This window comes from Sminthopsis crassicaudata, chromosome 2 (assembly GCF_048593235.1).
Source record: "Sminthopsis crassicaudata isolate SCR6 chromosome 2, ASM4859323v1, whole genome shotgun sequence".
NCBI lineage: Eukaryota > Metazoa > Chordata > Mammalia > Dasyuromorphia > Dasyuridae > Sminthopsis > Sminthopsis crassicaudata.
The window spans coordinates 305,253,799-305,397,977 of record NC_133618.1 but is presented as its reverse complement, the minus strand read 5'-3'; positions in this window follow the sequence as shown (position 1 = coordinate 305,397,977).

The window sequence follows — 144,179 nt, the reverse complement described above, 5'->3', positions numbered from 1 at the left end:
TCAAAATTACTTTAGATGATAACTTCACATTAAGCTTCTGTATGTGGAATAATATAGAAGATAATATGACAAGTTATCTGAGGAACTCTTGCTATTTATAGAATGAGCTATGGCATATTACCTTAAGTACCCTCGGCTAAGGTGCTATTGAAACTGGTATTTCTTAGAAGAGAGAATTTTTGTCATTGTGGTTTAGTTACTTCCATCATGTCCAATTCTTTTTCTGACCTCCTTTTTTGGGAAGGGTTCTTGGCAGACATGCTGAAGTTGCTTGACATTTTCTTTTCTGGATCATTTTACAGATGAGGAAACTGAGACAAACAGGGTCAAGTGACTTGCATAGGGTCTCACAGCTAGTAAGTGTATGAGGCTGTATTTGAACTCATGATGAGTCTTTTTGATTCCAAAACCACTGCTCTATCCATTGTGCCACCTAGCTGCCTCTACCTTTCCTCTCTGGTTCTACAGTATGTTCTTGTTAGCTGGTGAAATTTCCACAATGATAATGATAGTATTCAAAGCAGCAATTTCTTCCAATCATCTTTTGGTTTCTAGGGTAAAATTATTTTGATCCCATTTTTTCTCTTTTATCCATTGTCTGAATTTTGGCCATTTCATGTTAGTGTATGCCTCCAATTGGTCTTATTGCCACAAGTTTCTCTCTGTTCCAATCTACCCTACCTGTCAGTACTTCAGTACTTTTTTCCTAATGGAACAGTCTCATCATATTACTCCTTTACTAACAATGAACTTTAATGTTCTTTATTACCTCTAAGTTTAAATATGAATTCCTCTTCTGGGATATAAAGCCCTTCACAACTTGACCCCAACCTGCCTTTCTTGTCTTGCTATAAACTAACACTTTTGCCACATTATACAATCTTACCAAAGAGTTCTTCTTACTATTTTTACTATTCCTTGTACATGTCACCCCATTCCCTGTTCGGACGCCAAATTGTGAAGGTCCGGGCTAGCTCTCTGAAGGGCTAAGAATAAGTCCTTGCCTCATGTTGGGCACCAAATGTAAAGTTCTGTCGTCTCTAAGTTATAATCCTTCTCTTGGAGGTTTCTTTTCTGTATAATCTTTTCCTCTATGAGCAGGTTTCTTGGGAGGCTTCTGGAGCTTTCCCCTCCAAAAGTGTGGGATTGCTGGACTTGTGAATCAATGGGACTTCTTCTCTTTGACTCAATCCAGACTCTCCTTCCAGACTGCCATCCAAACTCAATCTCCCATTCTAGACTGTTTTTCAGACTCAATGTTGCCTCTTTTTATCCTCCCAGAGAATGGGCTTGTGGGTACTGCAGGGGCTTGTAGGAACTCCTTCAACCAATGAACTTGCTTCTTTAAAGTATTCCTTCATGGTGAAAACTCCCTTAAAGGTGTTAGGATTACTAAGTGAGAACTGAGGTTGTCTGGATAGTGACAAGGTGAGAATTCAGGTTGGACAATTACAAGGTGAGAACTCAGGTTGACTTGATGGAAGGAGCAGGGTCATTGGCTGAGGTGGTTCTTCCCAGAAGCCCTTGCATTATCCCACGCCCATTCTCTGGGAGAATAAAAGAGAGGACTCCCAGAGATAGAAAAAGACTCTGCATTGCATCAGGCTTGACGGGGCTCTCTGCAGGAAAGGAAGTCACTTCTAAGGACAAGAGTTAACAGCAACTGCCTGGAGACAACGGTTCACTACAGGAAGAAGAATCTGTCTGAAAGATTTGAGTAGACACAGCAGATCTCTTCCCAGAGAGCGATCCGGCAGCTTCTAGAGACGACAGCTCTCTACAATTGGTGCCCAACGTGGGGCAAGGACTTTTGCTTATCCTGACAAGAGGAGCTAGACAAGACCTTCACAATTTGGCGCCCGAACAGGGACAGACACAGTCCTGATTCCAGTGGAAAAGCCTCCCATCCAGATCTCAGTCTCTCTGACACAGAACCGTGAGTAACGAGGAAACTTTGTTAAAGATTAAGTGAGCGTGCTAATAGATAAATAAGGAACTTGTTAAGGGCTAAACCAGCAATCTCTTATAGTGAAATGGGGCAAACACCTTCTGTTCAAGGAAAATGTTTAGAGAGCATCATCAAGGTTATGAAAAGCCAAGGCTTGATTATAATTTTAGAGGAGATTACTGAACTTTTAAGAACTGTGAAGGTCATATGTCCTTCTTTTTCTCTGGAAGAAGAATTGGATCCAGATGAGTGGAAATTAGTAGGAGAGCAATTAGGTGAACAGTACAATTACCTTTGTGACATTTTACCCTTTGGTTCCAGACCAAACTCAGTTTCCAAAGATACAATTCATACCTACAATTTAATCCAAATGGCTTTAAAAAATGTTATTCTAAAGGAAGAGATGAAGGAGCAAAATGGGGAAGTGTCAACTAAACTAGGTGAAAAGGATGAATCAGATAACAATGAAGTTAAGTACAATTCTGAGCAACAGCAACAGGAGCACCTCCCATCTCCTCCCTCAATTAACCCTTCATGGGTGGAGCAAGAAGGAGGAGAGGAAGAGGCAGAAACACAAACAGAATTGCCTGTGAAGCAGCCTAAGACTATGACAAGATTAGAAAAAGCATTGGTTAAAGCTAAGAGAGAAGGACAGGATATAAGTGATTTTATACATGCATATCCTGTGATTGAAAATATTGACTCTGTAGGTAAAAATAGGAGAAGATATGCACCTTTAGATTTGAATAAAATTAAGGATTTGAAAAAAGGTTGTACCCTTTATGGGGCTACATCAGCTTATGTCAAAATGTTACTAGATGGTTTGTCTTATGAAGTCCTAACCCCAAATGATTGGAAATCCATAGCAAGGATATGCCTGGAACCTGGAGAAAATTTATTATGGCTTTTGGAATTTCATGAATTATGTAAAATTCAAGTCAGATGCAATTTGGAAATAGGAGTTAACACACAATTCACTTTTGAGCACTTAGCTGGTGAAGGTCAGTATGGAGAGAATTCGGAACAGATTAATTATACCATGACAATATATGAACAAATTGCTAAGGCTGCAATAAAAGCTTGGGGTGTCCTTCCTGGACAGAAAGATCGTGGAGAGGCTTTCACTAAAATACAGCAAGGTCCCAATGAACCTTTTGCAGATTTTGTGGGACGTTTGCAAACTGCTGTCAAAAGAACTATTGGAGAAAATGCAGCTACAGAAATAATGACCAGACATCTGGCTAAGGAAAATGCCAATGAGATTTGCAAAAGAATTATATGGGGATTAGACAAAGATGCTCCTTTAGAGGAGATCATAAGACGCTGTGCTACAGTAGGAACAAATGCTTTTTACACCCGGACAATGATGAATGTGGAAAGACAGGGTCCCTCCTGGCAAGGGACTTCTAGAGAAACTCGGCGATGTTTTCAATGTGGAAAAATTGGGCATCTAAGAGCTCAGTGTAGATATGGAGATACAGTGAGAAGACAGGGTGAAAGAAGACCTAAAACTCCATGTCCAAAATGCAACAGAGGACTCCATTGGGCATCAGAGTGTAGAATAATTCAGGGAAATGGGATGAGGGGCCCAGGTCCAGGGCCCCAGGCAAAAAAGACTTGGGGCATGATGGCAGCTGATGTTACACCCAAAGAACCTTTAGAAGGCCAGGACTCTGATTTAATCAATCAGCAGAGAAGCAATCACATGGCAGAAAGGGATTACCTGATAAGTCAGTCAAAAGGCAATCAGATTGCAAAAATGGATTACACTTGGGGAGAATACAGGCCTTTTAAACCAACAGGGCTGTGCCCAGTGCAAACAACTCCAATGTAATTGTCAGATGATGAGAAGAGATTTAGAAAGTGGTAAATAGAAGGAAATTAGATAGGTTAACTGCCTGGGAGAGAGGGTTTGCTTGTATTTCTTCAGCAGGAGAAGGAATCAGATGGGTGCCAACGAGTCATATTTGCCTTGTCCATCAGAGAGAGACAGAAAAAGAGAAAGACCTCAAAATAAAGGAGAAGATCTAAGAAACATCTGACACTGAAAGAGCATGGATAATAAGAAGACTGTTAAAGAACTTTAAAAACCAGCAGGAATCATTGGACTTCCTCACACAAGATGAGACTAATGGACAATGGACTTATGGACATTTATAAATTTTCAATTTATGATTATTTGATTATGATTATGTTATATACTTCTAGCATGTGTTACATTACTATGTTACTATGTGCTTATGTAATTTATGTAATTATCTGTAATACTTCCCATATTGATGGATTTATGTTTCAAGGTCATTTATGTAATTATCTGTAATACTTCCCATATTGATGGATTTATGTTTCAAGGTCATGACTGTCCTATGTTCTAAATCAAAAGAAAGGGGGAGATGTTAGGATTACTAAGTGAGAACTGAGGTTGTCTGGATAGTGACAAGGTGAGAATTCAGGTTGGACAATTACAAGGTGAGAACTCAGGTTGACTTGATGGAAGGAGCAGGGTCATTGGCTGAGGTGGTTCTTCCCAGAAGCCCTTGCATTATCCCACGCCCATTCTCTGGGAGAATAAAAGAGAGGACTCCCAGAGATAGAAAAAGACTCTGCATTGCATCAGGCTTGACGGGGCTCTCTGCAGGAAAGGAAGTCACTTCTAAGGACAAGAGTTAACAGCAACTGCCTGGAGACAACGATTCACTACAGGAAGAAGAATCTGTCTGAAAGATTTGAGTAGACACAGCAGATCTCTTCCCAGAGAGCGATCCGGCAGCTTCTGGAGACAACAGCATGCTACATAAAGGTTTGAACTAAAGGTGTGAATTCTGACCTAGAGAATTGTTAAGTACCAACTTAGCACTTAGTAAGAACTTAACACATTCCCATTTCCATGCTTTGGCAGTAGCTATCTCCTTTGCTTGCAACATATTCTCATCTTGGGATGTGTGGGTTATTCAGGAGGTCTGGTATCTCTGGTATGAGAGTTTGCCCAAACCCTTTTCAGGGCTGTTCATCTACTTTTGGGGTCTACGTGTTATGCAAGAAATGGGTGGCTCCAAGAAACTGTAGCTTGTGAAGTGGTCACACTCCAGCCTCTGCAAATGGGCCAAATCAGGTTAAGTGTAATCAAAATGTTTAAAACTTAATTGATTTAGGAAAATGTCTATTCTAAGCATAGGTTTTTTTTGTCTTGTCATTAAACCTTGATGACTCTGGAAGAGTGAGGGGGACAACTTTATACAACTCTGCCTCATTGAAATATAATTCACATTCAAGTCAAGATGTTGCTTCATGATGTTACTATCTTTGAAACAAAGGAAAAACAATTCTCTTCTTACCTCTACTCAGAATTTCCCACCCAATTTCTTCCCCTGGCCGCAATACTTGCTTAACTCAAGCCTCCACCTTATACATTAGAAATTCTAAACTTTTCTTGAATCATGGACTACTTTGGCAGTCTAGTGAAGCCCATGTATATTTTATCAGAGTAATACTTTAAACATATAAAATATATAGAATCACAAAGGAAAATAATAATATTGAAATACATTTATCAAAGTATATTAAAAAACAAGCTCACAGTCCTCAAGTTTAAGAGCATTTGATCTATGTGAAACTTATATGGTTTTTCTCAAAATAAATTTGTGTTAATTTTGTATATATTTCTTAATATACATGTTGACTACCCTTGAATATAAGGTCCTCGAGGGTAGTTTCATCTCTGTTTTTGAACTCTGAGAATTTAGCACAGTGAAAATATGGACAGCTCTTCATTCCTAAATGATACTAGATGATTGAAAAGTTACCTTGTGTAGAGTACTTCTCATTTTTGTGAAAATTTTGATTTTTAAAAGCATATGCTTGATATACATACATAACAAATGTAGAATTTTCTACAATGAAATTCAAAAGTCACTGAAATGGATAAAAGACTGGCTCCCTCATCCCTGGGTCAAAGGACCTCAGGCTTATAGAAAAATGTTGCTTAAGCTAAATTAAGGGAAGTGTTGTTTTTTTGTTGTTGTTGAGACAGAATGCTTGCCTAACAATGTCAGACATCCTGTAAGCTCCCCAGCATCCCCCTTCTCAAGCGAGAAGTCAAGTCACTATTGTAACCCCAAGGCAGAACAAGAATTGCTTATAAGCCTGTCTCTACTTGGGTTTGGGATGGAACTCGATCCAGAGATCCGTTCTGGCCGGTGAATAAACTGCTCTCTAAATTGCAACCACCTTGGTGGCTGTCCTGAATTTTATTGCCTGGGCTATTTCAGTCACAATGAAAATCTGAGCAGCAGCTAATATCTAACTATTAGAAAGCAGATAAATTTTGCGTGAGTTGATATTTCTAAATTCTATGGTCTATTTTCCCTCCAACTACAGATATTGTACCCTGCATGAGTTATAGTAAGAAAGCATTGTTTCTTCTCATTCCCCCTCCAAAATAGCTTGGAAACAAATGAGTAAACATTAGTCCAATGTAAGAATTAATCAAACTCAATAAGCACTGTCTTACTATGTAAAAAGGATGTCTCACTATGTAAAAAAGATGACAGCAAGAGATAATTAAATAAACTATTAGAATTACAGAATGAGAACAAGCCTATCTTATGATTTGGCTATTGCTATTATTAGGTAATTTCTAATCTCTGCCCACTAACATGGTGTCTTTCTCTCTCCCAAAATAGAGATTAGACAGTGCCAATCAAGAGCTGAGCCCCAAGTCATGTCCAAAAGCAGAGTCAAAACCAATTCTAGAGAGGACCATTAAGTTTTATTTTCTATCTGACTCAGGGAACTCTCTGCCTTTTATCACTTAGATTCACCCCTTTGTATGTAGTGATATAGTTCATTCCTCAGACATTAGAGTATTTGTGAGTTGTCACTACCCACATTATCTCCCCTCAAATATCTACCTCATTTAGGATGAGTTTCTCCTCTAATTCCATATCTCTACTCTCTTCACCTTTATGTTTTCCTTAAAGTTCTCATTTAAACATACTTGTATAATGTCTATATTCTGACCCTCTATCCCAGAGCCTAGTTGTTATATCTCCCCTGAGGTGTTGGGGTAATACAACCTCCTAGTAGCTGTTAAGGACCTGTTACTAGCAACCCTGTTCCATTTAACCATTTAACACTGATTAGCTTTTACAAAGGGATGTTTTACTTTAAAGAAGTTTTATAGAAAGAACAGCACTTTTCCCCATACACTTTCTCAGCTTCTGATGGAGTAGGCTTAAAATTTAGCTGTTCCTACAGAGCATCATTATTTCCAAAGGCCTAATGGATTTTTGCCTCATCTACCCTTGGGGCATTGATACTGAGCTTGCTGTAAAACTTGGCTTGGATGCATAGCTCCTATATTCTGGTAGCTCAGTCTAACCTTTTGAAATTCCCAGGATAGAAGTCTCTACTCCCTTTACTTAAAACAGAAAAGTAAAAATAAAAGGCCAAGGGCTGAGGCCTGTTTTTCAGGGCTACATGGCCTCAAAGGGAAAAAAGCCCCATTTTTCCTCAAGAGAAAGAGCCTCCTCTTCACTATGTAGTTAGCTGACTAAAACCCAATATAAAATGTCTATGTACAATCCTAAAATGTCTCCAAGGTACATGCCTTCCCCATTATCATGATTCCCAGCCTTTTCTACTTGAAGAGGCTACATTAACCAGTCAAGCTAATGGTATTTGCAGATGTACCAGACCCTGGTTATATTTTGTATATAGTTTTTAAGTTAGACTATTAGAAATATATAAAAGCAAATAAAAATGCCTCCAAAAACATATTCTTCATTTTGTGTGATATTCCTAAATTCTTCCACTAACCCCCTAGTTTCTCTGTCAATTTTCTAAGCAACAGACAGGCCCCAAACTTGCAAGCTGAGTCTCTCTTTTCCCATCAGGTATTCTCAGCAAGGAGCTGGCAAGGTAATTTGTGTAATGATTTTAATTCATGGCAAAATTTTCCTAATAGAGTAGTAGCCATTCTATTGATGTAATTATGAGCTTGAAACTTTCTATTAGTTTCTTCTAAGGACTATCAAGGGGCAAGTAGAACAAGCCAAGAATGCCCATTGTTGGTTTTGCTCCTTGACCTTTGCAGGCTTACTCCCCTTTTTCAGGTCATTCAGGTGAATGTTTAATTTGCATGTTTGTCCCTTTAGTAAAGGGTAATGTCACGGGGAGCTAACTGGCAACCTCAGAGACATCAATTCAGCCAGTCAAGGGGAGAAACATTATCTCCAACAAAAGGATTGCTATTTCCTCTCTTCTGTTTCTCATAGACAAAATTAGACCTTTTAAAAATCTCTTGCATTTGTGTCTTTTATCACTGAATAACTTGGCACTCTATGGACTCATACTATGTAGGTACTATATGTATGTATATATGTGAACCCATATCTGTGAACACACAAATTTATGCATATATATATCTATGTATATGTATATATATGCATAGACATATAAATATATTTATGTTTGCAATATATACATGCAGACTTATGTATATGCACAATATGCTTATATACATATTTTTGCATATACAACTTTCCCTAACAGAATGTAAACCTCCTTAGACCATGGGGCATTTAATTTTTGTATTCTTAGAGCTTAGCCCAGTGAATATATAACACAAAAAGAGCCTTTTAAAATTTGGAATAATGTAGATCACTAATTCAGATATTTAACATTCCTGGGCCTCTTTGCCTTAATAATTGTTGTTTTTGATGTTTACATTATTGAGGTTATATGGCTAATTTAGACAAGGTGGCACAGTGAATAGATTACTGGGTCTGAAGCCAAGAAGAATTTTTTGTGAATTCGCATCTGGCCTCAGATCCTTACTAGCTGAATCTTTTCAAATTGTTCCAAAATCTTTGTTAAGAAAACTCCCAAATAAAGTCATGAAAAGTTGGACAAAGTTGGAAAAACAATTAGTCATACTCTTATTTCCACTCCTAACCTGTCTGATCTTTTATTTTTGTGAATTATTTTCATAGTTTTCTAGGGCCTTACATCATAGTTGAAATAACATTTTGTTGTCTTATGAGGTCATTGTATCAGTCAAAAGACATGAAGAAGTCAAATTAGTGATGCTGAGTTGTCAATGACAGGCATGCTTTTATTATCACTTTATCACCAAGTTACCATTCAATGACATCCAGCATTTACTAAGCACTTCATTTTCCTTCAGCTGCTCTTTTTGGTTTGACTCTTTGAACATCACACCTCCATCAACATAAGTTGATCACTTGGAATCTCATCATCATGGAGATTGACTTAGATTTTGATACTTGAAGGCTCCCTCAGTGACTTTTTCTTTCTGATGTGAAGGCTAGAGGGTGAAACTATAAATTCCTCCTGAAGTCATCCTTTATAGGAAATTCAGAACTTTCAAGGTAACTTCATTTTTCATCAATGGATCTCCTTGATTAGAACTTGGTACTTTTTGCCTCTCCATTTTCCTGTTGTTGCTTTTCTTCTCTCATAAATGATAAGCCTTGAGAACAGGGACTATCTTTCATTTTTTCTTAATTGTGTTCCCAGTGTGGGGCAAGTATGTAGCATTCTGGATAGAAAACTAGGCCTGGCATCAGGAAGACTCATTCTCCTGAATTCCAGTTTGGCCCCCAAATCCATTAGCTGTGTGACTCTGGGCAAGTCACCATGAGCAGACATAACTGAACAACAACAAAATATCCAGTGTGCTAAGCATGGTGCCTGGAATATAGTAGATGCATAATAAATGTTTATTATGTTATATTGTATTGCTTTCTCATGTAAGGTGCTGCAATGGTGATTAGGAATTTAAAGGCAAAAACAAAATGCTCCCTGCCCTCCAGGAGATTACATTTTGCTGGAGGAAATGACAGTGAGAGATGAAAAATATTAAATTGTCTTGAAATCAAACCATAATCTTTAAAAACACACAGAAAGCATTTGCCTCTTTTTTCTTTCCCGAGTAAGGCAAACCAATATACACAAATGCCGGAGGGTCTAGGGACACAGGGATGTTTTGTATATGGCTTTAATAAAAACATGTTTGTCTTGTAAAACCTTGCATGAGCCAAATGGGACTTAGGGAGTTGAGGAAGAGCAGAGGATGGTGACTCTGGGGAATAGAGGGAAGTACAGAGAGAGTGAGAAGAGCAGACAAGACAAAAATCCATTTAGTCTGTCTATCAGATGTCAGGAGGCACTGGCTGTTCGTGAAGGGCTGTGTTTATTTTGTATTTCTTGAAAGTAAGCTCACAGTGCAATACCGTGTCCTTTTGCAAAAACAATTAGATACAGTCATCTGGCCATATAGCCCCAACTTCTTTCAGTTGCAGTTATGACTACTTGCATACACCTTTCTGGGGAAAAAAAAGGGAGATCTCGTCTACTAGAATTTATCAAAATTATTATTAATATTCTTATTGTATTGCATCACTCCCTGCTGACATCCTTTCTTAGTTTTTTTTCTTTATTCCCAATTTTTTTTCTGAAGATGGTTAAAGATCTCTGCTTTGTAGATGTAGTAACCCTCACCAATGAGATTGAAAATCAATTCCTACATTTTCTCCCTACCACCATACTTATATCTAAGAAACTATTTTATTTCCTTTTCCCCCCTGTAACAATCACTGTCATTTCAAGAATTTATTTATCTCTTCTTATCCTTTCCAAAACCTTAGCCTCAATACTTGATAAGCATTTCATGGAGATGAGGAAGGAGAAGAACATGATTTAGAGTGAGAGACTTCTTTGTATTGATCACATTATAAGTAGCCTGAAATTTATTTCTGATTAAAATGTTCAAATGTAATACCAGTGTATCCTCTGTCCTATTGTGAGACTACTCAGGTTGCCATAACCTTATTTGAAATGGTTTTGTCTGAGCTGATGTAAACATGTTAGTCCCATTCTGATACTATAATTGGTTTTTGTTTTTATTTTTGGACCAGGGATAAATAGTTAAGTAGCTCAAAACACTGGTGTAATTTGGAAAAATAAGATCTCTTCAACATTTTAACTGGAAACTAGATTTTTAGATAATTATTAATGAATCTTTAAGGCTTTTTTTTTCTCTTCATATTAGCCCCAAGACAATGTTTAGTTTTTGCATATTTATTGATTTATTAATGCAGTGACACATCAAAGCCCACCTCCTTTTCCACCTCCTCTTCCTAAGTATGTGTACTCAAGAGAAAATGATAAGAGAACAAGCTAGGAAGCATTTTGGATAGAATCCTATTCCTGGAGTCAGGAAGACCTGAGTGCAAATCCAGCCTCAGACAGTTAGCAGTTGTGTGATCCTGGGCAAGTTATTTAATATCATTTTCTTCAAATGTCAATGGGGACATTAATAACATCAAATAGATGCTATTGGGAAATACCTATTTCCCAAGGTTGTTGTGAGGGTCTGTCTGATATATGGTAGATGCTTAATAAAAGTCTTCCTTCCTCCCTTTCTCCCTCCCTTCTTCCTTTCCTTCTTTCTTTCCTCCCTTGCTCCCTGCCTTCCTTCCTTCCTCCCGTCTTCCCTTCCCTTCCTTCCCTTCTTCTCTCCCCTCCTCTCTCTCCCTCCCTCCTTCCCTTCTTCCCTCCTTCCCTCTCTCCCTTCCTTTCTCCTTCACTCCCTCCTTCCCTCCTTCCTTCCCTCCTTCCTTTCCTTTCCTTTCCTTTTCCTTCCATTTCCTTCTCAGCTAGACTTTTGTTTGGAGATGTGGTTAGATGACAGTTTAGCTCTTCATTCCTTGATATTAAAATCTCAACCCAGAAGGACTGCTAAAACCAATAAGAAAAAAGTGATTACTAATGTCTGGACCAGGAGTGCTGTGCTGATTTAACAACCAAGTTGGGGATGGGAAATGGGATGGCTGGGGGGAGGAGGGGAAATATATGCAGACATACCTTTAAGCTTACTCCACATTGTTAGCACTTTCTTAAATCTAGACAATCAACAAAACATAAATCAAGTCCCAATTTGTAATGATTGTTGATTTTTGAGGTGTAAATGTTCACAATGAAAATTTAATAATCTGGCCCAAACACACTCCTGCCTGAACTTTAATGGATTTGTGTTGGAGGCTACTAGGTGCCTACTGAAGGATTTCTAGCTCGTTTTTTTCCTGCTGCCTTTTCTACATTCTTTCCACTTCTCTCCTCAGCTAAACCAGGCAAAGAAAAATATGATTAAGTCTCAGAAGAGGAAGAGTGAGTAAAAATTGCCTGAAGCTAAGGAAGGACAAGTTTAGGATGGACATTAGGAAAGATGAACAGTAATAGAGATTAGGCAGTGGAACAGAAGTCACCATTACTGCAAAGACATCGGAAAAGGTTAGATAAGATATTAACATTAATGAGGTAGAGAGAAGCCCTGCAAAACAGAAGAGGCTTGTTTGAAAGAAGTGAGGGCATGGGGAGAAAGAGAGAGAGAGAAACAATCAGAATGGATATCTAGGAATAAAATGTTCTTTTCTTGAACATATATTAATGTAGATTCCCCATCCCAATGATTTAGATTCAGACTCCTACTTCCTCAATTTCTGTTGTTTCATTTTTGGTTTTGGTGGGACTTAATCTCTTGAATAATTATCTCAGATCTCTGACCCATTTGAAGCCAACTCTAATTACAATTAACACTCCTCCCCCAATTTGGATGCTCAGAATAATGTTATAAAAGGAAGAAAATTAGCTAGAGAGGCAACAGTGGTATATATATGATGTGGTATATATATGTGGTGTATTTATATATGTGGTGTATTTATATATGTGGTGTATTTATATATGTGGTGTATTTATATATGTGGTGTATTTATATATGTGGTGTATTTATATATATATATATATATATATATATATATATATGGTATATATTCAGTCAGAAGAAATATGCATTCAAATCCTTCTACTTAAACCTAATAGCTATCTGATTGTGATGAAGTTTCTGAAGTTCAATTTTCTAGTCTATAAAATGGGATTATTAGCTTCTTCATAGGGTTATTGGGGAATTCATCTAAAAAAGGTATGTAAAATGAGAAGCAGTTAGGAAAAGTGAATAGAGAACTCCCCTGAAGCCAGGAAGAACTGGATTAAAATGCTATCTCTGACATACTGGCTATGTGAATGTATATAAGTCACAACTTTCTCAGTGAGTGGATTAGGCAACTGTGTTGTTTCTCTACAAATAAATTCATAGGTTTAGTCCCTAGCCTTTTCTAAGTAGCTGTTACTATAGAAGGAGTAAGAAGTCTGAATAGTAGACCCTATTTACTCTTGAAAATGAACATGGTGTTCTGTACCCATCATCACAGGGCATAAACTTCACTTTGTTGTTGTTGTTTTGCAATGATCCTTTCTCTTTCTCTCTCTCTCTCTCTCTCTCTCTCTCTCTCTCTCTCTCTCTCTCTCTCTCTCTCTCTCTCTCTCTCTCTCTCTCTCTCTCTCTCTCTCTCTCTCTCTGTCTGTCTCTGTCTCTGTCTCTCTCTCTCTCTCTCTGTCTCTGTCTCTGTCTCTCTCTGTCTGTCTGTCTCTGTCTCTGTCTCTGTCTCTGTCTCTCTCTCTCTTTCTCTTTCTCTCTCTCTGTATGCTAAATAGCATGATATAGTAAAAATAACACCAATTTGGGCATCAGGAAAAGAAGGCTATAGTCCTGACTTTGCTGCTATCTATACAGCCAAATAGCTTAATGAATAGATTCCTTGGCTTATAGTTAGGAGGGACAGATCATGCTCTGATGTTTACTAGTTGTGTGACCCTGAATTTGTGTCAGCTTCTGTTTCCTCATCCTTAAAATAAACAAATTGAATTAGATACTCCCTAAGATTTCTTCTGGCTCTTCCTTTCTTTGATATTCTTTCCATCAGAAGTCAGGAAAGCTTTGGGCTTGTGAGAGTAAAGGAGCAACATTGTGTCCCATAGAAGTAGATTCCTACCCATCTTGCGAATGCTGTTGATATAAGTGTTGTCTTGCTTTGAGAACATAGTTATAACAATAATAGCAAGTAGATGACATTAAGATTTACAATGTATTTTATAAATGTTTTATTTGATCCTCACAATGATCCTAGGAGGTTGGTGCTATTATCACCCCAATTTTAAAGATGAGGAAATCGTGACAGATAGAGGTTAATTGCCTTGTCTAGAGTCACACAATTAGAAAGTGTCTGAAGCTGGGGCAAACTACCAATTTATTATTCCATCTATTGCTCTTAAATACTTGAGCAATATTCCTTTTAGGAACATCAGGAAATAACCTCAGAGTTGAAGTGTGTCCATTAGGACACTTTAGGAGAGTGTCCTAAAAACTGTGAGACAGGGTAGCCTAGAAAATAAGAATTAAAAGAATAAGAAGCCATAATAATAATAATAGTAAGAAGGATCATCAGTGACACAGAGCATGAGTATTCAGCTTGTACATTTTTAGGAGATGAGTAGAATCAGAGAGATATTTGAAGTCTGAATATTTGTAGCAGCTTTACTTATTTGCCTATCGAGAGGGCAGTCAGAGAAAGTCTGAGCAGGTGAATGTTGTGGTGAGGATTTAAGGATGAAGGTTGGAGTAGTTCTCCTTTTAACATCACAGTATGGATTTAGGGGTAGGGTTTGTAGCTTGGTTTACCAGTCTCCTCTTTCCCTATGCCCATTCCTATATATATAAATATATATATATATATGTATGTATAAAGAGTACTTATATCTATATCTGTATCTACATATATACATATATATCTCATACATGACCTTCTGGGAAGGTACAAGGACTTGGGTGACAGTTAAACCAGCAACAACCTTCCCTTCCTCTTTTTATATCATCTTGTATAACAACAACAGTATTCACTAATAGTTATCATTTAAATAATATTTAATTCAATTTAAATTAATATTTAAATAATAATTACCAATCATTAACACTTAAATAATGCTTTATGGTTGCAAAGCACTTTACAAATATTAACTCATTTGATCCTCACAATAACACTGGGAGATAGCTACTATTATTAGGCTCCTTTTACAAATTAGTAAACTAAGGTTGAGAGAGGTTAAATAACCTAATCTAGGGATCATACTACTAGTAAGTGTTTGAAGCTCGATTTGAATTCAGGTCTCATTATTCCAGGTTCAGTACTCTATCCATCCAAATCTTTTGTAGAAGATACAAACATGGTTATTAAACTATAAGCAACTATATTTCAAGAAAACTCTTAACATGGAAGCAATAAGATTTACAATAAGGCAGAATTCAACCAAACATTTCTTCTTGCTTAGTAAATGTCTCTCAAGGTGGGAGTTCCATTGGCATTTTAAGAATAAGAAATAAGAAAAACAATAACAATACATGTTTTACCCATTACTTAGCCCAAGTCAAAGTGAGAACAGATGAAAGATGGATAGGTGTTAGGACTATGTGGGTTTGGAATGGGGATGCTTTTTCCTTTGCTTAGCTGTTATAGTGTGGACCTAGATTGTGATCTGGCTGCCAGTGGCCTCTATGCAATGTACACTAACTGGAAGCAAACAATGATAATGATTTTACAACTGAGATTCTATTTATTATACAGCAAGGGTTTTTAATCTGCCCATGAATTTACTCTTTTGTAATTCTATATATTTTATTTTATGCATCTAAAAATGGTATTCTGAGAAGGCATTTATGGACTTCATTGGATTATCAAAGAGGTCCATAATACACATAAGTATAAGAACCCCTAGAATAGTATGATGCTATCTAGTAGGCAGAAACTGGTTATACTGTCTTTTATTGTTATGTACTTTCTTCTATACAGTGAAACTAAAACATGAATTTGTGAGGTTTCTTCTGTATTCTGTTTTGGATAGACATTACATGTGGGGTAGATGGAGGGAGGTAGAGCATTGTGGATTGGAACCTTTTCTCCCAGGTTTATTGTGCTACCCAGATCTGCAGAATGGATCTCCTCATGTGAGAGGATGATACAAAGAGACTGAGAAGCAGTTGCATTGTCTGACCTCTCTCCTCTTCCCTGTGCCTCCACTTTATCTCATTCCCAATCTGCAACACCTGTGTCAGCAAAGGCTGCCCTGTAACTCCTTCAGATGTTATGATTCACAGTTATGGAGGGTCTTGGAGAATTGACCTGTCCCTTAACAGAGGTTTGCAAAAGGTATTTGGGAATACAAGCTCTTAATAATATATGAAGTTTTTTGAATTCTTATTTGAATTAATATGACAATTATTTTGCTAATTAGAAATTAGTCATCATTAACATTTAAAAAAGGCATAGATTTGATAATTCATAAAATTTCAGAGAGTAAGAAGTTCGTCACCACAGGCTTTTGGAGCATAGTTTGTTCACCTAGAAAAGATAAAAATTTTAGAACTACTTGATCAATTCATTTAAACATATATAGCTTATTTTTGTCTTTAAATATGGGTATTGTTCTTGCTTATTGTTTCCCATAGAGATGGGATTCTAAGGGAGAATGTGTATATGAAAAAGGTTTGTTAATTTAGTAACATGTAAATATAAGCCATTATAATCTAATTCTTAGGCACCATGGTTTTGATACAAGTTTTATTTGGCAGAATGAGGGCTCATCAGTCCTTTCACTATTTCCCAGAGTGTTTGCTTTCTGAAGTTTGAGGAAAGGTTTTCATTTTAAATTCATAAAAGTTATCAGCCAACTTCCAACAATTATTTAATAAAAAGTAATTAGCCAGCCAAAATTATAATGGCTTTTATGTCAAAATATGCTGGAGACATCTGCTAAGCGGGCCAGTGGCAGCCCTTGGGCCATATGCTGAGAGTCCTAGGCATATGTGCAGCTAGGCACAACAGCACTGAGCATATTGGGAGTAATAAACTAATCCCCCATGTCTTCTATTCTCTCTACAACCTTCCATTCCTTCCAATTCCAGAGAAACTGACAATGAGAACTTCTCTTGTGTCAGTTGCCATGGTCAACATTTTAAAAATGTAATTTATTATAGAAGGAGTCAATCTGGCAATGGGTACTTGAAAGTCCTAGATCCCTTTCCTCTTTTGAATAAAATCTATGTAAATCCTACTTGCATACTAAAATATAGAAGCAAGATTCCTACACATACCTCCACAAAGCATCTCCTCTCTTCTCCAAATGGTGCTAAGATTAGAAGCTTTTCTACAAATCTGCAGTAATTAACATGACTATTGATAATAGCTAATATTTATATGGTGTTTTGAAATTCACAAAGCATTTTTATATATTATTTCACTTGAGCAACAATCCCCTTATTTTATAGATGACAGAACGGACTTTGGGAGAGGTTAAAAAGCTTGGTTATATTCATACACTTACCAGGTATCAGAAGCAGAATTAAAACTTTTCTCTAATTTATCTATTATATGATATATCTGTTACTGGGTGGGGCAGAGTGATATAATGGATAGATTTCTACATCTGAAACTTGGTTCAGATATGAACCCTAATTATTGCTAACTTTGTATCCTTATGCAAATCACTTAAATTCTCAACCTCAGTTTCCTAAAATGATGATAATTCAAATAGGATCTATCCTTGAAGGGTCTGTGTGAGGATCAAACAACATGAGGTTTGCTAAGTGCTTGTCAAAAGTGAATCTTCCCTATGCCGCATAGATTCTCTGAGTGGTGTTAGAGTTTCTTCAACTCACTCAAATTCAAAGGATTGAAACAAAAGTGAGAAAGGTGTCTAGGTTATCTTCCTCTTTAAGAAGACATTTCTATTCCTCACAAATTTCCTTGACTGAATAGTATTTGCTGTCCGAAGTGTCTGCTTCCCAGGAGATAGTAAGGTGATTGAGATGTTTGTGATGGGATTGTAGCTCCTTGAGAGATTAAAGTTATCTTTAGCAATACAGAATCCCAGTTATAGGCTTATTTTTGATGAAGGGAAAGGAGAAAAGGAAAATGTCCCTAAAAATCCTTGTAAAAGAGCCATACACAATTCCCAAAAGATTGTTTGAATATTTATTGTGTATACCTTAAGGAAATCATCCTGCATTTATGTAATAAATGGTTTCTCCTCCCAAAGGACACCATGCTACAGAAATTCTCCATAGTGTCTATTATAGGAATCACATTGGCTTAGCTCCTCTAGGAAAGGCAGCTGCTTTATAGGGACACTATAAAAATAGTGAAAACTTGTCCTTTAAGTTAGAGTTACTTAATTTGTGACCTGCGAATATCTTAAAAAAACTCATAACAATTTAATAACTACAATATTTCAATATAATTGGATTTTTTGTATTCCTCTATATTTTATTTTAGGTAGTTTAAAAACATTATTTTGAGAATGGAACTTAAAACAAGGTGCTAAGTCAGTGGAATTGATAGAGACAATAGTTATCTAATTTAGAATGGTGCTTAACAGTTCTCTAGTATGTGTTGGGAAAACTGGAAATTAGTATGGCAGAAATTAGCTATGGATCCACACTTAACACAATATACCAAAATAAGATCAAAATGGGTCCATGATTTAGGCATAAAGAATGAGATCATAAATAGATTAGAGAAACAGAAAATAGTCTACCTCTCAGACCTGTGGAGGAGGAAGGAATTTATGACCAGAGGAGAACTAGAGATCATTATTGATCACAAAATAGAAGATTTTGATTACATCAAACTAAAAAGTTTCTGTACAAACAATACTAATGCAAACAAGATTAGAAGGGAAGTAACAAATTGGGAAAATATTTTTAAAAGTAAAGGTTCTGACAAAGGTCTCATTTCCAAAATATATAGAGAACTGACCCTGATTTATAGGAAACCAAACCATTCTCCAATTGATAAATGGTCAAGGGATATGAACAGACAATTCTCAGATAATGAAATTGAAACTATTTCCACTCATATGAAAGAGTGTTCCAAATCACTACTGATCAGAGAAATGCAAATTAAGACAACTCTGAGATACCACTACACACCTGTCAGATTGGCTAATATGACAGGAACAAATAATGATGAATGTTGGAGGGGATGTGGGAAAACTGGGACACTGATACATTGTTGGTGGAGTTGTGAAAGAATCCAGCCATTCTGGAGAGCAATTTGGAACTATGCCCAAAAAGTTATCAAACTGTGCATACCCTTTGACCCAGCATTGCTGTTATTGGGATTATATCCCAAAGAAATACTAAAGAGCGGAAAGGGACCTGTATGTGCCAAAATGTTTGTGGCAGCTCTTTTTGTTGTAGCTGGAAACTGGAAGTTGAATGGATGTCCATCAATTGGAGAATGGTTGGGTAAATTGTGGTATATGAAGGTTATGGGATATTATTGCTCTGTAAGAAATGACCAGCAGGAGGAATACAGAGAGGCTTGGAGAGACTTAAATCAACTGTTGCTGAGTGAAATGAGCAGAACCAGAAGATCACTATACACTTCAACAACAATACTGTATGAGGATGTATTCTGATGGAAGCGGAAATCTTCAACATAAAGAAGATCCAACTCACTTCCAGTTGATCAATGATGGACAGAAATAATTACACCCAGAGAAGGAACACTGGGAAGTGAATGTAAATTGTTAGCACTACTGCCTATCTACCCCGGTTACTTATACCTTCAGAAGCTAATAATTAATGTGCAACAAGAAAATAGTATTTACACACATATATTATATCTAGGTTATATTGTAACACATGTAAAATGTATGGGATTACCTGTCATCGGGGGGAGGGAGTGGAGGGAGGGAGGGGATAATTTGGAAAAATGAATTAAAAAACACACACACACAAAAAAACAACAACCCAGTTCTCTAGTATGGTACATGTACTTAGTACTTACTATAGTTCTACAAGATACACCTTTGATAAGGGACCATATAAGTTGGGACAAGCTCAGCCAGAAGAAGAATGAGAGAAGACCAGAGAAATGGTGGCAGACTGTCCTCCTTCACTTCTCCACTGAAACCAAGATCCGGAAGGCCTCCAGAAAAACTAGCGTGAAGGAGTGAAGGAGACAAGACTTTGAAGGAGACAATAAAGGATTTGGACTTTAACACCTGGCTGCATTTGGGGTGATTACTGAACTGAAATGAAGGCTGTCTCCAGAGACCCCAAGAAAACCTCAACAGAAAATATTACATTTTAGAGAGAACATTACAGGGATCCATCAGTTTCAACAGATTGCCAACAAAAATAGTTAAGAATTTCTGATCAAAATGGATATATAACATTTGGTGAAAAACAAGAGATTTGAGGTGAGCCACAAAGTTTAAAACAAATGAATCAATGAGAAATTGGATTTGATTTTCACTTAATTGATCTTTATAGTAGTTCATTTATCTGTTTCTCTTGTACAACATTCCTAAATAGCAGAGCAACCAGATTAATTGGGAAATAATTAATAAAATAATAGATATCGTTACACTTTAAGACTAAGTTTATATGTGGCCCACATGGGTCCTTGTTATGGATTAATTGTTCTGGTTCTATTTGAACTTCACACCACTGGACTAGTGGAGAGAGTGGTAAAAAAACTTGGAGTCTTTGGACTTTGGAATTGAATTATGCTTTTAGCTATGTGATCCTGGGAAAATCATTTAATCTCTTTCAGTCTCAGTTTTCTCATCTGTAAAACAGTGATAAAAATTGTTATACTTATTTCATAGGGTTTTTGTGAGGACTGAATGAGGTATTCTAAGTGAAAAAGTACTTTCAAGTACTAAAGCACTATAGATATCAGTTATTGTCATTGTTACTATAAAAAGAATAAAGATCTATTTGATAACAAAACTGATGATATAAAGTTTTGATTTCTGATTGGTGAGCAGTCACCATATGTAGTTTGTATTTTAACTTACCATGTTACTCTCCTCTCATCTTTGTTTCATTATGATCAAGTAAGTACTATTCTCCTTCCACTTTTCCTACTCCAGCTCTGAGGAGAGTAATCATATTAACATTTCTCTGTATCATTCCCCTCTCTGTCAACTTCCCCTAGTAGAATGTAAACTCCAGGCCAGAACATGTTTTCCTTGTTTGTATTTCCATCACAAGTCCTTAGCAAGGTATTCTGTACTTCATAAGTGCTTAATAAATACTTTCAGTTCCATTTCTTTAGCTTTCCTTCATAGAATTTTTTCCTTTATCATAAACTATTTGTATTTTCATAAAATTCATTATGTAATTCTTGTTATCTTTTATCAGTCATATGCACTATATGACATATGACTAGGATCTCTTTGGGTATCCAGCATTTTGTCATCATGCAAGAAAATTCTACACAATTCTTCCCATTCACAATGGTGAAATAGTAAAGAGTAGTAGAAATTTGTTTAGCAAGTAACTACTGTAAAAGAACAAGAAGCAGCATTTCTTAAGTTCCTACTATGAATTGGGCAGGTGCTTTTTTAGCTGCTAAGTTCACAAACACAAAAATGAAATTGTCTTTGTCTTCAGAGAATTCACATTCTATTGGGGGGAAATAATAGAGGTACATACTAGTAAAAAAATCTTTTTATCTTCTTCCTTTTTCTTCCTCTCTTCCTTACTCCCTCTCTTCCCTCCTGGAATTTAAATCTTATTTCTGTTGCTGTATAATAGGCCATTTAAACACAATGAATCTTTTTTCTTATCTGAAAAATGGAGATGAAAAAAATCTGTATTGCCTATATCATGGGATTGTTATAAAGAGAGCAATTTGTAAGCCATAATATGCTGTTGTAAGATCACAGTTTTAAGAGTTTAAAGATACATTAAAGGCTATCTGGTCCAGTATCTTCAAATTAATTTCTGCTTCAGGAAACTGAGACAGTGATATTAAGTGACTAGTGAAAAGTCATACACCTAGTAAGTATCTTTGGAAGATTTTGAACTTAATTCCTTATAATTCTATATCAGAGGTATCTGGTAGATATGAAATTATAAATCCTCCCAACCAAGTCTCAATATTTATTCCCCCAAAGTCATGATTGGTTACTGTAAATTAATCAATCAATGAACATTTTTTTCAGCATTTGGGTTTTTTACATTTTTATTTACTTTTTAAATTTTTGGAATAAAACAAGCATTTTCGTCAATAATATAATAAAAAATGACTGCACAATCTATTATGCATAATTTGCTATTTCTTTTGAACATACCATAATTATGTAATTTCCTTTCCCCCCTCTTACCATGCCACTCTAGATATGGCTACTATTTTTAAAAAATATTTTAATAGTTTTTATTTACCAGATATATCCATGGGTAATTTTACAACATTGATAACCGCCAAACCTTTTGTTCTAATTTTTCCCCTCCTCCCCTTCCCCCCATGGCAGGTTGACCAATACATGTTCAATATGTTAAAGTATAAATTAAATACAATATATGTATACATGTCCAAACAGTTGTTTTGCTGTACCAAAAGAATTGGACTTTGAAATAGTGTACAATTAGCCTGTGAAGGAAATCCAAAATGCAGGTGGACAAAAATAGAGGGATTGGGAATTCTATGTAGTCATAGTCATCTCCCTGAGTTCTTTCACTGGGTGTAGCTGGTTCAGTTCATTACTGCTCTATTGGAACTGATTTGGTTCATCTCATTGTTGAAAATGGCCACGTCCATCAGAATTTATCATCATATAGTATTGTTGTTGAATAGATATGGCTACTATTAGACACAATTATGTATAGAAATGTAAAATAACTACATATTTCTGTTTATCCATTGTTTGTTATTGTGCTAAGCACCATAGGGTTATACAAAGTGAGGATGATCCTTAATTCTAAAGGGATTTATATTCTAGTTCATGTAACAAGAGTTACTCACCTGAAATAATCAAGAAAAAAACACAACTAGGTAAATAATAAGGATTAAATTGTGTTGTACAGGTGCTCAGAGAAGTGAGAGATCAATGTGAACTGGATTATTCATGAAGGCTTTGGGGAGGTAGAAATAGATGTGAGGCATTGTAAAATGTAATAAGCAGGGAAATGGCCCAAAGATAGTTTGAAGGAGGCAGGGAAGGATGGTTGGAAGGGCAGAAGAGAGTGTTAATAGCTTACATTTTATAGTGCTTTTAACTTTTTAAAGCACTTTTGCATCTTTCACAAAATGGTCAATTGAAAATTGGATGAAGTTGGTAAAAAATTATGGCTTTTGCCGGTTTAAAGATAGAGTGAGATCCTCTAAGGTGTGTAAATGACTAAAGGAATAAGAAAAAATATGAAGATTTCCAGGCAAGATGCCTTTTGTTCTAGTCATGAGGATTCAGACCTCTAGTAGTGTTCAACAGAAGTACTGAGTGTGTTCCAGTGAATAGAGCCACAGGCTATTTAATAGCTGAATGTTAGAACTGGAAGGAGTTACAGTGGAAATCAATTATTTTTTAGAATAATAGATCAAAAGTGAAAGAGTCTTCAGAGTAGTCATCTAGTTTAAACCTTTCATTTTATAGAATAGAAAACTGAGGCCCAGGCATATTAAATAAACGACTTTGTACAAGTAGTTATACAAATAATAGTAGAATTAAGATTTGAACCTAGATCTCTGAGTCTAGAACTAGTACACTTTCTATTGTACCTAGTCATTTTACATCTGAAGAAATACCTAGAGAATGGTGAAGCAAATGATCTGATGTCAAAGATGTAGTAAGTGGTATAAGATTCTTGATTCATTATGTGCTTTTCCCCCTCTTACATTTTTTTGTCCTAATGTTTAATGGCAAATTTCAAATTTTATGAATAAGTAGTGTATCTGATGAATTATCTTTCATTTTTGCTTTATTAAAAATACTTTTAAAATCTCTTGGAGGATTGGGAAAATTACCAGAGGTATGGATTTCCAAATTCAAAAATTTCCAAATTTTGTAGGAACACATATAGGTTTGCTAGGTGGTAGAGTAGATAGAATGCCAGGCCTGAAGTCAGAATGACTCATCTTCTTGAGTTCAAATCTGGCATCAGACTCTTACTTGTTGTGTGACTTTGGGCAAGTCACTCAACCCAGTTTGCTTCAGTTTCCTTATCTGTAAAATGAGCTGGAGAAAGAAATGACAAACCATTCCAGTTTTTTTGCCAAGAAAATCACAAATAAGGTCACAGAATTGGACGTGACTGAAACAAATGAAGAACAACAAAAGTGATACCCATAAAGTTAAAGTCACATAAAATACTTAGAAGACTCTGTGTGTGTGTGTGTGTGTGTGTGTGTGTGTGTGTGTGTGTGTGTGTGTGTGTGTGCTCGTGTAGAGGAAGGTTCTGAGATAATATGGTCTACAAAGGTTGGTTTATAATATAATAAGCCCTGAAAAATGACTTTTTGAGAGATACTGTCAAAATTCGGCTTTATTTTTATGTGGTATTACTACTATCTACCCAAGAGGCAATATATTACAATGGAAGAGAAACTAGCCTTGGAACCATAGATGGACATACAGACTCAGATCCTTACTTTGTGTCACTGGGCAAATCACTCAGTTTTCTCATCTGTAAAATAAAAATATTGGACTTGATGATTTTTAAGATTCCTTCTATGCCCTTTCTATCTTGTAGTATTGTAAAGAAAGCTCTCTATAAATATTAAAATCTTTTAGAAATACCAGCTATTTTTATATAAAGGTAGGGTTTTATCTCTCCCCAATCAATTTGCAATCAAATTAGCACATTTATGTTTCAGTCATGTCCAACTATTTGTGATCCCATTAGGGTTTTCTTGGCAAAGATATTGGAGTGCTTTGCCATTTCATTCTCCAGCTCAGTTTACAGATGAGGAAACAGGCAAATAGACTTAAGTGACTTGTTCAGGGTTAAACCACTAGTAAGTGAGACTAGATTTGAATTTATAAAGAGAATCTTCCTGATTCCAAGTCTAGTTTTGTAAGCACTACATCATCTCTTTTGTATTCAATCTCTTCATGTTCAGATAGTAATTGACATTTTTATTGTATTTTAAGGCTTATATATGTATGTATATACATGTGTGTATAATCTTCATGTACAACAACATTCTGAAGTTAGTGCTATTATTATACCCATTTTAAAGATGAGGAAACAGACTCAGAGAGTTGATTTGTTCAGTCACAGGTTAATAACAGATAAGAAAAATGATCATATTTCTCTTATATTAATATCCAATTAATATCAAGGGATCCAGGAGTTTTTCTCCTATTTCCTCATTTAAAGTCTAGTCATTTTGGAAAACAATGCTGATAGTTAAGATTGAGTTAATAATATTCCCTTTCTTTTAGGTGAAACCCCAGCCAACTGGGTCATAAGTGGCTTGGGCTGAAATAGATCCCTTTGTCTAGATCCCAGATTCTTCATTTGTGTATCACAACTTCCATAATTAATTAAATGTGGGAGTTGAAAAACTATGTTTTATTACCAGTCAATGCTTATCTATTTTATATACTTATATACCCGAGGTCACATAAAAGTTTCTCAGGCAAAAAGGGTTCCCTGTAAGTGGAAAAAGCTTAAGAAGCCCTGGTTTAGATTGTCCCAGATGATGGTGCTTTGGGTAGAGTTGAGAGGCAATTTGAATCTAAGGCTCCCTGGTTCTGAGTCCAGTGTTTTATCCATTGAGTAAGCCAGGCTACCTTCCTGAGGTTCAGAGTGTGAGCCACTTGTCTGAAGTTTCACAAGTGGAAAAAGGAAGAGAAGATTTAAACTTAGGTTCTCTGACTTCAGATTGAATGCTTTTTCTTATAATAGCTCATTTAGTTGAATAAAGGGATAAAAGAAAATAATTGAGCCAAAGTGTTAGAAAGCAACTGATTTGACTGATCTCTCAAGACACAGCATGCAATCTCCCTGCTTAACATTCTGTGCTGGCTGGAATTAGTCATCTTTATATTTTCTATCTTGAGAACTCACTATCCAATTAAAATAATATCTATTCTGTGGGGCAGAGCCTGGCAGTCATCCTGAGCATACTTGGCACTAAGGTTTATTTATTTCAGTCTGGATTCGTTTTAAGGAATCATGAAAGGAGCAGCTCCCTCCCCATCGAAGGATAATACAGCCATGATTTTCTTGAAGGAAAATAGTTTGTCACTCTGTAGGTCTCTTATTTGAAAAGCCTCCCTTTTCCCTATCCTTACCCCTCCTCTCAGTTACATACAGTTCTTTAAACAGTCATAAAATAAAATAAAGAGATCTAGCTAGTTCTGGTAGGGGAAAAAAAAGTCCTTGTACATGACAGATTTTTCAAGTGGGGTGTGTAAAAACAGAATCCTGAAGACAGCTAGAGATAAAAAGGCTGGAGTTTTCTTCCTTCTTACCACCTCCTAGCAAATGCCTCTTTCAAACAGAAGAAAGGGCTGCAAACTGGATTCCTGGTAGGGAGATAAATGAGTGGGCTTCTCCCTCCTAATGAGAAAATGTGAGACGCTTTGAGCAGGATCTGTCAGCCTTGACAAGCAGTGCACAAGTCTTGCAGGGAAGACTGTAGGCAGAGGTGGTGGTGGCAGCAGTGGCAACAGCCGGGGCCCTAGAGTGGGGCTTGAAATATGATCCCTGCTGGCTTCTCTGTTTAGAGGGAAAACAAATTTCTCTCTGGCGCCTCAAAATTTCCTCCATGGCTTACCAGCAGGAGTTCTTTGACAACTTGGTTCTCTCGGGTTATTGAGATTTCAAAGAAAAACAAAATAGCATTATGTTTTGAAACTGCTGGAAAATGTCCCAATCCTACCCATTGGTCTAGGGAAAGCATTGGACCTTTCAGAGCAGGTGTCTTGGGGACACATGTGGTTTGTGTCAAGGCCCACTGTACAAAGATATTTGGCTTATTTGATGAGAATTTCTGGGATTTTAACACCATAGATTTAGAGCTAGAAGGGACCCCATTTAATTCTTTTTTGTGGATGAGGAGTAGAGATCCAGGTTAAGTAACTTGTCCACAGTATATTCCAGCAGTGTCAGGGATTTGAATTTGGGCTCTTGATTACTGTCAAGCAGTCATGTGGTCATTCTATTGTACCACTTTATCTCGCCATTAGGGAAGACCTTCTTTGTTTTCAATCTCTACCTCTCTGACATTACTCTTCCCCAAAATGCAAAAAATATTTCTTCCATCTATTCTCCCAAAACTTAAAATTTATTGAACAGGGAACAGAGTCTTTAGAAATTATGCAAATCCTTCTGAAAGAGGGAACTAAGGTATTTAAATTCAAACCAAAGTATAAATGATTCAAATCAGATTTTTTTCTGAGAATAGGTTTTGGTAAGAGGGGAGAAGAAAGCATATATCCTGAACTTAGGAGAAAGAACACATAGGCAGAGGTAGAGGGAAAAAAACAAAACTGAGGTGTAAAGACCACTTTTGACTACTTCGTAATTCTGTTTTCAAATTATTTGTAGTTACTGTTTCTGTAATTTTACATCATGCTCAGACCATGTATATCCCTCTATTTAGAAACTGACACTCTGCTCAAATACAACCTCAAATTCAGCAATTATTAAGTTTGTACTGTATGTACTTTATAGTAGGGCATATTTAAAATTTAGTTAAAGCATTGTCCATTACCATATGAAGCTTACAGTTTAGCAAAAGGAGGGGATGACACCCACATAGATAACTTTAATACAAAATATATACAAGGACTAGGGAGGTGAAAGGTATATCAAGATAACATCTATAGTATTTCAGTTCTGGGTATCACATTTTAAGGTGCATATTGAGAAACCAGAGAATATTTAGAGAAGGTCAACCAAGAAGAAGGTCTTCCAAATCATGCTGTTTGATGACTAGTCAAAGGAACTGGAGGTATGAAGCTTAGACAGGAGTTGACTTGGTGGTGGTGAATGTCAGAGGGGGAAGACAGCTTTCTTGAAGTATTTGAATTGTTATGTGGAAGAAAGTTTAGATTTCTTCTGTCTAGCTGCCAAACTAGGGGTAATGGATAGAACTTGAGACTTTTAGATTCTAAATGAGGAAAAATTCCTTAATAATAGAAATACCCTTAAGTAAAATGGGCTGCCATGAAAGGCTATAGACTTTTTCATTGGATCTCATTAGAAATCTAGTAAAAGTTGAAGAAACATTTGTCATATAAATAAATACTCTTGAATCTATGGGATAATTCACAGAATCCTATGTACTTTTGAGAAGTACAAAATAAAATACTATGTAAGTTCTAAGGAGATCAATTTGCATCTGACTAGGGATTTCAAGGAAAGCTTCCTCAAGAATTGAAGTGAGATTTAAAGGCTAGATAGGAATTTAACAGGTAAAGAATATCTGAGACATAGGGGATAACCTAAACCAATGTACAGATGTTAGATTTCAGTTGGGGTGGAGAATAGCATGTAATCTAATTTAGCTAGAATATAGAGAACCTGAAGAGTAGTAGCATGAGATAAGGTCAGAAAGACATGGTCATTAGACATGATAGTCAGATTATTGAAGGCACTGAAAGGTAGGCAAATGAATTTGAACTTTACTTAATAGAGAACCATTTAAATTTTTAAGCACATTTTTGACTAGATTTATGCAGGAAGAAAATTAGTTCGACAATAATGTAAAGGACAGTTTGGAAGGAGAGAGTTAAGATGAAAAAAATCTGTAATGAAGCCATTGCAATGGTTTAAGTATATGATAATGAAAAGCTGTGTTAGACTGATGGGAAAAGAGAGGAAGGGATGGATGTGAGAAGTAGAATGGATGTCCTAAAATTGATTGACTATGAGAGACAGAGAAGAGGGAAGAATCAGAGATTACATCAACCTTTTTGTGCATAGGAGAGTAGGCAAATGTTAGGGCTCCTAATATAAATATTAGAATCAGAAGGAAAAATGGGCTTGGAAGATAGACGAAAAATTTAGACATTTTGAATTAGTGTCACTGGTGATATATCGAGAAGGAGAAGTACCTTGGTAGATAGTTGAAGAGATAGGTCAGGCCTGGAGTTTATAGATTTGGAAGTTCTTTGTATTGAACTGGATTAATAATTTTCATAATAGCAAATCAGATTGCTAAGAGCAGGACAATGATATGGTAAAACCTGTGCCATTGAAAAAACATCTTGGCAACTGTTCAGAAAATAAATTAGACTGGAGAGAGACAGGAAGCAATGAGACCAATTAGATCATAATAATCATAATAATAATACAGCTAGAGATAATGAGGGCTTAATCTATGGTGCTTCTGTGTGAGGAGAGAACACATGCAATACATGTGAGAGATGTCATTGAAGTAGACAACAAAACATAGTGACTAAATAGATTTAAGGAATGAGGGAAAGGAAGGAGTTAAAGATGAATCTGTCATCCTGGAGAGGAAGGTGAAGAGCTAAATAGCAATAGGGGTATTTGAAGAATGGTTGGACTGAGGGTAAAAGTTACTTAGTTCTGTTCTGAACATGTAGAGTTTGAGATGTTGATGAGACAAAGAAGAGGAAATAGAAGGGATTGTAGAGCTCATTCCATTCAACTTCCTCATTTTATACTGGAGGAAGCTGAGATTGAGAGATATCAAATTACTTTCTTAGGGTCACACAGGTAATTAATGGCAGTGGATTCTCCAACTCAGAAGTTCTAAGTTCAATTTGAGTAGTTTTTCAGCACTACTAAACTGCTAACATGCAGGTGGTGATATTGAATTAGAGTTCAAGAGAGAAAAGATGGATGGAAATATTGACTTAATAGCCTTCTATACTGGGATGATAAATGAATCCATGAGAACTCATGAGATCATCAAGAAAGAAGTTATATAAGGCAAAAAGAAGAGAGTAAAGGCAAGGGATAGGGATACATAATTTCTCAGAAATGAAACTGAGAAGGATTCAGGAAAATAGAAGGAGAAATGAAAAAAATATTATAAGATATAACTAGGTGGCCCAATGTCCATTGTGTTGAACTTAGAGTCAAGAAAACAAGTTTGAATACAGCCTCAGACACTTAGTAACTGTGTGATCCAGCTCAAGTTATTTCATCTCTTTAAGTTTCCTCTATGGCAAAATGGGGATAATAATGGCTCATACCTCATAGGGTTGTTGTGAGGAACAAATGTGCCTGATACATAGTCACTAGTTAATAAATATTTGTTTCATTGTATTCCTTCTTTCCTATTAAGACAGAAAAGAATTATCAAAGATGAAGGAGTTATAAACAATGTTAAAAATTGTTAAAAAATTGGAGAGAACAAGAGAGATAAATCCACTATAGTTTAATCAGAAGGAAACTTGTAGTGAAGAGATCAAAAAGAGAAAAGGACCCAAATGTGCAAGAAAGTTTTTAGCAGCTTTTTGTGTTGTCAAAGAATTGAAAATTGAGTGGATGCCCATTAGTTGGGGATTGGCTGAATAAGTTATGGTATATAGATGTAATAGAATATTATTGTTCTATAAGAATGAAAAGCAGGCTGATTTCAGGAAAGCCTTGAAAGACTTACATGAACTGATGCTGGGTGAAGGAGACTATTGTACATAGTAACAGCAAAATTATGTAATGATCACCCATGATAGATTTAACTTTTTTCAACAGTGTTGTGATCCAAGACAATTCCAATAGACCTGACAGGGAAAATGCCACTTGCATCTAGAGGAAGAACTATAGAAACGGAATGTGGATTGAAACATAATTTTCATTTTTTTCTTTTTTCTTTCTCTTGTTTTTTTCCCCATTTGTTCTGATTTTTCTTCTAAAATATGACAAATATGGAAATATGTTTCTTCTAAAACATGACAAATAGGCTAGATGTATAACCTATATCAGATTGTTTGCAGTCTTGAGGAGGGGAGAGGTGGGAAATGGAGGGAAAAAATTTGGAACTCAAAAAATCTCACAAAAATGAATGTTGAAAACTATCTTTTACAAGTAATTGGAAAAATACAATACCACTGAGGAAAAGAAAACTTGTGATGGTATAGAGAAGGAGTTTATTGAATACATGGCTTATCTATCTAAATTAATCAATTTTAAGGAATTATTACTAATCTTCCACTAATCTTCCATAGCCATAAGGCTATATAGATTTGCTATTTTTGAATAAGAATATTGATTTTCAAAAGGTAAGTCATAACCTCCATCCAGTTGCTGAAGGAATATAGAGTGCTGGAACTCTGAAAAGGTATACTTAAGTTACTAACAGCAGGGTGCTTATAGTTAAGCACCTACTCAATGTGATTGATGAACTAATGATTCTCTAGTTAAGCACATACTTAGTGTGATTGTAATGGTGCTGCTAAAAGTTGGCACATGCTCAGTGTGTTGTGATGTAATTGTACTGAGGTATTTAAGGGCTGAGAGAACTGGGAGTCTCAGACACAGAAGAGTTAAGAGAAATCTCTCTCAGCCACAGACACAGACACAAAGAAGACTCTGGACTCCATCTTTGACCAGCCTAGTAGTGCCTGTACTGTTTTCATTACTCTTCACCTAAAGACCAAGATCTGTCCAGAGATCCTCCAGAAAGCTAGCCTGGACATTACAAAGGATAGCTTATGAAGAGAAAGGACAAATGACACATAGAAATATAAAATGTAAATGAAGGTTTACAAATGCTTTATTACACATAATACTTGAGACTCACAACCCTTGATATAGGTGAAGATTAATTATTCACTGCTCCATGCTTTTTTTGTGAGGGACAGAGTTGGTGAGAGAGGTTCTATTCTTTTCTGGTGTTCTGTCTTCCAGTTTTGAGAGGAAAGGATGTACCATTATGGATTCTTCTTAGGTCCCTGAAGAGGGAAAGACTTTAGGAAGAAGTCAATATGCAGAGGAGATAGCATTTTGATCATATCACTATTCCCAGCTTACTACACTAGAAACTTTATGGAATTTTCCCTTGGGTGAGATCTGAAATTCCATTGGTTGAGTTCAGTTATCTTGCTACCAGTGGAGCACTCATTTACTCAGTATTTTCTGATCTATATATACTTTCTGATTTCTATTTGCTATCTGTTTAGATAAATGAGTTTATTTGCCATTTGCTGTGTGTATTCATTGTGGAATTGGCATTTGGTGGAAAGGATGTCAAGCTTTGAATATGTAGTTTGGATACATAGTTTGTAGAATCAGACCTTTTGGACATATATTTCACAAATTGTCTCCTTTCTTCTCTTTGGCTGCAAGTGTTGCAGCTTGAAACTGGAAGGTTCTGACTGGTGCCACTGCACTCCCCCCCCCCCCCTTAATAGTAATGCTCCTGTAAGATAGCGATGAACATTCCAACACATAAATATCCCTGTTAAAGGATAGCAATCAGAACCACAATTTGAATCTAAAAATTACTTCTCCTAGCCGTTAACAATATTTTGAGGAGCAAATAGATACCATTCTTGCTTTGGTGCCGACCTCCTTTTGAGAGAGAGTGGGAGGGATCAGCCAACACACGTACTACACCTATACATATACATATACATATACATATACATATACATATACATATACATATACATATACATATACATATACATATACATATACATATACATATACATATACATACATATACTTCATATCCCATGACTTCTTTTCTCTGTCATTTTCAATCTCTCCTAATTTACTGGTTCTTCTTCTGTTGCTAAGAATCTTTGTCTTTACTTTCCATCCCCTCTAGCTACTATCTTATATCTTTTCCCTGTCAAAGACATTCTCCAAAATAATCTGAATTTATCACATTCCTTTCCTCACAACTCATTTATTCCTTGTAACAACACCTGTAATAGGGTTTCTCCTCCATATATAAACATAATGTATATACAATTAATGTAATAGATTTTAAATTTATATTTAAATTTAAAAATTCACTTTTTACAGGGACAGATATTGGGGCAAAACTATCTGACTTGAAATTACACATTTTTAAAAATAATTTTTGCTCAATTATGCCAAAGAAGCTGCCAAATTTTGTGGGTCTGAGTCCACTTGCTTTTTTTGATTTGTTCTATAACAATTCTGTGAAGCAGTTACTACCTCCTGTAATTGTCAATTAAAATACTTAAGTTTTACAGGTGATGAAATTGAAGTTCAGAGAGCTCAAGTGATTTGCCTCTGATTACATATCTAGTAAGTATTGAGCAAAAACAAGTTAAGATCTCTTGACTCCAAGTCTATAATTCTTTCTACTTCACATAGTCTTCACATAGCCTTGACCCCATGGCCAAGTCATTTTGGAAAATTAGGTATCAGAGAAATTAAATGACCAGGTTACACAGCTACTTTGTATATGAGGGTAGGCCTGAAACTCAAGTTTACTCAGTTTGGAGTACTAGTACTAAGCTCTTTCCACTAAATCATTTTCCTTCCTTATATAACACTGCCTCTCCATTTTTAGTACAAAAATAGAGTATTACAATTACTAACAATATTCATAATCATGAATGAATTAAGAAAAACTAAGTTTGAGGCTAGAAGAAGAAAGCTATGCATTGATATGTTCCAGAATTCACTTATTTAGTATATTGATGACATCAGACCTTCATTTCCCAGGAATTGTTAATAAGTAAGCACTGCTGAAAAGCACAAAAATTTTTAAAATAAAATACTAAAACATACCAAAGCCAAATATACAAAAAAAACCCAAACTATATTTAGGTCCCTTTCCTATAGCTTGTAAACTGGTATCCCAAATCTCTGAAACTCTCAAGTGGTCCAAAAGTTATTAGAATGAAGTTGTTCATTGTATATTAGGAAGTGATCTGAACTATCATAGCATATTTAAGCAGAAAGGTGCAAAATTAACAGTTGAAGAAAATTGGTTTAAATTGTGAAAGGAGAGAATATGAGAACTATTCTGTTGAAAAGCAGTGTTTGACCAAATTGCCCTACCAGGACATGAGAGATGGTCATTTTAACCTGTAAGAAAAAAAGTTGTGAATTTTTAATTAATTTCATGCTGGGGGAAAAAAGCCAGTTTTGACTATCTTGGAAATTTCAGTTTTTTAGATGTGGAGAAATAAGACATTTGCTACTAGAATGGCATGAATTTACTTTTCCCTTTTCCATCACTCTCTCACCTCTAACACTCCATTCTTACTGACAGTAAAAGGAAAGGCCTTCAGAAACTAAAAGATATCATTAAATGGAAGACTGAAACTTCTCATGGCCTCAGTAATGTCAGTTCCTTTATTCATTAGTGGACGCACAAATGCTTCACCTGACCTTTGTTGGGTCTTGGCTCCAGTGAAAACAAGGATTCATCCATAATTATATCTCTTGCCTAATTCTATTTTCTTCATGAAAGTACATATTCTCTCTTGAGTGATTTTCTATCCTTATCCTCTTAGCAATAGTTCCAAATATTGTTCCTTTTTCTCTAAGTCACCTATGCCACTCCTGTTCCACAATCTTTCAGTTGATAATCTTTTCTTCTTTTTTAAAGAGGTTATCTTTCTTAATTCCTGTATTCTAAACCTCATCTCCTCTACATCTTCATTTATCTTCTCTTTTCACCGAGTCCCTTTTCTAGAAGCTACTCATATCCATGACTTCTTTTCTCTGTCATTTTCAATCTCTCCTCATTTACTGGTTCTTCTTCTGTTGCTAAGAATCTTTGTCTTTACTTTCCATCCCCTCTAGCTACTATCTTATATCTTTTCCCTGTCAAAGACATTCTCCAAAATAATCTGAATTTATCACATTCCTTTCCTCACAACTCATTTATTCCTTGTAACAACACCTGTAATAGGGTTTCTCCTCCATTGGTTTACTGAAATTATTCTTTAAAGTTACCAATGATTCTTAACTGATAAATTCAATCCTTTCTCTGTACTAATTGTCCTTTGTTGCTTTAGGCCACATTTTCTTGTGAAATGGAGTGAAGGAGGAGATATTGGGGTTTGTAATATAATTAATGTGAGATTAATAGGATGGGAGAAAAAAGCTCTTGAGGATGGCCTAATTTTTTTTCCCCACTACATATGAAGCAGGGCCCTTACATGACAGGGTTGGAGTAGTTTGAGGATGAATGGAAAGGGATGAATTGGATAGTAAATTGATTAAGGATGTATAAAAAATTGTCTTGCTGCAGTAAGGACCTAGTTGAGTTTATGTCACATGAACTTATAGTGAATCCCATGAGGAAAAAAAAAAAAGTTTATTTTTTTCTCTCCAGTTTTGTTCAATAGCGTATGAATAGAAGCAAAGACAAAAGATGATAGGAAATTGGTGTTTAGCAAGACATGATTGGTGTTAGGATAAGGAAACATAGGATTCTAGTGTAGTATACAGTGCTGAATTGAATTATTTCATTAAGGAGTTCAAGCTAGGGAAGGTATCAGAAATGTAGCTAGAGCAGGTAGAATGACCAGAAAAGAAACAATCACTGGAAGGATTAGAGATCATGGTGAAAAAAAAGACCAGGACTCAAGGTTATAGGCAGAAGATGATATGACAAAAGATTATGCTCAGATAAAGAAATTTTAGACTTTATGAAAATGGAAGAAAAATGGTATGTGGTAGCATAGGATCACAGACATAGTTGGAAGGGATTTTAGAGGTCATCTATTGTGACCCCTTTATTTTACAGTTGAGGAAACTATGTCCTATTAAGGTGATGTGATTTGCCTGAGGTTATAGAGGTAAGAATGGCCAAGCCAAGATTCAAAGTGACTCAAAAGTCAATAACTTTTCCATTATATCACTTTTCCTTTTCTAATGCTTGATCCCAGCTCTTTCCTTCTTTAAGACTACATATTGCCTCTCAACTTTGGGAGACAGGAGTGGCAGATATTATTATTCTCATTTTACGGATGATAAAACTGAAGTACCAAGTTCATTTACTTATTCAAGGACACATTACACAGCTATTCTAGCCAGAGTTCAAATTCAGATTTTTTTTTTAAACTTTAGCTCTCTCCTAAACAAGATCTTTATTATGAGTCAAAGTATGTCTTCAGTTAGTTGTAACATATCTGTTACTTACATATTCCTCACGTTTATTTTGTGGGTAGAAATATCAAGTCATAGATTAGAATTCTTGCCAAATGTCATCCACAAAAAATCATCACATTCAATTTGTCTTAATTTCTCCTATTGTTTTTCTTAGAATGGTTATCATCGCTTCTTTTCCTAGACTATCAAATAAATAGACATCCTTCTAGAGATGAATATCTGAAGTCAGTGAACAGGCTCTGTGGGTGTTTGCATATTGCCTTTCATCCTACCAAAGGGCTATTCAATGATTCTGTATTAGCAGATGCTTACTGAGAGCTTTGTGCTTGACCAAAAAAAAAAAAAAAAAAAAAAAAAAAACCCCAACAACAACAACAACAAAAAAAACAGTGATGGATAGTGAGATTCTCTGTGGTGTCTTTAGTATCTTCTGGGACTAAAAATATCAAGTATTTTTAGAGCTATATTTATAATGAGTAGGTTGATAAGGATTTTCCAGTTGCTTTTCACATTGCCTCCTCCCTCCGCCCCTGCCTCTGTTTGGTATGCTAATGGAACAGCTCTTGTCTCTCATGTAAACCTTTATTTTGAACAAAACAAAACAACAAATTGGAATTCCCCTCAAATAACCTCTTTAGTAAGACTGAAGTAATGTAGACTTCTTTATCAGACCAGTGTTTCAAGACTAGACAAGAAAGATTAGTTAAGTTGCCAAGAAAAAATGATGATTCTGAATTCATCTATTGTCCTATTTTCTGATTATAGTTTATGTGTCTTTGATCTCACTCTTGGGCAAGTATTCAATCTCTAGTTGTCATGTGGAGTGAGTTGAATATAATGGCATCAAGAGTGGATCTGGACCTTGATCTACCACTAATTCTAGAAATGAAGCTATCTTCTAGATCTTGGTTTAGCCTGGAGAGTGGCATTTATGTCCAAGTTTTTAATCTGTCCTTAAAGAAGCAATCACATTATTTTTCTTGTTTCAGTGTTGTCTCCCAAAAACAATTAATCAAATTAGTTTCAAGGAGGGGAAAAAAAAATCAAAACATCTTTGGTTTTAATTTCTAGCTCTCAAACCTCTCAAAGGGCAAGATGAAGATGACATCTGCATGTGCAGCCCAGTGCATTGCATAAAAAGGGGCTTAATAAGTTTGTTGAATTAATGAAATATTCACTACATATTTGTTAAGGGGTGAAATTCTGATTTGATGCACTGAGGTCGAACAACGGAGCACTTAAGGCTAATTACTGATGGGAAAGTATTCTATTAGCATATTCTTGGAAAATGGCCCTTCCCACTATTCTGTTCTGGTTTGATCTTTTGGTGTATATAGAGAATTGTGGGAAAGATTAGAGGATGAAGTAAGACAAGAGAGAGTCACCTTTGGCGATAGAGAAGGAGAGTGAGTGCAGATCCTGCATCCATCCAATTCACTTCTACCCCAAAGAACAAGAATAAAGACCAAGGATTCTAAGGTATCCCGGGTGCTAACTCGGTCTTCACACATATTCCTATCTTTTAAGAGGATTTTAAAAGCAGGTAAATGTGATCAAAAACTGTCCCACTGTGAAGACTTGGATAAAGTATATTATTCAGCAAAATAAAGCAATCTAAGCTTTTTAGTCTTTTTGTGTCCAGTCTTGAATGATGCTTCTGAAGAGACCTGAAGAGACATTTTTGCTAGCTCCACCTCTAGTTTCTAAGAAGGATGATAATGACTTTAGACTATTCAAAGCTTTTTATCCTAGAGTTTATTTGTCATTTTGACTTATCTATGTTAAATGTCTCTGTGGATAGCCCTTGCTTTTCTTGATTTCAATCCTGGACTGCCTTTTTAATGGGTTCAGGAAACCAAGGCTCTTGATGATGATATATATTTTTCTTGATATTTCTGTCTCTATCCCCATCTCTATCTCTGTGTCTATATGTCCTTTGATATCTATGTTATCCATATCATTTATGTCTACCTATACCTTTGTTATTGTTCACCTGTGTCTAAGTTTTCATGTCTCCATTTGGGTTTTTCTTGGCAGATGTAGGAGTAGTTTGTCATTTTCTCTGGCAATTCTTTTTGCAGATGGGGAAACTGAGGCAAATAGGATTAAGTGATTTGCCCAGGGTCACATAGCTAGTAAAGGTCAGATTTGAACTCTTCCTAACAGCACACATGTCACTCAATTCACTACTCCACTGCTCTACTTATTCCTTTACTTAATCTAATTTTATCTATTTATTTCTCTCTATATTCTCCATTGATAGTGCTAAACTCAAATCAAAATGAAGACTATATATTGACTTAGAAAACCACAAATTAACATTATCTATATTATATTATATTATATTTTTATTTATTTTATTAAACATTTCCCAAATCTATTTTATTCCAGTACAGGCCACAGTCCAGAATTTTGTGAGGGTGAGTTTGACAACTCTGATCTATATCATCATATGTCCATGTCCATGGGGTAGCAAGTTGGTTCAGTAGCTAGAATGCTAGTTTTGGGAGTCAATAAGACCTGAGTTCAAATCTGGTTTCAGATACTTCCAAATGATATGATCCTGGACTAGATACCTAACCTTTCTCAGCCTCAGTTTTTTCATTAATGAAATGAAGATAAAAGTAGCACCTATTCACCTATTTCCCTCCCTTCCCCCCCCACTTTATTTCAAGGATAAAATCTGTAAAGCACTTTGTGAACCTTAATGTACAATATAAATGCAAGCTATTTTTTCTCTATATAATCTATATTAGATTTAGATGTAATCTATATCTCTATATAAATTATATAGTCTATAATATTTATATAATATATAGATATATCTACATTTAAAAGATAGATATATCTATATCTAATATATATATAATTTATATGTAGGTATTATGTAGATTATATTAGCATAATATGTCTAATATGGATTAGCATAATAAAATATATAATATATTAAGTATAATAATATTTATTATATCATAGCACTATGAATATCTTTAATTAACCATAAGAAATTTAATATTTTTTACTATTAAATATAATAGATTAAATATATATATGAATATATAATTTAATCTATAGTTTATAACTGTATCAGTTTTCTCTATAAATATTATAGATATATTTTTCTTTAGCTAATATTGATTAGCTATAATTAATATATAGCTATATAAATAAATATAGATGTAGATAGATGGATTGATAGACAGATATAACATTTTAAAAACTCTTACTATGTACCTAGAACTGTATATACCCTAAAAGAATCTATATTCAAATGGGGAAGATAAAACATAAGAGAAAGCTGGATAGTGGTAAGAAGAGAAGGAAAAAGGAAAGAAGGAAAAAAGGTACCATAATCTTGTTTATTCAAAGTTGTAGGTACACTTTCTCATATGCTTCATTGCATATGGTAGACACTATAAGTGCTTGTTGAATCTTTGTTGAATGAATGGATGAATCACTCACTTAATTAACAAGCATTTATTAAGTGTCAACTATATGCTAGACATTGAGCTAAGTGCTGGGGATATAAACAAGAAGAATGAAATAAAGGGGTTTATATGAGTAAACAAATGGATTTTAAAATTCAGCATATAATTTTTGGCATTAGTGAAAGAAATTAGAGCACATTTGTTTAGGTCTAGTTATCACTTCCAATTAGAATAAAAAGACCATTCTAAAATATGTGTTTAAATCTCCTTTTTCCTTTCATGGCTCCTGAAATATAGTCTTCTTTCCAAGAGATGTCTATGATTTCTCTTTTTTCATGCTTTTCCAGGCAGCTAGAAAAAAGAACAACACATCTATTTCTGCTTCATTGACTACATGAAAGCCTTTGACTATGTGGATCACAACAAAGTGTGGCAAGTCCTCAAAGAGATGGTAGTACCAGGTCATTTTATGTGTCTCCTGAGGAACCTGTATGCAGGTCAAGAGGCAACAGTTGGAACTAAACATGGAATAACTGAGTGGTTTAAGATTGGAAAAGGAGTACAACAAGGTTATATGTTTTCACCTTAATTTATATGCAGAGTGTATCATGCAAAATTCTAGGCTGGATGAATCAAAAGCTGAAGTCTCTAGATGCACAGATGATATTACTCTGACAACAAAGTAAAGAAGAATTAAGAAGTCTCTTGATAAAGATGAAAGAAGAGAGTATAAAAGTGGTTTGATACTAAACATAAAAAAAGGTAAGATCTGGCAACTAGTCCCATCACATTCTGACAAATAGAGGAAGGAGAAATGGCAAAGTGTTGGATTTTATTTTCTTGTGCTCAAAGATTACTGCCAATGGCAACTGTAGCCATAAAATTAAAGAATGATTACTTCTTGGTAGGAAATCTATGGCAATTTTGAATAACATACTAAAAATCAGAGACATCATCTTCCCTACAAAGGTCCATATAGTCAACTCTGTGGGTTTTCCAGTGGCATTTATACCTGTGAGTATAACTTGGAAAGTTTCTACTTGGAAAGCTGAGAGGTGCAGAATCAAAGCTTTTGAATTGTGGTGTTGGTAATGACTTTTGAGAACCTCTTGGATAGCAAAGAGATCAAATTAATCAGTACTTAAAGAAATAATTTAAAGAATTGATAAAGAAATCAATTTAAAGCATTGATAAATAGATCAATATAAAAATATTTTTACACAAATATACATATTTGTGTCCAATAGTAGCCATCTTTAGAGTGAGGGGAGAGAGTGGAGGGAAGAAAAAAAGGAAAAAAAATATTATATGACAACATTATTATATACTGAAAAAAACAAGATGTACACAATCAATTTGCAGTTTCATTTTTTCCTTATTCAACTATGTTAGGGAAATGCTTGTTTTATTTCTTAAGTTAAGAATAAAATAAATAAAATGAAAAAAATAACTCATGCTGTTTACTGTAAGGTCAGATACTGAAGAAGAAGTTTAAATACTTTGGTCACATAATGAGAAGACAGGACTCATTGGAAAAGACCCTAATGTGAAAAATTTGAAGGCAAAAGGGTAAGGAGATGCAGAGGATAAGACTGATAGTGTCATGGAAACCACAAACATAAGCCTGGACAGATTTCAAAAGATAGTAGAGGATAGAAGTACCTAGCATAAATGACACAACAATAACAATCAATAACAAATCAATACTCCCACAGATGATGGTAATATCTTGAAAAGAAGCCTTTCAGAATGTTTTTTATTTAGATTTTTGCATAAACCAGTCCCCTGGCCAAAGTAATTGGTACAAGATTATTTTAGATGGTTCAGTAAGCTTAGAGGAAACTGAGACAAAACAAAAGAATTTAAGGAGTTGGAAAAAAAAAGACAGTGAATAGAAAGAAGAGAAAAAGAGATTCTCTCTTTTTTTTACATAAACATCAATAGGTAAAGTATAGAAGTTCAATAGTGACTTATTGCATTTCTTTAGTGCTCTTTCATAGGCAAATATTTAGGGAGAAAGGTGAATATTCTCTGCCATGTAAGGAGCATTAAATGGATAAGTCATTTCAGTTCCACAGTAAGAGCTACGTTAATTTTACAGTTGGGTTATAGATGAAGTGTCAGCACTTTTTATCTATTCCATACATTCTAATGCTCTTAAGAGTATGCATCAGTTCTCTTGCTTCTTGGACCAAATCCTATGATTAGCTTTAATGAGGAGAACTCACAGGTTCTTTATCTCTCTCACATGGGTAAGCCCTGCTTGGTAGATTCATGTTGTGCTGAGGTAGAGAACACTTGAGAGGCAATGGTTTTCTCAAGCCCCCATCCTGTGTAAAAGAGATTTTTCCAGGATATATCTTTACCCTAATTTAATATTGTCCAACAATAAGAAAATTTTCATTTTTTTTTTACTCTTAACTGTGGATCTGTTATGTGGACTGTATCCAAAGATCTAAAGTGAAATGAACATATGAATTAATTTATTAATTTACCTAGTATATCCAAATGAGTTTCCTTCCCGGTGAACCCCTCAGAACTCCTTGATGTCTGAATTTTAAGACTGTGTTGTTGATATCAGTAAATTAGCACAGAATAGCTAACTATCCAATTCATTTTGTGTTCAGCATAATGCATGCTTTGTTCTGTATATTTGCTCAATCTGAAGTAGTGCCTTCTGAATTCATACTGGCCTTATCAGCTATAATCAAACCCTGGACCCTGACTCCAATATTGTGATGCCATTGGTCTTCTTCTTTTTTTGGGTGGGGGGGATTAAGTGACTTGCCCAGGGTCACACAGCTAAGAGGTGTTAAATGTCTGAGACCATTTTTGAATTCAGGTCCTCCTGACTTCAGGACTGGTGCTCTACCCACTGCACCACCTAGTTGCCCCTGGTTTTTTTTTTTTTTTTAATTTTTAATTTAATTTAATTTTTTTGGTCTCCTTTGAAAATATACAAACAATAATAACATATGAGTATTCTTCTAGTAATTACATTTTGCAGTTTTGCTCCCTGTTGCATGAAAAGTTCCTATAAACGGATATAATGGAAAATAGGTTTTTAATTTTTTCAGGGGGCTACATGTTTTCAAGTAATTCTTAAGGGGCTAATCTTTTAAATTGCTATTGACTCAATATCAAGGGAGGAACATAAACATTCTTATGCTTTAGCAAGATGGAAAAATAAAGGACTACTGATAAAGTGATCCAGGTTGCCAATATTAATATTCTTTGATGAAATAGCTCAAAAGGTTATCTGACTTACTGACTTAAATTTTTCATTTAATCTTTGTAGTCATTGTATATGTTATTTTCTTGATTCTACTCACTTCGCTCTGCATCAATTCATGTCTTCCTATATTACTCTGAATTTTCATATTCATAATTTCAATATACAGAAATATTTTAGTACATTTATATATCACAACATGTTTTGCCATTTCTTAATTGATACCCATCTTCATTTTTTACAGGATTAGACTTTTTTCCTTTGGCAGAGATCTTAAGGTTAAATAATACAAAGTATAAGTTGTAGTATTTCCTAAATTACATCTTCATTGTTCTTTATCCTTTGAAAAACTGAAATAAAAATTTGGTTTTAATAATAACCTTTTAGTATAAGCAGGGTTTTTACATGGAAGTGGATGGACAACCAATCATTTTTCTTCATTCCATTTAGTGCTGAATAGAGTTAAGGAGGAGCAGGATTTCTGAGATAAGAATAATTTTATAAAGTTGATGAAGAAATCTGACAATTTTCTAGTCAATATGATCTCTTCCTTGGCAGTCAAACTGATAATGCAGGTATAATTAGCATTACTTATATGTTTTAGAAGATATTAGCAAAACTATTAATAGTATGGCTTTGCCCCAGTCCACCAAAATATGAGTACTTTTCAGTAATAGCATTCCTTCTGCAGTATAGAAAACAGCTAAATGTCATATCTATTCAGTAATTTTTTGGGGGAGGGTTCAGTTGGGGATCAGGACTTGGGATTTCATCAGTTAAGGAAACTCCCCAGTGACAAAACTTCTTTTTTCAATGCAGATCAGTGACTGCTCCACAACTCTGTCTAGAAAGATTGCTTAGAGCACTTAGAATTTAAGACTTACCAAGGGGCTGTACACAATAAATGTGTATCAGAGGCAAAATTTGAATTCTGGTTATCTTGACCAGTCTTCTATTCACTCCTTCATGCTGTCTTTTAGCAAGAATAATGCTAAAATAGGAAACTCTCAGATGGTCTTTTTGGTAAATGTTTCCAAAGTAAGCTCCTGTCTGTCCACCCTCAATAGTAATTTTGTGGAATTTTAGGACTGCTCCAATATAGTTCCTTCCCTTTCCTCCACTCAGGGTATTTTGTTTCATTTGGCCCAGTCATCAAAATTGCTAGTTATAGCTTTGAGTTTGAGTTATTTTGAACAGTTTCAGTGGTAACTAATTCATAGATCTTTTAGTTTGAGTAAAGTTATCAGTTTTACTTCATCTCCCATTTTGATAGTTTCTGTATATCCCTCTCACTTTCTCTAAATTACATGCCTCATTGTATTTGAGTTCCTTCGGCATTTGACAGCTCCATGACTTCCAATTTTGCTTCTGCTGCTTTGATTATTATTCCTGATTTGGTTGTTGATGAGACATGTGGTTTTCTTCAATTAGCTCTGTCACTCTTACAAATGTGTGCATCTTGCAAGTGTCCTAATTAAAGTCAGGAGGGGAGAGGAGGAGGGAGGGAAAAGGAGGGAGAAATTACCAACAATTATGACATTGCCACCCTCTTCTCTTGCTGCTCTTTTCTCCTCATCACTGAGTCTCATTCTCCTGTATCTCCATTTTGCAAGCATATGGAATAGTCTCTCTCTTTAAAAACCCATTAATTTTTTTTTCTGTTCATCATATGCAATTGTGTCAGTGCCATACATTAGCTCTCATAAAAGCCCATAGCTTTCGTTCAGGTCTGTTGTGCACTCTCTGCTCCCTGTCAATTGATATCATGGCATAAATTTGTCCTTAAGGCAGGAGGCCACTGTGTACCACCATATGTGGTCTCTGGGATTCCCCTAGTTCTACTGCTCCAGCAGCATTGTCAGCTAGAACACAAATAATGAAGTGAAGGCTCCGAGTTCAGTTCCCTATGTGGGCCTGCTAGTTTCATTGTGTTCTCTGGCTACAGACTTGCATTCTGCCAGCTGTTTCAAAATACATATGTCTTACCTAGAATAAGAGTGGGACTTAGGAAGAACGTAGACAGAAGAGTGCAAATCCATCACCACTGCCATTAAATATCTGAGAGCATATATCTTATTGAATGAATCAGCATTGTCTCCCCTGAAAAAAATGGCCATATTATTATGTTCTCATCAGGTCTCTTAGATCTGCCACATAATTACTTAATTCATAACCAAATGACAGCATTCTGGTTACTGAAGTCTAAGCAGTCACTTCAGTTATTGATAACCTATTATCAATAATAATAATAGTTTATATTTCTATAATATTTTCCTCACAATTGTGTGAAATTAGTAAATTATCATATATGTCCTTTGCTCTGGGCTTACACAGATCAGGTTCAAACTGACAAGCAACCTTCTCTCTAAATTCCCTCCCCCTCAAATATAATGACAATAACCTATGTTTAGTTGTTTTTGATCCCACCCTAGAATTTAGAATTTAGAAACTTAGAATAAAATTCCTGTCTAGGTCTCCATAAATATGAGTAAGAGATTACATAGTTTTCATTAAAATGTTCAAAGTAATAAGAAATGCTGTATGTAGGCTAGACAATTTTTTCCTATAGAAAATGGAGAAAACATTTAAAGATATACAGAAGCTTATGAAAATGTGTATAATTTTTTCCCTTCTCTAGTGAGTTTTATCTCCCTCCATCAAGGCTAATTTCCTACAGAAATCCCAAAAAGTCACAGTCAAGATTTGGGATTTGAATTCCATCAAAAGAAAAACAAATTTGAAGTGCTACCTATGACATTCTGCTAAATCTCACTATAATATCTATATAGATCTCCAGTTTCATGTTACTGTTAGGATTTTAGTCTTCCTCCAGAAAGCAATCACACAGGGTTGTTAGAAAGGCAACCTTTTCCCAACTGGCCCAACATAGCAAAAGACAAAGTGCAGCTCTTTTGTTTCCCTATATCATGGTTCAGGTCCTTTTTAGTTTCCCAGCTGTGGTGTTAGATGATAATTTTGTCCTGAAGAGGCTAGCAATTGTCCAGGAACTCTTCTTTTCTCACAAGGAGGATGAATTTTGAGAAACTTTGCTCAAAGATGCTCATACTGCCAAGGAACTTTTCCATTCTTTTCCTAGAAGGCTGAATCCATGAATCTTTAGCTGGCTGGGGTTGTTAGAGACATAACCCTGAAGTTGGTATTGCTTTGGAATCTCTTCTTCTTTTCCTAGAAATCTCAATTTGCATACTTCTCAAAACTTGACATTATACAGGAAATTCCTCCTTCTTTATTTGGAAGGATGGGTCATAACTCTGTAGAAACTCAGGATTGTATAAGAAATTTTATCATTCCACTATTGACCTGGCTGTTGCCTACCATTCAGGTATCCTCCCTACCCAAGTTGATTCTGGGATCAAACTCTAGTTTGCTCTTGAGCTAACTCTTTCTTTCTGGTTCTGAATCCAAAAGGCAAAAAAAAAAAAAAAAAAAAAGACATTGCTCCAATGGAACTCCTCTTTATAAATCTTTCATGAAGGGGTATCTTTGTCCTACAACATTCAGAAACTAATTCATCTCCAATCAATATACAACAATCCAAGCCAATCAACTCATTTCCAATTTCTGAGACTAAATTATTTATCCTCATTGAGATAGGAATTGGTCTGTTAAGTCCAATGGGTATAGCCATATCCTCCACTGAGATTATTCAATCAAAGTCCCACCTGGAGGTTTACCTTTTTCCTAGTAAATTCATCAAGTTGATCAAATATCCCTCTTATAAACTTCTATATGTATTTTAGAGAGGAGGAATTGAGTCTTAAATAAGTGTCTTGACTCTGATCACAGCTATCTTACCTCAGAGCTTGGCTATGAATCTATGTCTTCTGCTGCTCTGCACAAATGCTCTTTTTATTATGCCTCAATTTCCCTGAATTGTTCTGCCTCAGTTTCCCTGGTGGCAACCTCCCTTCTTGGCCATTAGGACTGAGATAATTAGGGCTGTAGATCTCTGGCCACTCTGACATTCCAGAGTCATAAAATTCTAGATGGGTTATCTCAAGTAGCTAGATGCACTCTATCTTCCTGGCCCAAACTTCTTGATTCCTGCTCAACCACCTTCTTATCAGAATTTATGATCCTTCCTTCTTCACCCCCAACCTGTCAGAATTAAAAAAGTTATGATATTTCATGGAATTTTTACTCACCCAGTGCTCTGCCACACCTCCCCCCCAGCTTTTGTTTCCCTGATAGCTGGATTCCTATAAAAGTTTCTGGAATGACTTGCTCCATGCTTTGAGATAAGAGTCTGATCCAGCCGGCTGGCTATGGCTATTGCTCGTATGGCTTTGCCAGTCCAAATTCTCCACTATTAAAATATTAAAAACCTCTAATCTCTGTCTTGCCTCAGTTTCTCCAGCAATACATTTCCACTCTATGATGCTCCCTGCTTTGCTTTAGTCACTAAGGATAACCAGACAGTCTTATTAAAAATATATCCAGTCCCTTCATCAACAGGGCCTAGTAAAAGGAGCTCTTAACTTTTGTGTGTGTGTGTATGTGTGTGTGTGTGTGTATGTGTATAAGTGTGTGTGTGTATGTGTGTGTATACACACAACTATGTGTATATATACACACATGCCCAAGTTCAAGACTTGAACTCTGCTTATTCTGATTTTTGTTTTCTCTCCTTCAACCACCCTTTACCCTCTTTAGCTCCCAAATAGAATGCCATCTTTTGATGTCAGAGTCTTTTTGTGTATCCTCACATGGAGCAGAGTTTCTTCCATGTAATAGACACCCATTTCACGTTTTTTTGGATTTAATTATTGAATTTAGTTAGTTGTTTAAGAGCCTTCTCACTATACTTCCTTGATTTCCATGTAAAATTGATCACTCTCATGTTTTTGCTTAATTACCTATTGGCATTCTGGCCATAGCCATTGGCGTGCTTCAGCCACTAAAGAGTGATATAAAAGAGATACTACAATTTTGGTGGCATGTATATATATATATATATGAACTTTAAGCCTAATTTATCTAGTCCCATTTTGACCATAGGAGGACCAGATGGAACAGGAAGAAGGAATTCAATTCACTATAGCTTATCTAAAAGGCATTAGAAATGTCAGGGATCAATGCTGATCCAGCCACTTAGCTTTCAATCATGTTTGCTTCTGGCTTAGTTGTATAAATTGGAGCTCATAGGCAGAAACCTGTCTTCTCATATGTAATAAGCATTCCAAATAGAACTATGGCCCCCCAAATGAGCTGATCTCACAAGTGTATTCTAATGGATGCATTGTTTTTGTTTGCTATTATTTTTTCTGACTTTATTCACATAAAGAAGTAATTCCTGTGAACTTTGTATAATTGTAATCTTTCTTCTAAAAGTTTTTCATGCTTCGGTATAATCCATTGAACACTTGTTGATTAAATGACTATTATGTGTCAGAGTAGAAGGAAGGATGACATAATGAATAGAGAGATAACTTTGGAATCAGAAAACTTGGATTCAAGTCCATTTTTTAACATATTCTGGCTATGTGGGTATTTTACTTAATCTCTCAATGCTTTAGACCCCAGCTCCTTCAATTGTGGTTTGTGGTTTCTGACCCCTTTATGGAGTCTTGTAACTGAATATGGAAGGGTCATGAAATTATGATTTATTATTAATAAATGTTTGATTTGTATGCCTATTTTATATACCTATACGCTTGGGGTCAAATTGTAATTTTTTTTTCTAGCAAAAAAGGAATTTTAAATAGAAAAAAGTTTAAGAAGCTATGCCTTAAGGGAACCATATTGCTTCTGCAACATTTCTAGTGGTTGAATCAGTTTAAGATATAGTTAGGAAATATTTAATAAAGTATTAAAATAGAACATAGGTAATGTTAAAATGTAGTTTTCTAAGCCATTATGTGGCCTGCAGTGATCCTTAAATATGGTATAGTGAGTCATTTGAGTTTGACACCACCAATCTAAGCAACTCTTTATGACTACAGTTGCTGATTTGCTTTGCTGAAGGGGGTTCTCTCATCTGAAAATTCCTTATGCTGATGAAATAACAAACTCAGTCTTGAAATAGTCCCTGCTTTTAATGAAATCTCTGCTTCACTTCCCACCCAGCTGTGCACTTGACTTTTCAGATTTACTCATCTGCCTTTTCATCTTAGAACTTCTCTCAATGACAGGGACCTTCTTGCCCTGCCCTATACTTTTTCTTTTACTAATGAGTGCTTTCTGGGGAGTTCATTATTAGGGCCCAGCCCAGGTTGGCCAAGCTTTATTTTCATGCTAAATGTGATTTTACTTCTTCAAACATTATTATCATATATCCTTGGATACCATTCTCTCTTTCAAGTTATTTTTTAATGTGTTGACTTTCCTCTTTAGAATTTAAACTCCTCGAGGGTAGAGACTATCTTTCTTTTTACCTTTTTCACTCAGTAAATTTCTGGCACAAACTAGGTACTTAAAGGTCCTTATTTCCTGTCTTAAAAGCTTAAATTCTACTTGGAGATACTGATAAATACACAGAAAAAGATGCCTATATTTCTTTCTTTCTTTCTTTCTTTCTTTCTTTCTTTCTTTCTTTCTTTCTTTCTTTCTTTCTTTCTTTCTTTCTTTCTTTCTTTCTTTCTTTCTTTCTTTCTTTCTTTCTTTCTTTCTTTCTTTCTATCTATCTATCTATCTATCTATCTATCTATCTATCTATCTATCTTCCACCTAAATCTATATTTAGACATACAGAATGTCACCTAGATCTAGATTAGACAGGCATCTTAGATAGACAGTAATGACAGCTATTTTAGTGCTGGGAGGAGGGACAGGAAAGGTCTCATACTGGACATGTCCTTTGAGTTGAGTCTAGAAGAAAGCCAGGAGTTTGAAAAGGTGGAGTTGAGGATAGAGAGCTTTCCAAGTATGAAAGGCAGCTTATTCAAAAACATAAAGGAGAAAGATGGAGTACCACATTTGTGGAACAACAAATGGGTCAGTTTGGGTGGAAAGAACAACAGTGGGAGAAATATGAAATCATCTTGGAAAAATGAGTTAGTGCCACCTGCCTTTGTGATTAAGTGCCACCTGCCTTTTGTAAATAGGTGCTCCCATTTTAGTGTTGGCAGTCTTTTGCTTATACATATAAAATAAAGGCACAATTTCAGACTTAGCCCAAAAGTGCACCCCTATTTTGTGATTATTCCGTAAGAAATTTGCCAAGGAAATGAAATTATATTTGCATTATATAAATCACTATTGTTATCATTCCTCCCAAATTCCCGTATTACCTAATGGAACTTTTAACTATACTGTTTTTGTGTAGACTAAAGGGGAGTAAAAGCATTTGTCTCTTCATAAACTACACAAGGAGACATTCTTGTTCCCTTAGGAGTGACGCCAGAGTCTGCAATTCCTCAAAGAGATACTCTGCCAAGCCATATGCACTTCTGCAGAAACCAGTTACTACTAACAACTTCTTACTGCCAATGGTACTGGCTTTCTGTCTTGGGAGCTTTAAAATGCCACACTTCCCTCAAATTCTGACAGTCAGTCAACAGCTTGCCCTAAATGTTTTCATTTTATGCTTGGAAGTTAATAGGAGCATGGGTTGTAACACAAAAAACACATTTGGACTAATAAAAAATGAATAAGACCACCTGGTATAGACACATCCCTTAATGTCGATCTTAGGCTGGTTTTTTGCCTCATCTATTCAAGGTCAGAGCGTTTTGTTAATATAACAAGTGAACTAATTTCTGTTTAAGTTTTTATTTATTTTAATGGTCTCAGTATTTTCTGGTCTCCTTTAGTCAGTAAGAATGAAGACAGACTGTGATCTTAAATGTGTTATTCATCTTCACCAGGAGGTGGCAGTAGAACAACACGCATAGAACTAAATTGGTGGCAATGATAATAATCGTAATAATAAGTGTTTCACATTCGGTTTAATTCAACAAGTCAAGTCCTCTTCAAGAAAATGGACAAACAATAGAATTAACAAGTATTAATTAAGTGCATATTATGTGCAAGGATACAAAGACAAAAACAATAACATTTCACAACTTGCCTTCAAGGAACTTATATTTTTACTGATAGTAATTGACATTTATATAGAGAATTAATAGGTTGTAATATATAGATAGTTTTGGAATCATGGTGACTTTGGGCCAAGTCTGATGCTTTCTGGCTGTGTAGTCCTGTTTAAGTCCCTTAACCACTTAGTGCTCTGGGCGATTATTCATGACTGCAAATTGCCCTGGTAAATCCACAATAGGGCTTTTAAGAAACTTTGGTCTTTTAATTTCTTATCCAGAATTCTGTTAGACTACACCTATTTCCTTATAGCAGGAAGCTCATTTAGGAACGTTAGGTAAATTGCAATGATATACTCTAGACATTACTCAAAGGAGCTGAGGAAACATTTAATATTTGGATATACAAATCAAGGCTGGGACTATATGTAAATAAGAATATAATTTAGTTAAATAAGCAGAAGGAAACCTTTATATTTAGGCCATTACATATGCTGATTTTTAAAAGAAAGGGCTATCTGGTTTAATGAATGCCAGGAGCTAATGCCATGTAAGGGGTAAAGAACTCTCTAGCAATACTGGATATATTTTGTAATCATCTGCATAGAGATAATAGTTGAACCAATGGGAATTGATGAGGGCTTCTTTTTCAGCTCTCTTTATTATTTGAAATAAAATTTGGAGTCCAGCTTTAGAGTCACACTGAAAAAAAATGAACAAAAAGAATGTTCGTGAATAATGTAACCTCTGACAAAAATTAAGGGGAAGAGTACACAAAAGCTATCTATAATGATTTTCTCTACTTCCTCTCCTTTCACTTTTTTTTCTTAACCTCCTATCATCTTGATTCTAATCTTGTTACTCAACTAAAATTTTATTTTCCAAAGTTGCTAAACTCTTCTCAATCCTCATCATTCTTCATCTTTCTATAACATTTGATACAATTGACCATGTTTTCCCCCTGTATAATCACATATCACTCTCTCTTAGTACTTCTATCTGTAAGACTTCTCAGTCTCTTTTGCTGATGGCAAGTCTAGGCTAAAACCCCAACTTTCCAAGCCTTCCTTCTTAAGGCTAATTGCTGCTTAATTTGTTTTTTATTCATCTTTCATATCATATCTCCTAATTGCCAGTATAATATAAGGTTTTGTTTTATGTCCTCTTTTGTTTTCTCTCTATATTCTCACTTGTTAACCTTATCAATTCCCTTAGATTCAGTTGTCACTTCCAGGCAGATAGTCTCAAATATTTATATTTTGTCCAAGTTTCTCTCCTGAGCTTTAGTAGCACAGCATCAATTGCCTTTTTGGGTGTTTCAAACTCTCCTTTGAATATCTCAAACTTAACATATTAAGGACAGAACACATATCTTTCCTTTTCTTCTCAACTTCCCTCTTACTCTTAAGGGGACCACCATTCTTTCAGTTTCTCAGGCTCCTAACCTCAATATCATCCTCACTCTTTCATTATGAATATCCAGTCAATTACCAAATCTTTTTCTCTCTCCAAAATTTTTCTTACTTATATTATCTTCATTCTATTCACATATCTACCTATAAGTAGGCTCACTTCCATTCTAACACTCTCAAACTTTTTTTTCTATTCTAACTCATTCTCCACAGAACAAATTTATTTTTCAAAACACAAGATTGATTAAGTCATTATCCCTTTTCTTGTTCCCAATAACTCTAGTGACTCCCTATTACATAAAGGATTAAATAAAAACTTTGACATTTCAGTTTCTTCACAGACTGAGTCCTTTCTACCTTTCTAAGCTTCTTACATATTACTTTGTGTCACATACTTTGCCATGCTGACCTCAATGTCCAGCTGTTTCCATGCCCTTCAATGGGTTTTTTCCCATTTCTGGAATATTTTTTTCTTACTTCTGCCTCATGCAATCTTTAGTTTTCTATAATACTCATTTCAATTACCACCTTCTGCAGGAAGTCATGTCACATTTTACAGAGGGCAGCTAGTGCCCTCCTTCCTCAAACTATCTTGTATTCATTTGCATATATTCTGTAGGTAGACATTATGTTATATATTTATATTTATACTATATGTGTACATGTTGCATCCCTTATTAGAGAGTAAGCTCCTTGAAAGCAGTCACTGTTTTGCTTGTGTTTATAATCCTAACACTTATCCCAGTGCCTGGCATAGCAGCAACTTAATACTTGTTAATTCATTAGTTTATGAATAGCTATATACTACCTACTATTTGACCATAATCATATTCAGGTATACTATCAAAAGTAGGATTCATTCTGAGTCCTTGAAATTTGTAAAAGGTTATATTCAACACTCAAATGTCAGATTATTGGGTTTTTGGGTTATATCTGTGAAAGTGGGTTTAATTTTTTTTTTAAATTTCAGATTTCCTTTTCCATTTTGAGTTCAAAGGAAAATGATGGTATCTCCAAGTTAAAGCATAAAATCATGATTTTTTTTTTGATGAGGTAAATGGAGTTAAGTGATTTGCCCACAGCCAGGAAGTGTTAAGTGTCTGAGTTCAAATTTGAACTCAGGTCCTCCTGACTTCAGGGCTGGTGCTCTATCCACTATATCAAGTAGCTGCCCCAATCATGGTTTTTTTTGTTTTTTTTTTTTTTACACAGCCAAGATTTGAAAATTATGTGAATAGTTATACAGGGTTGACTCTGCTTGGATTTGTTATTCTTTACTTGACTTCCTATCACATTCTGCATAGCAGATAATCTCTTCTCTCTCCAAGATTATAGAGTTATTCTCTCCTGAATCCCCAACAGATAATCTTGCCTCCCACTAAACTAAAAAGATTCAGGATTCCTCAGCTTTCTTCCCATATCTTAAAATTTCTCCATATCTTCATCCATTCATCTTCTTTCCTTTAGTCTCTAAGGGTGAATTCATTTTGTATTTGCCAAAATACTACTCCCTCCAATCTGAAACTCCCATTCAGAATCTATGATTCCTGGGGCACAATTATTATGGTATGGTACTCAGGGTATCTGCTACTCCTAAAACTATTGTTCACAAGACCCCACCATATATTTACATTTGGTAATTAGATGATTGACAGAGTTATTTCAAAGCAAAACATTACTGAAATAGCTTAGCACAAACAATAACACATTCTTTTCCTCTTATACTTGTGGTGTACTTTTCCACAAATACATGTAGTTTCAATGGGAGAAATGAAAAGACACATAATTCACTACTGGAAAGGCACACCTATGGGAAAAATGTAGCCCTACCTCTAGGATTCTGGGGCTCCTAATAACTTTTCTTCTTTTCTGTTTTCTTCACATTGCTTGTTGTGGGCACAATAGCTTTGCTAGGCAAGTCACTCAGCTGGGTTCTCCATACTTTGATTTCCAATAACCAAACTCAATCTTCTCTTGACTCATAAAGCTACTTTTTTCTCATGACTTATCTCTAGAGAGTGTATCTTTTCAAAGTTGTTAGGGACATTGCTAAATCTTCTTTAAGTCAATGGTTAACTGCCTCCTAACTCCAACAAGTTTGATTGAAAAACTTCCTCACAGTTCATAAACACTCTTTGTTTAATAAATGAACACCTAGTTGTTTCTGCTATCTGCTCATTATATTCTGTAACTTCATTAATTAACTGTAGTTTCATTCATTAATTGATCAGGAAATATTACTCTCCTATGCTACTATGTAAAAGGCTAACTCTAGTATCCTTGACCTCCTCTCCTCCTTTCCTCTAGTACCTTAGTCAATCATAGCTTCTGTATTGTTTTCAATCTTTTTTTTTTCCTCTTCTTACTCTTTCTCTTCTTCCTTTAACATGTTCAGATTTCCTGGATCTTAAATGAATCTTTCCTTGATTCTTCCACGACTTTGAATTACTATTCTTTATTTTTCTACCTTTTTATCGCTAAACATATAAAAAGCAGAGTTCATACTCTCTGCCTTCACTTCCTCACAACTTCTCTGCAATGTAATTTGGGTCCCAATTATTTTATTATAGGCTTTATCCTTAGTTACTTAGTGGTTAAACATATTTTTAAATTAAACCATCAATAGATTTGATGTTGTGTTTATATATATAGTTAAAGCCTATTTTCTATTAACCAACAAACATTTATAAATGACTTTTTAGATGCTTTGCCAGGAATTGTGCTAGCTGTTGATGATTAAAAAGGGCAAACAAGCCAAATTAATCCTTGACCTTAAGGACCTTATGTTATTTCCCATAAGAGGAAAATAATATGTATATAGACATTTATATGTAAATATAAGGCATTAGCATCTGAATTCATCAGACTTGTTGAAGGGGTGCTCTAGGAACCAGGTGTTTGAAAGGAACCAGGGACTCTGAGAGGGAAAGAAAAACAGGGAGTCTATTCTAAGAATATGGACAAACTATGCACGGGACGCAGAAAACGGACATGGAGACGATTTTGTCTAGAATGTAGAATATATGAAGGGAGTATTGTGAAGATGTGAAGGATATGTTTTATATGATTATGAAGGCACTCAAAGATAGTTTTTTTTTTTTTTTAAGCAGGCAAATGACATAGGCAGATGTAGGAAGAATAAGTCCTTGGTAGCTGTATGAAGGATAGATTAGAAAAGGGAGACACTGAGGGCAAGGAGACCAAAGTAGGAAGCTATTGAAATAGTTCAGGAAAAAAAGTGATAAGGATTTGAATTAGGATAAAGGAGAAGGGAATAGATATGATATGTGTTGTTGAGGTAAAAGCAACAATATATGATAAGTGATTGGAAATGGACAGTAAGTAGTCACTTAAAAGCAGAGAGTGAAGACAAGGATAAGATTCATACTTTAGATGTAACACTGACAATTATGTGATAGATAGACTGGAATGGAGGAAGAATGGAGGCAAGGGACCAAATAGGGGCCCACTGCAATAGAGCAGACAAGTGATGATAGTTGCTATGTGGGTAGAGAGATAAAAGGGCAGATATATGGTGCAGAAGTCAGGAGGATCCAAGTTCAAATCCAGCCTCAGACACAATACTTAAGCTGTGTCCCTAGACAAGTCACTTAACCCCAATTGCCTCACAAAAAAATAAAATAGAGAGAGATATGGAGGTAGGATTTAAAAATCATGACAACTGATTAGATATGAGGGTATATAAGTATGGGATAGCTAAGTGGCACAGTGAATAGAGTGCCAGACCTAGAGGCAGAAAACTTAACATCCTGAGTTCAAATCTGGCCCCAGACACTTACTAGCTGTGTGAGACTTCTTTTTGTCTCAGTTTCCCTCATTTGTAAAATGAAATAATAATAGCACCTATCTGTCAGGCTTGTTGTGAGAATCAAATGAGATAATTATAAAGCATTTAACATAGTGCCTGGTACATAATAAATGCTATAGAAATGTTACATATTGTTATCGTTATTATTATTATTCTAGAGATTCTGGGATTCTACAAAGTCATTGGATGGGATCAGGGTATGGACACATGAGTGTAAGCTTTAACAATTCTGATCTCCTATGATTTAATTTTTTTTTTTTTTTTTTTTACCAATTTACTTATCCTGAAATCTTGCTCTTTCTCTCTGCTCTCCTCAGCAGCAGGAAGTATAAATTGTCAACAATAGAACCATTACTTTATTAGGTTCTGCTTCTCTTCCTTGTTATTAATTTTATACACATACACACAGAGATTACAGGATTCTCAGCTCTTACAATCTCCATTGACTTTGGGGTCTCTAAACTTGAATAAGAATGCTCTGAGGATAAGAATTTTGAATAGAATACAATCCAGCTTTAGTTTGAATGATGCCCTTTAGAGAAAATGTGTCACCAAGCACTTGAGAGCTAAGCAGGGAACAGGTAGAGAATAAATTACAGAATACAGTCCTGAGCAGGTAGCCAGGAAGGCCAACGGCAAGGAGAACAGTTAATAGATGGGAGCAAAAGAGAAAGATATATTCATAGATGAAATGTGGGAAAAGAAGTTATTTAAGTTAACAAAGGGGTATGTGGTATCTCTATGATAGGTGGAGGAGTATAAAAAGGATATTTTAAAAGGAGACTTCCAGGGGATAAATGAAGTCATTAAATACTGCAGTGAAGAGGGTCTCTCACAATCAAAGATCAGACGTTTAAAGAAAGGGCAATTCTTGGACTCAAAGAAAGCAATTAGGTTGTTATACCTCAGTTTCCCTGAATAAAAATGATTGTAACCCCACTCTTTTGTCCTTTAGGAATGAGGAAATTAAGTTAGAAAAGAGACCCTAAAATACCATAAAGTCATAAGATTCCAAATGTGTTATCTCAAATGCCTGCTGGGATAATTCCTCCTCCTTTAGGTGTTGCCCCTTGCCTCCTTGTTAACCGCCGTCTGACCTTATCTTGACCCCTTCTATTAGGACTAAGTTATGGTCCTTTCCTGGAATAATGGCTTGTCTCCCACCCAGTATCCTCACTCCCCCTTATCTGCCTTTGTTTCCCCTAGCTGTAAAAGTCTCCTGAATTAATTGCTGGATGCTGAATGCTTTGAGACAAGAGTCCCACACATCCAGCTGGCTTTGGCTAGTCTAAATTCTCTACAATTAAAATATTAAAAACTAATCTCTGTCTTGCTTCAGTTTCTCTGGCATTACAAGGTAGGCTTGGCATGAGGGACAAGGTGCTGAGACAAGTGGGGATCAAGTTTATTTTCCAGGGTTCTTCACTCTTGTCCTCCATTTCTATTCAGTGACAACTAAATCTTTAGAGATCCCTTTCTACCTTCCCTTTTTTATCCTTTTCCCCTTCTCTTTTTCCTTTCTTTGCCTTTTTTTTTCTATTTTCCTCTTCTTTTACTTCCTTTTCATTACTCTTCTTCCACACAAGGGAACCCAAGAGAGCAGAAAAGATGAGAAATATATAATCAGATTTTGGAGGTGGTATGGAAGGGAATCTTACAATTAATTTCCTAGCATTATATAGATCTATAGTTGTAAAGGAAATCAGAGGCCTTTAGGTCCATCTCCATGGACTTGATCCAAGTGGCAAAGTCAAACTTTCCTGACTTATGATATAGTGGATATATCTTAGTTGTAATCCTGGGCAAATCAGTTTGCTTCTCTTTCTTTTTTTTAACCTGTAAAATAAGACATTTGAATATATGTTTTCTTTTTTAAAAATTATTTTTAATTTATGGAATAAAACAAATTTCTATAGCCTCATATAATTTAAAAAAAGATATATTTGAAATTGCAAATCTATTATGTACAACTTATTTTAAAAAAATATATATAAAGTTGTCATGTAAATTTCTTTTTTTTCTTCACTCCTTGACATTTTCTTTTTTTTTTCTCAAATTACGCCTTTCCCAGTATTTTTTTTTAAATTTTTATTTAATTTTATAATTATAACTTTTTTTTTTGACAGTACATATGCATGGGTAATTTTTTACAACATTATCCCTTGCACTTACTTCTATTCAGATTTTTTCCCTTCCTCCCCCAACCCCTTCCCCCAGATGGCAGGCAGTCTTATATATGTTAAATATATTACAGTATATTCTAGATACAATATATGTGTGTAGAACCGAATTTCTTGTTGCACAGGAAGAATTGGATTCAGAAGGTAAAAATAACAGTTTACACTCATTTCCCAGTGTTCCTTTTCTGGATGTAGCTGATTCTGTCCATCATTAATCAATTGGAATTGGATTAGCTCTTCTCTATGTTGAAGATAACCACTTCCATCAGCATACATCCTTGTACAGTATCATTGTTGAAGTGTATAGTGATCTTCTGGTTCTGCTCGTTTCACTTAGCATCAGTTGATGTAAGTCTCTCCAAGCCTCTCTGTATTTCTCCTGTTGGTCATTTCTTACAGAACAATAATATTCCATAACATTCATATACCATAATTTACCCAACTATTCTCCAATTGATGGACATCCATTCATCTTCCAGCTTCTAGCCACTATGAAAAGGGCTGCCACAAACATTTTGGCACATACAGGTCCCTTTCCCTTCTTTAGTATTTCCTTGGGATATAAGCCCAGTAGTAGTATGGCTGGGTCAAAGGGTATGCACATTTTGATAACTTTTTGGGCATAATTCCAGATTGCTCTCCAGAATGGTTGGATTCTTTCGCAATTCCACCAACAATGCATCAGTGTCCCAGTTTTCCCACAGCCCCTCCAACATTCATCGTTATTTGTTCCTGTCATCTTAGCCAATCTGACAGGTGTGTCATTTGCATTTCTCTGATCAATAGTGATTTGGAACACTCTTTCATATGAGAGGAAATAGTTTTAATTTCATCATCTGAAAATTGTCTGTTCATATCCTTTGACCATTTATCAATTGGAGAATGGCTTGATTTCTTATAAATTAAAGTCAATTCTCTGTATATTTTGGAGATGAGGCCTTTATCAGAACCTTTAACTGTAAAAATGTTTTCCTAATTTGCTACTTCCCTTCTAATCTTGTTTGCATTAGTTTTGTTTGTGCAGAAACTTTTTAATTTGGTGTAATCAAAATTTTCTATTTTGTGATCAATAATGGTCTCCAGTTCTCCCTTGGACACAAACTCCTTCCTCCTCCACAAGTCTGAGAGGTAAACCATCCCATGTTCCTCCAATTTATTTATGATTTCATTCTTTATGCCTAAATCTTGGACCCATTTTGATCTAATCTTAGTATGTGGTGTTAAATGTGGGTCCATGCCTAGTTTCTGCCATACTAATTTCCAGTTTTCCCAGCAGTTTTTGTCAAATAATGAATTCTTATCCCAAAATTTGGGATCTTTGGGTTTGACTCCTTGACATTTTCTAAATGGCTTTCAGCTCTAATCTTACAGAATCATAGGCCAAGCTCTGAAAAGGATATCAAATGTCATGTAATCTAATATTTAATTTTGTAAATGAAGGAACTGAGGTCTGTGGAAAATAAATACAGACATGAAATCATAGGCATTAAGCCTTGAAGGGAGGATTTGAACTCACATCCTCTGACTAGAGAGATAAAATTCTATTATACTACACTGCCCCAGGTCTCTCACATGAATCAGGTTCTGAGATTTTATTGTTGTAGGATACAGCAGTCCTAAGAGTACTCAAAATATTAGACTGTTTCTTTGAAGTACGCTTTTTTCTTTGAGAAATCATAGTTATGGTTGTTGACACAAGGCTTTTCTTAAAGGTGGTTAGTGGAACAATGTGATCAATTTTACAATGTGAATTATACCATGTTCATTATGTCCCCTTCCCCTCCATTATACTTACACTTACACATAGCTACAGAGAAATGTCAGAAGATAATATTAATTTCTGGCAATCCAAATTAATTTGATCAGTTAGTTTTTCTAGTTTTATGAGGCAGAATGTTAGATCTGGAAGGAATCAGAATGATTTCCTAGTCTAGGAATAGGTAAGCTATAACTTGAAGGCCAAATCTAGCCCCTCCTTGTTTTTATATGGTTTTTGAGCTAAGAATATTAACGTAATGCCATTGATTTATTTTAAAGATGGAAAAGCAATGAGGTATAATGGATAGAATGCTGGATTCAGAATCAGGAGGTCTGAGTTCATATTTTACTTCAGATCCTTTTTAACTGTGACATGCAAGTCATGGAATCTCTTTTAAGACATAATTTTCTTACTGCAAAACAGGGATATTGATAGCATCTACCTTTAAATGGTGTAATATTCTTTGCAAACTTTAAAGGACTTCATTAATATGAACTTTTATTGTTATAAGTAAGGAAATTGAGGTTCCAGAGGGATTGACTTGTTTAGTCACAAAGCTGCTTAAGTAGAATTGACCTAAATTATATATCTTTTAATTTATTCAACTTAACAACTCAACAATAATTTATCAAGTACTCATTCTGTGCCTTTTTCTAGTACCTGTCTTTTCCCTTGTCCAAACAATAAAGATAGCTTAGGGACATTTCTTTTGCATTTTTCAACTGTAGCAAATAGTTGGAAATATTCATTTAACTTTCACTTCCTTAAAGTGTTACTTCCTCAATGAACTAGGGATGAGGCAGAAGATGGCTGGAACAGCTTTTGTTTCTCTTCCCCCCAACCCTCCTTTTATTGTATTCAATAGATTTTTTTTGATTGTGACAAAATAATGTGACTTTTGAAAGAAATGCTTTTTTCCCACTTTCCTTCTATCCAAGATTTTGAGAAAAGAAAACTATAAATAGAAGATGATAAAAAGGAAATTGTTGCTTGATCTGCTAAGAAAAGAAAGGGAAATACAAAGGGGCCTCCCTGAGAGGTTTTCAAATAAAAATTATGGTCCTTCTCTCAGGGCCTGAGATTGTTATTTCTTGAGGGGATAGAATGAGCATAGGCTTGATGGATGCTTTTTCTTCTCTTCTTTGTTGTCAAAGATGTTGTGATTTATTTGCTTTTATTTTTCAAAACTCAGAACACTTCACAACCATTAACAATTTAAAATTAACTGTGATTCCATACAAAAAGGTAAGTAATCCATAAATAGAAACTTGTTATTCAAAAGGTACATTTCCACACTTCCAGTTTGCTTCAGTTGCTCATCCTTTTCTACTCAGATTTGTTCCTCAAGTCTAGATGACTTTATATATTTTTATGGGAAAAAATCTGAACACTGAAATTAAAAAAACAGAACAAACAGAAAATGTTGAATGATAATGTTAAAAATAGTTCCCTTTTTCCTTATCCATAACCAAAACATGTTTGTGATTCATTAAACCTCATGTTTTGATAGCCAGTAAGTCATATATCAATTATTTATCATGTACCTAACATGTGCCAAATACTATACTTGGCACTGGACTGATCTATTCTTCTATTCTACCTCAACCACACTTAAAGATGGTCATATTCTTAATCTTGCCATAACCCACAAATGTACCACTTTCATAATCAAAAATTCAGAAATCTCTTTATTCAACCACAATCTACTGACTTTCCACATTTTTCTCTTCCTTCCCCTACCTAACTGAAACAGGTTGTGGTCCCTTTAAGAAACTGTATTTCCTATTTATTTATGATTCCTTTCAGACTGATCTGTGATTCCTTTTAGATTCCTACCCCTTCCTGGCTGAGGCATATCAGTCCAGGAGCCAGAGCCTTTGATTCACAAATCCTGGTCAAAAAAATCCCTATGAATTTCAATAGGAGATACGGCTAGTTCCAGCCTTCATTGGATCTGAGCCAACTTATGCTCTCCCAGCCCCCATGGGTTCTGATCTGCTTCAATTGTCCCAGCCCCATTCTGACTTGCTTGGATTGCCCAGCCCCCCCTACTGGTTTTGATCTTTGGGTTTCCAACCCCCACTAAGACAAGCAATATAATGAGCTTCCATCAACTAAGGTCTTGGCAGATGGACCTTGGTGACTTTCTCAGCTGCCAGTAATTTCTGTCCACTGAGAACTGTATTTTCAGCGCAAAACTCCATTTTCTATAGATCTGCCTGCTGGAATAATATTTTTTTCCAGTGTTATTCTCTCCTAATCCTCACCTATTTCCCTACCCAAACTTGATGCCTCTTTGTCAGAATTTCTAACCTCACTTCCAATCCCCATAATAAACCTCTTATCAATCTATTTTTAGGATCTGTAACTTCCTTTACAAAGAACCTTTCTGCAGCCAGAAGGGAGTCCTCCAAACTCCCTACCCTTGTGCTGAATCCCAAGGGGGTGCAGGGGAGCCAAACCTCTCCATTTGGTTCCCCAAATCCCGAACCTACTACTAGACCTTATTTAACTTCCTGACCACCAGAAACCTTAATTTCATTTTGGTTCCCTAAATCTAAACTTCATCATAACCATATCTTTTGTCTATACTGTGACCTCTAGTATCTTAACTTCTTGATTCTCTGACAAGCCAATTCCCCTCTACAAGTCACTTCTCTTTTCCCTATCTTGACTCCTGGGCAAACCAATTAAAATCTGTACTCTCCTTTTCCCTTCAGTCCTAACCCTTGTATTGTTTTGCCAATTGTGCCTAGCCAAGTCTCAGCCTCAAATCACTCCAACTATTTTTATTACTTTAATTTCTAGTGTCATACTATTGAATGAAGAAGTGGAAAAGCTAGTAACTGTTTTGATTGAGTCTACTACAAATTCATGTCATATGACAATAACTGAAAAAACAAGAAAATCTTTCTCTATTTCCCTTATGAACTCCTTATTCCACTTTTCATAGTAACTCTTCCTAATCTTTTCATCTATCCTCACACTTCTCATGCTTTCCCTCCCCTCACTCACAGCTAAACATTTTGCCTCCTGTTTTACTGAAAGATTGAAACCACTCATTAAAAGTTCCCTCTTTTCTCCTCTTCCTTGCCTCATATTGCTCAGATACTTTCTGGAACTTTTTCTGATTTCACTCCTATATCATATGATATTTTCTTCAGGGATTTTTTTGCATTTGGCCAATTGTTTTTTAAGGAATTGTTTTTATTCAATCAATTTTTTTCTTTCCTTTTCCAAGCTGTTAATTTTCTCTTGCATAATTCTCATTTTTCTCCAACCTCTTTTATTTGCCTTTTAAAATCTTTTATGAACACTTCCAATAAGCCAAATTGAACTCATATTCAAAAATCATTTGACACAGAGGAACTGAGGCAGGGAACTTTTATAGGGTTTTAGCTTAACAGGATACTTATCCTCAGTATATAATCTTGTAGGGGAAACTAAGGCAGATAAGGGGGGGAGGGGAGATACTGAGTAGGAGGATAAGCCATAATTCTAGGAAAGGACCATAATTTAATCCTGACAGGATAAGGGTCAAGATAAAAAGGTCAAGGGCAGGAGACCGCAAGGCAAGGGGCAATACTCAAAAGCAGGGGGAATTATCACAGCAAGGATTGAGATAAAGCATCTGGAGTTTATGACTCAATGGTATGGTATGTCAAGGTTTTTCCTGTCTCAATATTCCCAGTCCAAATGTCAAGGAAGGGGGGGAGGTGGCCACGATAATTTTATTCAGGGCATAACAATGAGATTTTAAAGTCCTTGAAGGCAGGGACTATCTTTTATCTCTTATTTTTGTCCTAAGTATTTTACCCTGGAGCCATCATGTTCGGTGTCCTGCTACTGGACTCTGAGAACTCTGGAGGAGAGAGTAAGGATAATGACTTCTCACAGTTCTGTCTTACTTAAATCCAATTCACTTCCAAATCAAGAAATCACTCTGTGTTGTCGTTGGAACTCTTCAAGAACAAAAGATGAACAATAATAATACCAATAACTTAGAACAATGCCTGGCACTTGATTGGCACTTAATAAATATTTATTGACTGGAAATGCAAATTCAAAAAATGCAATAAGTTTACATTCTATTGGGAAAAACAACTAGAAACTAAGGGGATGTCTAATTGTCAAATACTTGAACAAATTATGCTCTGAATATGATGGAATATTATTGTACTATAAAAAATGAGGAAGTTGATGATTTAAAAAAGACATAAAAAGTGATTTATGAACTGATGCAGAATAAAGTGATCAGAATCAAAGGGGCAATTTATACTATAACATTATTATTATTATAAAAATAGGCAGCTTTGAAGACTTTGGTAAAAGAACAAAGAAGGAAACAAGTAGAAGCAAGAGAACAATTTATGAAATAACATCACAATAAAGACAAACAACTTTCAGGGCAGCTAATGGATAGAGCAGTCAGTCAGATAAAGAGAAGTCAGGAGGACCTGAGTTCAAATGTGACCTCACATATATAACACTTTCTGGCTGTGTGTATGGCCTTAGGCAAGTCACTTAGCCCCAAACTGCCCTCAGCAAAAAAAAAAAAAAAAAAAAAAAAAAAAGACAAATAACTTTCAAAGCTGTAAGAAACTAAAATCCACGTTGACTAATTGACTATTCATTTTTCCAGAGGACTTATGAAGTATGTTCTCTACCACCTCACAGAGAAAACATGGGATTCAGGATGTAAAATGAGAAATTTGTTGTTTGGCCATACTACATTTGCTACAAGGAATTTGTTCTCCTTTTTGTTTTTCTTATTCTAATTAGACAAAAGGTAGGGAAAAGAGAATTATCATACATATGTATATATATATATATATATATATATATATATATATATATATATATATATATATATATATTAATTAAAAACAATTCTTTAATTAAAAATATTCTAGTGGGAGAGAAAAGAAATACATATAAAATATATACAGCACAAGTATATATATATATAGTATATATATACACATACACATAGAGCATATATTTGAATGTATATAGAGTATTTATTAAATAAAAGTTAATTTGGGAGGGAAGGCATTAGCTATTGGGGGAATCAGGATTCATGCAGAAGATGGTACTTGAGCTGTATCTTAAAGGAAGAGATGGACTCTTTAATATAGAGGAAAGGAGAGAGTGCATTTTAGTCACAGGGGACAGCCAGTACAAAAGATTAGCAACATATTCGTAGATCTAGGATTAGATGAACCTTAGAAGTTTTTTATTCAGCTTCATTTTATTTACAGATAAGGAAATTGAGTCACCAGGCAGTTAAAGGACTTGCTCAAGGTCACAAAGAGAAAGGCCATAAACCTAAGTCCTTTTGATGGGGGTTGAAGTCCCTTTAAGATTCCTTTCTAATTGCCCAACCCATGACTGACCTTGATTCACAAATCCTGGTCAAAGGCACCCTTTGAATATCCGGGCCCAGTCCCACCATCAGCTCAGCTTCCCCCAGCCCTCACCTGATCTGAGCTAATTGAAAAGCCCTCCAAGAACTTGGCACCGCCCACAATCTTTGGGGTATAAAAGGGGCCCGGAGCCATCTTTGCAGGAGCCCTCCCCACCAACACATGGTATCTTTCCAGCCACCTCTGGCCCCCAGAATCTTTCTGAGCTTTACTTCCAAATTCCTACAATAAACCTTTTATTTATCAATCTAGGTTTCGGGGCCTGTAACTTCATTTACAGGGGACACTGCACCTCATGGGATTATCTTACTATCTATACGTGGAGAAATGGGGTTCCCCCTTTCCTTTCCCTCATTACTTTGACTTCAAGGCCTATCCTCTTTCTACTCTTTCTTTTTTTAAGAACCTAAGATTTCATCATGTGAGGGCACATTCCACTGTTATTTCAAAGGCAGATCTTAGTAGGCAGTCTTCATAAGTTATTGTGGTTAAAAAGAATTATCACCAGTAGTTCAACATTCTGGTGATAAGCCTCTTGGAACTAGTTTGTTCCTTGGAGGACAGCTATAGGGCTTATGCTAGGAATGAACTGGGACATTTTCTACTTTTGTAGTACTTGGCAGATCACATGCACCAGCTGCCACAACCTTCATTCCAGTCATCTAGCCATCAGGAAATCAGAGCTGATCCTGCCATTTGCCACACCTTATACTCCCTCCCTTATCCTCAGTCAATACACAGGTTTGGGATCTAAAGTCTTTGGAAGGTAATTTACTTACCTGGGGAAAACCCACCCTGATAAGCAGAAAAGTAAATAAACATCTACTAATTCACTTATATTGGGAAACTATGTCATCTAGTTAGCTATCTATCTGGAAAATAAGATCTATCTAGCCCAATTTAGTAATATTTAGTTATAACTTAGTAATATTTAGTTATAACTTCCATTTCCTCTTCATATGTTTTTCTATTCCTCTGGTAAAAGACTGAAAAGGGCATGACAAATAGCTATATCAGGTTTCCACTAATAATCTCTGTGGTTTCCCAGACAAAAACTCCTTTTCCTTATAATCATTCCCCTTATATGTTATATTCCCCTTTTTGAATGTAAGTTCTTTGAAGTTGTCTTACCATATGTGTATCTTTAGTGTATAGTGCAGTACTTGGCATATAATAAGCACCTGATAAATGCTTGTTCATTCATTATGACCTCATCTACCTTCATATTATGACAACAGGAATAATTACATTACCAATAGGGGCAGCTTAGAAGAGTGCATAGAAGGATGGACTTGGAGACAGGGAGGTCTGCATTCAAAGTTTATGTCACATACAAACTAGTTTTCTGACTTTGGGCAAATCATTCTACTTCTATTTCTCAGTTTTATTTATAAAATAAGGAGGCTGGGCAACTAAAGTATATTCCAGCCAGAAATATTCTAAAGCCAGGTCAAAAATTGGCAAATGCTTTAAATTAGAGCTTTAATTATTGTTTTATTGGTTGTCTAGACTTAAGAAAATGACAGCAAAAACATTAATAATGTCAAATAAAAATTAAAAGTATGTCATGTGTATGTGTGGAGAACTTGTTATTAAACATGTATTAGCTATGTTTCAGCTCTAAACTATAATCCTATGGAATATATCATTAACCACTGGGTTGTATGTTAGGGTATGGATGTGAAGGTGTGGTGTAGAGGTGAACGGGGAGGTTGTAGTGGTACTGAACACAGTGGGATGCAGCATGGAGTAGTTTAAATATTGACTTTTATAAAAGCACTTATTTTTAATGCTCCTCTTCTTGGAAATATAGAAAATTATTGTATAATGTCTGTAAATATATTTGATAGGAAGAGAATCATTCTGTTAGTTGCCCTAATACACATAAAATAGAACCTCAATAAGAAGAAAGCTTTTTGTGTGTTTTATGGGTCCTCTGAGGAAGAATTATCAAAAAACTTGGACAACAATCAAATGAGATGAATGTCTATTAGTGAACTGAAATCTGTCCCTGTAACAGTAGTCATGGATCTGCTGAAATTTCAATCAAGAAAAGCTCAATTATAATGTATCAAGTGAAGGCTCTAGGCCTGGGGAATGCAACCAGGTGCAAATTTCACACCTTGCCTAGTGTGCACAAATATCTTGTCTATCCCTAATTGAAGATAATTAAGTAATTATTTAGTTGCAAAACCATGCTTTTGAAAAGAAATGTGTAGCAAGTTCTACAAAATCTCCTTGAGCTGAGAACTATCAACTTTGTGCCTCTCACTATTCCTTCTGGAATCCTTCCATCAAGTTTTTATTATTGTTGTTTTGTTGTTTCAGTCATGTTTGATTCTTTTTGATTTCATTTGGCGTTTCCTTAGCAAAGAGCCTAGAGTGGTTTGCCATTTCTTTCTCCAGATCATTTTATAGATGAGAAAACTGAGACAAACAATATTAAATGATTTGTAGTGTCACATAGCTAGTAAGTATCTAAGGGCAGATTTGAATTCAAGAAGATGAGTTTTCCTGACTCTGGTCTAGTATTCCATCTTGTGCCACTTAGCTGTCCCTTTTCACCAAGTAGTCTTGAATAATTTGAATAACTAGACCCAATTGCCTTGTGAGGGAAAATGGGTAATTGGTGCTCTACCAGACTTTTTGGGAAGTATTGACTGTACTGGGTAGGACACTTTCTGGCAAGAGAGGAGACAAAAAGGATTGATTCACTGAGGTGTAATTGAAAACAGATTTCTTTGAGTAGTACAAGAGGGAGTACGTCTAGAGCATCCTGAAGGAATGAATGAAAAGTATTTATTAGGCTCTCATTGTATGCATTTTATGCTAAGAACTGGAGCCACCTATACAAAAGTAAGAAATATCTGCCATTAAAGAGTTTCCGTGCAGGTAGAGAGAAATAATACATAAAAAGAGAATTATGGCCAGAGAAAAGTATTTATTATTGTTGTATATTCTTCATTCTCAAAGAAGACCATTGACATATGATGATGATTCTTGACTTGTGATTGAATTGGGTTTAAATGAGGCAGAACTTCACAAAGTCCTTAGCTTTACTTGCTCCTCTGGAATCAAAGCAGAGAACCATAAGTGAGTTCATTCATGTACCATTTCCAGGAGCCATGTCCCATGATCTTGATTCCCAGATGAAAAGGGGAAGGGTGGATAGGAAGCTGTGGTCTGGGGATAGAAATAATAAGACAAGCATATCTGTATAAGTTGGCTCACCAATCAGGACAGTTGTGACACCAGGGTACTGGTTCCAAAACTGAGTGGATTAAGTCACTTGGGGCAAAGCTGCCTATTCTGTACATCTTGATTTTCATATGAGGTCACATAATTGAATGTGAGGGTCATGAAATTATTATTTATTTTGTTTGATTTGTATTTCTATTTTATATACCTATATACCTGGGGTTGCATAAAAATTTCTCAGGTGAAAAGGAATTGTGACTGGAAAAAAGCTTAAGAGGATCTGACTTAGGGTATGATCTCTGAAGAATCAGTTGTTCAAATTGTACTAGGAGGAGAGGGAGCAGTTAGCCAGAGGGATTAGTTGATGGAAAACAAAATATAGTGTAGATATGTTTTTTTTTTTTTTTTTCCCCCTTGGGATCCTTTCTGTTGGAAAGAAGGCATTTAGAGACACATGTTTAAAAGGTTTCAAAAGAATAGAGGCACTTTGGCCTAGAGATGTGCTTATAAATTATGCATGTATTTGTTAAATGAAGAGGCGTTATGTACAATAGCATTTAGACAGTTGATACTCCAGGGAGGCTGACGATCACGCTTTCCTAGAAAATAGCAGAATTGTAGAAACCAGCAAAGAAAGTGAGCTACAGAAGGGGTGAATAAGTGGTCCCAGAACTTAAGCTTTATGAGCTGGAATTATAGCAAATAGTAAGACAAGCAAAGAACAACCCCCACCGACTGGAAGCTGAAACTACAAGAGTCAGAGAGGAGGGAACAATTAGTTAGTTATGAGAGCCACCAGGGATAAAATAATGGGGCACAGATGAAGAGGCTATGTAGTGGAGTCAAGATGTAGAAGAGAAACATATTTTCCAGGTAGCCTTTGTGTGGATTTGTTTTGCTTTACTATTTTTATATGGGATTCCCTTTCTACCCTTTTTAATTTTGGGGGAGACTTTTGGGAAGGAAGGTAGCATTCATTGGTGATGCCAAAAAAGAGAGAAATGACAGTTACATGTGAAATTTACTACATACTTTAGAAAGTAATTGTATATAATAGAGAATAGCATTACACATATCCTGTTTTTATAACCTAAAGATGTTATTTTAGCAATTATAATCTCAGAAAAAATTAAATCATCAACAAGCTAGTCCAGATTTTTAGAAACCAATTGATATGCTGTAAGCTTACAGCCTTCCCCCCCCCAACCCCCCAAGTCACATCTATTTCTTGTATCAGGACCTTCCCTGTCCCTATGGACAAAGCACAGGGACTCAAAAGAAAGAAATTAATGCTGACTGGAATTTCTCATAGTGGTTATGGGAACTCAGTCAGTGTCAGCACAGGAGAAAGCAGCATGCCCCTTAGATCAAAATCTGCCTGACAGTCTGACATGGAGAAAGTAGAAAAGGAAAGTTAAAAATGAGAGAAAATAAAGTCATAGAGGATTTTGCTCTGGGGTACTATAGCTACAGATCTTGGGATATTAACATTTTCTTACTTTTTAAAATGAAGCAAATTGTTCCTCAGTGACCTCCTGTTAAGTGCCAAGAACAGCCATGGTCTGGAAAGGGAGAATTAGAATGATGGTAACTGTGGCAACTGATGGTTTGGGAGTAGAGTCAAAAAATGACACAATCTATTAAAGCAGGCAATTTGTAGCAAATTCAGACCAGCTTAAACTCAGACATTCCATTGGGACATACCAGATTCACCTGTAACCCATTAAATCCAAATTGATTCTCTTTTTACTCTCTTTCCTAGCTAAAAGGTAAAAAAAAAAAAATCAACCAACAAATAGTTGTGGGCTCACACTATGGGGAATCTAAAGAACTATAAAATCTGAGCCCTACCTTCAGGGAGTTTATAGTTAACTTGAAAGATAAAATATATGTAATAGAAAAGGTTAAAAATTCAAGACAATCTAGGATTAATGCCAAATGAAGGGTATAGGGAAAGTTATAGATCAGATGGCAAATCAAGGAAACCTTCATGGGATATATGTAGGATATTTTGAAAAAGTTGTTTTCTTGTTATGCTATAGTCAAGTGGAATTTACAAGTAAAAAGGATAGTACTGAGATTATACTTTCTGATAAATCATTATAATGAAATTTTGCAAATAGAGGTATTATGGCATAGTACAGAGCTAGATTTAAAAAACTTGGGTTTAAACAATATTCCCTCTCCTTCCCCCAGCTATGTAGGCTGAGGTAAATTATTTAAACCAGAGTTTTTTCCACTTGTAACCCCTTTTCATTCAAAATAGTTTTACACAACCCTTGTGTAATTTACACTATATATATATATATATATATATATATATATATATATATATATATATATATATATATATATATATATATATATATATATATATATATATGTATATATATATGTATATATATGTATATATATGTATATATGTATATATATGTATGTATATATGTATATATATATATAGGTATATAAAATAGATCTACAAATCAAATCTTTACTGATAATAAATCATATTTTCAAGACCCTGACATTCAGTTTTGTGTCCTTATACAATTCACAGTTTAAGAAGCTTTGATTTAAACTCTCATTTAATTTACTAGGTCAGCTTTCTAAGACTATAAATTGTAGAATATTTGGTAATGAGTATTGTCCTCATGAGTTATTAGATAGTATAGTGGGTAGATCATCCAGCCTGAAGTCAGGAAGACTCATCCTCCTGGGTTCAAATTTGGCCTCAGATACTTATTAGCTAACTGATCCTGGGCAAGTCACTTAACCCAGTTTGCCACACTTTTCTAATTTTCAAAATGAGGTAGAGAAGTAAAAACAAACTATTCTGATATCTTTGCCAAGAAAACCCCGGGGTCCTGTAGAGTCAAACATGATTGAATGACAATTTCTTGTGTCTCTTACCAAGCTGTTACTTCTCTTTTCTAGGAAACTTGGCTGGTTTTAAAAATAGAAAATAACAACAAAAAAATTTTAAGATTCTTAATTTCTTATTTGAAAAGTTTTGTTTTCTTGATTAGGCTATATAGAAGGATCAAATTTATATAAGCAAGTTGATATAAATGAATTTAAGATACAGTACTAGGTCTGACTCATGCTGGAGAAACTGAGGCAAGACAGAGATTAGTTTTTAATATTTTAATAGTGGAGAATTTAAACTAGCCAAAGCCAGTGGGCTGCATGGGACTCTTGTCTCAAAGTATTCAACATTGAGCAATTAATTTCAGAGACTTTTATAGGGCTCCAGCTATCAGGGAAACACTATCGTAACTCTAGCATTGGCTCTCATGACCATTTTTCTTGCAAAAACCTACTGGTGGGTTTACCTGCCCCAGATCTCTACTCATTCCAATCTACTCTCTGTTTCCTCTTGTGCAGCTGTTCTCAATTAGGTATTAGGAGATCACTCTCATCCTAAGGTGTGATTGAGGCTAATCCTAATGTGTAAATGACTTGTAGCTGCCAGGGGTATTTGCAGTTTTGAGAGAGGATGTTTGGCAACCTAAATGAATCTCTGCTATTTTATTTAATGTGGTAGTGACAGGGAAGCAGTCAGGTGAGATGAAGAAAGAAATATTTGGGCAGGTTGGCTTCTGGAGATCAGCTGTAACTGGGAAGTCTGTTCCAGTGAGCCTGAGTTTTGTAAGAACTCTGTTCCTCAGTTTGCACTTTACTATTTGTTTACTATTATTATTTACTATTTGCACTTTAGAATCTACATTAAAAAAACTTTACTTTTATCCTTCCAATAGCTCCTGAGCTGAAAGGAAGAGAAGGCAGGAGTATAAGGAACAGTCAGGGTTGTAGTAACAGAGAAACTGGCTTAAGACATCAGATATTGACAAGCTGGGGAATGGCCTGTGCTATAATTTGCTCTACTATTCATTTCTCCTCTACTTTAACAAGAGATATGTTAAATTCTGCTCAGTTATTAAATATCCAATATCTCAGGATCATACTAGCAAGTAGAACTTTCAAGTTTTTAATTAATATTTTATCAGAGATATTTTTCTGCAAATGAAATGCAGTCATCTTTAGCCACAGTAGATTGATAAGAACATGAAGTATTCACTAAGAACTCTAGCAATGGTCAGACATAGAGGAGTTTTCTAAATTTCAAAGGGCCTCTTGGAATATCCAATATGATTTATGGGTAAGAGATTTAGGGCTGATAAGAGATGCCAGTTAGAAAGGCTTGGAAGGCTTAAATTCTTTTCATCCATAGGATAGATAGCATGCCAGCGATTGAACATTGGGACTAAGTTTGGACATGACTACTGCTAAGTGAGAGAATTATGGTTTGGTTAAGGATTTTTATTTCAATAAAGATTCATCTGTGCTGTAGCTGCAAGCCCACTCATGATGATGATGGGATTATGGACAGTGGAAAATCTTTTTTATATTGCCACCAAAAAAATGCTTTGAAAATGTTAATTCCTTGGGCTTCTCAGCAGCCTGGCAAGATTCAAAAAGAACTATAGTTTTGGAATGATTTACATCATAATTAGCCCCATCTGATCCGCAGTATATAGTATAGATTATCAGCTGAGTATCCATGTGTCCATCAAAAGACCTTTGTCTTTTGAAAAGGGACATGAAGTTATTGATTGAACTGCCCTCTCACCAGCCTAACACAGAACTAGAATATGGCAGTTAATATCAAGAGCAGATCAGATTAAAATGTCAGGGAAAAGGTTCTGGGTCCTATTTGTAGACAACCCATCTGGATTGCAGAATCTAGTACAAAGAACCTTAATTTAACCATTTTTTTAAAGCTGTGGATCCCTTTGGCAGTCTGGTGAATCCATCTGAGAATAATATTTTAAACTCAGAAAAGAAAAATCCATAGGATTATGAAAAAAATTAATTGGACTGAAATGCAATTATCAAAATATTAAAAATAAAGATTTCATAGAACTCAGGTTCTATGAACTTCTTTTTAAGGTAAATGCTGCCTATAAAATTAATGAATCAAATTTCATTGATGAAACCACTTATTTGAGAATGTTTTGTTCAGGTGAATCAAAAGCAGTAATAAAATCTAAAGGAAGAAAGCAGCTTAACAATTCTCTGCTTCATCAAATAGATTTATTTAAAAAAGGAATTCCATTGCATGAACGTAGGGAGAGCATACAGAATAACAGATAAAATTTGATATATGCTAGTTGTGTCAAACTCAAATAGAAATGTATTTTTGCAGGCTACATATTGACTTAGAAAATAACAAATAAACATTATATTGTTATGCCACAGTTCTCTTTTATGTCCTGACTCAATTTCCCTAATTATCCTGACCCAGTCCTGACTCAGTTTCTCTGCTTTAGTTTATAATTATCAGTTCAAAGCTCAGTCCTGCAAAACCTCCCTCCCTCTTTATCAAAATATTTGATAAGAATAAAAGATCTTATGTTTTAGAATATCAGAATGCCTCTCCCCATCCCAAGCTATCAGAATGTCAGATACTGTCTTAACAAGATGCCTCTTCCCATTTCTGGGGTTTCTCCCCCATTAGGTCATCCCATTCCTCATGTCTCCCCTCACTCTGTCAGAACCTGATTGTCAGAGTACCTTTCTACTCTCAGCACCCTGACTCTGCCTCTGCCTCACTCTACCCCCTGAGTCTGAGCCATGTGTATCTGTCATTGAGAACTCACATGGTTTGCTGGATTCTTGGAGACAATAGTTTCATTCAGCCCTGAGACCAAACCACGGATCCATTTGGTCCCAGTAAATCTCTCTCCCTTTAAATAAAATATTAAATACTCTCTAATCTCTATCTTGCCTCAGTTTCTCTGGCATTACAATATTTTATTGTATTTTTATTTTACTTTGATTCAGACTGAACTGAGAATTTTGTAGGCTGTGAGTTTGACTCTTCTGAAACATATGGATGCATTTTCGTGGACTGACTCCTTTCCCTAGATGGATTCATCAAGAACTTTGTTTTCTAATACTTGTTTCTAATACTTGAGGGGAGGATACTAACCAATGGCTCTCTGATTCATAGTGATTTGGCATTGTGGCACTCTATTTCCTCACTCCATTGTATATTTTCTTTAATATTCTGAACAAACAATTCTTTAATATTTCTAAACAAATGGTATGAAAGAGGGAAAAAACTAAACTTGTTTGGAGGAAATAGTAAAGTTTGAAAATGCCTTATGGCTAGTCTTTGACTCAACTCTTAGTCAAGTAGTATCAAAACTGGAACATGAACTCTCTTAGTATAGCACTCCACTTCAGATTTAGAAGTGGAAGAAACTGCAAATGCCATCTAGTCCAACCTCCTGATTTTGTCTATGAGGTACCTACAGACTAGAGAATCCAAGGGACTTGCCCATATTCAAAAGGTTTCATAAGAGGTATTTGGACTCAGGTCCTCTGGTTTATCATGTCTCCTAATTAGCCAGTACTCTAAAACAATGTCCTACACAGGTGCTGGATAAATGTTGAATTAATGAATTTGTAGACATGTGAACTATAATTATTATTAATACCCAGATAGTTGACATCATGGTATCCTCTTTCTCAAAATAAATCCTTTTCACTGGTTGTATCCCATGCATAGAATACTCTCCTTCTTCATTTTTGCCTCCTGGATTTCCTGTTTTCCTTCAAGATTCAGGTCAAATCCAACCATCTGGAAAAGGGCTTTCTTGGTCATTCTCTCATCCCATTGCTTTCCCTCTGAGATTACCTGCCTTTTATACAGTGTGTGTATGTATATACATTTTATGTATGCATAGATATACATATACACAAATGTATGTATCTGTTTTCCATGTATCTCCTTCTTTAGAAAATGAGCTCCTTCAGGGTATAGATTGTGATTTTGCCTTTCTTTGAATCTTCAATGCTTGGCACAGTGTCTGGTATATAGTAAATCTTGTAAATGATGATTGTGGCATATCCACAAAAAAGGCTATTAAAACATAATAGCTAACATTCATAAGTGCTTTAAGGTTTGCGAAGTTTTGTATACTTTATTTCATTTGATTCTTACAACATCCTTATGAGAGAAGTGTTATTATTATTATACTTCTCTCACCCCTTCTATTTTATAGACTAGGAGAGAGTTTGAGAGATTGACTTACTTGCCCAAAGTCACATTGATAGTGTATATGTAACACAGGATAAAGTAGGATTCTTCTTAAAAGTATATCTTACTGAAATGATATTTTGATTACAAAATAATATTTCTGTTATCTTCATTTTCATCCTTCTTTGAATGAAAATACTTACAACCATGAAAAAAGAAGAAAGAAAAATGTTTATCATCAAAAAAGAAGAATTAAAAGTTTGACTTGGATAAACTTTAACACTCTCTTATACTATATTCCTGGTAGGAATTTCCTGTTTTTTATCAATGACTGAAGATTCTTCAATATCCTGAATATAAACCCTATTTTGATGAACACCCTAAGCTTAAATTTTTGTCTGAATTTTGTCCAAACCTCTTGAGTCTGATTCAAGATTTTTCAGATACTATAAAGAGCAAGGTTTCATGGTCCTTGTCATTTCTGTGTAGAACCTCGAAATGTGTAGAATAAATAAAAATGAAAATTATTCTTCCTAAAACAAAATAAGATTTACCTTTTCAAGCTCAAAAAAAGTCTTGATTCAGGATGAATTCTGCCTGATGATTCAGGAAATTTCTTATTTTTTTACAATTCATCTGCTTATCTCTCTATATAGTTACTTCACCTGTCTTTAGTTCTGACAGTCTTTTTGTTAAATATATGGCTTATAATACCATCAAGCTATCCTGTAAGATCATTTATAAGATTTTGGAACTGTCAACTTCTAGCATCATCCACAGTTAATTTACATCTGGTTTTCATTCCTATATGGCTAACTGGTGACATACTTGGGGGTGAATTTGTTTTAATCCCGTGGAAGCTCCCACAGAGATGGAGGAAACTATTGCCAAACAAGCATCTGGGGTAGATCTGTCAGTGGTCACCTTTTCTAAAAAATGTCTACAAATGTTTTTTGAATTGATAGAGCCTTGGGTGAAATACAGTTAGTTGACATGTATGGAGCACCATCAATCTATAAAGTTAGTCAACATCTGGAAATGTAACCACTGGGGTTGACAAAACAGGTGATTAAACATGATGGAAGTGTCCTATATATATATAGGACTGCTACAAAGGGATTGTGAATTATAAGAATAGATGTGCATCTCCTGTGTAGTAATGAGCCCTTAGCACACAGCTTGAGTAGATTGTAAAGTCATCAGAATGCTGAGGCCTATTTTGAGATGTTCCAAATTTCCCCAATTTCTTTTTCCTTCATTGTGATGCACAAAGTTACAGTATAAATTCAAATAAACAGAAATTCATATTCTTTCAGTTTCCTTCAAACTCATATTGCTGTTTTAACTTTTCAGCTTGAGCCCTGTTTTATTCACTCCTGCTTCATTTTATTCTTTGATGAATAGTAAACAGCCAAAGTAATGGGGAACTTTTGCTTCTTTTCCTAGGCTTGTTCTCTCAGAAGAAACTGGCCATGCTTAAGACTTTTCCAGTTGCTCTGTAACATTAGCCACTTTTTAAAACTTTGAGTTCCAAATCTTCTTCCCACCTTCCTCCTGACCCCCTTCATTGAAAAGGCAAGCAATCTGATGTAGGTTGTATATGTGTTTTCATGCAAAACATATTCATTTATTAGTCATGTTTGCCAGCAGAAAAGAGCTGCCATAAATATTTTTATACATATAGGCACTTTCTCCAACTCCCCTTTAAAACATCTCTTGTTGAATATAAAGCTAGTAGTGGTTTTGCTAGGTTAAAGAGTATGCATCGTTTTATAGACTTCTGGAAATAATTCCAAATTGCTCTCCTGAGAATGGTTATTAATGTCTCATTTTCTCATCCCCCCAATATTTGTCATTTTTCTGTTCTATTCTTCTAGCCAATCTAATAAGTATGAGGTAATATTTCAGAATTGTTTATTTTCATTTCTCCAATCAGTAATGATTTAGAGTATTTTAAAAATATGGCTATAGATAGGTTTGATTATTTCATGTGAAAACTGTTCATATCTTTTGATCATTATCAATTGGGGAATGGCTCTTATTTTTATAAATTTGACTCAGTTCTCTATGTGTTTGAGAAATAGACCTTTATCAGAAGAACATGCTTCAATTTTTTTCACAGTTATTGCTAACTATATTTCCATCCATCTTATTTCACCTGCTGTTTATTCTATTCTTTCTTTCTTCTCACCCTGATCCTCCTCAAAAGTATTTAAACAGGTTTGAGTTGGATATGAAGTGATGATTTCTAAAAACATAAAACTAAGGGATGAGAGAGACCCTGACTGAGAGAGACCCTGACTGGGAGAAAGGGAAAGAGAAATGCAGAGTGAGGCAAATTATCTCACTTCAAAAGAGGCAAGAAAAAGCTTTTATAGTAGAGAAGGGTGAAATGTGAAAAGTGAGTGAAGTTTAGTTTTATTGAAATTGGCTCAAGGAAGGAATAACACACACTCAATTGGGTATAGAAATCTATGGGTATAGAAATCTATCTTATCTGAAGGAAGTAGGAAGGGAAGGGAATAAAAGAAGGGGGAAGGGAGGGCAGACTGGGAGAGGAAGCAAAACACTTTTGTTTATATTATTCCTAAATGCCCTAATAATGAGAAAATTCTTATGAATTACAAATACCATCTTCCCATACAAGAATGTAACTAGTTTGCTTTTATTAAGTCCTTTATGTTTTCCCTTCTTTGTTTCCCTTTTTATGCTTCTCTTCAGTCTTGTTTTGGATGTCAAATTTTCTATTGAGCTCTGGTCTTTTCATCAAGAATACTTAAAAGTCTTCTGTTTCTTTTTAAAAATTAATTTCATTAATTTTTACAAAAAAATTTATGCATAGATATTTTTTCAGCATTGACAATTGCAAAATCTTTGTTCCAACTTTTCCCCTCCTTCCCCCCACCCATTCCCTCAGATATCAGGTTGATCAATACATATTAAATATGTTAAAATATAAGTTAAATACAATATATGTATATGTGTCCAAACAGTTATTTTGCTGTACAAAAAGAATCAGACTTTGAAACAGTGTACAATTAGCTTGTGAAGGAAATCAAAAATGTAGGTGGACAAAAATAGAGGGATTGGGAATTCTATGTGGTGGTTCATAGTCAACTCCGAGATTTCTTTCGCTGAGTGTAACTGGTTCAGTTCATTATTGCTCTATTGGAACTGAATTATTTCATCTCATTGTTGAAAAGGGCCTCATTCATCAGAATTGATCATCAAATAGTATTGTTGTTGAAGTATATAATGATCTCCTGGTCCTGCTCATTTCACTCAGCATCAGTTCATGTAAGTCTCTCCAGGCCTTTCTGAAATCATCCTGTTGGTTATTTCTTACAGAACCATAATATTCCATAATATTCATATACCACAATTTATTCAGACATTCTCCAATTGAATGGCATCCACTCAGTTTCTGGTTCTGGCTAATACAAAGAGAGCTGCCACAAACATTCTTACACATACAGGTCCCTTTCCCTTCTTTAAAATCTCTTTGCGATATAAGCCCAGTAGTAACACTGCTGGATCAAAGGGTATGCACATTTTGATAACTCTTTGAGCATAATTCCAATTGCTCTCCAGAATGGCTGGATGTATTCACAAAGTCTTCTGTTTCACTGAATGTTCACCTCCCCCACTCCCATCTCCCAGGAGGATTATATTTTGTTTTACTGGTTAGGTGATTCTTGGTTGTAATTCTAGCTCCTTGAATATCTGGAATATCTTATAAGCCTTCTGATTCTTTAATGTAGAAGCTACTAAATCTTGTATTATCCTAACTGTGGCTCCATTATACTAGAAGTGTTCCTTCTTGGTGTCATATTTTCTCCTTGATCTGGGAGCTTTAGAATTTGATTATAATATTCTTAGCAGTTTTCATATTGGTATCACTTTCAGGAGTGCATTCTTTTAATATCGTTTTACTCTCTGTTTCTAGAGTATCAGGACAGTTTTCCTTGCTAATTTATTGGAAGATGATGTTTAGGGTCTCCTTTTTTTGACCTTATCTTTCAGGTAGTCCAATAATTTTAAAATTATTTCTCTTGGATCTATTTTCCAGGTTAGTTATTTTTCCAACGAGATGTTTCACAATGTCTTCTACTTTTTTATTCATTTGGTTTTGTTTTATTGTTTCTTTATTCCTCATAAATTCCTTATGATCTTTCATCAGCTCAATTCTAAATTTTAAGGAATTATTTTTCTTCAAGGAATTTTTATACTTCTCTTTCTATCTGGCCAATTTTGCCTTTCAATACATTCTTCCCATTTTTTCTTTTTTGTACCTCTTTTATTATTTCATCTAGTCTATTTTTTAAGATGTTATTTTCTTCAGTATTTTTTTTTTTTGTTGTTGTTGTTGTTGTTTGTTTCCTTTACCAAGCTGTTAACTCTTTTTTTATTCATGATTTTCTTGCATCATTCTCATTTTTTTCCGGTATTTCCTTTACCTTCTTACTTGATTTTACTTCTCTTACTTGAGCTCTTTCATAGCCTGAGACCAATTCATATTTTTCATGGAGGCTTTGGAGATAGAAACTTTGATTTTATCTTCTGATTGTATGTTTTGATATTTTTTTTGTTACCAGTTACTTTGTATGGTGAATTGTTTTTCTGTTTTTTGCTCATTTCCCCAGCCTATTACTCAGCTTTTAACTTATTGTGAGAGGGTCATTGTCCTAAAATTTAGGAGTTTTGTACAACTGGTTTCAGAGATACTTCTATGGATCTATACATTTTCAATTCTTCCAAGATGGTAGATCTAAAGAGAAGTGTTTGCTACTCTCCTCGCCTGTGCTTTGCTCTGTGTGTAAGCAAAAATACTATTTTCTATCCTAGAACTGTGACAATGATCTATACTCCATTGCAATCTACAAGTTTTGATGTGCTAGTGCTCCTTCTTGTCCTAAGACTGTCACCTTGATCTATGAGCAAAGCAATAGAGTCCTGTCCCCAGTACCAGCAAGGAGACCCCTGTAATATCCCTCTGATCAGGTGATTTCCTTACCATTTATAGATCAAACATTCTATAAGCAACAGCAGCTGCTGCTGAATCAGTGCCTCTCAAGGACTTCTGGTTTTCTGAGGCAGGGGTTATGTTGGTGTAGCCTACATTGGACTATACTCCAATCTCATCCAATTGCAACAGATCTTTCCTCTAAGTTGTCTTTGGCTAGAAAATTATTTCACCCTGTCCTTTTGTGGGTTCTATCACTCTAGGAATTATTTTATGACATCATTTAAAGGTATTCAGAAGGGTTTTGGGGAGAGCTCAAAAGAGTTGTCCTTTTTTTTTTTTTTCCTATCTTGATGTCACCTTCAATGCAAGTCACAATTAATATAGTCCTGACCCAATTAATGCAAACAATCAGGCTCTTGAAGTCATTTCATATATATTAATTCATACTATTTGAAGTTATAATTATGTAAAATATGATAATTTGTTCTAGTCCATTGGAAATTTGCAGTGCAAATTCAATGGAATTCTTTAATTCTGTTCATTGAAACCCAATTGTATATTATTTTGCCCATAAATTAAGTGCAAATAAGCTAATCTACTTTTAGTAAAATAAACTTTTAAAAAGGAAAAGATTGAAACAATTAATAAAAATTCAGTTTCAATCCATGTAAACTTTATATCCTATGCTTTAAAACATTTTCCTCCTCCAAATTATTATTATTTTTTTAATAGCATAATGGCTTTTTGGTCTTATGGCTTGGCCACAATAGCTGTAACTATAGTTCTAAACCATAAAGAGTCTAATATTTTACTATTCATATTAAGAACACTATTGTTAATATTTTCATGATTATTTTTAGGCATATCTTGTCTGTTATATCATTTGCCCTTCTCAATGACCTTGCAAGACAATTAGAACAAGTTATTATTAGCTGTGTTTTATAAATAAGAAAAATAGGTTTAGTAAAACCTTTTTTTTTTTTTTTATACTGCTGACATTTCATGATCAGTCTCTTCATTTATCCTTTCCTTTGTCAGAAAGAAATGTAATTAAGCAAAACCAACTGTTCTAGTAATTGACATTTATTCAAATACTATGGAGTCAAATATAAATGGAGTCCCTTGCCTCTAGTAAGAGATGTGTTTTATCATTCGTCATTTGGAACCCATATTGCTATTTCCTTTACTATATGCCTTTAAGCTGCTTTTTAGTATATTTGTTTACATAATTGTAATTATCACATATATTATTATTCTTGTTCTATTTTTCATTCTGTATTAGTTCACAGAAATCTTCCTATATTTCTCTAAATTCCTCATATGTCTTACAATGCCTTAAGGTTCTATTATATCCATATACCTCAATTTGTCCATCCATTCACTAGTCAACTAGCATTTTTAAGTGAATTTACTGTTAAGTGTTAGAATTGGCAAAGGACAGAATGTTGATCAGAATTCAGATCTTTAGATTGCTAGGCCATCATTCAAAAACATTTATTAAGCACCTATATTCCAAGAAATGTCTTAATCACTGGATATATAAATACATAGAATGAAATAAACCCTATTCTCAAGTAGCTTATTTTCTAAGGGGAAGACAACAATAATAAGTAAATGCAGAATAAATATAAAGCAAATAAATATTCATGTGAATATGTTCAATTTTTTTCAGTCATGTCCAACTCTTCAAGACCTCATTTGAAATTTTCTTGGCAAAGATACTAGAGACATTTGCCATTTCCTTTTCCAGTTTATTTTATAGATGAGGAAAATGAGAAAAATAGGGTTAAGTAACTTGCCCACAGTTACGTAGCTAGTTAGTGTCTATGGCTAGGTTTAAAGTTAGAAAGTTGAGTCTTTTTGATCCTAGGCCTTGTGCTTTCTCCACTGTACTACCTGTGTGTGTGTTCAATGATTTTCAATTGTTCAGTAATTTCACATTTTTCATGACCCCATTTGTTTTTGTTTGTTTTTGGCAAAGATATTGAAATAGTTTGCCATTTTCTCCTCCAACTCATTTTGCAGATGAAGAAATTGAGGCAAATAGGGTGAAGTGACTTTCCCAGAATCACATAGCCAGAGGTGAACTCAGGTCATCCAGATTCCAGGGTGACATTCTATCCATTGTGCCACCTAACTGCCCCAAAGGAAGCCCTTATAAAATAGTTAAATACAAGGTGGTTTGGGGAAGAGGCCTAAACAGTTGTGGATGGGAGAAAAAGGAAAGCCTTCATATAGAAGTTGGTACTTGAACTAAATCTTGAAGGAAGGCAGTCTTTGAGGTGGATTTAAGGAGGGAACGCTTTCTAAGCATGGATGAAAGATGGCCAATCAAAGATATGAAGATGCATTTTGTCTGAGGAACAGACAGGAGGCCAGTTTTTTTAATCTCCTCGTGGGATAAATGGGATAACGGGCAATAAGACTGTAAAGACAGGTTGAGACGCGGTTTTGAAGGGCTTTAAAAACTAAATATGGAAGGTATTTTTCTTTCCAGAGAAGCAATAGAGAACCATTAATTTTATTGAGGATGGGAGTGACATGATGAAATCCATGTTTAAGGAAATCACTTTGGCAGCAAGAACTTTTCTAAATCTTTTCCCCCCAACTTTCCCCCTTTAACATTTCCCACTATATCCCACTGATCATCTTTCTTTCCTATTCTTGGCAAAGAAATACAGTGGTTTGTATGGTTGATGGAGAAAGAAAATAGACTCTCTCATGGAGATGGAATTTGCCAAAGCAGCATAATTACTATTTAGTGTCCCCAGAAAGTTGTTCTTTTAGTGCCATAGGTGAGCCACACACTTTCCTCAGTCCCTACCTTGAAAGCTTCTTTCATTCAACAAGTAGAGGAAAAAGTCTAATTTCACCAAAGTGAGGGAGGAGTATTAAAATTTAACTTTATTTTTCAAAATTTCATCTAAGAAGGACAACTTTGGAGAGTTTCTCACTAAAGGAAGTCTCAGGTTCTAAGTAAGACCAAAACTACATTCTTTCCCCTTGCAATAGTATTTCAACAACATTAGGGCGAGTGAGTCACTCATGCATGATATAATTTCAAGATTAATATAAGACACTGAAGAGGATGAACAGACCCATGACAAATTGTATTGAGAACAAGGAAAAATGGTAAAGAGTTCGATCACAAGGAATCCAATGTATTGCCTTTTGAATCAGGTGCAAATGTTATGATCCAGTGTGGCTCCTATGATTAAATGCAATAATAGATGTAAAGTGCTATGTAAATCTTGCAGGACTATCTATGTAAATGGAAGCTATTATTGTTATTATTAATTATACTTTTATTATTATCATCATCTTAAGTATTGTCATTATGTAGTTCTAGTGTGTGGGGTTTTGTTCCATCTATTGCTTCAGTCCAGTTACCAATTTTTTCTTTTGTTTTCTTCCATTTTCATTATTTCTTAGACATATAACCATGCATGTCACACAATAATCCCATAAGAAGAGGTTACCGTGATATAACTGTTTTTGATAGGTGGTTAACATTTTGATTTTTATGTGGATGGGGAATTAAGGAAAACTTTAGACTTCAGAGGCAAAGTTCCTTGGCCAATTTAAACAGTTTGCATGTCTGGCAGCAATGAAAAAAGACAGATCTTTATGTCAACACTCACTTTCACTGTCACTTCTGCAACTGAATAGCCTGCAATCCATTACATGATATAATGCTGTCTAATTGATGGGCTATATGTGTATGTAAGTCTATCATAATAGATTAGCTACTAACAAGATAAAGCCATCATGTGGAAATCTCTCTGCTTGCCAATTGCAGATTTCTGCCAAGTCATCTGATCAATGTTATAGAATTTGGGGGCAATTCTATTCAGGAAAGCAGCTGTAGAAAAACAGCAGCTTCTCATTCAGTATATCTGTTCCTTTCTTGCTTTAGGTCACAGCTGCTGATTTCATGGTTTGACAAATGTTTTTTTCTTGTTAGCACTATTGAGCAAGTTGGATTCCCTCTTGTCTCCAGCTCCTATACTGCAAGTCAGCCAAGTCAGGATCGGGCTCTTTTTAAATCAGGTATGACAAAAGAGGTGGAAGGGAAGCGAGTTTTGTTTTTCTTGAATCTTGGTAGACTTTTTAAAAGGTTACTGAAAGTTCACTTTTTGACTATTAAGATGGATAAACTTGATTTGAAAATCACTGTGTGCTGGAGAAGATGGAGATGGAGGAGATCTTAGTTCTGGTCCTTCTTTTGCCACTATTTACCTATGTGATCTTGGGGAAAGTCACTTAACCTTTCTTTATAGGACTTTATTTCTTATCCATAAAATGAGGAGGTTGGACTAGTTATCCCCAAGGTTCTATATCTATGAATCTAAGATTGGGTTTCTTCCCTTCTCTAAATTTCTATCAGTCTGAAAAGTATGAAGATTTTTCACATCATTTTAAGATTCCCTTTTATTTTAGGCCTGCTCTTAGATTTTGCAATTGATCATCATTTATCCCATAGCACCACAGGTTAAAAATTTTAATATGTTTTTTATTTTTTCCCATTTACATGTAAAAACAATTTTTAACATTCTCTTTTCAAATTTTGAGTTCCAAATCCTCTTTCTTCCTTTGTACCCTGATTCAGAAGATAAGAAATTTGATAAAGATTATACATGTGTAGTCATGAAAAATACATCTCCATGTAAGACATACTATGAAGGAAAACAGACAAAAAATCCTAAGAAAAATAAAAAAAGTAAAATATCTTTGATCTGCATTCAGGTTCCACCAGTTCTTTTTCTGGAAATGGACACCACCTTTGATCACAAGTCTTTCTGAATTTTCTTGAATCACTACATTACTTTTAGTAGATAAGTTATTCACAGTAAATCATCATACAATATTGCTGTTTTTGCATACAATGTTGTCTTGGTTCTGTTCATTTCACTCTTCATCGATTCATCTAAGTCCATCCAAGTTTTTCTAAGAGCATCCTGCTCCTCATTTCTTATAATAGAATAGTATCCCATCACCATCACTTGCAGCAATTTGTACAGTAATTCCCCAAATGATAGACATCCTCTAAATTTCCAGCTCTTTGCCACCACTAAAGAGTTGCTATAAATATTTTTGTATGTATATATGTATTTCTCTTTTTGTTTTATTTATTTGGAAAAAGGTTTTAGTATGTTAGCACTACAGATTTTGAGATTGTTAGAGGTAGAAGGACATTGTAGATCATCTATTGTTTTACTTTTAACATATTTTTATTTGTTTCATTAACTATTTCCTAATTATGTTTTAATTCATTTAAAATTTTTTATTCTTACCCAAATTATCTCCCTTCCTCCTGCTTATCCTTGACCCTATGAAAAGGAAAGCAATGTAATATGCTGTTTAGCAAAGGTTGGAAAACTATGGCCTACTTCTGCTAACTGTTTTTGTATGACCAAGCGAGCTAAGAATGATTTTTAAAATTTGAAATAAAGCTTTATTGCATTTAAAAATGTGGCATTCTGGGTGGTTTGCATATCCTTGAATTCTAGAGTGCTGTGACATGTCTAGGACAATGTAATCAATTTTAGTTCATACATGTGAACTTGTTCAAAAATATTTCCATAATTAGCCATATTGAAAAAGAAAACATACAAAAGCCTCAACAAAAATAAAGTGAAAAAAGTATACTGTTATCTGTACTCAGATTTCATCCATTTTCTCTCTGGAGTTAGATAGCATTTTTCATGATGATTACTTTAGAATTATCTTGGATCATTGTTCTGATTAGTGTAAACAAGTCTTTCACAGATGATCATTGTGAAATATTGCTGTTACTATGTACAATGTTCTGGTTCTATTACTCACTTCACTTGCATCAGTTCATGTAAGGCTTCTAGATTTTTCTGAAATGATCCTGCTCACCATTTCTTATAGCACAATAGTATTCCATTACAAACATATACTGGTTTGTTTGGTCAATCCCCAATTATACTCATCCCCTCAATTTCTAAGTCTTTGCCATCACAAAAAGAATTGTTAGAAATATTTTTGTACAAATAGATTCCCACCTCAACATCTTTTTTTTTTTTTTTTTTTTTTTGCAGATCATCTATTTTAAACCCAGATTTTTCACAGAAGAGGGATTAGTTCCAAAGGGATGAAGTGATTTGCTCAAGGTCATATAGATAGTTAATAGCAGAACTGGGATTCAAGTGAAAGTTTCTCAATTGCTAGTCAAGTCTTTGTTCCACTCCACTCAATTGCTGCCTCCGGGATGTGAATGCACAGAAAAGAACATCATTTAGTTGAGGAGTATGAATTTCAAAATTTTGCTCTGCAGGCTTGATCTGAAGAAATATGTTAACTCCTATTTAACTGTATACTTGCTTTTTCTTTTTGATTTTCTTTTCCCCAAAAGGTTGTATTATCTTTGATTTCTAAAATCAATACATTCCATGAAGCTCTTACATGCCTTTCTCAATTTCTAGCTCCTATGCTAGAAGAAATTAGAACTTGTAAAAAAATTGAAACAGGTCTTAAGAAGAAGGAAGGGTAAAAGCTATACATCCCAACTACAGAAATCTTTTAAAGCAAATATTATGTACAGTCATTAGGGAAAAGCTGTTCCATTGAAATAAACTTGGTCTTTTGCTGTTGTTCAGTTGTTTCAGTCATGTTCTACTTCTCAAAGATACTAGAGTGCTTTGCTATTTTCTTCTGCAACTAATTTTAGAGATGAGAAAACTGAAGCAAACAGGGTTAAGTGAGTTGCTCAGGGTCACACAGCTAGTAAATGTATGAGCTAGATGTGAATTCAGGTCTTCTTGACTCTAGACCCAACATTCTACTGTGCCACTTAGAAGCTGTTATTATCTTAGTTTATACTAAGGAACCTGAGGCTGAGAAGGTTGGATTACTTGATTAGGATCATGTAGCAATGAAGTATATAAGGCAGGATTTGGACTCAGCTTTTCTTGTCTCCAAATTCTGCATTTTATTCTGCCATCCAGATGCCAGCACACCAGCTTCCCTTTCTCTCCCTCCCAGCTCTAGCCTGAAGCTCAAAGTTTGACTAGGCTACCATTCTTACTGTATTTATCAGCCAATTAAGCCAAACAATTGTCCATTTTTTCTTTTTTCAGGGTTAGAATTCATTGCCAAAGGGGGAATTTTAATAGTATAAACAGAAAGCTATGAAGATAGGAATGGTAACTGAAACTTCATATCCCATAGAGAAGCAGACAGGAAAAGAAATCCAATACAAAGCAATCCAACAAGGTGACCTGCTGAGACAAAGCCAGACGGGATAAATGCATAGAAAAACCAAGCTGTAAGAGCCAGAAGTTGTAAACCACAAGTGTGACAGATGTTCTTAGTCTTGGTCAGAGTGGAAACAAGCTGTTACATGATGAATATTAGAATGTGATGACTATCTTTCTATGTTTATTTTTTTCCATTTTAAAGTTTGTAAATGAACCTAGATAGGATAGATCTAGATTTCATTGAGAGTAGAAAGTAATGACTTCATTAGAGTAATTAGCTTCATTAGAAGCTCAAAGTAAGGAAATTTCTTCTATAAATAAAGATTGTCATTTTCTTTGTAACATAAGAATCTTAGAGAGCTGTCTAATAGAGTTTAAAAAAACTATGGCCTATTGTCTGCTAACTGTTTTTGCATGACCAAATGAGCTAAGAATGATTTTTACATTTTTAAATAAAATTTTTCTGTATTTAAAAATGTGGCATTCTGGTGATTGTTTGTAGATACTTGAATTCTAAAGCACTGGGAAATTGTGACTTGTTTGGGGTAATATAATCAATTTCAAAGGTCAGATTTCTTCCTGACTCTGAAGCCAGGTCTTTTATTTACTATATCAAACTGCTTTTCCAGAGTTTATTTAAACAAGCAATAATGTGGCACATGATGTTGAAAAGTGATAACAATCTGAACTATCTTCCATTCAACTCCCCTTTGTGGCCCAATTTCTATTTAAAAAAAAATCTACAAGAGATCTTTCTACTTGCTTATCACCAACTCATTCATCAACTCCCTGAAATCTGGTTTCTCTTCTTGTCACTCTATAGAAATTGCTCACAGTAAACTTCAACAAATGAATCCCTTATTAAAAGATCAATGGTTTTTTCTAAGTCTTTGTCCTTGACTTTTGGTGACTTTTGATATTGCTGGTCACCCTTCTGCTCCTTAAAAAAGAGAAACCCCCCTTCTTTGTTTTCTCTACAATACAAATAGATGGTCCTAGCTTTCTCATGATTTCTATCCATTCTTTCAGGATTCTGCTTTCTACAATCCCCTAAATTCTACATGTGTACCATAAAGAAGAAATCTCATTGGAAATCAGAAATCTGACAAACATGGTCAAATAATCATTTAACTCATTTCCTGCCCATCAACACTTCAATGAAATGACAGAATGACTGGTTCTTTAAGCATAATGTAGATCCAAATCTAATTTAAGAGTCCCAAGTGTTTTCACATAAAAAATTGTCATCAATGAGGATCTTTAAATATTTTGTTTTGTTTCAGTTTTAGTTAATGTTGGTTGTGATGGCAGGCTTTAATTTCATGGTTATTCCTGCTGCTTTCTTCATACTAGATGGTGAATAACTGCTCCCTTCAGATCACTCCAATGTATAAGAGACATGTTTTCCCACAGACATTTCCATGGAGACAATGCCTTGGGATTTTACTTCTTAAGGTTCCAGGATCCAGGGTTGGAAGGAACCCTGGTAATCATCTGGAAATAGTAGCCATAGAATGACTTCTTCAAGATTACAGAGCTAGTAAATGGCAGAATGAATCTTCTGACTCCAAAATAAGCACTTTTCTTTCTATACTTTCTCTTTCAAACAACTAATTATAATAAAAGAAATAGGATAGAGCAGAAAGCAAGCTACAATTGAAGTCAGAGGACCTGGAATTAAATAACACACTTGTTACTTGTATGACCTTGGACAAATCACTTAACTCCTTTGATCCTTATTTTTCTTATCTTTAAAATAATGGGCTTGATGTTGCTGAGGTCCCTTTCACTTATCCTTCTGTGAAGTTCAGGTGAAGGGATTGAACTATAATTTTAAGGCCTTTTCTGATTCAGATTCTGAAGGAATTATTGGTTTTGCTTTTGGTAAGGGAAGTCATGGCCTTTCTTTAAAAATGGAATGACTTCATTTCAGACAGTAATGATGAGCTCTTCATTTGGCAGATTTACTTTTTTAACTGACATTGGCTTACTTTTTGGTATTGCTGCACATCTTGGAAAATAGGTCTATGTTGGTAATAAACTGGATACTTGTCTTAGGTTATAGGGCAAGTGGTGACACTAATTAGAAATTGGCAGCATGGAAACATTGTTAGAATCATTTCCTGAGGGAAACAAATCCTAAATTGTGCCAGCACTGAATCACAGGCTCAATGTACCTCCCTGTAGATGCTTACACCTGTTACTATTTTGATGCCAAGAAACAAGAGGTCACTAGAAAATTAGACACAATGCTCTTAGGCAGTTATCAGCAGGAAACTCAAAATCTATTGGGATTGTAAAGAGATTAGACAAGGAGCTGAAAGACCTATGTAAGAGTCTTGGCAAGGGTCAGGAGTGGTGAGAAATTTCACAGCAAATACATATTCTAGATAATATACTGAATAATTAAAAAACACAATTCAATAGAACCAAAGATAAACAGTAATATGTAAGGACAAGGAAACAAATAAGAAAACTAGTACTCAATTTCAGATTGTCACTAGGTAAATGGAAATATGTCAAAGTGTGTGTGTGTGTGTGTGTGTGTGTGTGTGTGTGTGTGTGTGTGTGTGTGTATCTCCAAGAGCTAGCACTAATGTTTATTTTTTTTGTAAAAAAAAATTATCTCTCTGGGCCTCAGTTTCCTCATCTATAAAATGAGGGGGTTGGATTAATTAATTTACAAGGTCCTTTCTAGTTCTTAAATCTGTGACCTTATGGATATAATCTTATATGAATTCTATATATGCATATGAGCCATCTACATCTTCTTAATTTCTTAATTGAATTAACTCTAGAGATACATTTACTAGATCCAGTCTTTTTACCTCTGATTTTATTGATCAAAAGAACTTCTAGATAGGAAACTCCTCCCAAAGTAGATCAGCTTTGCAGATCTTTGCAGATTATTGCCTTAGAAAATTGCTTAAAGTATTAAGAGTTTAAATGATCTGCTTAGGGAGATGCATGTGCTTAGGGAGAAGTATGTGCTAGAGATGAGACTTGAACTGAGATCTTCATGTTTTGAGTTTAATTTATTATTCATTTTATGATTCTGCCTAATTGAATCTATGCCTTTAAAATTCAAACTATGGCCTCTGTTTTTCCCTATTTATTTCTTTGCAATGGTATCACTTTACATTGATAGATAATAGAGAATAAGCCTAATGCCTACCTTCTAGAATATAAATACCTATTTCTAAGACATTTCAAAATATAAAAAGTGCTTTCCTCAGAATCTAGTAAGATATACAGAACAAACTTTATCATCCTTATTTTACATAGGGAAATTAAGACTTATTAAGTTGAATGACTTTTTTTCTTTTTTAAATGACAGTGTGGCAGATTTAAGATTTAAAACCAAGTCTCCAGAATTAAAATGACACTTGCTTTCCACAGCATGATATTACGTTTTCAGCCTTGGCCATTCAATGCAGCATTTGGAATATTTGGGGATTTGCAATGTGACTTTGCATAAGTGATACAGGTGGTATAATGGAAAGGGTAGTACTGGACTATGATTTAATCTTAGCTCTGGTATTTATTAAGTAAGGTCCTCTCTGGGGCTCAGGTGAAAGAGCTGAACTAGATTTTAAGGTTTTTCCTGCTCTAAAATCCCACAATTTTATTACTTACAGATTGGTCAACTATTTGCTCCACTCAGCTTTCTCCTCAAGTTTTAATAAATACAGTTAATCATATCCTGAATAGAAAAAGTAGCAGTTGTAGGTCAGATTCTTGACTTTACATTAAACTCCAAGGACTTGTAATCTAGATTCAAATGAGCACCTGAGACAGTATCATCAATATACCCGATTCCTATGGGTCACTGACTTCAAAGCAATACTAAAAGCAATACCAAATGCCCCTGTCCTTGGTGCTAGTGATTTTTCACATTGATGCTTTATCTCAACTGCCATCTAAGTCTCAGTCCCAGCATAAATTGTAGTTTACACTAAATAAATAAATAAAGTTTCTCTCCGTGTATCTGAATAGTAAATAGTAGTAGCTAGCCTTTTACTTTGTTTAACTCAGTTCCTATCAGTTCGTTTCACTTTTTGTCTTATCTGGAATCTCCTTCAGTGATTAAACATTATGTGTGAATCAAGAAACCTGGAGATCTAATTCTGGGTCCTGGTACTAATGAAATGAATTACAGTGGCCAAGTCCCTTCATTTTGTTTTGTTGATAACAAATTATCCAATATACTAGAACTATATTTATCTGGGTATTTGTTGCTTTTCCCCAGGTAGAATTTAAGCTCCTTGAGAGCTGTTCAGACTGCCTATCTATATCTATGTCTATCTTAATGTTAGAAAAGGACTGAAGAGGCATAACAATATTTGTGAGCTCCGTGGATTTTAAATGGACCTGCTAAAACAAGATAAATTGAGAGGCAATTAAATATTTATTTATACTACCTTACAAGAGAGGATCAGGCCACACAGCTTCTAATCTCCCTCCTTCCTCCTTTCTTTTTCCCTCCCTCCCTCATTCCCTCTCCCTCCCCTTCCCTCTCTCCCTTCTTCTCTCCCTCCCTCCCTTCCTTCCCTCCCTCCCTCCTTCCCTTCCCTTCCCTTCCCTTTCCTTCCTTCCTTCCTTCCTTCTTTCCTTCCTTCCTTCCTTCCTTCCTTCCTTCCTTCCTTCCTTCCTTCCTTCCTTCCTTCCTTCCTTCCTTCCTTCCTTCCTTCCTTCCTTCCTTCCTTCCTTCCTTCCTTCCTTCCTTCCTTCCTTCCTTCCTTCCTTCCTTCCTTCCTTCCTTCCTTCCTTCCTTCCTTCCTTCCTTCCTTCCTTCCTTCTTTCCTTCCTTCCTTCCTTCCTTCCTTCTTTCCTTCCTTCCTTCCTTCCTTCTTTTTTTCTCTTTCTTTCTATTTTTAACGACTGTGTCTGAAAGCCAAATCATTCTAGTTCTCATTGATTGGCCAATTAAAAAATCCCAGGTCAAGCCCACTTGGTCTTTGTTTTTACCTTGATTACTTCAGAATGAAAGTAAATAGCACTTGTTACTGTTTTGGTCAGAAAACCTGAGTGTCTTCCCCTTCTAGATTGTTTTCTTAATAAAAAAATTGTTGATTAAGTACAAACGGTCATTTTTTGCCTCTTTTTTTCTTACCTAGCCTTAATTACAGATTGGACATTGCCTCAGTCTAACTGAGATTTATTGAAGACCATAGTTTAAAAAGGCCAAGGCCTTCCCCACTGCATCCAGACTCATCTCCAGTCATCCTAATCTATATCTGGCCACTGGCCCCGGATGATACCAAAGGAGAAAGTGATTATGGTGACCTTTCATGGCCTTCCCACACTTAAATACAATTTACTTCTGGTTAATGACATCAACACCCATCCTGGTCATTTTTGAAAATGAAGGATAAATAATAAGAAGATGATTAGTGGTGAAGTTTTGACTTTCATGTGAATTAGATTTAGGTGAGACAGTTGTACAAAGTCTTCAGTCTTCCTCCTTCCAGAGTCATTAAAGTTCAGTAGAAGGACAAAAGTCAAAACAATTGGCAATGGCCTGGGATTAAGTGAATGACGTTTCTGTCTTTGTTGTCCGGCCAATTTGTAAGTACTACACAGCTCCTGCTTTAACTCCTTAAGGGTCTTTGAAATAAAAAAAAATTCTCATCTGCCTATTCTGCTGGGAGAAATCTTCACATGTTTGGGGTAGACAACCCCCTAATCATTAGGAGGTTGTTCATAGGTTAGTCTTACCTAACCTGGTTTAACCTATTTGCTAGGATGATTTTACTGAGGTGTAACTCTTGGACTTCATGGAACCACAAGTGAGAGTTGAGTAAATGGTGAATACCAAAGATAGATGAGTAGCCCTGAAAAGGGTACAGCAAACCCTTACACCAAAGGATTTAGTTCTTCCTGAATATCCCATATAATCATTATAGATGTAGTAAATTGAGACTGAGAAATGTTGTTATTTGTGCAGGGCCACACAGAAATCACAACTAAGGCAGGATTTGAACAAAGATCTTCATAATCCTAAGGCTAGCCCACTATTCACTATATGCCTAGTTGCTCTCATACAAATCATATGTAGTTATCTGCACTGATCCTGTCTTTTGTGGGTCATCAAACAATAAAACTTGCATGTCCACCTTCCACTATTAACTGCCAGGGCCATGAAATCTCCAATACCAGAAAACAAAACAAAACAAAACAAAACAAAACAAAACAAAACAAAACAAAACAAAACACCAAAGGCTCAGAGAGTGTTGAAGTTTCATATATTGCTTGTTGACATAATTTCTAGAAAGCCAGAATTTGTTGTTTGTCTTTCATCCTCAAAGAGGACCACAACATTAGGGAAGTAATATCCTGACTTGCTAGTTAATTGGGTTTAAGTGAGGGAGAGCTGGGCAAAGTAAACAGTCTTACTTTATTCTTTAGAGTTCTCTGAGTCCAGTGACTAGATATAGATCAGCAGGTCTGGAGATGGCTCAGGATGCAGTGGAAGACCTTGGACTTTTTAAACTAAGGTTTTCAACAGGTCTCAGTTTGACTGAGGCAACACCCATTCAGCAATTAAGACTAGGTAAGAAATGAGGCAGAAAATTGTCTCCTTTATCTCATTAAAAAAATTAGTCTGAAATGGAAAGATACTCAGGTCTTCTAGTCCAAAGAACTCTGAGCCAATGGGAGCCCAAACAATGACCAAGGAGGGCTTGGCCTGGAACCTATTGTAGGCTAATCAATGAGAGTTTAAATGATTTGGGTTTAAGGTATGGCACTTAAGGTAAAGCCCAAGATATCTTTCAAGGTTTCAGTGGTCAAAATTTACATTTGTTTGAGCAAAGACCTGATAGTAAAGATATGATTCCCTATGTGGATAGAGGGAAAGGAAAGGCAAGGAAAAAGGCAAGGTAAGGAAAGACAAAATCTAAGGGTCATTTTATGAACAATAGTCCTAAGGCCTGCTAGACTCTTTTTGATTTTATCTGCTCTAATTTTTGAAAGCTATCTCATAGTGGAAAAAGAAGTTGGCGACCTTATTAGGACTATTGGCAACAGCATCTGTCTTCTTGACCAACTTACCAACTTCCTTGTTTGCCTTGATTCTGATAACATCTAGGTGAGAAGAACCTTGAGCAGAATGTCACTTTGTCACTGTTAGTCATGAGACTAACTTGTGAAAATTATGTCAAAAATTTATTGCCCAGAGAAGTTCATTAGTATAGAACATCAATTTCATGATGGAGTGCTTGCTCTAGTTCTGGACAGTGGACAAATGCTCTTGAGCTTTCCCAGTCACCAATGGAGTGAAACAAGTTTGTGTTCTTGCTATCATTTTTGGTCCTTTTTTTAAAGCATGATGAATAGAAGATTTTATATTTGATTCTGGAGTTTATTGGGTGGTGGAGTAACATAGTCAGACCTGAACTTTAGGCAGATCACTTTCATAGCGAGAGGAGGAATATCTGTGTCTGGTAGAGAGAGACTTGAAGCTGGGAGACCAACAGAGAGATCTGGACTACTGTAATGGCCCAGGCATGAGGTGATAAGGGCTCAGTAGTGTCAGACCAGAGAAAAAAGTATGTATTAGAGATGTAATGCAAAAATTGATAGGCCTTTGCAGTAGACTGGATATGGATGAATGAAAGAAAATGAGATCATGTTGACGATGACCTCTAGTTTGTCAGCCTTGGCTAGAACTGTCATAATGGTTAAGATTCTTTGGTCATTCTCCTTCTTCATCACCATTATCAACAAAGATTTGATAAAGGTCTACTGGTTATAAGGCACTATATATAACTAAGTGACTACAATAATATAAGGGGATATCCTTAATAATTTTAACTATGCTTTATGACAGTTGACCAAATTGTTTAACAGGCAATGGAGGATCTTCTTGTTTTTCATCTTTCCTAAACATTTACATCAGAATATAATTACCTTTCATAGACTTACTATACTACTTTTTTTCAAGGAAAAAGCAGTTTTAAACAAGGTTCTCTTTGCAAAATAATCATGTAAGTCATTTGTGAGTCCGAACAATGATGAATTGCATTTACATTTAAAACTACTTATTAGTTCAGAGTATATGCAGTAATAGGCTAGCAGTTTCTAAGGAGAGTCCAAGATTAAAGTTCTTTTGATTGAGTGTGATCTGAAAAGTATTGAAAGATCAAGAACATAAGGGTTCAAACTCAGAGAAGTGAGTAAAATATTGGTAAATCAACGGTAAGGCTAAATAAGCAGTTTAGATAAATCAAAGATGTCTGAGAATCAGCAAAAACAATAGCAGACTTCAAGTTTTGTTTTATTTTGTTTGCTGAGGGTAAGAGGTGTAGGCTACAGGTGCTAATCAAACCCAGACCATAATCTCAACTAGACCTGGACTGTAGCAGAACAGAAATGATTATTTCACATCCATCCAGTCTGAGAGACAAAAGTACAGAAGTTCCTCGGAGGTTAAACATTCTTGTACAGCACATGTGTGGGTCAAAACTGTCTAAATTACAGGCTTTCTGTCTTTATCTATGACTAGTTAGGTTTTTCCTGAATGTCAGAATAGGATCGAAGAAGCATAACAGCATTTGTGAGCTCTATGGATTTTACATTTTGTTTTGCTAAAACAAGATAAACTGACAGCTGATTAAGTATTTATCTATACTACCTGTCAACAACTCTTCATCTTATAAAGGTATACACATGAAAATATCAGGGATTTCATGTCATTAATTATCTTTTTTTCCAGATTCACTTTGCAAATAGGATTTCTGTGCTAGTATGGCTTGGATTTCTTTTTTGGGAGTGGTGGTGGTGGTGATAGAAGAAGGAATATTGGATAGAGAAAAGATTCACACCTGTGAATTTATTGGTACAGGGATCTCTTAGTATGGTTAACTATCTCCACTAATTCAGATCAGCAATTTATCTAACTAACAAATGAGATCTAGAGTCTTAGAAAAGTACCTGGTGAACTAAGGTTAAATGACATGGCTGTGGTTATTATACATCTAGTACATGTAAGAAGCATAATTGAAATCCAGGTCTTCCTCACTCCATGGCTAGTCCTCTGTGCACTGCACCACAATGATTCTCTGTCCTGGACACTTTTCCCCCAAAATAAAGAGCTGAAAATCTCATGTCCCTGGACTTCTATATACTGTCAGATCAAAGCCCAGGCTGAGAGCTCTATCTCTTCCTTTGCAATGTAACATGATTTTTTGTTTCATTAGCTCTATTCCTTCACAGCCATGGCAGAGGCATGTGTTGTGTGATTCAAGCCTGGAAGTAGATAGTCTGCCTCATGCAGAGAGATGTCATCTCTCCTTGTTGAGAGAGGAAACCACAGACATGAATTATTTCAATAAGACAGCAAGCTAGAATTACAATTGTTTCTGAGAACATAGAAGAGGCAAAACTGCAGAGAAGCTGGATAGACATAAAGGTCATACTCTTCAAAATACACCGTGGCATTTATAATGTCTTAAAAATCAAAAATTGCTATTGATATCTATGGGATTCTTTCTTTCCAGAAACTCAGAGATTATACAATACACATCTCATTTATTTTCAAACATTCCTATAGTGTAGGAGGACAGTTTGTTTTTTATCTATCCTGTTCAAATAGGAAAAACTGGGAACTTAAATTGCTTGTGTTCAAGATTAAGTGGTTTAAATTTGGGTATTTTGACTTCTCAACTAATCATTATTGGTACATAAGTAAATTAGTTAATTTAGAAGAGAGATAGAGAGATGGGTAAATAGAAACAAAGAGACAGAAACAGAGACAGAGACACAGAGAGAGATGGAGACAGAAATAGACAGCCACAGATACACACACACACACACACACACACACACACACACACACACACAGAAAGAGAGAGAGATATACAGACACATAGACACACAGACAAACACACAAACAGACCCAGAGTGCTACTCTTTGTGGTAGCAAAGAAGTAGTACCAAAGTAGATGCCTGTTGATCAGGGAATAGCTAAATAAATGATGGTATGTGAATGTAATGGGTTATTTTTAGGCTATTTAAAATATAAAAAAGGACAAATATGTTAAGACTTATATGAACTGGTACAAAATGAAGTAAGTAGGTCCAGAAAAAAATATATATATATATAATGATTACAATAATATAAATGAAAAGAACAGCAATTACCATATCACTGAAAGTGAATGTTATAAACTTTCTAAGAATGAGGTTGACCCTGAAGAAGATAAATGAAAAAAAAAAACTGCAGCTCCTATGCAGGTGTAGGGGTCCTAGGCACAGAATATTTGATTTTTTTAATCTATGGATATGCTCAATTTTTATCTTATTCCTCTTTTTTTTTAAAAAAACATTGTCATAAGGGTTGGCTTTCTGATATGGGAGGAGGAATAACAGGGCGCACTTTACGGCATGTAAAAATGAAATCTATATACAAAATATATTTTAGAAAAGAAGAGAGAACTTTCAGATGACTCAAAACATATAAACTTTATAACTGTCCCTGAAATTGGATTTGTCCTTAAGTGTTTGTAGTAGGACTTGAACCTATGTCTTCCTAACTCAAGTAGAGACAGGTAGGTGACAGAACTCTATTCCTGGAATCAAGAAAACCTGAGTTCAAATATGATCTTAGATAATTAGTTGTGGGACCTTGGGCAAGATACTTGAGCTCTTTTTGCCTCACTTTCCTCAAGTAGTAGTAGGAATAGGAGTAGGAGTAGGAATAGTGGTTGTTGTTCTTCTTTCTCAAAGAAGACCAAAATGATATTGCTGTGTTGGAGAAAAAAAAAAAAAGTAGTGTATCTGACTGTGACTGATCAGACCAAGATGCTCTGCCAGAGGTTGGACACAAATAGTCCCTCTGAACATGTAGGGTGGATTCTAATTTTGCATATCTCACATTTCTTCTAATTTAATTCAATTCTGCTTTGCTCATAGAGCACAACACCTTCTCTGATGAGGGTACGCCATGCTGGGTGGTCCTATGCCATTGATTCCCATATTTCATGGAAATTCCAAACTTTGTTCAGTTCCCTGTTCAGATATTTTTCATTCCTCATGACAAAGGAAGCTATCACTAGCCACTATGACAGATTAACTGGAACCAATGCTCATATCACTTAGAGATCAACCTTGACATCTCAACAAAAGAGCAATGCAGTATAGAGGAAAAGTTTTGGATTTGGATCAAGAAGGTCTGGATTTAAATCTTGTCTTAGGAACTTATTATCTGTGTGAACCTGAGAAAGTTACTTAACTTCTCATCTCAGTTTTTTTTTAATCTCTAAAATGGGAATAATAACTTATAGCTTATTTCACAGTTGTGAAGGTGAAGCGAGAAAATGTATGGGACCTGCTTTGAAAATCTTAGAAAACTATGAAAAATGACATTATATTATATAAAAGTTTATTGTGGTCAAATTTCAACACTTCAAAATGTGACTCATAAGTTCATCTTATTGAAAAGCTCAGGTTTATGAAAAGTAGTTTATGATGTCATCCTTTTCTGAAAACTAATATTAACTTTCAACTTGACTTAGAAGATATAATTGAAACATACAGAGGATTAGTCTTAAAGTAAGAAGAGGAAAAGCAGACTTCTGATTTCATTTTATAAAGAAGCCTATTACCTGAATCTCTGAGCTAAATCATCCTAAATTAAAATAATTAATAATCAGCCAAAGTCTTGCTCTCTGGATGAATGGACAGAACTTTGCATACTATTATATAATTTGATAAGGAAATACTAGATTTTGTCCTAGAAACTCAAGATGAAATTACAGCAGGATGTTTTATTATAATTAAGAAGCTTTACCAAGTAGTTAGTCACTATTGGTTTTATGTAAAGGTGCTATTAATACAATTGGGGAAATATATTTTGAGTTGTGAAGAATGAAGATGTGGGTTTCAATTTCAGAAGGCAGATGTGCAATCCAAAAGTTCCAGTAAGATTTTGTTTTCTTGCTTTCTCAGGGGATGAGGGAAGAGAAAGTAAAGTAAGTAAAATAAAATTGAATTTAAAACAAAACAAAGAAAAAGAATTGTGACTAATAACCTCATGCAGTAGAAAAGTCCTTTGATTTGGAGTCAGGAAGACTTAGACTTCCAACTCTGCTATGAATCTGATATGAAATGACTTTATCTTAATGAGAACCAAGATAAATTTTAACTGCAGCCAATTTTGTTCAGTGATGATTGAGCTTTTATCTTCTCTAGGGTTTAGAATTTCCCTTTTGTTAGATCTTAGAGTGTAAGGAAATGAAATCACTAATTTTTCAAACCTGTCCCTATATTTAAGCTCTTTGTTCATCCAGATAGGGCACAAGACTGCTGGCCATTGGAGTATTCTGTCTTTCTAAGCCCTGTAGCTATAACTAAAGAGTAGAGAAAATTAAGTACCAGAATTTGAAACTATAATTGTTATCCTTTCCTGGGATATTGTCTCTGTCCTAGAAATTATAAGTTTATAGTTCTTAGTCTCTCCCTTATTCCATTTTTTGAATAGGATTGTTCTGTTTAATCAAAGATTGTTTCATGAACCCCGATGACATTGAGGATGATCTTTAAATTCACTGGACTTCAATTTATCTTTAAAATAATGGAGTTGGATCCCTGAGACCCATCCCTCCATATCCAAATCTTGTTTTCGATTTAGCTCTAAATCTTAAGAACATCATCATCATCACAATATCTAAGGACAAATATTTTTATTCTTAGTTTATAACTAAGGAGAGAGAGACCAAAATAAATTTATGGGATCTCAATGATCAACAAATTAGACTGGATTTTTGAGCTTATCTGGTCTAACCATCCCATTTTAATAGAAATTTTAGTACATTAACTTGTTTCAAGTGGAAAGAAAAAGCCCTCTGAATTTGTAGCAGTTAGGTAGTTTAATGGGCAGAGGGCTGGTCCAGAAGATCTAGTTTAAATTCTACCTCAAACTCTCACTGATTATGTGACACTGGGTAAGTCAACTGGTTTCACTCAACCTCACTTTCTTCCTCTGTATGATGGTGATAATAGTATCCACTTCACATAGTTGTTGTGAAGATTAAATGAGATTATGTAGTGCTCTTATAACTATAAAGTACTATATAAACATTATGTATCATTATTTTTATATAGCCATTATTGTTATAGTATAGTAGGAAGGTCATTTGTTTTAGAATCAGACGATATGGGTTCAAATTCTGGCTCTGCTACATATGTAACCTTGGATAAGTTAGTTCAATTCTCTTTTTTCTCATCTATGAAATAAGGGAGTTGTAGTTTATGATTTCTAAGGTCTCCTCTTGTTAGGATTACTAAGTGAGAACTCAGGTTGTCTGGACAGTGACAAGGTGAGAATTCAGGATTTTTGGACAATTACAAGGTGAAAACTCAGGTTGACTTGATAGAAGGAGCAAGCTCATTGGCTGAAGTGGTTCTTCCCAGAAGCCCTTGCATTATCCCACGCCCATTCTCTGGGAGGATAAAAGAGACAGCATTGGGCCCAGAGATCAGATCAGCCTGGAGAAGGATAAGGGCTGAAGGAGATTCAGAGCCAGGATTCAAGAAGAAGACTCTGCATTGCATCAGGCTTGACAGGGCTCTCTGCAGGAAGGGAAGTCACTTCTCTGGACAAGAGTTAACGGCAACTGCCTGGAGACAACGGTTCACTACAGGAAGAAGAATCTGTCCAAGAGATTTGAGTAGAAGACACAGCAGATCTCTTCCCAGAGAGTGATCCGGCAGCTTCTAGAGACGACAGCTCGCTACAATTGGCGCCCAACGTGGGGCAAGGACTTTTGCTTATCCTGACAAGAGGAGCTAGACCAGACCTTCGCAATTTGGCGCCCGAACATTGGACTTCCTCACACAAGATGAGACTAATGGACAATGGACTTATGGACATTTATAAATTTTCAATTTATGATTATTTGATTATGTTATTTGTTATGTATTATGTTACTATGTTACTATATGCTTATGTAATTTATGTAATTATGTGTAATACTTCCCATATTGATGGATTTATGTTTCAAGGTCATGACTGTCCTATGTTCTAAATCAAAAGAAAGGGGGAGATGTTAGGATTACTAAGTGAGAACTCAGGTTGTCTGGACAGTGACAAGGTGAGAATTCAGGTTTTTTGGACAATTACAAGGTGAGAACTCAGGTTGACTTGATAGAGGGGGCAAGCTCATTGGCTGGGGTGGTTCTTCCCAGAAGCCCTTGCATTATCCCACGCCCATTCTCTGGGAGGATAAAAGAGACAGCATTGGGCCCAGAGATCAGATCGGCCTGGAGAAGGATAAGAGCTGGAGGAGATTCAGAGCCAGGATTCAAGAAGAAGACTCTGCATTGCATCAGGCTTGACAGGGCTCTCTGCAGGAAGGGAAGTCACTTCTCTGGACAAGAGTCAACGGCAACTGCCTGGAGACAATGGTTCACTACAGGAAGAAGAATCTGTCCAAGAGATTTGAGTAGAAGACACAGCAGATCTCTTCCCAGAGAGTGATCCGGCAGCTTCTAGAGACGACAGCTCGCTACATCCTCTAATTCTAAATGTGTGATCCAAATGTTATATATTTCCCCCCCACTCCTACCTTGAAATACAGAATATAATGTTGCTGCTCAAGGCTCATTTTACATCATTAGTTTTCTAGATTTTTAATAGAATAGGTGGGAAAATTCCATTCTACCTATAAAAGCTAGAAATCGACACATTTCAGATTCTTTTATATTTTATTATTCTAATTGTAACAGAAATACTATTGCACTGGCATGGTGCCCATGATATACTGGTTGTTACAAAGCCTATCACTTTCCATTTTGCTCATATCCTATTTTGCTCATATTTTTTATGATAAAGGACAATGGACTTTGATGTTTCTTGTAATCTCAACTTACTCCTGACTATTGGTTTGGAAGTGATGCTTCACCCAGGGCATTTGAGTTCAGAGTCCTGGCTGTCTCCATCAGTGACTGAGGTCAAGGTGATGATCAGGATTTGGCTTGCCTGGCACATGCTGCTTTCTGCCTTTCCTTCAGGGTGCCTTATTGCTATAGCCAAAGTGACTTGCCTGTCCTATGTGTTCCACATGGTTGGAATTTGGTGGTGGACAGTAGAAGTTTCTCCACTTGATGACTGTGACAATGGAATGGAAGCAGGACTGGAGGTCTGGAGAGCATTTCTATTCCTAGAACTTCTGTGCCTATTTGACTGTTAGTGGCAATTGGTTAGTAATTATTGATGGTAGGGATAAGGAAGGTTGAAACCCCTTCCACAATTATTTCTCTCCTCAACAGTTGCTGTAGGGTCTAGGCTGGAAGCAGATCTTGAGGTCTGTGGGTAACTTCTAGTCCCAAGATTCTTGGGCTCAGGGTTCTGGTCTATCTCCCATCAGAGTTTGCGCTGATATAGTGGTGATCTTAGTTGAACTTGCTGACACATACTATTTACCTTTTTCTCATTCAGGAGGTTTTTGTAGCTTCAGCAAAACTGGCTGGTCTGCTTGTATGACATTTGGTTGGCAAATTTGTAGAATGATCAAGAACTCTGAAGAACAGAGAAATTGAGAAGAGTTGGTTGGTTCCATGAGACAATTGTACCTGAGTAAAGAAGACTGAGCTATGTCTATGGACTATGCATATATGTTATTGGCTCTTGGAGGTAAAGAATCCTATGGAGATAACTTTTATTGATTAGGGAAATATATGACTTTGAAGCATGACTTGAAACATATATCTTTCCAGATAGTTTTGCAAGTGTTTCATAACTTGATAGTTTTAAAATTCTTTGATGCCTGGGAGGTGCCATTGAACTGACCTGATTGAAATTCTCTAGTTTCTTCAGTTGTCAGAACTAAGTGCTGGTCTGAGATGGAACTGTGATGTCCCCATGGTAACAGAGTTTCATTAATAACAAAATGACATCACAAAGCCATCTTCCCTCTGGGGCATCAGGCTCTTTCAGCAATATGAAATACCTGTAAAGGATCTTTTATACACAGATAGATGCACACTGAGAAAATATGAAGGAATTGTGATGTGTGCTGGTCAAAAAAGTCCCTACACTGTTGAAATCATATATACTTAAATATCTATGTGTGTAGGTGCATATATATATATATACCTATATATATATACACATATAATATATGTATATAATTATAATTATATAATATATGCAATTATCTATAGTATATATACTATAGTATAGCATATGTAAAATATATGATTTATATTTATAAATATAACATAAAACATATAATTATATATTTAAGTGTGTATATCTGTGTGTAATACATAGAAATAAATGTATATACATACACACTTGTGTATGTATATACATATTAAATATTCTTACATGTATGTATGTGCCCAGGTAGAGGTAGTATAGTATAATGGATAGAAAACTGGCCTTGGATGAAAAGCATATCTTTAAGACACACTGGTAGTGTGATCCTGATTAAATTATTTAATATTTCAGTGCTCTCAACCAAATAGGTGCAGAACAGTGGTTTTGTTTTTGTTTTTGTCATTTTTTTTCAATCATGTGTGATTTTTTGTGATTCCATTTGGAGTTTTTTGGCAAAGTTATTAGAATGGTTTTTCATTTCCTTCTTCAGATTATTTTGCAGAGTATTTCCTATTTTATATTGGTAAAAGAGACTTCTTTACTGGCATTTCTCTATGCTGATGAACTTACAGGTCTGGTCCAAAAGTTATATTTATTGAAAAGAATTATTGATATAGATACCTGTAATTTTGTGTAATTTAACACTAGATACTTTAAATACTCTGTTTATCTCCCTTAGAACTAGAGAAAGGAAAGACACTTTGCTAACATAGCTCTCAGCTTGTTTGCCAAGGCTAGTGAGTCAGGGTCTCAAATATCTTTCTTTTTTCCTCTGGAAACTGGAGAGATGGCCTTGGTTAATCTGGCATATGACTTATGGTTCTAGAGCTGGAAGGGATCATATGATTCACAAATATCAAACATTCAGTTCTCATATTTGGTCTATAAAATAGCAGAGTGTGACTGGAACCATATTAATATGAAATTGGGAAATATTTGACAAAATAACTAAAAATACAAGAAAACATAGGTAATATAAACATATGATTTTTCTAAGTTAACTTGTACAAGGGTCCTCATGTATGGCTTAGTGTCCCTGGTTTCTTCTTCAGTTTGACAATACTGCTCTGATCAAACTCCTTTATTTTATAGATGAGGAAACTGAGGTTGTGAATGTCCAGAGGTACATAGCTTTTTGAGGTTGCATTTAAACCCCGAGCTTCATGAGCTCAAGTGTAGTGCTCTATCCACTATGCAACATTACCTAAATAAAACCGAGTATCAGAAGGATATATAATTGAAATTTAATTTAATTTAACAATTATTTATTAAATGTTTACATTCTGGGGTTAGCTAGGTAGCACAATGGATAGAGTGCTTGGAGACTTGGAGTCAGGAAAACTCATCTTCCTGAGTTCAAATCTAGGATCAGACACTTACTAGCTGATGACCCTGAGCAAGTCTCTTAACTCTGTTTGCCTCAGTTTCCTCATCTGTAAAATGAGCTGAATAAGAAAATGACAAACCACTCTCATATCTTTGTCAAGAAAACCCCAAATAGGGTCACAAAGGGTCAGACATGTCTGAAAATAATTGAACAACAAGTGTGCTATGAAAGTATACCATGAAAGTATTTTGCCAGACAGTGGGGTATGTATAAAGGCAAAAATGAAACAGTTTTTGCACTCAACTATCTTATAGTGTATTGGAGATGATATAAATATAATATAAGATAGGGAATCATGGTGGCACAGGAAAGATCTAGGTATATAGTGCCTTAGAATATTTGAGAATGGAAAAAAAATATTCTCAGCTTAGGAAAGTGTGTGTGTGTGTGTGTGTGTGTGTGTGTGTGTGTGTGTGCGCGCGCGTGCGTGTGTGTGTTGAGGTATGCAATAGAAAAAAAAAACTAAATGGAGGAGTTGCTAATCTGAGATGAGCATCAAAAGAATCTGGAATTAAAGCTGACACATTTTAGGGATGTATCATAGTCTGTGTGAAGACATGGAAATGGGTGCTGGAAATGTGTGATGTCATGTCAAATTTAGGGGATAATAAGTAGTGTAGGGAACAACAAATAGTGCAGCCCTTCAGGAATATGCAGGAGTCTGCTTGAAAGAGAAAGAGTGAAATGAGAAAGAAAGATGGAAAAGTAGTTAGAAACCAGAAAAGAGAGGACTTTAAATCTTAGGTTAAGGAGTTTATATTTTATCCTAGAGATAATAAACATGTAATGAAAGACTTTGCACAATGGCATAACACATAATGTTTATCCAGTAACTTTATGGAAGATTGATTAGAGAGGGAAGAAATTGGAGGCAATGAGACTAATTATACTATTCCTTGTCTAGGAGTATGGTAATGGAATTGTGGATGGAAAGAAGGGGCCAGATGGAAGAAATGTGTCAGTAAAAATTAACAGGATTTGACAACTGAGTTTTAATATGTGTATCTTATAAACAATTATGAGACTTCTTCATTAAAAGTGCATCTGATAACATTTCTGATAGTCCCAGATATCTGAAATCTCTCCAATTCCAGAGTTGAACCAACTTGGTATTTAAATGACACTTTTTTGCAGTGATAGCACATATTGATAAATTATGCACAGGAAATGTAAAAAAATTTCAAAACATTAGCCAAAGACTACTTCAGTGACTAAGTAAATAGCTCACAGTTGTCCTGATCACTGTTAATTTACTAAGAGCTTACCATGTGACTCTCTCTTGTGGAGTCCCAGGTAGTATGGTGTCTATTCAGAGTTTTCTGTTCTCTCAGTTTTTTTCATAGGTAGATTGATAATCAGTGCCACACTCTTTGACAATCATCAATAAACCCCATTATATCCTGGTCCTGGCACTCCATTTGCATCTATATCTTAGTCTAGGCTTTCTAAGTAGGTACTGGGAGAATAAGAATATGTTTATGCCTATTTTTTTCACACATGGTTTCATAGGTTCATAACTTTATGAAAAAGTAATCTATCTAGTCTAATCCTTTCATTTTATAGGAGAGGAAACTTAACAAAGAAGGAAAATGAGTGATTTGTTTCAGTTCACATGGAGTAAAGAATCAGATCCAGGATTGGGACTCAGATCCTTTAACTCCAAATCCTCTGATTTTTCCAGTATAGCCCATTATTCCCTTAGCAACTAAACTCATTAAAAGTTCACAAAGACTCTTCATAGGCTCAATATTTTATTTATTTTATTTTTTTATTAGAACTGTTGTATAAACACAATTAATATACTACTACTCCTTTTCCATTTCCTCTTTGCCCCCCTCAATCTATTTTTGCATTTTTATCTTTCTTCATATTTAACACTACAAAAGGGTAAAATTAATAACTTTAATTGTTACCAAATTCTTAGAATTGTATAAATGATAAATGGTTGTTGATTGACCCTATTAAAATATTGCTGGCCACCATAGAGTTCTGGTTGCCTTTCAGGTCTTGTAAGATTTATAGATCAAACAAATGCAAAGAACTTTTTGTATCAGAATTAATGTATCAGAACAATGCAGAACTGATTTACTCCTAGAATAAGTGCTATGTAGTGAAAAGAGAATTGGATTTAAAGTTGAGGATGGAGAAAATCTGCAGATGAAATTGCAACTCTGCCATTTAATACTCTTATATAACTGTAGACAAAGCCTTTCACCACTCTGGGCCTTAGTATCTATAAAATTAGGGTATTGAGCCAAATGATGTAATGTTCCACTAAGCTTTAAATTTTATGATCCTAAAAGTATCTTGACGCTTCTTTATTTGATCAAGAAAGTAAGTAAAAAATGAAACATTGAGCCTATTTTTATTTCATAGATCAATCTGAGTGCTTTGCATCATAACAAAGCCAGAAAAAAAAATGAAGAATAGGAGGGTCACTGAATTTAAGAATCATCTCAGTCTTCTCATTATTACTATGAATTTTTTTTCTTTTGGCTCTTTTCTAAGTTATGGGCTGCCCTCTTCTCAAAGACAATGACTTGGACAGCTTTGTTTTAAATTTATACAGTGAGGAATGGAGAGGTGAAAAGAGGTGGATTAGTTCTGAAAACTCCAGAAAAAATATGACAGGCAAAAGGCAAACTGTGAAGTTTGTTAGCTCATAAATAATACAAAATTGACAGAACTTGTAAGGGAAAAAACATGGATAATTTACATATTCTGTGTGGCAAGAACAAGGATGCTAATGTATCTCATACCTATTTTAGAGAAGTTCTGAGGTAAGGGTTTTTGTTTTGTTTTGTTTTGTTTTTACCAAGGTGACCTTCCATTTCATCGAGTTGTTAGAGGTTCTTATGTAGATAGCAACCTTTCCTCATACTTATGACCCCTTTCTACCACCTCCTTATAATTAGTAATGATAGTAGGCTGGAAGTTCTGGTTTTGCTTATGACATTGAGTTAGACTGAGGACATTTTTTAAAGAGGATAGAACAGAATTTATTACATTTATGCTGAAATAAAAATTTAAAAAGCATGGGTAGCAATGATCTCAGACAAAGCAAAAGCAAAAATCAAAAGATATATGGAAGGAAACCACATCCTGCCAAAAGGCACCATAGACAATGAAGTCACATCAAAACCAAACACACATGCACTAAGTACAACATCCAAATTCTAAAAAAAGTTAATGAGTTACAGGTTACATGACCAAAAAAGAGATAGTGAGCATTATAAAATGCAAAATATATGATTTTGATTATATTAAATTTTAAAATTTTGCACAAACAAACCCAATGCAACAAAGACCAGAAGGAAGCAGAAAGTTGGGAAACAATCTCTATAGCAAGTATTTTTGATAAAAGCTTTATTTCTCAAATAAACAGAGAACTGAGTCAAATCTTCAAGAATACAAATCATTCCCCAATTGATACATAGTGAAAGGACATGAACAGGCATATTCAGATGAAGAAATCAAAGTCATCTGTAGGCATATGAAGGAGTACTGTTAATCCCTCTTCTTTGAAGAAATGCAAATTAAAGTAACTGAGGCACAATTATACACCTATCACATTGACTAATATGACAAAAAAGGAGTATGATAAATATAGGAGAGGACATAGGAAAATTGGGACACTAGTGCATTGTTTTTATATATATATTTTTTTCTTTTTTTATTTATTTAGAATTTTTTTCCACAGTATATATGCATGAGTAATTTTTTTTAAATAATATTATCCCTTGTATTCATTTTTCCAAATTATCCACCCCCTCCTTCCACTCCCTCCCCCCGATGACAGGCAATCCCATACATTTTACATGTGTTACAATATAACCTAGATACAATATATGTGTGTAAATACCATTTTCTTGTTGCACATTAAGTATTAGATTCCGAAGGTGTAAGTAACCTGGGTAGATAGACAGTAGTGCTAACAATTTACATTCACTTCCCAGTGTTCCTTCTCTGGGTGTAGTTATTTCTGTCCATCATTGATCAACTGGAAGTGCGTTGGATCTTCTTTATGTTGAAGATATCCACTACCATCAGAATACATCCTCATACAGTATTGTTGTTGAAGTATACAGTGATCTTCTGGTTCTATTCATTTCACTCAGCATCAGTTGATGTAAGTCTCTCCAAGCCTCTCTGTATTCCTCCTGCTGGTCATTTCTTACAGAACAATAATATTCCATAACCTTCATATACCATAATTTACCCAACCATTCTCCAATTGATGGACATCCATTCATCTTCCAGTTTCTAGCTACAACAAAAAGAGCTGCCACAAACATTTTGGCACATACAGGTCCCTTTCCGCTCTTTAGTATTTCTTTGGGATATAAGCCCAATAGCAGCAAGTGCATTGTTTTTTAATTTTTTTTAAAGTTAAAGCTTTTTATTTTTAAAACACATATTCACAAATAATTTTGAACATCCACCATTGTAAAACCTTGTGCTCTGAATTATATATTAAATCTAATATATTAAATTTGTGCAATTTTTCTATACATATTTCCACAATTATCATTGTGCACAAGAAAAATCAGATTAAAAAAGGAAAAAAAGAGAAAAGACAAAATACAAACAAACAATAAAAAAGGTGAAAATACTAAGTTGTGATCCATATTCACTCCTCACAGTCTTCTCACTGGGTGCAGATGGCTCTCTTCCTTACAAGATTTATGAAACTGGCCTGAATCACCTCACAGTTGAAAAGAGCCATGTACTTCAGAACTGATCATCATATAATCTTGTTGTTACTGTCTACAATGTTCTCCTTCACTTAGCATTAGCTCATGTAAGTGTCTCCAGACCTCTCTAAAATCATTCTGTTGGTCATTTCTTGCAGAACAATAATATTCCATAGCATTCATATACCTTACTTTATTCAGCCATTCTTCTACTGATGAGCATCTACTCAGTTTCCAGGTTTTTTTTTTTTTTTTTTTTTTTTTTTGTTGTTGTTTGTTTTTTTTTTTTGTCATTACAAAAAGGGCTGCCACAAACATTTTGGCACACATAGGTCTCTTTGGGATATAGACCTAGTAGAGATACTGCTGAATCAAAGGGTATGTATACACAGTTTGATAGCTCTTTCACAGAGTTCCAAATTGCTCTCCAGAATGATTGGTTCAGTTAATAACTCCACCAACAATGAATTAGGGACTGAGGATGTTTTTAATGAAAGACAATTGTCTATGTTTTTAATGCCCTTCCCCCCCATTGACCTTTATTTTGTTTTTGAGGAAAAATTTGATAATTTTTCCTAAATTTTGAATGGCTGAAACTTTAGATGAAGTTTCTGCTAGGGCTCCCCCCTTTTTAAAGACATGGTATAGAAAGTGATTAAGATTCTAAAGTTACTTCATCAATTAAGCTAACTCATACTATATACGCCCCACTGAAACCTAGAAACACTTCTTGAAGTTGGCAGAGTAAATGAGAAAGAACAGTCCAGCTGTCTCAAAAAATAGGGATGAAAAAAGAATACTAGATAGAACAATAGTTAGGAAATCCTGAGTGAAAAGTAAGTGGTATTGTTCCACTCCAGCTCCACAAAAAGAGGGGGCAAAAAAACTGTAGACTCCAGAAAAGAGGTATAGTTAGAAAAACCTGGAAGCTTTCCAGAGTATGGATTTTGGGTAATCTAAAGAATCTGAAGCTTGCAGATGGGTACATATGGGCAGGTACCCGGATTATAAATTGGGATAAGACAGAGATACATGGATTTTGCAGTTATGTCTCTCTGATTTTAGACTGGGAATCAAGAACCTAATCTGATAAGGAAGGCATGATCAGGTTGTATTGGTAGAGTTCATGAGATGCCCTGTGGTTCTTAAAGGATATAATGTTTGCTATATAAATGAAGCAGTAACAGAACTCTGAATAATACCCACTAGGACAAAATAAAATGATCCATAATTCAGAAGCAGCCCTGATTCAAGAAGTAAGGTTAGAAAAATGCTTTTCTCCATTTTCTCCAAATGTTTATCATATCTTTGTTTTCTAGGATCCTATTAACCTCCTTGGTTTCTTTCTTGTTTATTTTGTGATTAGATTTGTCTGATGCTGAGAGGTAGATTATTCCACCTAATTTGCATTTAGTATCATCCTTTAGGTCTAAATCATGAATCCATTTCAATCTAATCTTGGTATAGGGTTTAAGGTGTTGGTCAGTGCATAATTTCTGCCATACTATTTTCCAATTTTTCCAGCAACTTTTGTCAAATAGTGAGTTCTTATCTCAGAAGGGTTTATCAAACACTAGATTACCAGTTATTGACTATTGTGTTATGTGAGCCTAACCTATTCTATGGATCCACTATTGTATTTCTTAGCCACTATGAAATGGTTTTGATGACCTCTTTTTTTTTTTTTTCCTGAGCCTGGGGTTAAGTGACTTGACCAGGGTCACACAGTTAGGAAGTATTAAGTGTCTGAGCCCAGATTTGAACTTGGGTCCTCCTGAATTCAAGGATGGTGCTCTATCCACTGTGCAACCTAGCTGCCCCAATGACCTCTTCTTTATAATATAGTTTTAGTTTTGGTACAACTAGGTTACCTTCATTACTGCATGTAAATTTTTTGCCAAATTATATAAAACAAAACAAATAAATTTAATGGGTGAATATCTACAAAAAATTTAAAGTACTCATATTAACAGAAAAAGAAAATTTAAATTTAAATAAGTTAATCTCATAAAAAAGAAATTAAAGAAGCTATAAATGATTTTTCAAAGACAGAAAAGTCAAGGAACATATGTATTTTTTCAGGTATTGTTGTTGTTGTTGTTTTTAAAGTCATATCCAATTCTCCTTGATTCCATTTTGTATTTATTTGGTAGATATTGGAGTTATTTGCCATTTCTTTCTCTAGCTCATTTCACAGATGAGGAATTTAAACAAGCTGGATTAAATGATTTACCTAGGATCACATAGCTAGTAAATCAGGCCTGGATTTGAACTCATGGATGAATGTTCCCAATTCCAAATCCAGTGCTTTGTCCATTATGCCACTTAGCTATATTTATAAGTGAATTATAGCAAAAATTCAAAGAACACTTAATTGCATAAACTGCAGAAATACAGAGAAAGGAAATGGTAGATCAATGTATATAATGAATATCATTGCTAATTTTTTTCAGAATGAGGGTCTGCCAAAATAATAAAAAATTTGCATTATTACAGGTTTGATTTCTACCATCAGTACAATATTTATTTCATATTAAAAATTGCAAACATAATATGTCATATTCATGACAATTTGATAATTTTCATCAATTCATGAAAAGAAAACTTTTGACAAAATATAACCATTTTTTGGTTGAAAACACTGAAAACATACAAGTAAATAAATCTTTCCTTAATATGATAAATATCTAACTAAGGCAAGAGTAAGAACTATATGTAATAGAGATGAATTAGGGAGCTTTTCCATATGTTCAGGGGAAAAATAGAAATGTTTATTATCAACACTATGTTTTCTTTTTTAACATAAAGTACTAGAAATGCTAAGGACAGTAAGAAAAAAAGAGAGAAATTGAAGGAATTATCATAGGCAAAGGGCTAACAAAATCATCTCTTTTTTTCAGATGATATGATGGTCTACTTAGAATCTTAATGAATAAACTAAAAATTAATTGAAACCATTTGTAGCTTCAACAAAATATCAGAATATAAAATAAAATCACATATCTTTAATTTTTCTATATACAAAGTTCAACAAAAAGATATAGAAAAATTACATACAAAATAAATTATATGCAAAATATTTTTTGGAACTCACCTACCAAGGCACACACAGAAACTTTATTAGTACAACCAGAAAGCACTCTTTACAGAAATAAAGACAGACCTAAATAATGTAGAGATATCAGTTGCTCATGATTAGAATATATCTAAATAATATCTAAATTAACTTAGTTACATAATAATCAAACTTCCAAAAATTATAGAGAATTAGATTAAATAATATCAAGATAGTATAATGAAAGGAGTACCTGTTCTGGAGTCAGGAAAACTTATCTTTCTTAGTTCAAATCTTTCCTCAGACATATATTAGCTGTATGACCTTATTTAAGGTCACTTAATCCTGTTTGCCTTAGTTCCTCATCTGCAAAATGAGTTGGAGAAGGAAATGGGAAACTATTCTAGCATCTTTGCTATTCCATCCCAATGAAATCATAAAGAGTCAGACACAAAGTGATGGGAATTAGGTAAGGGGTAGCTAAATGAAATTAGGGTTAATTGAGGTCTAGTGGAAGGTTTGGGGTACAGGGAGTCAAATAGAGCTCTCCTGCAACCCCTTTGGATTTGGCGCAAGAATACAAAGTTAAATGAGGTTTAGTAGCGGCACAAGAGTTCTCTGTAAAGGAATTTACAGACCCGAAAACCTAGATTAATAAAAGAGGTTTATTCTGGGTTTTGGAAGTAAGGTTAAAGGTAGAAAGACGCCAGGGCCAGGGCTGGCACCAGGCGGACAGGAACCCTTGACATGGTTGGTGTAAGGATGCCATATTTGGGGCTCCTGCAAAGAGTGGACTCCAATTTCCCTCTTTTATAATAGGAGGCTTTTGGTGAAGGGGCACATGGATGGAGTCCCAGGTTGGCTTCTGGGATACGAAGATACTATTTGTCAAAAATTGCTGAGAAACTAGAAAAAAGTTTGGCAGAAGTTTAGACTGTCACCTCACAGATAGAGCAAAGATAAGCTCCGAGAAGATACATAACATAATAAAAAGTTATCTAACAAATTTGAAAAGCAAGGCAGGAAATATATTTTGTAACTCTGAACTAAAGAAAAGTTCATGACCAAAGTGGTAATTGAAAGGATCACAGAAGATAAAATTGACAATTTTGATTATATAACATTATAAATTTATGTTTAAAAAACCAAATGTAGTTAAAATACAAGAAAGAGTTATTTGGTAGGCAAAAACTTAGAGCACATTTCTCTGATATATTCTGATATCCAAGATCTTTAAGAAATTAGTTCTAAATCATAAGAACAAGAGTCATTCCCTAATAGGTAAATGGTCTAGGGATATGAACAAGCAATTTCTCTAAGCAATAACCTATGATATTAATAGTCATATTTTTTAAATGCTCCACCTTACTAGTAATTACAGAAATGCACATTAAAACAAGTGAGGTACCATCTCATAATATGAGAATGGAAAAGGTGACAAAAAAAGCAAAGTGACAAATCTTATTGGAGGGGTTATAGGAAATTAAATTGGTGCAGCCATTCTGGAAAGCAATTGCAACTGTGTATTGTTTAAACTATAAGTAAATCTGTATTCCAAAAAGGATCAAAGAACAAAGAGCAAAAATATTCATATGTATAAGAATGTTAATTGCAACTGTTTTTGTTAAAGCAAAAAAAACAAACAAACAAAAAATCAACCAACCAAAAACAATTGTCAACTTAAGTGGCTACCCAACAAAGGATAAAAAGTTGAAAAAACAAAAAAAATGTCATTGAGTCATTTAAAATGCATAGAATAGAAAAGAAAAAAAAAGACTGGAAGAAAACAGATAAGTAGTACAATTTGGAAGGTTATATGTTGTATTTATTATATACTTAAGAAAAAATTTGCATATATTCAATAGAGATTCATAGTTTCATGTAAAATCATTTTTTTTGTTGTTTTACCTTGTTTATGGAAACTTTAATTGTATTTGATTGCAAAGTTCACAATAAAAAAATAAAATCCTACTCTTAATCTTTATTATGTCAGTGAAGTGAGTCTTCTATTTTGTTTTCTGCTTATGAAGGTTCAATGATACCTTTTGTTATTATTATTATTAATATCATAATCATTTTGAAAACTTCCCTCCTATTCTGACTCTCAACCTTGCATCTTTCAAAGAAAAAAAAATCACCTGCCAGGTGGCATGCCTTTTTATATTTTTTTGGGGAAGGATGAAACACATAAGCATTTATTAAGCTTATTATAGCCTGTGCTAAATGCTTACAAATATGATCTCATTTGATCTTTAAAATAATGTTGGGAGTACATGTTATTATTACCTTCATTTTATCTTTGGGGAAACTGAGGCAAGCAAAAGGTTAAGTGGCTTGCTCAGGGTCATAGTAAGTGCTTGAAGCCTTATTTGAACTCAAGTCTTTATGACTCTAACTCTACCTCCATCCATTGTACCACTTCTCTGCCTATAATTGGGGGAAAAACCAGACCATCTATAAATATTGTTTCTGAAAGTTAGTATTTGAAATAGGTATTCTGTGTGATTTAGAAAGTTTGTCAGTCATATAAAAATGTTAAGAAATGATAAACTGATACTAATAGATACTAAAAAAAGAGAGGGTAATAATAATAATGACAATGATGATAATGATAATGACAATGAATCATGATGGTAATAACCATGACCTGGTGGCTAGAATTACACATGAGAAGTTTTCTATCTTTCACAAACTAACGGGCAATAAAATTCTAATACTATACGTGCAGAATTCCAAATATCTTTGAGAATTCAACTAATAAACTATAAAAACTGAATTTACTAAGTCATACTAAATGCTTATAATTTCCAAACTGCATAGAAAATATAGAGGTTCATCAAAAGACATAAAAATCAAATGGAGAAAAGGATGGACATTCATTTCATCTCTATTGTCCAATAATCAATAAATAAACATTTATTAAGTAACCACTGTGTGCCAGGCATTGAGCTATGTGCTGAGGATGTAAAAAGAATGAAAAACAATCCCTGCCCTCAAGAAGTTTGGAATCTAATAGCAGAGACATACAAACAAATATAAGATAAATAGGAAGTAATTAACAGAGTGAAGGAGCTAGAATTAAGAGAGATTGGGAAAGATTTCTAAATAATGGGATTTAGTTTGCACTTATTCTTAAGTACCAGATGGTACAGTGGATAGAGTGCCAGACCTGGAGACAGTAAGACACATCTTCCTGAGTTCTAATCTGGCCTCAGATATTTACTATCAATGTGATCTTGGGCAAGTCACTTTAATATTGTTTGATCAATTCTTCATCTATAAAATGAATTGGAGAATGAAATGGCAAACCATTCATTATCTTTGCCAATAAAACCCTAGACTATTGCATAAATTATATTAAATATACAAATTCATTATACAAATTATATTAAATATACAAATTCATTATACAAATTATATTAAATATACAATATTTTAAGCAGTCTAATAGTTCTCAGGCTTGTTTTAACTTTATCAAAAAAGATGAGAATGAATGATAATAACAACAGCTTATATTTATATAGTATTTTAAACTTTCTTTACAAATCTATATTTATGTATGTGTATATACATACACACACACACACATATATATATATATATACATATGCAGATATAGATATAAAGACACACACATCTCAATAGATCTATAAAATATTCCTATCAGATGTGTCAAGATTATTCCCACTTTATAGATGAAAAGACAGGCAAAAGAAGTTTATTGATTTTCCCAGAATCAAATAGCTAGTAAATATTTGTGGTAGGATTCAAGCCAAGTTCTTCTTAATTTCAAATCCAGAGCTCTTTGTAAAGAAAGCATGAAATCACTGAGTGAGACTGGAAAATGATTATCTGGAGTTGAGAAAATGGTACAAAATTTGGAGTCTGGGACACCAAGGAAATTTTTTTTTATCTATTTCTCAACTTTGGTTAGGGTTGCAAACTTAGTTCATGACAAAGCAGAATAGAATAAATTGTGAGAGCACCAAATGGGACTTATGAAACCTAGGCTTCATCCTTGGACTTACTATAAACTAGCCATATAACCTGGCCAACTATTTTATATTTATGTATCCAGTAAACTGAGGCAGTTAATATAGTGAAATCCTCTCCAGATATAAGATTCTATATTGTTTTCTTTTGGGATCAAATACTATTTTACATATATATATATGTGTGTGTGTGTGTGTGTGTGTGTGTGTGTGTGTGTGTGTGTGTGTGTGTGTATGTGTGTAATGTTTTGCAAACCTTAAGTAGACATATAAATATTAAATTTTATTGTTATTATTTAGTTGTTATTCATAAAATCATAGAAGTTAGATGAAAATCAGTTTTATTGTCTCTCAGTTCTATGCTTTTCCTAAAATATCACACTTATCCATCTAGCCAGACACCTGGAGCAATTAAGTACTAAACTGCTTTAGGTCATTTCAGAATATTTGTACTACCATTCATCTTGTTTCTCATATTTGAAACCTTGGGACTTAATCTGACTTTTATCTCCCTCATCTCTCATAGCCCGTCAGTTACCAAGCCCTATTGATTCCACCTTTGCAACATCTCTTCTATCAGTTCTCTCTATCAGTTTCTATAGATGCCTTCCTAGTACAGACCCCAATTACCACCTGCTTGGACTGTTTCTTTCTGACAAGTACGTCTGTCTCTATGCGTTTTCCCCTGGAATCTCTCCTTCCAGTCCCTGTCAGAATCATTTTTCTTACACTCAGATCTTGTACCATCACATATCTGTTAAGAAACAACCACCCAGAAACAGCAATAGAATCAAAAAAATCAAAACTGTAAGTGGTATCCTATTGTCTACTGAATAATACTTATACCCCTTTGTTTGACAATGAAAGTCCTTCACAGTTTTCCCTGACTTCTAACCTTAGCTTACATTACCTATTTCCACATACACTATACTCTTAGGAAACTGACTCTTGGATATACCCTCCAGAATACTTAGTATTTGCTTATGCCCTGTACCTGAACATCCTCTCTTCCTTCTTTTGAATTCTTTTATATCCTTTATTCATTATTCTTCATTCATGCATTTATCTATCCATTCATTCATTTTTTGAGGGAGTCTGGTGTGAAAATAATTTCATGAGTCTAGGTTATCTCCTATTGAGAAATCTCTCTTTACCAAAGAAGATCAATACCTGCCTTACAAATTACTGTCACAGAGTGTTGTCTAAGTCACTGAGAGGTTAAGTGACTTGTCTAGGAATCACATGTCACAGGTAGGACTTAAATCCAGATTTTCCTGACTCTAAAGCCAGCTCTCTATTATCCCATGATGTCTCTTAGTACTCAATTCAAGTCCTATCTCCACCCCCTCATTGCAAGGATAGTGATGGCTATTTTGCAGTCCTCTAATTTTTTTTTTATTATATAATATTGTCCATTATATTTAACTGTACCCATTACTTTTCCCCCTGATAGACTGTAAGTTCTATGAAGTTATAGTTCTATTGTTATCTGAATTTTGTTATTTTCTCAGTTCCCTTTTAGGTCTTAGCAAATCAAAGTCTACTTGGTAACTAATTCAGGGTGTCAATGAAAAAAGTTGGGCATTTCCTCAATTGGTTGTTTTTCAATTCTCCATTTCAACAAGTATGGAGTCTGCCTCTTCATAGTGAAACTGGCAAATTTGACTTGTTATTATTCCACTAATCTTGAAACTATATTTGACTGTTTGGGAATCAAGCATGCTGTCTGGACCCGTGAAGGAACAATTATGATCAGCTGAGTTGCAGCTGGGCAATTTAGCGCTGTGGGGATGGAGGGACCATATCTTTTACTCACTTGGGCCTGCTTCTGACAAAAACAGAGAAATTTAGTTTTTATAGTTTTTTTTTTAAATTAGATTCTGTTTCAGCAACAATTTTTGTGGAAATAATCAAGCAAATAGTTAAATAAAGATGAACCCTCCAGCAATTTTCTAGATACCCGTGACATACTTAGCACCATGTCATCTTCCACGGGAACGCTGAAAAACAAAATTGCTTGTATGAGGCACCAGCTACAATGAAGAAATGGAGGGAAAAAATTCAATCCCTAGCTTAGAAAAATCTAATTCTCTCAAGGTATATTGAAGTCTGGAAGGCAGTTATCTTTCTGACCGAGCTAGATACGACCTGGAAATGTATCTCCTAATAGCTTTGGTGAGATTAAGTGGCGTTTCCCTGATTGCAATGGCTACACACAGGTCACATTGGTGATGCTCCTCCCTTGAGTCAGCCACTCCCACAGCGAGCTCCCATTGCTCCCAACTTCTCTCACCTCCCACCTCTGCCCCCTCCTTCTTCCGTCTGCCAGAGCTCCCCATCGGTAGATGTAGAATTGAGTTGCCTGACAGCTTTGAAGGATAAGTTTAATAGAAATTGATGGAAGCAGCCCAAGAAGGCCACCATTCTATTATTCTTGCTGGGAGAAAGGTTATTAAGCTCTGATGGAGTCACGCACTCTTGCTGAAGTATTTTGTGACTGAGGAGACATGATGTTTACTGGGTTTGCAAAGGGATTGGGGAAGAAGTTGCAAGGGAAATTAATTTGAACTGTAATTGATGTCAGGTCAGGAATCAGGGTGATGGCAGAAAGCTAATTTTTTTTAGTGGGGTGAAAATCATTACTCCTTAAGCTAGGCAGTCGACCTTCCCCATCTTCTTTGTAAGGTGACTAATTTTCAATTTGGAAGCACAAGCTAAATTTGGGGAGTCAGTTTGGTTTATAAATGCTGCTGCCTCTGGCTTTCAAAGTTAAATCTATCTGTCAAAATCTACACCACTTTCTTTAGTCACCTCATGCTTACAACATAGAGCCTCAGGCTATTTGCATGCAACAGTTAAGCTGTGAAGTTATTTAGTCTTCTATCGTACATAAAAAAGCATTTTTATATCTCTTGCTTGAATTATGCTTTACTGTTTTGTTCCAACGCTGCATTTTCAAGGCATAAACTTGTTTTCCTTTAGATTTTCTTAAAATTTCAGCTGTCTTGGCTATGATAGTAAAATAATAAAACAATGCTAACTAAATTAATTTACTTATTCAGTTCCGTGAAAATCAAGGTATCAAAATTAGTTTAGAGAATAAGGAACATATTAAAAATCATTTGGGGGAACAAAAGGTCAGGATTTTAAGAAAAATTATGAAAAAAATGGGGAAGAAGGGAACTTAATAGTACTTAATTTCAAAATACACTATGAAGTAGTAGTCATCAAAAGTATTTGGTATAGACTAAAAAATAGAAAAATTGACAAATGTAACAAATTATGTATGTAACCTATAGAAACAAATGAGCACAGTAGCTGGTCAATAAATTCAAAGACCCCAACTACTCAGCTAAGTACATACTATTACACAAAAAGCTAATGGGCAAATTAGAAAACAGTCTGTCAAAAAGTAGACTTATAGCAATATCTCATATCATATACCATAATAAGCTTTAAATGATATATAATCTCTACATAAAAGGTCATATTATAATGACATTTGTTCCATATTTTGTTTTAACTTCATGCCTAAATTAAAATCATGTTGACATTAGTCCTGCTTCTAATAGAAGACAAACCACTAACTGGGAGAAATATTTGCAGTCTTATTTTTCATATTTCCTCAGACATTTCTCACAAGACTGTACTCATTTCGGACTTCTTTGATTTCTTTACCAGCTTTTTTCACTTTTAACTTCATCTTGTATGTTGTCTTCTGTTAGACTATAAGGTCCTTGAAAGCAAGGACTCCATTTTTTCATATTTATATGTCCAGCACTTGATAAGTTGCCTGCCACACAGTAGGCAATAAATGACTAAAGTTCTAGTATTTAAGATTTATCAAGAATTAATTCAAATGTATAGGAGCCATTCTTCATTTGTAAATTGTCATAGGATATGAACAGGCAGTTTTCAAAGGAACAAATCTAATATATCAAGAATTATATATGTATGTGTGTGTTTACATATATGTAAACACATATCCTCCAAATTAATGAAAATCAGAGAAATGCAAATTAAAATAACTCTGAGGTTCTAACATACACTCCTCAGATTGACAAAGATGACAAAAAAAAAAAGAGAATTACCATTATTGGAGGGGCAATAGAAGATGAGCTTATATCATAATAGTTATATTTAATCAGAAAAAGCAATTATTTTATCTTGGTAGCCAGGTGGCTTAGTGGATAGAGTGTAGCCTGGAGTCAGGAAGACTCAGCTGGCCAAATTCAAATCTGATCTCAGACACTTACTAACTGTAGGACCCTTGATAAGTCACTTAATCCTGCCTCAGTATCCTCATCTGTAAAATGAGGTGGAGAAGTTAATGGCAAACCATTCCAGTATCTTTGCCAAGGCGAATCAATAATGCCTGAATAAAAAACCAGAAAAGAAATTATTTTATGCACCTGTATAATAGTCTACAGAATATCAATGTTGAGGATTTGTCCCAGGATTATTTTAATTGAACTTCATAAAAATATGAGAATGAAGTTAAAAAGAGCAGCAATAATAAGAAACATTTATAAGTAATAATATATTTATGATGAAAGATTTACAATCAAAAGGAAACCTAGAGGTCATCTAATTCAATTCAATACTTTATAGATGAGGAAGATGAAGCTCACATAAACTCACATAACATTATACAGTTAAGTGATAGAATTGTGATGTGTACCCTGATCCTCTGACTTCATCATATTTATATGTCAGCTTTAGATTTACAAAGGAATAAATAGTGCTGAGATCTAGGCACAAGGGAAAGCCTGCTCTGCCTTTGCATCCCTGTGGAATACAAAGCAGAAATGGATGTCACTGGAGTCTAGGAATCATAAATTGAATCCAAGCTCCTCATTTTACAGATAAGAAAAGTGCAATGCAAAGACTTTATTTTATTGTTTAGCTTTTTTTGGGGGTTGGGCATGAGGCAATTGGGGTTGAATGACATGTCCAGGGTGACACAGCTTGTAAGTCTTGACTGTCTAAAGACAAAACTATAGGGCCAATGCTCTGTCCATAGCACCATTAGGGCTGCCCCAAATCCAAAGGCTTTAAATTCCTCTCCTAGGCTTTTACAACTAGTAATCATGAGAGGTTTATCTGAACCCAGGTCTTCTGACTTCACATCCAGTGTCCTCTTTATTATTATTCTCTTAATAGGTTTCTAGATAAATTCAATTTTTATCCCGGAATTATTGGGATGATCTCTACTTTAATAAGTGAAAATTTATATTTAATCAACCTTAGAAACAAGGCTTTTTTTTTGTCAGACAACATATCCTTTAAAAAAATGACAAGGATGCCTTACCTTTCACAAAGGGTAAGAAGAACATACAATGATGAATATGGAAATATGTTTAGAAGAATTGTACATGTTTAACCTATATCAGATTACTTGCTGTCTTGAGAGGGGGAAGGGAGGGAGAGAAGGAGAAAAATTTGGAACACAAGGTTTTGCAAAGGTGAATGTTGAAAACTCTTTCTGTATGTATTTAGAAAAAATAAAATACTATTAAAATAAAAAAAGAGCATGAAAGAAAAATATGAACTTTGAATAGCTATAAGTGAACTGTCTTTTCTATATTTGATTCTATTCAGTGATTGTACATTGAATGCTGAAGCTCTAAAGACAAAAAACATTCTTTGATCTCAAGAAACTTAAATTCTGTTGAGGGTTATACTAGATATACAATAAAATAAATACAAGACAATTTTGTAGCATACTATTTCATGACACATAACACATTCTTCCTTGAGATAAGGTTATAAAGGTACTTTAGTCTTTGAATTCTCTATTTCACCTAGTACCGTTTCTTGGTCATAATAGATTTGCGGGAAATAATTGTTGAATGAATGAAGGAATAAACTAATGAACCCAAGAGGGTGCACAGTTATATAAAAAGGAGAGGAAAGAAAAGAGCCTAATAATGCAGGTTCCAGAATCTGATTCTGAATTTTCCAGCTTGCTTGTCTATATAGATCCAATGAACCATATAATCAACAAATCTCCATTTTCACTTGCATCATGTAGTTACTGCCCTAAGAATACTCCTCTAGTACAGTACACTGCTTACAGCCTACAGTCATTAGCCCAGCATTCATTGATTCTGCTACTGTTGAATATACGCACTTCTTTTCTGGATTCTTATAATAGCCTAAATTATTGCTTGGTGAGGTCCCAGTCTGCATGGTGAGCTTACAATGATGGATAAAATTTTGCTCACATTAAATTATGAGAACCACTTCTGGTCACAATCATTTTTATGAGACAAAATACAGTTCCCAATTAAACAGACCCTCATGGATTCAAGGTGTTGCTTGTATTATTGGCTGCTTTATTCTGGGTCTTTCTCACCTGGCCTGCTTGTTGTAAGCTATTTAATATTGCTTAAGCAGAAGAATCTTTAACCAGTCCAGCTGTTAAAACATTAGTACATGCTTTAGTGAGCTTAAATTTAAATTATTCTAATAGCCCTTTGGGGGATCTTCTTGTTCCTTTTACTTTAAACTTGTCAAAATGCAGCAGGGATTTTCTTAAACTTTTTCACTCCCTCATTGTGCTCATATTTCCTCATATTTTCAGAGGAGCCCTGATCAATCAGTTAGAGGATTAATTTTAAACTGTTAGTTGTGTGCTTAAAGTTAATTGGTCAAAAATTCTGTGGCTCTGTCTTTGGCTATGTATTATATCTGCCCTTACAAGGAATTATAAGCCTTTAAAGAGATGATATTTGATTAATTTTAATATCATGTGAAGTACAATATAATCAGCTATGAACAATCCATCAGAGAACCAGAAGAATGCTACCCTACTTGAGTTATGGAAGGATCTTTTAATTTTCTTGAATCCATACTTCAAACCTTAGCCTTCCTATTCTATGAAACCCTTCCTAGTCCTAATCTTTTTTCATTCAAAATCAGCTTGTATTTATCAAACAAACTGAATAATTGGCATCTTATATATCAATCAATCCATTAGCAAACAATTGTAGAGTTCTACTATCTTTCAGACTCTGTTTTAGGCACTGGTGATACAAGGATTACAATGAAACCATTCTTTTCTTAAAGGAGCTTGCATTCTTTTGGGAGAGATAATATATGAAAATATGCAAAATAAATATAAAGTAATTTCTTTTGAAGGGGAGTCCTCTCTTAAAAACTGGGTGTATAGAATAGGTCTGAAAAGTAGGAGGTGGCATTTGAGTTGGACTTTGAAAGAAATTAAGGATGTTAAGAGATGGAGGTGAGGAAGGAGAGCATTCTAGGTATACTTTCTTCTCTAATAATTACACACAATTTAGCATTTTATTATATTCTATCTTCTCTATTCATCATAAACTATTTTGCAAATCATAAAGTACTACTTAGGTGTCAATTGTTATTGTTTTAGTCTACATGTATCTTTCTCAAACATTTTGTAGGTAAGAACTATTATATGCATACACCTTATGTTTATATATTTAATTTAATTTCTTCCACAACTACTGGTGTTTTTTAAGGTTAAGGTATCTCATGGGATATAAAAATTTACTTAAGAGACTTAAGCATTCCTTAAATAAGAAGCTAGAAGAAGAATCTTAACTAATCTAAACTTCTTGGTGATATATAAATCCTCCTTCTCAATCAAACCTATTTGTGAAACTTCTAATTATAGTTTAAGCTGTAACCTGATTTAGTTTATCTATTGTTTGATGAAATTTGTTTCTCTAGGAAATGTATGAGCTGATGACTTTGTTTAACTGTTCAATTTTTACAACATTGAAGAAAGCATGGGATTATGGATCCATTTTCTCTTTAACTTTTGCATCTTAAAGTAAAATTTAGAATGTACAATATAGAATATGTAAAAGAATTGTTTCCTCTGTTACTCTGATATAATTTTGCATGTAAGAAGACTTATTGGAATCCTGATGATTGTTTTCTTGGAAACTTGAAACTATGCTTGAGTGTAATCATCATCATCATTCATCATCATCATCATCATCATCATCACAAATTCCTGTTTTTTAACCCTCTTTAATTTCATCATTGTGATAAATATCCACCACAGGAACTCAGTAGATATTTCTCTAATAACACTTCTTTCTAAAGTATTCTAGCAAATATCTGTGTTTTGAACTATTTGTGTCTTCTGGATAACTACTGAAAGGTAAACACATCAGTCTTATGAGCTTTTAGGAGTGCAGGACCTATAGAATACCCTGAATCTGTGGAAGTAGTCTTCCTGGGGAATGTATCTGTCCTATGGTTATGAGTTGAAGATGCCACCTGGTTCCAATTCTTGTATTTCTGATCTTCCATAGAAATATTCTCAACATTAAAAAATGAAATTATTTTTAAAATAATGTTTTATTTTCTAAATTGCAATAAAACCAATTTTTAATATTCATTAAAAAGTTAAGTTCCAAAGTCTTTCTTTGTCCCCTTTTCTTCCCCATCTTGAGGTGGTAAATAATTTAATATAGTTTAGGCACATGTAATCATATAAAACATATTTAGTCATATTGTGAAAGAAAACTCAGACCAAAAATATGCTATAAAAATATAGTATGATTTGATCTTCATTCAGAGTTCATTATTTCTTTTCTCATAATATGAACTGTGGAATTGTCTTGGATTACTGTATTACTGAGAATAGCTAAATCATTCACAGTTGATAATTGAAAATATTCCTTCATTGTGTACAATGGTTCTACTGGTCCTTTTCACTTCACTTTGTATCAATTCATGTTTGTCTTATAGGTTTTTCTGAAACCATCCTGCTCATTATTTCTAACACAATAGTTTTCCATTACAATTGTATGGCACACTTTTTCCTATTTTCCCAACCAGTTCTTTGCCACCAAAAAAAGTCATGCTAAAAATATTTTTTGTACATACAGGTGCTTTTCCATTTTTTTTTAGGATTATCAATTGTGTGTATGTCTGACAAATTAAGATGCTAGGGAATTAAATGACTCATCAAAATTCAATTAAATTCCTGATGAGGTTTTTAAAAAAAGTTATTTTGTATTTTGTTTTTTCCGGAAATCTTTTTTTTCCTTTATTCTTATAACTAATTAAACTTCCTCCTGTCCTAGAATTAAATAAAACCAATCAGTAATTGTAAAGGGCTGAAACTGAGTTGATGCACTGAGGTCAGAGCACTTAAGGCTAATTATCAATTGGACAATACTCTATTAGCATATGCTTGGAGAAATGGCCCTGCCCACTCTCTGTGCTGGCTGGATCTGTGGGTGTAGAGACAGAATTGTGAGAAGGATCAGAGGGTGGAATAAGACAAACAGGGGTCATGTTTTGGAGGTGAAGAGAGAGAAAGAAGTGTGGAGATTCCTATGTCCATTCCCCTGACTGCTATCCCAAAAGACCAAGAATAAAGATCAAGGACTTTTGCTTATCCTGACACCTGCTTATTCTAAGGTATCCAGGGTGCTGACTTGTTCTTCACAAGTAATAAGAAACATATGACAATGTACATAAAAATTCATATTCATGTTTTTACACTTCTACATACAATGATATTTCATTTATTCATCTTATCTCTTCTACATACAATCATATTTCATTTATTCATCTTATCTCTAGGTCCAATATAGGGCATAGTTACATAGATTTTGGTTTCATTTTATTTTCCTTTTCCGTTTCACTGTTGAGGCTGAAGACACTTCAACAATGTTAGGATCCCCAGGTCAGTGTCACAGATATGATGAAAGAAGAAGGCAAAGATTTATTGAGTTACTAACAACAGGCTAAGTTCCAAAAGAAGTTAGCAAAAAACTAGGAGCAGGAATGATAAATTTATAGGGAAAAGTTACTTCATGTTACTGATAATCTAATTTTATAGTTTAGAGGTGAAATTGAGGGTAGTCTGGTTCTGACTTTGTGTGCAAGTACAATACCCAGAATTCTCTGGTCAGAGCTGGGGGGAAAAGGGAGAAAGAAGGGAAAATCTTTCCGAAGTGTGGTTATAGGACTGAATCATCACTAGGCCAAATGGCAGATACCAAATTTTGTTATGCACCTGCATCAACTTTAAGCACCTCGTTATTGTTGCTCTTTAATCTCAGAAACTCCGTTATCACTGATCAACAGACTGTTATGACAGCCAGCAATATTTGTGCCACAGTATCTTAGTCATATAGAATAAACTGGAGCAGGATAGACAAGGGAAAGAAATAATATTGTTTCTAACTAGGCCAGGTAGCCTTAGGATTATTTCTATATTCTTCCTAAAGGCTGCACTTCATCACCACTGTTATAATCATTGTATTTATTGTTTTCTTGGTTCTGTTTACTTCTCTCTGCATTAATTTATATGGGTCTTCTTATGTTTTTCTGAATTTCTCATATTTGTCATTTATTATTAGGCAATAGTATTTAATAATATTTATATAATAATAAAATAATAACATACATTTATATAGTATTTACTTTGTGACAGGCACTGTACTAAGCTGTATCTACTTACTCTATAGTATTAATGTTAGATGGCAATTAGTGCTAAATTATAATTTTAATAAATATACACTGCATTTTCAATTTTTTTGCTATAGCAAAAAGTACTGCTATGAATATATTGGAATATGGGGTATTTCTTTCTGTCTATGACTTCCTTATAGTATATGAGACAGAGCTGTTTTTAAATTATTCAAAAAGAAAGGATTTTGCCATCTAGCTAATATTAATTGGAGGAAGGATTAATTGGAGGAAAGTTGCTTTTTAGGCTGGTAAATTCCAGTCATTCTTTGCAAGTCTATATTATAAACAAAATCTCCATCCTTATTGCAGTTCAGTAAAGGCATGCTCAAGTATTGTATTTTAATTTTGATTTAGAGAATTTATTTAATTTAGTTTCTTGTGAAGTTATTAGTGCCTTTTAAGGTTTAGCTAAACATGTATGGTACTAAGTAATGTTGAAGTGTGTGATTTATTATTTTGACTTGTATTAGAAAAGTTGCCATATCAATCAATCAGAAGTAATTATGAAACTCCTTCCTTTTTATTCAGTAAGCCTCCATAATTCCAAGGTAACTATTAACCTTATCTTTCTTAGTTTATTTTCATCACCTCTTCTTTCTTCTTATTAGAGCATTTTTTTAATCATTGTCAGTGATGTATCTTTTGAGATATCTGTGTATAAGAAATGTTAGGAAATTAAATTATATTTCTTGTCACAGCTTGAAATAATAGGGACACATGAATATGATTGCAGCCAGATATCAGATGTTTCCAAAGCAAAAAACCAAAAAAACCCCCAAAACCCAAAACATTCCCTTTATTGAGAATACCTGTGTTCCTTGTATATTTATGCTGAATACTTTTTTTTTTCATTTTTATCAGGGAATAGACAATGTTTTTTGCTTGCTCTATCTTCTCTGAAGCCATCCCACAGATTTTTCAAATCAATTTCAAAACTGTGAGAATTAATCTATTTGTGAGTAGATGTTAAATGTCTAACTAATGAGGAATGTCAAAAAGAAATGCTATTTAATTGCTATTTATAGCTTTCATAATAATAATGATAAATATAATGCTTTGAGGTATGCAAAACATTTTACACAATTTAACTCATTTGATCAGTGAGAGTTTTGGTTTGAAAACAACTTTTAGATTCAAGAAGGCCTAAATTGAAATCCTATCTCTGATACATACTGACTGTGTGGTTATGGACTATTATTACTATCTCTCAGTGACCTCATGTAACTCTCTGAATCTTTAAAGTACAGAACAATTGCTGATCTGCATTAAGGATTTTCTCACAGGGAGACTCCTTCCTCAATGAAATTATAACTATAGAACAAAAAAGAAGAACTTCTAGGGCATGTCAGTAGAAGTATACTATTTTGTTTTATTTTTTGAAATCTATGTGTAGTGTGTTCACTTTTTATTGTAAATTACTTTATTTTTTCCCACTTGTATGTAAAACATGTAAATTATTTCTATATGATGTACATTTTAGCTTTCATAAATCCTCAAGGTCCCACAGATACAAGGATTAAATTAGGGATATTGTTGTTGATTCTTTCTGGTTGATCAAATGCCAGATCCTGTGTTCTTTGAGATTAAGTGATTTTCACATCACTATTATTTTGTATATATAAAAAATAAATAATATATAATATACTATATATACATTATTATATATAACATATAAATATAATAATAATAAAATAATAAATAAATAAATATAAAAGCCTGTGGACTTTTTTTTTTCATTAAAAACTAGGAAAAAAGATAACTTTCTATGAACTTTTCTTCTCTTAGTTACTTTTCAACATAAAGTATCCTTTGCTGAATATCTATTCAGTGCATAATTCTCTATACCAAAAGATGTATCTGTCTCCAAATTCTCTTGCTGTTTTATTGTAAGAAAGAAATAAATCACAGAAATGGTAGGACTTTTCTTTTAAGTAAATAAATAGAGAGTTATACAGCTCTTGAGCAGAGATGGTGATAAATATGCATTTTTGTAATTTTTTATCATGTGGATTGGTGCAGTGTTTCCATAAACAATAACTATATTTTCAAAATAATAAGGCAAGGCTGTTAAGTTTGGGAAGAAGGAGACAGCTATTGATTACTTTTCCCCCTGTATTTTAAAAAATAACCTATTAAAAATTGCTTCTCATTAGTGTTACTACATGCCTTGTATGCTATCTCGCCTTTCTAAAAAAGGAAAGATTTTCCCATGTGGATAAATACTTCAATAGATTCATGATCTCATTGACATATATACTCCTGACAATAGTGCATATGCTTATTCCTTCTTATCTTATATGATTCTTGTCCATGTCTGTCATAAAGAATCTACCGTATTTTAGGGAGACTTTCTGTAAATCATTACATTTTTTGAGTAGTACTGCAGCTATATTCAGGTTGTATTGTTTGGATCCCTTGCTCTTTGACAGCCAGACCACTTCCTTTTCTGATCATACATTTTTTGGGCAATGCATTTTATGCTACTTTTTGCACTCATTATTATTTATCATATGAGGGGCCTATTTTAAACTCTCATGTAACTTTCCATTGTTCTTTGGCTCACCCATCATTTTAATTATTTGGAGATTGTAATGTTTTATATGTTATAATCATATAAGATTACAAAATAAAACTGATATTAAAATATTGTTTGAATGTGTATATACCAGGAAGCATCTTGAGATTACTAAAAGTGCTATTTAATTTCTTTAAAACAAACTATTCTACTCTTACTATTTATTAAATATAGTTTGCCTAAATTTTAGTAAAAACTTTTAATAAAGTATTTCATACTTTGAAGAAGATGAATATGATAAGAAAAAGAACTGAAAAATTAAGAGTAGCTGTTAATGGCTTAATGTTAGCATGATAGGAGGTCTCCAATGGAGTCTACAGGAATCTGTACTTGAGTCCAGTCTTTTTAATTAAATTTTTTAATCAATGACTTGAATAAAGATATCATGATATCCTCATCTAATCTGCAAATGATACAAAGGTAGGAGGGATGATCAGCACAGTTGATGACAGTCAAGACTTAAAATGGTCTTGACAAGCTAGAGCAAAAAGAAAAAAATGAGAAAGAAAACAAAATGCAAGCAAATAACAACAAAAAGAGTGAAAATGCTGTGTTGTGATTCACATTCAGTTCCTGCAGTCCTCTCTCTGGGTATAGATGGCTCTCTTCATCACAAGATCATTGGAACTGGCCTCAATCAAAAATGATAAAATTCTATAGCAATAAATGTAAAGTCTTATACTCAGCCCCCCAAAAATCAAGTTCATGAGTGTAAGATTGGAATTATGTGAAAATATGGTGATTATTCTAAAAAAATTGAGATTTTAATGGACTGCATGCAAGCAAGCTACATATGAGTCTACTATGTGATGTATAGCCTCAAAAGTACATGCAATCTTGGGTTGTAATAAGAATAACAGAATAAATATTTAATAAATTCCTGAATTGAATATTGTTGAAATGATTATTGATCACCTATTCATTGGGCAGAATGAAACAGAGATGTGAAGTAGTATTAGCAAGATGTGAATTGACAAGAAATGTTGGGTGAGGGAGTAGATAGATAAGAAAATTTAGGCATAGAGTAAGTGGTTTACATAAAGTATGCAGTTATTGATTGCGCCCAGATTAATTGATTCCTACTCATAGCTAGCAATGAATTTCATGACATCTTAAAGATTAAGAAACATTGTGTCCCTAATAACAAGATAATGCATCGACTTGTAATGGTTATGGAATTGTAGTGATAACTCACATTCTCCCTGACTGATCTCTTTTGAGTCATACATTTGCCAAACAGAAGACTGAGATGAAAGTTAATCTGTAATTTCAGAATACAGCTAAGGTAATTCAAGAATTGAATCCCAAAACCATGGTCTCAACAGCATCATGCTCTGATCAAATGGGCTAACCAAACTTGTACAAACTCACACAAAGCCATACAAGATTCAATATCATTTGGATTAGATTTCACAAACAGTTTTTAAAAACCTAAAACCAGAAATTTCTAAATTTTTTTTTAGTCCAGTACACTTATCTCCTCCTGTCAGTAACATATGCAATTCCTTTTCTATTTCTTGGCTATCATATGATTTGGACCTAGAAAATTAGATTCTCTAGTTAGACATCATAATTTTATAGGTAGGAAAGCAGGCATCCTTCTATTGATAAATCTCTATAACAGTAGACTAAGAGAATACAACATCTACCTACATCATATATACTCAGAGCACTTCCGTAGACTCTTTTTTTGTTGAGGCAATTGGGGTTAAGTGACTTGCCCAGGGTCACACAGATAAGAAGTGTTAAGTGTCTGAGATCAGATTTGAACTCAGATCTTCCTGACTTCAGGGCTGGTGCTCTATCCACTGCTCTACTTAGCTGGGTCTGCTTCCATAGACTCTTACATAAAACAAAAGCAGAGATTAAAGAACAAAAGCATGATATTCAATACTCCTCAGGTGGCTTGATTCTTTATTTTCAATAAAACCTACTCTTATTTCCTTTGGGATCTATTCTTTCATTTTATTTTTCTGATTTATCTCTCTTCATATGTAAAAATACATAATAATATATATGTATCCATATGCATGTGCATGCAAAAATTCATATAAATATATACACATAGATAATATATGCATGTATATATCTATATAATGTTCTTTTAAGGAATGTCCAGAGCAGCAGAGTCAGTGGCTAATAAGAAGGACAATTCTTTCAAGTGAATGCATTCATTTCTTGCAATGTATGTGTGGTCATATTTGTGGAGGTAGTGAGGTTGAGAGAAAACAGGAAAGGAGGGAGTGAGATGACATAGCCATTAATTCTTAGCAAAAGACAGAGTGAAACAACCCTCATGAGTAAAAGGGGCCACCCAAATGTATTTATGTTTGGCCATGTGGAAATAGACAAATTATCGGTGTGGATTATTCCAAATGCAAGAGAACTTCTGGGTAATTAATCTTCATTAGTTTCTGTGCAGTCACCTAAACTAGATTTATTGAAAGCATGTAATGAACTAGGGCCAGGGATACCTCCAGTGCAAGGTAATCATCTTCCAGCTGGAAATTTTCTACGTCCTTGCCTTCTGTAGTTGACTTATATGTATTCAGTTAGACACAGGGAGAGAATATGATAAATAAAAATATTTGACACTTATAGAATGGTTTTTTATTTTCTGGAATCTTTTCCTTACAACAATATTGTGTATAAGTATTATTATCACCAATTTTTAGAATGGGGGTTCTTAAACAATTCTGTATGGTAGATCTCTTTGGTAGTCTGTTGAAGCCTTTGAACTCTTTTTTCAGAATAATGATTTTTTTGCTTATATACATAATTGAAAAAAAATTGTTAAATTTTAGTTTAGTGAAAAATAAAAATAAAAATTTCCCATCCAAATTCATGGATCCCATGTAGTCCATGGACCCCTTCCTTTAAGAGTTTTTGAATTCTAGGTTAAGAATATTTGCTTAGAAAAGAATCCTTGCACCAGATGAAAGTATTGAAACTCAAAAAATTTAAACTAATGGCTAATAATTTTAACACCTAGGTCTATAACTTAGCTATTCTATTCAAAGTTCAGATCCATTTTGAGTACATCTCACTATTTCTTAGTTCTCAAACTGCTTGGACAATACTGTCCTAAGTGGTATACATTTGTCATGAAGCAGGCTTATTGGTGGACCTCTGTTTGCTAGAGCAACATTCAAGACTTAACCAATCTAAACATATACATAGAATTTAAAACAAGATGGGATTGTAGAATACAACTAACCCAACCTTCAAATTATAGAGGAACAAACTGAGACTCAGTAATTTTCTCATAGTCACACAGCTAGTAAGTGTCAAGGAAATTTGAATCCAAATCACTCTGGCTTTTGGTCCAACATTCTATCAAGAACACTGGGCAACCTATGTGAGCATGTTGAGCATGTGTGCATGCACACACACACACACACAAAAAAAAAACAGAGTCATTTACTACTCTATTAAAATCCTCTATTAAAAAATCTTAGCTCTATTATTATAGCATGGACATAACTCCAGTTTTACAAAGCACAAGCCTGAGCTATCAGTATCTGCCAAGTCAGAAAGACCTCAGGACTACCTACAGATTATGTATGTTATTTCAGGAGTAGCTTATCTAGATCTGAAGAGGGTTATCATAAAAAAGTAATTAACAGATAATGCATTTTTAACTGGACCAAAATATAAAATAATCTTTATCCTTTTGTATACTCTTTCTATGTCTTCTGGGACAATGGTGGGTTCTCTAGCAACTTTAGAGGACTGGGGATCTTTCTGTTTCTGCTATTTAATTTAAGTCTCCATAGATATTCCTCTCAATTTTCAGGGTCTAAGAACCCCAGTTCTATATAACCTTGTAAAATCAGCTTAGCTTTTATAAAGGAATACTTACTAGACAAGAGCTAAAAATGTTCAGTCTTTTTGGAACGGGAGTTTGGCACATGCCCAAATCATCCAAGATGATGCATTCATGTGGGAGATTCTGAGGACTTTCTTCTGGAAATTCTATGATGGCCTACCTAAGCAAAGAGATCAGCCTCCTTCCATTGTCTACATCCCCAGAACTGGCTGTATCTTTAAATCTACCTGACTGAGGTATAATCTCAACCTCTCTTCCTACTCTATCTATGGGTGAATAATTAATTTAGTCATAACTAGGCACCATGCAGTAAGTAGAGACAGGCCCAAGGATCCCTGCCCCAAGAAACAGGCTTGGGATTTTGCTTTTGTTTTTGTTTGTTCTAGGTGCAGGGAACAGAATTCCATACCCAGTAGCTTAAACTATAGGGATATTGGATTCTAGTATTTCAGGCTCATTATTGCAATCAGCTTTACATGGGAAGTCCTGAGAATCTAGGATGCCAGGTTGCAAGATTGATGTAAGGAATGGGTCTAGCTTTGGATGTGGAAGTAACGTTGTAGCACTAAATTAAGTTCTGAACTTGATATTCTCCTCCTCCTCAGAGATTAGATGTGATACAGTAGGGTGGGTATGTGGGAGGGATGAAGGTATATAGGGGGATGAAGGAATTATGTATCTGGTGGGAAATTTCTGTATATTTGTTCTTGTTATACCTGTGAAATATTGCTTTGTAAAAACTAATCTGAATTGTGAGTGGTTAAATAGAATTGAACTCCTAAAACTGAAATACATTTGGTGGAGGCTAGAGCCAGTAGCAGAGAATAGCATTACATTGCTCCTTTCTCAGAAATGAAACTCTTGGGTGAATGCTAAAAAGTAAATATATCTGGCTTTTAAATGGTGATGGCTAGAGAATTTACAATTACATGTTTTGTCTGGGATAAAATCAGGCCTTTCACATTTGTGAGGAATAAGAACCCAGAGGAAATTTGTCTATGTTTCTAGGAGACCATTTAAGGATCCCTAGAGTTTGGGAGATTGTTTTGTTTCGATTCTGTTCTGGCACCCCTAGAAAATTTTGGAAAGAGTCACTTGGAAACTTTGTCCAGGAAGGCCTTTTGCATTGAAAAGATCCCCATGTAATATCTTCTACTTGACAGTCTTCTCATTTGAGAGAGGAATGGGGCTTTGTTAGATCCCAGGTCCCAAATCCTTGTGGGGAGTGGTCTTTGTGGTTTGGAATACTCAATGTGGACCAGATTTCCATCAGAGACAGGAAGCCAATTTTCTTTGCCTTTTCTTTTTCTGTTTCTTGTGGTTTGAGAAAGGTCTTGAGGTTTAAGCAAGCAGGAACCCGGTAAGCTTTAGGAGGTATTCTTTGCTGAATGTGTAACACTTTGGAATATTTGGAGAAAATTGTGATTTTCAAATGTATATCTGTGTATTTTCATTTACATATATATATATATATATATATATAGTATATGCTAATTCCATTTTGATTGACTCTTTTTTTGTGTGATACTGATAAGTGAAAGGATAATGCCCATACTCTCCAGAAAATCCAAAGGACTTTTTTGAATTGATAACATGGACTGTGTTCAAAATGTACCCCTGCCCATTTGCCAAGAACAGCAAATTTATCAAATGGGAGAAGAGTGTAACAAGAGTCTGAGCAAGTCTCAAAACCTTTTGACAAATATAACAGATAAACTATTTTTCCATAGTAGGTTGATAAGCATTAGATTTGGAACAAATCTTGGCAGTCACAGTCACTTTCTTTATTTGAAAGATGAAGAAATAGAGCTGAAGTGAGTTAGAGACATTGACACAGCTAGTAAGAGTAGAACTGGGATGCAAATCCATCTTCTTTGTTTCTAAATCTACTGTTGTCATAGAGACTCATTGGTAAAGTTAGTGAATCTAGCCTATGGATCCCTACAACCTCAGTCCTTAAAATACCATGTAAGAATACTTTAAACCATGATACTTAAAAGATAAAATTCAGAAAGGCTATCGAATCCCACCAGATATGTACAGAAGAAATTCATGCTGGAGCTGATACAATTTTAAAGATATTCAAGGATTGATTTTCAAGACATTACAAAGATGAAAAGACTCAAAAAAGAATAAAAAAGATGATTGATACTATATTTACTTTCCTCCCCACAGCATGACTGAAAACATGGAACAATTCTCTAACTGTATGCTGATTTTCTTATTTCTATAATGTCTTCATAAGAAGAAAAATCTATGCATATATCAAAAATGTCCCAAAAGAAAACATGAAAAGGAAATTGACAGACTTTTGCATAAAATTTTTCTAGAGCAGAATATATTCTTATATTTAAGCAAACTCATTGGGAGAGCTAAAAATCTTAAGACACCACTATGTCTATTTGTTGAATTTTTTAAAGGGCATCTGACTTTGTAGAACAAAATGTAGCCTTAAATACTCTCCTAAAATAAGTTATCTCCCACACAGATGTTAAAATTAAAATGCAACTACAGAGAAAACTTTTGTTCAAGGACTCACTGAGTACTGACATCAAGTGAAGACATACTTACATAATATGTTCACTAATGTCAATTAGGAAATCCAACATTGAGTCCAAACATAACAAAAATTCCCTATTGAGTGTGAGATTCTCCAACTGTTAGGTCACATTATATCAACTGCATTGAGGTTTAGGGTAAAGTTTCCTTGATGAAATCTATACAAATTCAAAAGAGATTGTTCTCACCATCTATAGTGGAAAAACAAAATGAATGAAAGCTCAGACTCCCCAAACTATGACCTGTTGCTAAATGGGAAGTTTTTTGAGTCAGTCTGTTGTCAATCTATTTTTATATTATTATGTTATCTATCATTGATCTCTTTATCCATCCATTATATACATATTCAGTGCAGGTACTTGAAATGGATAGAGTTTAGTGTAGCCAGAGTCTACTTTCATGCTTATCTAAACTACCTTGGGCACATTATCTAATCTCTGGATAGCTTATCTGTTTTTCCGTATCTGTAAATAATAATAAAAATGACTATAATAACTGACATTTATATAATACTTTAAGGTTTCCAAATTCCTCCATATATAGTGTCATTTGATCCTACTAAAACCCTGTGAAGCTGGTGCTATAATTATCATCCTCATTTTTCAGATGAGGAAACCAAGATTGAGAGAGTTTAAATAAATTATACAGGATCATCTAGCTAGTAAGTGAGCCAGTATATGAATCTTATTGTTGAATTCTTCCTGATTCTAAGTCCAGAACATTATACTGCATGCCATTCAGAGGACCTTTGAAGTCTCCTCTATTTGTAGATCAATGATCCTACAACTGTGACCTCATTCAGAAAGAGAATGGGAAGAGATTAGAATGTACTGCACTTGGGACATTGTGTAATGCTTTCAGTGATACCAAATAGCTTGATGCAACAAAAGCTTATTTCCTTAAAACAAATATTTTCCCAGTGATGTTACATGATTATAAATCATAGAACACTGTAAAGAATCAAAATTGCAAGTGACCCAAAGAGCAATGGAAATAATAACAGCAGCAGTAATACATTTATATAGCATTTCAAGGTTAACTTGGAGTTTTGTTCACAACAGCCCTTCAAGGTGGGTCTTTTTTTTTTAAAAAAAAATTATTTAGTATTTTACTTTTCCCCCAATGTTTAGCATTCATTTTCAAAAGTTTAAGTTTTAAATTCTCTTCCTTCTCCCTCTCCCCAATTTCCCCCCACTGCCATCGAGAAGGCAAGCAATTCAATAAAAGTTATTCGTGTAGTTGTGTAAAAGATTTCCATAATAATCATGTTATTAAAGAAAATACAGACTAAAAAAAAAACACGACAAAAAATGAAAAACCCTGAAGAAAAAAAAATAGTTCAATCTGTATTCAGATACCACCAGTTCTTTCTTTGCTAGGGATAGCATTCTTCATCATAAGTCCTTTAGAGTTGACTTCAATCACTATATTGCTGAGAATAGCAGTCATTCACAGATGATCATCTTGCAGTATTGTTGTTACTTTGTACATAATGCATTTTATTTTGTATCTAAGTCTTTCCAGGTTTTTCTGAGAGCATCCTGCTCACCATTTCTTATAGCACAATTGCATGCCATAAATTTGTGCAGCTGTTCCCCAGTTTACAGACATCCCCTCAACTTGTAATTCTTTTCTTCAGTAAAGAGCTGCTATATTTTTGTATGCATAGGTCCTTTTCCTTTTCCTTTTTTTTTTTATTTTGGAAACCTAGTAGCAGTATTATTAAATCAAAGGTTATTTGGGCATGGTTCCAAATTGCTCTAATGAATACTTAAATCAGTTCACAACTCCATCAATAATGCACTAATATCTCATTTTCTCCACATTCTCTTTGAAGTGGGTCTTAAAATTATTGTTATTCCTACTTTATGTAAAAACACATGATGAGCATAACATATTAGTAACAATGGCTGGTATTGTCGAGGTTAAGGAAAAATGTCACCAAGCTCATGCATCACCAGAAAAAAAAAAAAAAAAAAGATGCTGAAAGAGCATTAGTTCTGCAGTGGGAGAACCTGTATTTAAATCCCACCTATGAAGCTTACTACCTGTGTGACCTTGGGCAACTCACTTAGCTTTTCTTAGCTAAAGCGTCTTAATTTGTAAAATAAAAAGGTTGCAGTAGGTAGCCTCTGAGGATATGTCCGGCTCTGGTTTTAGGCTCTCTCATCATGATACAGTACTGGTACAGTTCCTTTGGCACATTGGTAATCTAGCTTTGTCAAAGAATTACTGGAAGATCTTTATTATATTGAACAAATCATATAGGATAAGAAAACATGAAGCAGATATCTTCTGTGTTCCCCACATTGATAGAATGAGTCTATTAAATTGCTATTATTATCCCCATTTTATACATAAGGAAAATAAAACCCAGGGTCACATAGCTAGTGCTTATTTGAAGCTAGTTTTGAGTTCAGGATTTCCACCATGAACCTGTTTTATTACCTATCATCCATACATGGAACCATAAGATATAGCAAATTGAATGCTGTGGATAAGTTCATTTTCCTCGGCAGTATAATTTTCAGGAATGTTTGTTGTTTGATGTTGAGTTTGACACGCATGTTGTCAGAGCTAATTCAGTATTTGAAAGGCTCTAAAAGAAATTGTGGGAGAGAGAGGTATTGGACTGACTACTGTCTGAAGGTCTATAGATCCATTGTGCTGACCTTGTTGTTGTATATCTGTGAAACTTGGACAGTATACCAGTGACATGCCAGGAAACTGAATTGCTTCCATTTGAATTATTCTAGGAAGATTCTGAAGATCACCTGGCAAGATAAGATATTAAACATTAAATTCATTTCTTGCGCTAAACTGCCAAGCATTTAAACTCCACTTCAGAGAGAACAACTCTGATGGATTGACCTTATTGTATGTTTTCCTTAATGACTATTTTGTAGAGAACTCACATGAGGAAAGTATTCATTGGAGGTCAGAAGAAATCACATAAGAACATTTTCAAGATCTCTCTGAAGAAATTTGGAATGAACTGTGTGACGTGGGAGCTATTGGCAAAGAACTGCTCAGTATGGTGTGCTCACATAAAAGAAGGTTCTGTGCTTTATGAGTGGAGCATAATTGTGATAGCTCAAAAGAAACATGAGATGTAGAAATTTAGAAATATCTCCACTCCAAGTGTTCATGTGAATTATTTTTGCCTGACCTGTGATAGAATCTGCATATTGTTCTGCTCAGCCACAGTCAGACAGCATATCTTGACTCCAATATAATGATGTCATTTTGGTTCTCTTCAAGAACAAAGGACAACTACCACCACCATTTGTCCCATTAAGAAAAATGTCTTTTCTTGAAGGATCAATTATCTTTGGGAAGAGAATTGAAAGAACAAACCTGGGCATAATTTTATACCTTTGCTAATTGCTCTTTTAGTCAATCCTACATATTGTTTATCTGTTTTTTGTTTGTTTTAGTTCTAACAAGTTGTCTTATGCTCCTAATGCTTCTATGGCTTGTCCCAAGACTTTTTGGATAAATTCACTGGTAGTATTATTTTCTTTCTTAATAGTGACCTCTTATTTTCTTCTGAATCCAGTTTTATAATTATTACAATAGCTACTATTTGTATCATTCATTATTTTTAATGGGCTTTAAGGCTTACAAAGGGCATTAGGCACATTATCTCATTTCAAATCATTTTAACAATTTATCCTCATAACAGTAATCCATAGCTCTGGAAAATCTGGTATATTCACAGATGGTATATAACATGCTGTACTTCCCCTTTGAATATTCTCCTCCATGACCCAATTACCTGCCAATCCAAACCCCATTTAAATCCGATATCTTTGTGAAGTAGACAACTTCACAGACCACTCTAGCTTACAGAGAACTCTTCTAACCTTAATTTTTTTATAGAATTTACTATCTATAGACATTTAGTGCTTCTATATAGAAGTTTTATTGATGATTTATTGATGATTTTTTTTTACATCACAATTGTTTCCTGATATTACCTACGAGTAAAATGAAGATGATGATGATGATGATGACAACTGCAAAATACATCTCATATTTCAAGGGAGGCAGTCTAATATGCTGAGAAGAATGCTGTTTACATAGTCAGAGGCTTGAGATTCCAATTCTCTTTTTATTTCCTGTCATCTGTGATACCTTGGACAAGTCATTTAAATTCTCTGAGCCTCAGTTTCATTTTCTGTAAAGTGAGAGTAATGCACTGGAAATTCCTTTATATGATCACAATCATTTCACTTTCACTTCTGCCTTACAATCTCAAATTCCTTTCTTTGCCTCACTATCCCTTTAATCCTCCAATTTCTCAGTTCTTTCCCTGCACTGACCACACTCACCCCCTTTATTCCTACTCCTTGATGAGCCAATTTGATTTCACACTGTTTTCTTGCCCCATTCACCAATTGTTTACTTGTACAGCTAAACCTCAGCCTTAGATTATCCCTGCTGTCTACTGTGCTTGCTCCTACTCAAGTCCTGCTGAACAAAGTTAAAGAAAATCAAATAACCTCTGTGACTGGATCCATCACCAATTTAATATCAGCTGGGCCCTTGAGAACATTCAAAATTGAGGACATTCACTATGAGCTTCCTCTATTCCCTTCCTCTCACATGTCAAATGCCTTTTGCAACTCTAGTCCCCCATAAAGAGGTGCCCCTTCGTGTACCTACAGAAGCTAAACTCCTTTAAAAAGCGAAATATAAGAATTTAGCCACATAAGGGGGGACAAGATATGGGATAGTGACTAATGGGGAGGGAGTTTGATGAGAGAGGGAGTCAAGACTCCCTTTTCTGGCTAGACTCTTCAAAATGGCTCATACAATTCATGTCTTCACTTCCTTTCTTTTCATTCTCCTACTTTTTGTAGTTTGCTTTCACTTACCACTTAGGTGAAACTGCTTTATTTACATTTAGTAAGTATCTCTTAATTGATGAATGTAAAGGGCTAGAACTGAGCAAATGCACTTGGCTAATGGAGCACATGAGACTAATTGCCAATTGGACAATTCTCTAATAACATGTTTGAAGGATGACCCTCCCCAACTGTTCTGTGCTGGCTTGATTGGTGGGACAAAGAAGGGGAAGTGACTTGTGTGGGTGGAGTAGGAGGAGGAAATTGAGGCATTCTCCTGGCAGTGGGGAGAGAGGAAGATGGTGTGGAGATTGCTAGATCTAATCCCCTGATGGCAACCCCCAAAAGACCAAGAATAAAGACTTTTGATTAACCTGACTCCAGCTGGTTTCTGGGAAGACAGAGTTCCAGCAGATGAATCTAGTGGACTTTTCCCCAACTGTCAATCACTCCCCTCTCTTGGATATTTCCCCATAAGATTTTTATCCTAGTTCTCCTTCTACCTATATGAGCACTTCTCCTTAATCTAGTTGATCCTATTCTCTTTTCCCTCTATAGTCTACTATTTGGTGATCTCATTAACTCCCATGGATTCAATTATCATCTTGATGCAGATATATTTATCCACCCCAATCTCTCTGTTGACCTCCACACATCTCTAACTGTCTATTAGACATCTGAAATTAGATGTCCTCTAGACATTTAAACTTAACATGGCTAAACTAAAATCATTATTTTCCTTCTCAAAACTCCTCTTCTTCTCAGCTTCTTTATTTGTGTTAAGATTTCCTCTATCCTCTCAGACATCTAGGATTCTAACATCATCCTTAGTTCCTTTCCTCTTTTAATCCCCCCCTGTTGCCAAGGCTTCTCTATTTAATTTTCAAACTATTATTCATATATTCTTTCTTCTCTCCTTTCACATTTCTATCAATTACCTGACATAGGACCTCATTACCTCATGTCTGTTTTATTGCAATAATCTGCATGTTGGTACATTCTCAACTGAGCTCTCAATTTGATCTTAAAGTACAGGTATAACCATGTCACTCCCATTTTCAATTAACAATGGTGGCTCCCTGTCATCTGGAGGATCAAGCATAAAATCTTCAGTTTGACATTCAAAGCTCTTCATAATTACTATCTCCTAGCTTTCCAGAAATTCTTAAATGTCTTATATCCTTGTAGTCTCTGATCAGTGATATTAAATTTCCTGTTCTTCTATAAGACAATCAATCCCAAACTTTATGCATTTTCCCTGGCTGTTCTCCATGCTTGGATTATTTCCCTGCTTCTCAATCTTCTGATTTCCCTGGCTTCCTTCAACTCCAAGATAAAATCTTATCTTCTATGAAAAACCCTTTCAAAGTGGACTTAATGTTACTGCCTTTCCTGTGTTGGTTATTTCCAGTATTTCTTTGTGTCTCTTAAATGGACAGTCTCAGCAGAAACTAGGAAGATGACTATGAATTGATGCAGAATGATGTCTCATTCTCTTTCCCTCTCTCTCCATCACTGTCTCTGTCTTTATTTCTATCTCCATCTCTATCTTTCTCTTTTCCCCTCTTGTTTATATGTACTTGTTTTCATCTTCTCTCTCCCCTACTCCCTGCATGCTATACCCCCCCTGCTTCTATTAGAGTTTGAATGGCTTGAGAGCAGGGAATGTCTCTTTCTTTCTTTGTCATCCTCAGTACTTACTTAAGTACTGTTTCTTCCAGGTAGTATGAGCTTAATAAATGTTTATTGATTGAAATCACTTTTTGAATGACTAGGTGAACTCTGAGAATCTTTTCAAGATTAACTCAATGATCCTATGATAACAGTGTAGTGCAATGTGGTACAAAGAACTAGAATTTAGTTTCAATCTTGGCTGTGCTTCTTACTATTTATTCTAGACTGGGTGAGCAATCTAACTTGTATAGGCCTCTATTTCCTCATTTGCAAAATTAGGCCACTGGAAAAGATAGCCTGTAAGATTTACAGCTGTGCATATGAAGACAGGATATGAAATATTCTCATCAGGTGTTAATTGACTTCTTTTTCCAAGGATAAGGGAATTTGTTTAATTATTTAGTTAACTGTAAGTTATCTTTTCCACAGGTGCATTATCTCCTAAAATAGGTTGCAAACTTCTCAAAGACAGGCAATAATTATATCTTTTACACACATAATCTTCTCACCCCCAATACTTAGTACATAACATTTTTATACAATAAATGTAATATTGAAAAAAAATGAAAAAAATCACATTATCTTACCAACTAAAGCTCATTCTTTACCTGTGAAATAATTTGTGTTTTGTTAAAGAAATAAATCTTTTTTTTTAACCATAGAAATTGAGTCTCAATAAGGCCTCTTGATTCTTCCAAAGTCCAAACCCTATGAATTTCTACTTAACCATCACTAGAAGCAGCCCTTGGAAAAAATCAAGACAACTGTAAGTGGTCATTGTATACTACAACTTATAAATTTAGGGAGTCAGTTCCAGTTCTGTAGAATTGTAATTGGGTGATTTGAGTGATCTTTAAAATCCAGAATACAAAATATTGTATGATCAAATGTGGGCTGATCATGAAAGATCTGCTGATTCAAATAATATTCCATCAAAAATATTCCCTATCTTTAAACAGCCTATTATTTTATCCGAATAATCATGTCTTAAAGCATTCTACAAGGAAAATTTAATGATATCTTAGAGAAAAGTGAGGACCTACAAAGACTACTTCTTAGGGTAATGCTATCTGTAACTCCTTAGGTTACTCAAGCTATGATCGTTCTTTAAGGGATTCCAAGACATTGGGCCAAATTGAATAATAATTGCTATGAATGAATCATTTTTAAATTAATCAATAAATGTGTTGGAAAGAAAAGATTAAAACCTATATGGAGACATATAATTCTAAATAATTGGTGAGTCAATGAATAAATAAAAATGATTGAGTCAGTGAATAAAGATTGAAACATACTTTGTCTCTGTCTGCCTCTCCCACCTCTCTCTGTGTATCTCTACTTCTTCTCTCTTGATCTTTCCATCCATTTAACATTTATAGTGGGCATGACATAAAAAAAGAACAAACAAAGAAAACTAAGAATGAATTGTGAGATATGAGTAAATGTCACAAAAAACAGAGAGGATTGAGTCATCAGTAAGAGAAGATAGTCAACTATATTAAATACTGCAAAGGAATTGAGAAAGGTAAAGCCATTATATATGGAGATCATTGGAGGTTCTATGTCATGATCAATAAGATGGAGGAATAGTCAGTTGA